Source organism: Paramormyrops kingsleyae, chromosome 6, assembly GCF_048594095.1.
Source record: "Paramormyrops kingsleyae isolate MSU_618 chromosome 6, PKINGS_0.4, whole genome shotgun sequence".
Taxonomy (NCBI): domain Eukaryota; kingdom Metazoa; phylum Chordata; class Actinopteri; order Osteoglossiformes; family Mormyridae; genus Paramormyrops; species Paramormyrops kingsleyae.
The window spans coordinates 9,706,527-9,828,422 of record NC_132802.1 but is presented as its reverse complement, the minus strand read 5'-3'; the positions used below and the strand labels follow the sequence as shown (position 1 = coordinate 9,828,422).

General features: G+C 40.4%; 6 protein-coding genes across 9 annotated transcripts; 4 read left to right on the top strand and 2 right to left on the bottom strand.

Annotated features, from left to right (window-relative positions):
* Positions 1-2,473: 2,473 nt before the first annotated feature.
* LOC111855793 (lysophosphatidic acid receptor 6) lies at positions 2,474-4,782 on the top strand. Its single transcript, XM_023835182.2, has 2 exons — positions 2,474-2,626; positions 3,266-4,782. The coding sequence occupies exon 2, from the start codon at positions 3,387-3,389 to the stop codon at positions 4,335-4,337; it is 951 nt and encodes a 316-aa protein (XP_023690950.1). The 5' UTR covers positions 2,474-2,626; positions 3,266-3,386; the 3' UTR covers positions 4,338-4,782.
* Positions 4,783-14,872, bottom strand: ints11 (integrator complex subunit 11). Its single transcript, XM_023835181.2, has 17 exons — positions 14,583-14,872; positions 14,382-14,479; positions 14,190-14,263; positions 13,868-14,096; positions 12,792-12,890; positions 11,718-11,752; positions 11,458-11,596; positions 11,135-11,199; positions 10,829-11,018; positions 10,511-10,594; positions 9,552-9,641; positions 8,775-8,937; positions 8,292-8,402; positions 7,792-7,853; positions 7,240-7,382; positions 5,943-6,072; positions 4,783-4,939 (listed from the first exon to the last, which is right to left on the bottom strand). Exons 1-17 carry the CDS (start codon positions 14,608-14,610, stop codon positions 4,874-4,876), a joined length of 1,806 nt encoding a protein of 601 aa, XP_023690949.1. The 5' UTR covers positions 14,611-14,872; the 3' UTR covers positions 4,783-4,873.
* A 306-nt stretch (positions 14,873-15,178) lies between these two features.
* Positions 15,179-17,155, top strand: cptp (ceramide-1-phosphate transfer protein). The gene is made up of 2 exons (XM_023835183.2): positions 15,179-15,363; positions 15,825-17,155. The coding sequence occupies exons 1-2, from the start codon at positions 15,236-15,238 to the stop codon at positions 16,345-16,347; spliced, it is 651 nt and encodes a 216-aa protein (XP_023690951.1). The 5' UTR covers positions 15,179-15,235; the 3' UTR covers positions 16,348-17,155.
* Positions 17,156-20,536: 3,381 nt separating this feature from the next.
* ubxn10 (UBX domain protein 10) lies at positions 20,537-23,878 on the top strand. 2 transcript variants are annotated; one of them, XM_023834922.2, is made up of 2 exons: positions 20,537-20,650; positions 21,791-23,878. In XM_023834922.2, the coding sequence occupies exon 2, from the start codon at positions 21,881-21,883 to the stop codon at positions 22,652-22,654; it is 774 nt and encodes a 257-aa protein (XP_023690690.1). In that variant the 5' UTR covers positions 20,537-20,650; positions 21,791-21,880; the 3' UTR covers positions 22,655-23,878. The 2 variants fall into 2 exon arrangements, with proteins under 2 accessions (XP_023690690.1, XP_023690691.1); XM_023834923.2 differs by lacking the exon at positions 20,537-20,650 and adding an exon at positions 20,662-20,813.
* Positions 23,879-24,384: 506 nt separating this feature from the next.
* Positions 24,385-36,175, bottom strand: ddx19a (DEAD-box helicase 19a). Its single transcript, XM_023835138.2, has 12 exons — positions 35,978-36,175; positions 35,168-35,222; positions 34,951-35,001; positions 33,951-34,086; positions 31,460-31,552; positions 31,129-31,231; positions 28,484-28,598; positions 27,678-27,855; positions 27,296-27,533; positions 26,898-27,060; positions 26,305-26,496; positions 24,385-26,161 (listed from the first exon to the last, which is right to left on the bottom strand). The coding sequence occupies exons 1-12, from the start codon at positions 36,032-36,034 to the stop codon at positions 26,100-26,102; spliced, it is 1,443 nt and encodes a 480-aa protein (XP_023690906.1). The 5' UTR covers positions 36,035-36,175; the 3' UTR covers positions 24,385-26,099.
* A 1,300-nt stretch (positions 36,176-37,475) lies between these two features.
* On the top strand, positions 37,476-78,986 carry vwa5b1 (von Willebrand factor A domain containing 5B1). 3 transcript variants are annotated; one of them, XM_072713611.1, is made up of 22 exons: positions 37,476-37,799; positions 39,931-40,101; positions 42,679-42,840; positions 44,377-44,596; positions 45,797-45,951; positions 46,303-46,434; positions 47,726-47,850; positions 49,105-49,281; positions 51,830-51,940; positions 53,257-53,459; positions 59,263-59,377; positions 60,337-60,522; positions 60,850-61,051; positions 61,268-61,467; positions 67,867-68,080; positions 68,361-68,654; positions 68,825-68,962; positions 69,417-69,551; positions 71,521-71,598; positions 72,150-72,219; positions 74,013-74,133; positions 74,552-78,986. In XM_072713611.1, exons 2-22 carry the CDS (start codon positions 39,963-39,965, stop codon positions 75,242-75,244), a joined length of 3,870 nt encoding a protein of 1,289 aa, XP_072569712.1. In that variant the 5' UTR covers positions 37,476-37,799; positions 39,931-39,962; the 3' UTR covers positions 75,245-78,986. The 3 variants fall into 3 exon arrangements, with proteins under 3 accessions (XP_072569712.1, XP_023690593.1, XP_023690591.1); XM_023834825.2 differs by having other exon boundaries at positions 37,476-37,804; XM_023834823.2 differs by lacking the exon at positions 37,476-37,799 and having other exon boundaries at positions 39,509-40,101.
* The last annotated feature ends 42,910 nt before the right edge of the window (positions 78,987-121,896 follow it).

Below are 121,896 nucleotides of genomic sequence, written 5' to 3'. Positions count from 1 at the left end.
GACTGGGGGTTACAGCAGTGGGTGGGTCCCCCAGAATGCAGCAATGTGGGGTTAAAGGCTCTGCTGAGCCACAAATTTTCTACATCTTCCTTTTTGGTGTCAATACACTTTATTTCGGAATAATGACAGCAACCTTCAAACACATCAAGACAAAGGGTAATGGCAGCGTGTGGCTCAGTGGGCTAAGCCTGTGTGCTTGTAATCACAAGGTTGCCAGTTCAAACCCTCCCTCAGCATGTCTGAGGAAGAGCAAGGCCCTTAACCCCCAGCTTCCTGTGCACCCCAACAGGTGGCTGCCCTTTGCAGATAGCTTGTTCTGCAAAGAGCAAGTTGATGGAGGTGTAAAAAGAATTTCCCCATGAGGGAATATTATTAAACTTATGCTGATAGCCATTGAGTAAGTTGACGTGATGGCACTAATACATCCATCAATCTTCTACTCCCCTAAGATGGAGCCTGGAGTCTATTCCAGAATAGGGAATGAAGATGGGGTACACCCTGGATGGGATCCAAACCCATGTCAGGACACATGCATGTCCTCACTAACACACACACACACACACACACACACAAACACACGTGTTGGTGTACCTATCTAAATGGGGACCTTCCATTTATTTCTGTGGGAAAACCCAAATCCCAATCATGACAGCCTTAACTCCTATCCAGCCACTCTAACCTTAGTTAAAAATATAAAGTACAGATATTTTATGGTTTCCACTGAAATGAATGTAGCTGATTATGAGAAAGACCTTGGTGTGTATGTTGATGCTTCCATGTCCCACTCTCGCCAGTGTGGGGAAGCAATAAAAAGGCCAATAGGATGTTGGGTTACATCTCTAGGTGTGTGGAGTTTAAGTCAAGGGAGGTGATGCTACAATTATATAATTCCTTTGTAAGACCCCACCTAGAATATTGTGTGCAGGTTTGGTCACCTTACCTTGGAAAGGACATTGCTGCCTTGGAAATGGTTCAACGTAGGGTTACAAGAATGATTCCTAGTCTTAGAGGAATATCTGTGAAGAGATTTTAGTTGAGCTGTATCTGTTCAGCCTCAAGCAAAGGAGACTAAGGGGGGACATGATCCAGGCATATAAGATTCTAACAGTTACTTCTGTATTAGTTCAAATACAAGAATTTGTGGTCATAGGCGGAAATTAGCGGGAGAACATTTTAAACTGGTTTTGAGAAAGTACTTCTTTACACAGCATGCAGTTAAGATATGGAATAGTCTTCCTGTTAGTGTAGTGCAGGGGTCACCAACCTTTTTGAAACTGAGAGCTACTTCACGGGTACTGAGCCATACGAAGTTTAGGTCCTTCATGTGTAATAAACACCTTTTAAATGCTTTTTTTGGATATTGTCATTTTCAAATCTATATAAATGCAAATGTGATTAAAGAAGAATAGCAAGAGGACAAAATTAAATTTTAGATGCTGCTCACTGGTGAGTTGTGCTATTTTTAGAACAGGTCTGCGGGCAACTTGGGGGCATCCTGGTGCCCGCGGGCACCATGTTGGTGACCCCTGGTGTAGTGCAAGCTAAAACCTTGGGTTTCTTTAAATCAGAACTAGATAAGATTTGAACAACTCTCCCCTAATGAGCTTGATGGGCCTCCTCTCATTTGTAAATATCTTATGTTGTTAACCATAAGTAACCAAACAAAATAAAAGATTTTTGGCGTTTTTAATTTCTTGATTGCATTCAGGGATTTTTATAAAACTTTCGATTAACCAACTGGGAACCTGAAAAATGTCCCCAAGAGTAAGGAAGTTCAGGTTTTAGTTTCAGGTCTCCAAATGTGATCTATGTAACCAACCCCCCCCCCCCCCCCCCCCCACCACACACACACACACACACACACACACACACACACACACACACACATGTAAATGGGGATAGTCCATTCATTTCTATGGGAAAAACCCTAATCCCAATCACGACACCCTTAACCCCTACCCATCCCTAACCATAACCATAAGTAACCAAACAAAATATGAGATTTTTGGCATCTTTAGTTTTTTGATTACATGTACAGATCTTTGTCAGAACCTGAAAAATAGTCCCCACAACGTCAAAACAACAGGTTTTTGTCAAATTGTGGGAGCATAAATGCAATCCACATACGAACGCACACACAAATAATGCATCTCTTTTGACTGCAGGAGAAAACCCATGCAACAGAACACACAACCTTCTCATGGAGAGAGGAGATGAGATTTAGGGTATTCCTTACTCAATACCCTGTACTTTCTCACTAGTGGATAAGCAGTGCAGAAGACGGAAGGAAAGCCTTTGGGTTAGGCTGTGAGACTTGGGTATGTGGGACCCAGTTTTTAAAATGTGGTGGTGGGTGTTGTTGAGGCACCCGTGTGCTGTATGACGTGTTCTGTAAAATTAACACTCAGACTCTGCTGCAGGTTTCCTGTGGGTTTTGAAAAGATGCACTTTCATTCCGCAGATCTCAGAGAGGCACTTTCCACAGAGGCGGCAAACAGCAAAGTCCCTGTGTAAAAAGTTGATAGGTACCACATTTCTATTCATTTTCTGGGTAAACGGCATTTGTTTTCTTTGGTTCCTGGTATACCGGATTTGATCAAATGACTTGGGTCCCTCTACACACACTGTAAGTATGCTTCATTGTAATTAGCATTCTTTATATGTATTTACCATATTCGGAGTTCAGGTGAAGCAAGTTGAAAAAAACCTTTATTGTCATCTCAGCCATGTGTAGTGCAGAGAAACGAAATACCATTCCTCCTGAAATCACAAAGCGACATTAATGACGGACCAGACATCACAGTGACAGAGTTTTGGAACAATTTACTTAGTGCAATAAAATTCAATTGCAATTATCAATAATATAAGAGAAGGGGAGACAGAGGGAAGACTACTACTTACATTATCTACTAAACATCACATAACAAACATTCCACATTAGATATACAACGAACAGGCGCACAACATGGAGCAGTGTGGTGTTCAGAAGCCTGAGAGTCTGTGGGATTTCATTCGGATTGTTCCTCAAACAGTCTAGGGCTCCAAAAGCTTTGCCTCTAAAAGTATCAACCTTCATTTCATCACCTTACCTGTCTGCACTTACTCAAGACACAACCACTGCTCACTAGCAGCTAAAAGTCAGTTTGAAAACATTCATGTGAAATTAAAAACTGATTTTAAATGATATTTTGACCATATTTTAAAGGTAAACAACTGTACATCAGGCTCTGTATATAACTGTGTGATGTTTTGCCCTTTATTTTAGGGTTGCCAGCATGTGCTGATCTTGCAGGAAGGTTAAATCAAATATCTAATACAAGAAGTCTGGTTTTGAAGAGTGACGTCTTCCTTCATCGGACAGCAAGGATGCACCACTGAAACCGAAGATGAACAGCTCCGAAAGCAGCTGCGCCCAAACGGCGGACTTTCAGTTCGTCCTCTTCCCGGTGGTGTACAGCTTCGTGGTGGTGTTTGGACTCCTGGGTAATGTGTTCGCCCTCTACATGTTCATGTGCAAGATCACGCCACGCACCTCGACCAGCGTGTATATCATCAACCTGGCGCTGGCAGACACGGCTTTTCTGTGCACGCTCCCTTTCCGCATCCATTACCACTTAAACCACAATGACTGGATTTTCGGGGACCAGGCGTGCCAGATCACGGGCACTCTGTTCTTCGTCAACATCTACGTCAGCATCGCCTTCCTCAGCTGCATCGCCATCGACCGCTATGTGGCCACAGTGCACCCCCATGCCTACCTGCGACTTCAGCGCAGCCCCTGTACGCAGCTCGTCAGCATGTCGGTGTGGACCGTCGCCGTGGTCGCCGTCGCCATCTTCATCATAGTCGGCCCTCTGGAGAGCAACCCCACCAGTGACCGGCGGAGCTGCTTCGAGAACTTCTCAGAGAACGAGTGGGAAAAGCGCCTGGCGGCCTACAGCGCCTGCAGCCTGCTGTTTGGCTCACTGATACCTTTCGTCATCATCATGGTGTGTTACCCCCTGGTGGCTCGTCGCATCGCACGCATCAAGACTGGCACCAGCCGCCGGGCGCTGCGTGTCATCTACGCCATCCTGGGCATCACGGTGCTCTGCTTTCTGCCGTACCACATTGTGTGCCTGCTGCACCTGCTCATGCGCTGTGGCGTGATCAAGCACTGCTCGTACGCCTCCGCTATTTACCGCGCGCGCCGTGTCACCATAGCGCTCGTCAGCATCAACAGCTGCCTGGACCCCGTTATCTATTACTTCTCCACCAGCTTCTGCAAGCTGAACAGGCCCACATGGCTGTCACTGGGTAGGCACCATAGGGTCTACAACATCAGCAGCAAAATGTGAATCTAATCTACATCTCGGGAGCTCAAGCCTGTGAGGCCTCCATGTTCAGCATGGACAGACCCTCCATGTGGTCACCAGCAGTGACAAGAGGCCGAAATAACCTGTGTGCCGGTAATCAGGTCATCGGTTCAAACCCAGCCTCAGCACGTCTGTGGGTCCTTGAGCGAGGCCCTTAACCCCCAGCTCCCTGGGGGCCGCTATGGGTGGCTGCCCTTCACGGACAGCTTGCTCTACAAAGAGCAAGTTGAGGGAGGCGTAAAGAATTTCCCCAAGGAGGTCAATAAAGTATCTTTTATTATTAAATAATAGTTTGTTGGGCTCTCTATTTTTCACAGGACAGAACCCTATCTATGTAATTAGCATTCTATGGATAAACACCTTTTAATAGACAAAGTGCTTGATAATACAAAATATAGAAAGCAAAAAATATAATAAATCACCAATGTTACTGTGATTTAACATTTTATTGCAAAAGTTTTATTCAAACCAGTCCTGCACAAACAGAGAGGTACAATGTCATCCTCGTCACAGAGAATTCAGCACAATCCAGATGGAAGTCCTTTCCGGAGCAACGATGATAGGAAGCTGCCCAATTCCTCATCCTAAAAGAGAAAACCATCTCTAAATATTATAACAGACCACCCTGTTACATTCTGAAAACCAAGCAACACACACACACACACACAGCCAAAAAGAATTTCCTATATATCCAGAATGCAAATGACCCCACACTGAATAGCAAGGCTGCATTATCTATTTGTAGATTACTTATTAATCTTAATATTGCTTTTCTTGTGCGCCTTGCAACTGTTAGACGTTTTTCATACTTTTACACATTTCAACCCTTAAATTCACAGAATGGACAGAGTAGTCATTTTAATACTGACTCCAAACCACTGTCGCAGGTACAGCCATGCAAGAAATCAACATAACTGAGGCAAATTTATCTTATCAGATGACTGTGGTTCTTTACAGTTTAGAGCTACTAGTGAGCTTTGTGGTTTCTATTTCCTGTAAGTCAACAGTCTACCTGCTCATTCGTTATATAAACTGGTAGACGTAAGGTGGTTCATATTGTTTTGTCGCCTCCGTTTTCATGGCTAATGCCACACTTAACATGTCTGCCACACTGTCATAGTGATTTTACATTTTCCAGAAAAACAAGACAACGCTGAGGTTTGACCTTGAGATGACAAAGCGGCGGAGGAGTGCATGCAACTAGGACATGATCATGGGGGTGGGAACAATGTGACCTGTACTGGGGGGTACTGTTCCAGACCACCTACGATGTATTTATTTAAAAGAATTTCCAACCACACTTTAAGCCTAAACTGGCTGTTGAAGTGTTCGGAAAAAAAAAACTGCAGAAGTCACAGAACTACAGCATCCAAAGCATTCTTTATATGATTATATACACCAACTTCAAACATTTTTTTCTACATTTTGTGAAGAAAATGGCTCTCAATGTGACAGTTGCCTGAGATGGATATGCGTTTGTTTTCCAAGATAGATCAGAAATTATCCACCGTTTCATCCATGCAAAAGTGAGGTTGGCACTTCCCTGTGACTGAGAGGTCACTGTTGGATGTGCTGTTAGGGTCTTACCTGGTAGCTCCAGGAAAGCAGAACAACCTTGGTATTGGGGTCTTCAGCAGAGGATGACACCTTGAGAACAATGGATTCCACCATAACTGTGCCGTCAGGAAGGTGCTGGATTGTGTAGCCTTTCAGCACGCTGCCACAAGAGAGAGCAAGTAGGGGAGATTTTATTCATCCTTGTGGAGAAGCTGGTTAGTTTTCAGATATCCCATACTGGTATCCATGACAGATACAGAGATACATGTGAGAAATATTGCGATTAGCCGGAGTGCAGTGCCCTTTGTGAATTTAGAATTAAGGGCCTTGCTCAAATTGCCAGTGGTGGTACTTCTGGCTGGCTATGGGTTTCAAACTCACAACCTTGTGACCACAAGTACAGATTCCTAACCCACTGAGCTACACAACAGCCCTAAAACAGTGCTACCCACTGAACCACTATGCTAGGCAAGATCTGAGCAAAACTGTGATCCACTATAATGCTGCAAAGAAACTTCTGTGATTTCACCAATATATAGTATATTTGTACATAACTAAAAAATGGTATAAATACAGTGGTACCTCGTTAAACGTCCGCTTTGGAATAAGTCCAACTTGGTATACATCCTGTTTGGACGCGAAGAATTTTGCTTGGTATACGACCTTTGTTTGGAATATGACTCACGTGCTAGAACTTGTATGGGTCAAAATGAGTCTCGACACAGCACGCTACCCTTGTTTACCTCTCGAGACAAAGCCACGACTGCCCACGAGCGTCAGTACGCCAGTTGCTACCATTTAGTGAACAACCCACGCTATAACTCTCTTTTAATTTATTTCATCTAATTGCTTTTGTACTTATGTATTTTAGTATTAAGCAGTGTTTAAATAACTTTATACAAACCCATCAATGTATAATATGCCAATAACAATAGGATTCTTTTTCATGGGAACGGATTAATCATTTCCCCTTTATTTCTTATGGGAAAAATTGAGTTTGGTATATGTTCTGTTTGGTATAAGTCCAAGGATCTGGAACGGATTAAGGACGTATACCGAGATACCACAGTACCTCACTAGTGTCACCCACCAGCCAGGGCAGCATGACTGTGTTAGGTTTTATTCTAGCTGAATAACATAGGATAATAAGACACAGTCAACTCAAATTTAATCTCATATGACACCTAAAAAACTGGATTAACAAAGGAGTCAGACTGTTTGGGGCTATGAATTCTTCTGAGATAAACATTACGAATTTCATGTTACGTGACCATGGAAAGACCAAAATGGTAACGGCAGGAAACACTGCCACCTCCGTAATCATCACCTCTTGAGGTGGCTGTAGACCCTGTTGAGAGTGTCGGCGTCGCTGTAGGGGTCCTGCAGCTGCACGCGGCAGGTAAACCGCAGCTGGTGCTCGTTGAGGCCCAGCTCTTTGAGGGCCTGCTCTGGCGAGACCAGGCGGAGACTCTGTATCCCGACAGATAGATCAGGAATCAGGGTTTATGACAGGGGAACAAGAAATATTTTTATTTAAATCTAAGGGAACAACAGACAACTCATAGCTCAAGATTTTTAAAGTCTAAGTAATATTAGATGTAAAATTAAAACAATTCAGTCTATATAAAATAAATGTGGTAAGAGTTAGAGACAAAGAATTGGGGGGTGGGGGGGGGGGGAATCGTATGAGTCACTTAAATCACTAGCTGTTAAATTGGAAGGCAGGGTAGCTAAAGGCACAGAGCTTGATGCCACACCATACTAGGCCCCAAAAATACTCTGTGGCAGAGAATTGGGTACTGAGTGTGCGTACCAGCTGGTACCACACCGAGACAAGCAGGGGACAGAGAATGAAAGCTTGTGTAACTTGCGTGCTCACATTGTCCTTCATGATGAGTGTGCCGTGCATCGTCCGCGGCTTCTTGGAGTCAGGCAGAGGACCTTCGATGAACCGCGCAGGGAAGAGCCCACGAACGCACCGCAGAGTCATTAGACAAAGACCATAAACAGCAGCCGTTAGCTACAAAGTCTTATAATCAAACGTCAATGACATACATTTAACTTGAGAGTAGAGAATCAGCCAAAGACCCGAGATAAAACGGGTCATGGAACATATATAGCCATGTGGTTACAAAACTGCAGACGAAATGATACAGGGCACGGACTTTCTGGTTAGAAAAGTTCCAAAAACAGAAAAGCATGTTGTGGTACTAAATTATTCATATAAAAAACCCCATGGCAGGAGTTAATCATGAACAGCAATGGAAAAAACTCGTGTGTGACAAACATCTACCATGTGGTTCAAATGTCATCTTACATACTAATACACTTGAAATCTCTTCAAGCGTTATACTGCCCTCTGCTGGAAGCAGAACATACCTCCAAGGGCAGCCTCCCTCTTGAGAAGGTTGAGAGAAATGTCCACCGGCACACTGGGGTTTGTTGCTATAGTAGCAGTCTCCCCATTGGCTGGCATAAAACAACTTACGCCTGTGGTGAAGGACAATTTTAGTATTCATGCAAAAACAAAGAACCATAATAGAACACAATGATTAACAGATGCTGTTGTGTCGTAAAGAAAACAGAGACAGAAATTAACCATAGAAATTACTGTTTTAAGCAAACACACGTAACTCGTCTCACAGAAGTATCAGGGTATTTGTCCAAAATACACAGAGGTGATTTTCACCCTGAACCAGGTAACTGCCTGTTTTTTCTGATAACTGATAAGTAACATTATAAACCATATTACAGAGAAATGTGTTATTTTTGGATCTACTCTCTACATGTCATTAGCACGTGTCAGCGGGCTATATGTTATGATCAGCTTGACTGTTAAAACAGGTCTGAGCTCCTACTCACTGAATTCCTGCTCAATCTTGTCCTTGAGGAACTCCATCTTCTTGGCCTCGCCGTGCACCAGCAGCACGCTGCGAGGCTCGGCCATGCGAATCAGCTGCATGATGCCCTTGGCGTCGGCGTGGGCGCTGAAGGACATGTACTCCACCTGCAGCTTCACCTCCAGCTGACATGGGACACATGGAGATGATCAGTGAAACCTAGCTTAAAGGCCCAAGGTCACCTGAACTTGTGGTTTGAGGTGAGAGCTCATTGAACATATCACATTTGTTTGTAATATTGTGTTTATGCAATCATGAACACTTCCAGACATTTCAAACTTAATATCAATGGTTCTAAATTTTGAAAAAAATGCAAATGTACATAAATAAAATTAAAACTGCTGATTATTGACAATGGTCAAACTGCATTTGAAATTATCACTATTGCTGATTCTCATTTCAATACCCATAGTTCAGTAGGATCATTAGTGAAATTAGCAGGAATGATTTTTATTTTTTCTAATGGGGGCCATAATTAATGCAGGAGGAGGCAAGCTTATCATTAGCCAATGATATGTTTTGAATGGGGGAGTGACATAGGAGAGGTACTCCAGGAGCCAATCAGCTTTCAGCTGGGGCCAGTGCTATTGTGGCACCACCCCTGTATATGCTGCTGGAAATTATGATAAAGGTGGAGGGAACCATTATGACAGACACATGCACAGCCAAGTGCAAAAGCACGGGAGAACAGCAGCAGACCAGGGGAGCCAAACCCAAATATGCCCCCTCCCCATTTTACCGTCGTTCTTCCCTCCATCTCCAGCTTCTTTTGGCCACTCAGGACCTTATGTCCCACTGTTCCCTGCACACAGTAGCCCGGCATGATCACCTAACGAGAAAGAACGAGTTACTGCAGGGTACATATCATGAGGATTCCTTCCCAGCTAAAGTGTGCTTTAAAAATAAATGAACAAACCAGGCTAACAACTTTATTTAAGCTTGCAAGGTTTGCGGATATCAGCTGCAGAGGGTCACTTCACACTGGGTCAAACATTAAGAACTCTGGTGATTCTGGAAGGACTGCAGGAGCACAATTCCCTATTATAACTCACTCAAAACAGAGCAAAAGGAATCAGAAAACTTTAATCCTGCTGGAAATTGCTTGTTAGAACTGCTCAAAGACAGGAAAAGGTACAAAAGGCAGGATACAAAAATAAAATAAACAGCATAAAATATACACCCAAGTAAAATGGATTTAAATAAAAATGAAGATGAGTCAAGCCAAGAGTATCCATATATTGCACATAACATTATATTGGCCATAATGTGTAGATAAGTAATATTGCACATTGGTTATTACACATAACAATATTGTACTGCACATAATGTGTACTTTTATCCATTATAGTATTATAATATATCGCACATACTTTAAGTCACTGCAAATTGAAAGACATGAGGGAAAGGGAGGACAGCTTATGTCTGGGTGACGATTTACGAGAGGAGGACTTATAGAGTCTGATAGCCGTGGGGAGAAAAGACTTTCTGTGGCGTTCAGCCGAACACAGGTAAAAGGTACGTCTCTGTTCAGGAAAGCAGCATTTTTAGAACTAAACTGCTATAAAGAACTGGCAACTTAAAACCTGTGATGAAACATTCAAGAGACCTAATAGAAGAGAATAGAATAGGTGTGATATGTACAAGCTGGTAGGAGGGGGACCGTTCCACTCCAAGCCAATAAGAGACTCGGACACTTACCATGTTCTTCTCATTGCCAGCCCACTTCTTGAATATCTGGAGGGACTGTCCAGCATGCAGCATCCCAGGGGTGGCAAAAACCACCTGAAGAAGGGGGGAGGGGGTCGGGCCACCATTACTTAAAACCCCAGCAGTACTTGTTCTATGTTCTAACATCCCTTATGACTTTAAAGCACATACAATATACATTTAATATTATGCAGTATTACTTAGTACGTACCAAGCAGAATTTCTAATAAATAACTTTGCTGAATTAACCGCATAATATTACAACAATTTTAACTATGTTTAAAAAGAAAATGAGAGGTGCAAACTCACCATTGGCCCAGGATTGTCAGCATACGACCGGTCAAAGGCTTTGATGTGCTTGAACTCAAACATGTTCCTCTGCACAAAAGTTTTGCGGATTTTCTGGTTGGTCCATGTGATAAAAAGCTTGTAATAGTGGTTGGCTTTTTCTGTGAGACCAGTAGAGAAGTAGATGGGGGCTTTAAGATTCATCCTCTCCCTGCGAGGCGGCAAGGAGAGCAATCAATAGAAAATCTGCGCATGACACTAGAAGTAACATGATGGCAAACAAAAAAAAAAGTAAATAACATAAAAGCCCATTCTTTCTTTACGCACCAGAATGTCTCAAGCAAAATACAAAGTTCCTGAGCTCTTCCCAGGGCAAAGACAGGAATAAGGACCTGAAAATGGGAACAGATCCTCAAATCACTGAGTGGCCACAAATAACACTGTTTCACTGCCATACTGGATACAGTATCACACTCACCCAAACTGATTCACATTAGGAAAAATAACAAGCATTTACATACGAAAAGACCCAATGTGCTAATATGCACCAGATGATTCACAAATGAAAAAGGCAGAATAGATTACCTTAAAACCTCAAATACTGTGTCCACAACTTTGACCTGCTCTAGAATTACATGAATGACTCTTACCTTTCCCCCCCGCTCCACAGTCTCATGCACCTTCTTCAGGAAGTCTCGCTCTCGACAGCGCTTTGAGTCCCGGATGGTGGTTGCGTAGGTGGACTCCGATATTAGGACATCGGGACGACACTTGTCAATCCAAGCTGCCCTGTAAATAAGGGGGGATGCTTAGCATAAATGTGGGATGTGGCTTAACAAAGGAGACTTATTTGCATTTCAAATAATCATGTGACTATATTTGTATCCGACAATTAAAAACAGTGACTTACCCTAAATGTCTGTCTGGTGTCATATTATAATCACCCTAAATGAACAATCAAAAATAAGTACATAAGCTTACAGCTTAACAGCTCAATAATTTAAATTAAGCAATGAGAAAATATATCCCTAAATGAGTTGGGTTTAAAAATACCATGATAATTATTTATTTGTTAATCTAGAATGAAAATGGTCATCTTCTTCACACACTGCCTCAGAAAAGCAAGCAGCATCGAGAGTCTACTGCCGCTTTTCTCCCTCCTCCCCACTGGAAAACAACTTTCCATTCGCAGACGCATTTCTAGATTTAGAGAAAGTTTCTAACCCAATACAGTAAGAGCATTAAACACCCAATAATAATAATCCTTCCTCACACTGTCACTGTTACATCATGCTGTATGATTGCTGTATCTGTCCATACCGTTGTCATTACTTTTACGTTATTCATATTGCATTATCATAACATCCCAAATGATGCTGCATTGTTATTTATATCTATCTGTCTATCCAACGGTCTGTTCATTTTTGTATTTATTTATGTACATCTTCATTGCTGCTATATCTTGTATACTTGTATTTATTAGCACTTAAGTGTCAGGCTGTGAGGAGACACACAAGAAAGACTTTCACTGTAGTCTTTTTAGAACATCCTGTACTTAATAACAAACAACAACAAATTCATTTTTGTATAGCGCGTTAACACAACATTACATTGTCACAAAGCGTTTTACAACATCCCCACCCAAAGCCCCCAGTGAGTAAGCCATAGGCGACAGTGGCAAGGAAATACTCCCTAGAAGGAAGAAACCTTGGAGGGGACCAGACTCAAATGGGGAGCCCATCCTGCAGGGGCCGGCAGGGAGAGTACATATGACAATAAACCTTGACTCTTAATAGCTAGCTGCTTATTGCCACCATATCATCCCCTTTGATCTCAAGGAGCACAGCATTCAAGTGATTGTCTACATACATACATTTGTTACTGATGCACAAATACAGTGACTTTCAAACTGTGCAGTTCCGATCAAAAGGAACAGACGCATAAATCAAGATCTAATGATGGAACGTTACTCCCACATACTTACAGTGTAGACCACAGATTCTTCTCCAACTTTGATCTGTACCATGGCAGCTCCTAGCACATGGCCTGCATAGTATGCCTTGATTTCCAACTCATCATCCACCTGAACAATGATTAAAAGCATTAACATGGACATATATGTGAATTACCTAATTGCTAAAATCATTTTTTCCTTACCAGGTGAAACATTTCAATAATTAGACATAAACTACAACTTTCGTCTCTGTAATATTGAAGACTGACAACAGCGATTAGAAGAGTTATTTCACAAAATCAGGAGTGGGTGGGTTTAACCCTGGACTGCAAGTCATTTCCTGGTTTAAGCCAATGTGATCCTCACCAGAAAGAACCCAAGAACCCTACACTGCCTCATCTTATGCTGACTGAGGTGACAGCCCACTGAAGAAAATCAGTCAGAGGGATTGGCTCATTTATTCTTCACAGGTCATGCTCAGCTAGCATCTCTGCAAGCATGTACAGTGCCAGTCAAAAGTTTGGACATGCCAAACCACCTACAAAGGAGAGTAATTGTGCCATGTAATCGTCACATGACCTGGCCACTTCAGCTAAACACAGCAGAAATGGTTTTGGAGGAGTTTGAAAAGAGTGAAGGAAAAGTAGCCAATGAGTGCTCAGCATAAATGTGGGACCACCTTCAGGACAGCTGGAAAAGCATCTCAGGAGGCCACCTCATGGAACTGGTGTAGAGGGGACAGTAGGGTCAGACAGTCGCTGGAACTATTAGGGATAAGGGCCTTGCTCAAGGGCACAATGGTGGCATCATTCTGTTGACCCTAGGATTTGGATAGGCAACCTTCCGAGTCCCAACCCACAGAGCTGCCCCCTCCCCCTGCAGCAAATTATTTTTAAGATACTTTTTCAGTCAATGCACAATTCCACATATGTTATTTTAGAGTTTTGATGCCTTTATAATTATTCTACAAAGCAGAGAATGGTACAAATAAACCTTTCTATAGGTAGGTGTGTCCAAACTTTTGACTGATACTGTACATGTGTAGATTCTATTTCTTAACGTTTTCTCCTGTAAGACACTAGCACACCACTGGGAGACAACTGTACCTGCACTGTCTGATGGAGGTTCAGAGGCACCACCTTTTTCATGCAATCTTTGATCATCTGTGATGTGAAAAAGTTAGTTTCTCCTTTTTTGTCAACAGTGATTTTCCTGAAATCCTCCAGTAAGATGGGGCATATGGCTTTGGTTGGGTGAGTCATATATATTGGTCCATCATAGCCCACCATCTCACTCATATAGGGCAGTGCTCCACAATGATCCAGATGAAAATGGCTAAGGGCAAGGAAAACGTGTTAACTTTTTTTTTTTTTTTAAATAGAACCATAGAAACTTCCATTCCATTTTGATTACGGGAAAACTGCAAACCTTATGATGACACAGTCCAAGAATTCGGTTAGACGTCCGTTTTGGGTGATGTACGAAAAGTCAGGGAAACGCCGCTATATTGAATGGATACACACAATAATTTAATCGAAATCTATTTCAGAATTATGGTAAGAATTAACATGTCATGGGCTTTAAATGTTCCACAAATCTCCCTTGACGTTTTACACTCACGTCATCGTTGTATCCCATGTGCATTCCACAATCCAGCATAATATTTTTACCACCGATCGAAACCAGGATGCAACTCCGGCCAACATCTTGACCAGCACCTGCATGAACACGGCCAAAACGTCATCGTGGCTTTTAGTCTTCCCACGGGAAACAACGAAACAATAAAAAGATACTAAAAACTGAAAATGGCTTGACTCTTACCTAATGGTGTTACTTTAATCTCAGGCATAGTGAAAACTACTGAGATGCGAGAGTCCCGATTAAATTAAGATGCAAAATTCAGCTTTAGCTTTCAATTTTCAAACAATACAGTGCTATCTGGGAGAAGGTTTAAGTAAATAATTTCCATTAATTATCAATTTGAAATATTTTACAACAATCACATTTTTAAAAGGTTTCTAACAGACTTTCGAAATTAAAAACTACGGTTTTTATTAACGCTGAAAGCAGCCATCTTTGATATTTTTTTTATCACTGACCCTAGAAGTTCAAATCACATGATCACGTGAATTATTTCTATTGGCCAGCTACTGGGGTCAAGTAAAAAAACGCATTGAATAACCGTAATAAATGTAAAATTGAAACAATAATGTTTGCGTGAGAACTGTGACTGTAACCGCAGCCTTCTTAAATAAAGACACGCCATTCCCTAATGAAATATAATATAACTAAATATAGTTAATAGATTATCATACTTGGATTATACTGTTAGTTGATTAGCCACCATAAAGTAATTTGCAAATATAGTAAAATAGAACAGCTTTTTAGTAGTTAGCTTTACAAGAAGCAATACGGTAAGTACTTGATAAGCCGGTCTTGATCAACTGTGCCTGCTTTCCTTTTTCCGGGTAAGCATGGCTGATTCGGTGGAAGAAAAGAAATTTTGTCTAACAGAAGTACTTGACGTTTTTAAGTCATGTCTCACAGAAAACAAGGAGGTTCTTGTCGATCAGTATGTAGCAGGATGGAGAGGACTTGTGAAGTAAGTCATTCTGCCACACCCAAAATGTCTCTTTGACTGAGTCAATGCAATATCTTATATTTCATATACTTTTACCTTACTATAACAGATCTAATAGTTGTTGCTGTTTTATTAATCGCTAATATCAGTTTATACTATTTTGTTTGTTCTTACTGTTGTGAAAACAGTGCTTTTGCCGAATCATCCTGTATGTCCTAGACTCAGGATATCGGATACAGAACTTAAGCAAATGAATATTTTATGATACGTCTAGTATTTTTACGACTGTCTAATTCTGTCCCTCGTTTGGTGCTATCTGTTAAGGGCATTATCAGGCAATAGCAATGCTGGCTCAACTATTTTATTGAGGGTTAAAAAAACAGGGAGGCGTTTGTATCGAGTGCTTGGTGGAGAAAGGTTTTTGTGTTGAATGGTGTCAGTACCATGTCATCTTGTAAAAATTTAATTCTCATTATTTTAAGGTTCATGAACAGTCTAGGAAGCATCTTCTCCTTCATCTCTAAAGATGCAGTCAGTAAAATCCAGATCATGATCAACCACCGTAACGGCAACAATGGGGCGGAGTATGTCACCATCCAGTCCATGGTAAAGTATGAGCTTGACAATAAACTGGTGGACCTCACCAAGTCGGGCAATTTTCCAGAATCTGGCTGCCGCACAATTCTAAGGCTGCACCGAGCCCTGAGGTGGCTGGAGCTTTTCCTCGAGCGGCTGCGGACGAGCACCGAAGATGGCAAGACTTCTGTGATGTGTGCAGATGCTTACAATGAGTCTCTGGCTCACCACCATTCCTGGCTCATCCGTGCAGCTGCTGGTATGGCTTTCTGTACCCTCCCTGGGCGTTCTACTTTTTTTGAGGTGATGAACGTGGGGCCCCCGGAGCAGGTTGTTGCCATGCTGGGGGATGCCCTGCCCCTCATCTCAGAAGTATATCAGATCACTGAGGACTTGTATACCGAATACAATCTACTGAACCTGCCCTAGCAGGGAGATGACATCGCCCTGACTTTTAATTGGTGCAGATTCATATTTGATCTCAGGCCAAGAACGTAATACTACAGGTTTTTATTTTTTTGGGTGGGGTATGGGAGCGGCAAGTACTGTAGCACAGACTTTCTGCAAAGTCTAAAGTCTGTACAAGATCAGATTGTTGCTCTGTTGGAGGGTTAATTAACCCTTTGGTGTTTACTTGGCCAGAATCCTTTGAAAACTTCTATAACACAGATGTTGTAACCTTACGAACAACAAACTAGGATGTACTGCTTTTCAAATCCCCTCCCTCCTTTTCCTGTTTGCATTTTGCTCTGTGGGTGTAGCAGAATATTAATGCATTTTTATATGCGAACAAATAATTTGACTATATAGGGGTTGCAAGGGAGTAGATGTCATTGTTGTATGTTTTCTGTTCCTCATCTTCTTGCTTTGTCCAGTTTCTTCCGTTGACCCAAAGACATGATATTCAGCCGAATTGTGAGTGTAAATTGTCTTTACTACGTAGTTATGATAATGATGTCATTTTATGTGCCCTGTGATGGACTGGTGTTATGTCCAAGATGTAGAAACACTGCTTAACACTATATGCTTACTGTATATTAAAAATATTAAAAATACATATGTGCGTCTGTCCAAGTGGGATAATGGTAATTTATGAAAAAAGCTTAATTTATTAATTTTATTTTGGTATATTTCATTTTTTTTTAGTTGGTGCCATGTACTAAAATTAGAGTATATATTCATTGTATGGCTCACATGTATAACCTGTTAAAATAATAAAAAAATAATACTAGAACTATCCAGGTGTCAGATTACTTTTATTCATCGTTTGGAATAATTATTCAAATGTAAGACAATGTTCCTTCTGCTTCTGAAGTATTGTATTTTCATTTAAACGTTTAGTGCCTCGGGGACTTGGTGCTCCATTCAACAAATTAGTTTGACATGCAGGTGTAGGCTTGTTGGTACCTGGTGTTTACAGATCCTATGCTAGCCTTTCTCATCCCCCAAATAGCCACCTGCTGGAAAGCTGAATTTTATATTTTTTCATAGCTGACATTTATAAAGAGATGCAAGTGCCTTGTCAAGATCAAAGCGAGACAGTTAACCTGGTCCGGAGTAGATTTTTTTGATTTCCCTAAGTTACCTTGGTAGCTCAGTGGGGATTCATTCAGTTGATGGAACGGAACTCCCACTAAAATGAGCCAGACTTGTCGAACTAAGTCAGACTTTTCCTTAATCCTGCTTTGTAGAACACCCCCCTGCTTTATGTAATACCCCCGGTATTATTGTTGAAAGAATGTCATCAAATGTAATGAAAATGATCAAATATGCCATAACAAAAATAAACTAAATGCCGAACTTTGCAAAACATCTGCGTTTCACATACGCTCCTCTAAACAGTCCCAGATTTTTTTTTTTTATCAATCTGAACATATCTTTTATTTACAGCGGTTGGCTCAGGTATAAAGCACACAATTTGTTCGTCTCCATACCAGCTTATGTCTTCCGTTGGGCTGGGCCAGAAGAATTTATTAATTCCATTCATGTGCATACACTTGACTTTGATGTCGTGCTCCTCCACTTAGACAATGATGCCAGGATAAAGATCTGCATTGTAAATTACCACACACCACTGGCCAGTGTGGTCTTCACTGATTACTTCTGGCCGGAGTAAAGAAGGAGCAGACATTTCAGTGGGGTGGGCTTCTTGATGGCTTTCACTTATTGGTGGTCACAGTGACCTAGCCTGCCCTGAGCTGTACTCCACGCCTTGCTTGCCTTTCTCGCCATCTTTTTCTTTCAAGCAGTTTCTGTGCCTCTGATCTCCTTTTAGTTTTCTCTTATTTCCTTTCTTAATGTCTCTCTTGTATGTCTTGCTTTTTTTGCCAGGTAAGACGTTCTGCGTTCCATATCTTCATCTCTACGTCACCTGTACAGTCTCTGACTCTCAGCTGCACTCTTTCTGGCCATAGCTAATAACAACAGTAACATTGTTACATTGTTAGGCAAGGAGTAGCCGTGGCACAGGCAAAGACCATCCTGAGACATCGGGACATAGTGGGCCAAGTCCAAATTGGCACAGGGGGCCTAGGACTGGGAACAACAACACCCACATGGCAGAAGTCTATACCAGTAGAACGCCGGCGCCTGGTGATAGAGGAGGTGCGACACCAGGAGGAAGTGGGCAGGTGTGCTAGGGTCGTGTCCCAAGCCAAGCAAGGCCGCTGGATGAAGTGGGATGGCGTGGAGAGGAGAAAGATAACCTGGAGCGAGCTGTGGAACATGGAGTCTAATATGTTGAGCTTTACCATCAGAGCCACATATGATGTCCTGCCTTCTCCAACAAACTTAAATCTTTGGTTTGGAGAGGATCTGGCCTGTCTCCAGTGTGCTGCCCCTAAAACACATCATGGTGGGTTGTAAGATGAGCCTTACCCAAGGCAGATACACCTGGCGCCACAACCAAGTGCTGAGGTGCTTGGCAGCTGCACTAGAGGTCAAGAGGGCGGCCACCAATGCTATGCCTGTGTAAATCGGAACTGCCTTTTGGCTACAGACATCTTTCGTCCGGGAGGGGGAGAAACAGCAGGCCAAAAGAGCATCTCCAGACTCAGTTCCGCTGAATGCAGCCCGAGATTGGGAAATGCAGGTGGACCTAAATCAGAGGCTCACTTTCCTGCCTGAAATCGCAGCAACTAACCTGCGGCCAGACCTGGTCCTTTGGTCCAAATCCTGTCGACGTGTCTTCATTGTGGAGCTGACAGTCCCATGGGAGGAAGCAATCGATGAGGCATTCAAAAGGAAAAATATGCGATATGCAAACCTGGCAGCTGAAGCAGAGGACCGGGGTTGGAAAGTATTTGTGCGGCCAGTGAGGGTGGGTTGCAGGGGCTTTGTAGCTAGTTCCACTACAAGGCTACTGAAGGAGGTGGGATAGAGGGCAGGCTCAGCGGAAGACCATCAAGGAGCTTGCAGATACTGCCATAAGAAGCAGCCATTGGCTGTGGCTAAAGCGGAAGGAGACAGGCTGGGCTACTCGTGGGGCCTCCAGTGCGGCACACACCCAGGTCTGATCGGCCTGTGGTGGGCCGGCCTCGACCGATGGTGTATGGTGATAAATGGCCGAAACACCCAATGACCCCGGGGTACACAACTGACATCAAATGAAAACCCATGAGGTCACCTACCTAAGAGGAAATCGCCATACAGTACTGATCATCAAGGGATTTTAACACCTAGTCCTAGTAGACATATTATCAAAATGGCAAAATTAACAAACAAAATCAAAATATTAAGAAACAAAATTATTAACAAAATTAGCATTTTAAGTGTACTGATGATTCGTTTTATTAACATTGGTCACTTGTATTATACGGACATAGTGTGACACCAGTGACATTCTGATTAAAAATTATTATTTTTTTATTTTTAAATGGCTGCCCTATGGGGGGTGGTAACCATGTGTAACTATTTAATGTAATTAATATAAAAGATCATGGGGTTACTCTAATAAAATTTCAGTTACCCAGCCCTTACAGCACATAACACCAGTAACATGCAGAAGTTATATGCTGCATGAGAAACAACATCATCAATAAATTAATTAAATAAAATGAGCAAGTATGGACTCACCCTCTCAGTCCTTGACATGACTTCCATATGTTGACCCTTGACCCAAGGAGCGAGAACTTTTATGTTAAAATGTAATATAAGAATCCCAACAACACCAGTGACAAAAATCTGAGACAAATATATATATATTTTAATAAATTACATAATTTATTAATTTATTAAAATAGAAATGTGTTAGTTGGCAATATAATTTACGATTAAAGTCACAAAAAAAATTGTGATTTTTTTTTTGTTGTTTGTTTAAGTAGAGGTCCCTGACAAAGTCAAAAAGCCTTGATGCAGTAAACAAATTTATGTGGTGCTTTTATGCATTTAAAACTTACAAACGGGTCGGTGCCGACCCTAACACCAGAGGAAGTTTAAGTTCCGTTTAGAAATGTCGTACAAAACTTGTTAAAATAAGGAAATTACGGTATTTATTTCTTATTTATAACAGTATACAGACGCTTTTCTCTAAGGCGAATAGCGATTTGGGCAAGATACTCAAAGACCCGCCAATTAACATCTAGCTTTGTGCTGACGTACCACCTGTGTTGCCGAGGCAACATAACTGTGTTGGTAACCTGGTTGACGCCAAAAGCTCCTAACAGGACCCTTCATAGTCTACGACAAATCATCGTCACTGGCATAAATTTGGACTCTAGTGCGCACCAGACATGTAAGCTATCATACAATAATCACTATATATGTATACAGATATGTGGAGATAATTCAGCTTGTTATTTATTTACTTTTAAAATGCAATAGTTTTTCAGCTTCGTACGCTACTACTTAGGTGGCACCGAGGAAACAGTTTTCAACTTTATATATCAGCGATGTCAGTACGTTCGTCATTTTCTGTCCTATCACACCAAATATGGCATAAATCGCTTTGTTTATTTGGAATTGTGTCGGGATTGAATTCGCAAACGAAGTTGCTTTTCAAAATATCCACTTTAAATTTCAACATTCAGCGAAACTGTCAGCTAGGCCGAGTAAATTTGTCTCTTGAATTTGAGGGATAAAACATAATTTATCTAGCAGATAGCTACAGCACGATCGACGTGCTGATTACATTTTGGGGAATTGCGTAGCACTGATTTCTCAAGATAAGGCGGTCAAATAGCATGTTTGCATATTTAATGTTAATGTTTTTACTATTAAAATCATGCCAAATATTTCCATATAAACAGTAGTTTAATAATAAAAAAACTTTTCTTGAAATAATATAATATAAATAACTTTTATTATACTAATATGTTGACTGCCTACTACGTTGGCTTCAAGATAGGTCTATAGTCTGATAAACCTACAAATGTAAGAGCAAGTGGGAGGTTTACATGGAAATAGTATGTACAGGCTCCAGGCCTCCGTGCGATCCTAACCAGGATAAATGATTAGAAGGTGGATGGATTTATGGAGTATTTTGGATCTGTAGGTGATTGTCAACTGCAGAATTGTATCAGGAAATATAGCTCTTACATGGTATGATTTGTATAATTCCTTTTCTTGTATTATACAGTATATAGGCCATATATACTTCCAACAGTCAGGTAACATTTGATTACTACATGTACAATATAATAATCTATACCACAAGTGTGACTGCTGGAGTGTGGCATGAGTAAATGGTGTCCTGTAGTTGTGTTCTGGGCATACAGCAACTTTGGATATAACAGACTTTGAATATAACGGACTGTTTTGTCAGATCCCTTAAAGTCCATTATAACGGGATTGTACTGTAGTAGGTTTATTGCATGTTCTGTGCTTTAACTCAGTGGTGTTTGTGAGAAATTCCACCTGATGCTTTTTCATCTAGGAAAATGAGATGGCAGCTGTACTGAAAACCATTTCTGAGTAAAATCCTGCCGAAACTCTATCACATTGGCTGAGAACACTGTCATACATCATGCATGTTACAAGGCCTAAATCTTCCAAAGGGCGCTGCAGGCCAGCTGTGAGTCATGCCTATAGTGTGGGAGGGGTCTCATACCACAATGTGCCTGGTCTTCCACGAACCTCCTCCTTGGCACATGAAAAAGCAAGCAGCTCCGTACACCTTCTGTCCCACTCTCACTCTCTCCTGAAGCAGACCAGTGTGGTGAGTGTTGATGAAGTCACTGAGCTGCTGCAGAACACCCCCACCCCGCCTGCACTGACCCTCAACAGATACAGAGTGCTGCCATCCATTGAGAAGAGACATACCTCTGGAGACATGCCTTTCCAGGGAATGGAGGAGAAGGCCTCCAGGCTAAGCCGATCCGACCACCTCTTCAAGAAGGGCCGTCACCACCACTGGCAGCAGGCCATTCCCCCTTCCCGTAGTCACCCAGAGATTTCTAACTCTTCTGAAGCACAGTGTGGTGTAGTCACAGAGCCCTCAGACTTGGCTGCATTGCCTCTGGAGACTCCTGATGGGATCTACGGGGGCTTACTGCTGGCTATCCGATCTCCAAGTGGGAGGAGGTTCCAACAACATTTTCATTCCTCAGAAACATTGCAAACAGTTCTAGCTGCTGCAGAAGCTAGATATGGCACAAAATATGAGGACAGCATCATTGAGACCATGGATGTGCCCCGGATGAGCTTCACTGATCTCACACAGACTTTAGCCGAAAGTGGCATCCGGAACAGGTCCGTTGTCTGCATCACTCAAGAGTACAGCTCCACAGATAGCTTATAAAGTCAAGAAAATATCACATTAAACGTTATATGTAGAAAGCCTATTAAATGTCTTATGAAGAACAACTTACAAGCAGCTCGTCTGCGGTTGATATACTTTAATTTCTCGTTTAGGCTAATAGTATATGTATACATTGTGAATGGTATAACCTCGCTGTCTGATGAAAATCATGCATGTCCACTTTTTGCTATAGATATAATACGGCCAATCTCCTGTCTACTGATAGCGTTTGACACCTAATTGACCTATAAAAACATGTTTTATGAAGTCATCTGTTTAATATTTGTTTGTACTAGTTAACGTTTCTATTCATGGTGGTTTGTATGGATTACTTTATATTGCTAATTGTACCAACTTAACATTGATAGCTAGATAGCTAACATCATTGTTTATTAATGTATATATAAAGTGAGAGTTTGTATATTGTTGACATTGACATATTTGTGTCACTGACAATCCACAGAAGAAAATTTAAGAGAAACTACTCACTGATGGCTGTGTAAAGACAGGTTTGTTTCAGGTACTGAGGACGTCTCACTATGTTGATTTAGGTTTATTTTGTAAAGGAGTTTTTGAGAAAATGTATTTTTTTCATGCTTCTGAAATAATGGATTTTTTGAGATATGTGTTTTTCATCAGACAGTGCCAATATTTTAAGTTTCAAAGCCTTATAGGAATGCAGGTATCTTGGTCATTGACTCAACTGCTCTGCAGCTGCTGACCAAGTGGTTGTAATTTAAAATTAAAGTCTTGATCATCATCCACAGTAAAAAGACACCATAAGTCTTTTGTTTTCAGCAAATGTCTAAAAATGTAGTCATTACCAAAAACCCACCATTAAATAACAAATGACAGAATATTTGCTTGTTTTTTCATGATCATGGACAAACAGAAATGGAAAATAACTCATGATCAATCCAGGTTAAAATGGCATTTTCGTTAAATATGTTTACGTTTAGGCCATTTTAGACTCCCATAAGCTTAGTGAACGTGGTTCAGTATGCATGTCCTCCTTGTGATGTGTAGGCCAACTGAAATGTGTAAATTGTACATAGTGTGTGTTCCCAGCAATGAACTGTCACCCCATCCAGGGTACTCCCTGACTTGTACTCTCTGCTGCCTGAGGCAGGCTTTAATGTCCCCCCCCCAACAGATGAAAAATCTTCCAAAATACCTAGGTTAATTATATTTTCACCACATAAACCTTAAATAATATAAACCAAAGACTTAATTACAGCTATTAAAAGCCAGTTGTAAGCTTCTATAACCAGGGACTGACATAACTGGGACGCAAGTACACATTCACCTTTAAAATCAAAACGTGCGGCAATTGATTAATGTAACAGGGCAAATATGTACATATTTTATGTGCATTTGCACCAATATGACAAGAATTTTTTAACCTCTATACCGCAAATGAAGCACGAATGAGCATATAAAGGTTAAAATGCACGATAATTGTCATATCGGTGGAAATGCACATAAAATATGTTCGCATTTAAGCTGTTACAACAATCAATTGCCGCACGTATGGCATTTAAAGATGAATGCGTATTTGCATGCAAGTTATGTCAATCCCTGTCTATAACATTGCTCTGCAGACAAAGGATATAATTTACCAATCAAGCCACAAACTAGGAGTGAGGCAAAATGTATGTCTAGAAAGAAATTACAATGCTTCAAATCTTAACCCATTCCAAAGTTCCCCAATTCAGTAAGACAAATGTATATTTCGATAAGATGGTACTTTATTACAACAAATACTATTTAGAAATAACCATAAAACCAAAGAGCAGAAAGTGCAAGACAAGTGCACTATAGAGCTGCTATTTATTGGTTTCACAGCTATAGTAAATTCAGGCATTTAAAACTAATTTCACTCAAGCACTCTCTCATAGCATCTGCAAATAAAGTCAACATCCAATTTTAGTCCGAATAAAAATGCATACACTGCAGTACAAAAAATTGTAACATGAATTGATGCTATTTGCCCCATTTTTTTTTTTTAACAAATCACTGCAGTTAAATATTACTGCCTAATTTTTAGGTTTCATACGGTACATTATAAACTCCTATTTTTACTTGGTAAAAGTGTAGGAATTCCTGTCTTTTGAACAGAACTCTTTAGTCAATGTTGCAAGGAAAAGTGGTTACAAAAAATGACAAATGTATTCAGTTATAGGCCATTTATAGTGAGAGTGGAGGGAAACTAATTTCAGAAAGTAGCGTCAAAATAAACATGTTCTCCTTGTGAAGGTATCAGTTTGTACATCAATGGCCCACCTTGTATAATAGTAATACTGGACTACTTATTAAAACCTACACATAGATTACATCAGAAATCTGGTTTTATGAAGCTTATATACCCCCTTTCATTCGCAGGTGAGAAGAATCGTGTTTAACCTGTGTAATACGGTATTAATAGGAATGTTTTACTAATATGCCACAAACTTGGCCACATTCAATACATTTCTATATAATCTGTCGTTTTTTAGAAGTGCATATGTATTACATGATAATGCCACTGCTCGATGTGCAAAATTTGGTTTACTGTGTAGTCACAGCTGATCCAAATACAGTAACCTGACTAACCAGTACACAGACAGAGAATTGGTTCAGATTGATGGTTTAAGCAGAGTTCAGCTGGTATTCAAGATTCTCTCTCTCACCATAGCAGAAATTAGGCCCGGTCATTCAGATTTGGAAGACCCAAAGGTAATTAACACAGCTAAATTTCTGGTCTGTCAATCTTTATATGAAAAGCTGTGGTGCAGTAAAGAGAGAAGGCCCACACGTTTCCCCGTGTAATGCAGATTGGTGCCGAGGACCCACGCTCTTCAAAGAGACCCAATGCAGTCCATCTAGAGTGTGCAACAAAGACGACCGAGTTGCTTGTTTTTAGCCTCCAGTTCTCTAGCTTCTGTTTGTATTTTTTGTTGTACTGAAAGCTATTTAAGAAGAAAATATATATACACATTTGCTCCTATAATTTACAGCACAATTACAGCGAGATTAAATGAAATACAAAAGTCTCAGCAGAATTCTGTTTGAGATATTTGACCAAATGAACAGCTACACTTCATATAGCAGGGCATGTGACCTAAGATAGAGGGAAAAAAGACTGGTTACATGTAGTTTTACAACCAAAGGAGGGGAAAAAGGGGGAAAAGGAAAATGAGACAAAAAACCAAACCCAACTCCACAATGTCGCACCCATTCAGAATTGAATCTATTTGGCATGTAGTTACGAACCTGAAGTTTAAAACACTTTTCTTTTAAGGCTAGGCTAAGACCTAATTAAATAATCCAAATGTAAACATTACTTCTGTCTTGTAGTTTTCAAAATAAAATAGTCTCTACAAGGTACTTAAAGTCAAACTGCAAAAATTTAATATGAGGTAACGTGCTAACAGCGTGGGGGGGGGGGGGGGGTGCCACCAGCTCCTTAGCTGGCAATTTTCTCAATTTCATCAAGGTCATCTGTGTCCAATCTTGCAATCTTCTTGTCTGTGTGAAAATACATTGTGGTCAGACACAATAATTAATCACCCTGGATTCATCAACCTGCCCAACACAATTGCCAATATACCAATATGCTCTATTAACGTGCCATTTCCTTTCAAAGCAATACCAGAAATTCAAGTACTTACTGAAGTGTTCTTGGATGCGACTAAGGATGTTCATACTCATCTTGCTGTCTACCATGTTAATAGCCAATCCCCTCTTGCCAAAACGCCCAGTGCGGCCAATCCGGTGTAGGTAGGTCTCATTGTCTGGGTTCCCGTCTTTGTCCACTGGGAGGTCGAAATTAATCACTACAGACACCTGCTCCACATCGATTCCTATAAATCGATTAAAAAAATATATATATTTAACTCTTTACTCCCATCTGTTTTGAACAAAAAGCACAGTTGACTGTATTATGAACTTCAAAAACACTTGATCTTGTAACTCACATAGAATTCATCACAAATAGTCAAGAACGTATAAAGAACGAAAAGCACTACACAGGACAGAAATGCGGAATAATTAAGACATCACACAGCACACAGTTTCCTTGTACTTGTTTCGTAATTGTTCAAAAACTGTCAGCCGAAAAAATAAGACTAAAAATAAGTATTTCAGTGGGATACAATGGTATCTGAAACAAGAGACCCTTCTGGGTATAACTAAGTTCTGAAAATGTATCGCTAACAACTAAAAAAGCAGGTTAAAAGGATTCGAAGTGAATTACAGTCCTCACCCCTGGCACACACATTGGTGGTGACCAACACTTTCTCTTTGCCTTCTCGGAAGCGATCGATGACTGCGGCTCTCTGCTCCACCACCATTTCCCCACTGAGCAGCGCCACCTGGTGACCTTCCTTGGACAGCTCTCCTGCCAGCCAGCCAGCAGTTTTCCGAGTCTAAAGACAGAGCGTACATCTAGCGTTAATATGTAATACTACTACTGGACTGGTCACCTGGCATAACGGGGGGGGGGGGGGGGGGGGGGGGGGCTGATGCGTATGTGGACTATCAAAGTTCATTGTGGGGCTCTCGACTTGAACTCTGGTGACAGCGGTGTGAAGCCACAGTGCTAACCACTGCCCTGCCCCTGTACATAAGATAATAAACAAAAGAAGTAGAAGATTGACTAACATGACAAAAGATCATGGCCTGTGCAATGGTGATTGCTCCGTAGATATTGCAAAGTGCCATAAACTTCTCCTCCTTGTTATTGCAGAGCACATAGTACTGTTTGATGGTGTCCAGCGTCTCTTCCTCACGCTTTAGCTTGATGATGTTGGGATCGGGCACAATCCTTTGAGCAAACTTCCAGACAGAGTCTTCAAATGTGGCAGAGAAGAGCAACATCTGACAGTCCTTAGGCAATGTCCTGGAGAAGGTAGAGCACATTTTTGTATGGGAACATGGCAACAAGAAGCATTACAGATATGGAGACATGTTTCTCCAGACTGGAAGATATCAACATGGGTGTCTGCTGTACATACCCCACACTTATTGTTGTGGCCACACCTACCTCTGGATGCGAATACTTTGGTCCTGGTGGCCTTGTGTGGCAATCATGACATCAGCTTCATCGAGCACAAACACCTTAATCTTCTTGGGGTCAATGAACTTGAGCTTAATACACCAGTCCAGCACTGTGCCAGGGGTGCCAATAACAATATGCTCCTGTATCTTCATCCCACGGTCCACTGGAAGAGAAACAGAAAAGTGTCACGCACCACTGCCATTTTCATCCTATCCAGCAACCTATACCTCATCCTGTAGCCTCATTTAAGTTAGCATTTCCCAAACCTTGGAAACCTCCGGCAGTTCATGTTTTTGCTCCCTACCAGTTCCCAGTAGGGAGCAAAAATGTGAACTGTCAGGTAGCTGGGAGGGACCAAAAACATGGACTGTCTGGGAGGTCCCCAAGGACCATGTTGGGAAACGCTGATTCATGTTATGTTCCTGCTAAACATGCAATGAGAATCTAAAATGAATACCAAGCATTTTTCAGGTGCTCAAAAATACTAATTAAATAAAAGGCGCTCCTCCAAAGGATCCCTAATAAAAACAATAAATATATGCAAAGAGCATTTCACAATTATCTGTGGAGCTAAGGGGACACCACAAGACTTATTTCTGTGTGAAACAGAACACTAGTGAACAATCACGCAAATAAAATTTTATATGTTCCCAAAAACAAAGCCAACGCCTGGACAGTTAGAGAGAGTCCATGAGACAAATGTCAAATTAAAAGCAGTAAATATAAGAGGAAACATTTAAGACCAGAAATCTGGGATTCCAAGGCAGACCAAAAAAAAAAACAAAACTTACATTTATTGCCTCGGATGGCATACTGCAGTTTAACATCAGGGTAAAACTTCCCCATCTGTTCGATGACTTTTCCCGTCTGTAAGGCTAGCTCGTAAGTTGGGGACACACACAGACACTAATGATAAAACACAAAGAACAATTTGTTAAGTGTTCTACCTTTTAGCTTGATAAGTAGTGAACCATAAACATTTTACAATGTTTTTCTCAATGCCCCAAGACATTTAGTATAACAAATACAGTACATGCAATATAAAGTAACAATTTGTTTGTCAGTCGTGTCACAAAAGTACATTTTTTTAAATTAAATGTTAAAAATTATCAAAGCAGTACTCAGAGAATCACTTTTGCTGCACACTTAGGGGTTGATTATCCCATTAAGCCAAAAAATTGCTTAAAAAAGTTATGCATGTTTAAGTAAAGCATATTCTCCCCTCGTCAGCGTGGATATGCCCACCACACTAAACCCGAAAAAGAAGACACGGCCGTGCAAGAAGTATTATTAATTCATCTAGCAAAAATAGGGGTTTATGATGATTGATGATTTTGGTGACAAATAAAAAGTGGCACAGGGACTATTTTGTTTACATTGTGAACCTAATTGAAATCCACAGAAAACCTTTTACTTTGAAAATGAAAGCATGGCAGTAGCCTGCTACACTCATATTTGATCATTCTCAGGAACATGAGAATCCTTTGACAAAAAACTAAATGTTACAAATACACTGTTTAAATTCTATGCAGAGCCACTGACATTACCTTATTGGGGTATATTAAAATGATGTAATTTATAGCTCTGATTTAATGATGGCTCCAACATTTCCACAAATAGTACCACTGCAGCTTTAAAATCAAGTAACACAAAACAAGATAAATGTTTTTTTTTTTTTTAAAGTAACCCTCTCTTGCAAGAATGCAAGTACATGCAGTACGGATTTGGATTGCGAGGACACACAACTTCCTTTGAACCTATTCATTACTCATTTTAATTGAAATGATTTATTTTTTATTTTTTTAAATCAACCAATCATTTAGTTTTATTGATTCACCTGCTAGGCGTGTTGAAAAAGCAGATGCTACTTAAATCCTGCACAATTATGATATACTTTGTAAATACCTATATTTTTCTATGTATTATTGAGATAAACAATTAAGATGCACAGATTGTATCACCCAACTATCAGTATTGGCTAATGGTTAAAAATGAGGCGATATTTAGTCAATAATTCCTTTTAAAATGGTGACCCACATTGCTTTGTATACCTGCATACTGAACAATTAGAAAAATGTCTACCATGTAGAATTATTTTAACGTCATTAGAAATGCATTTTGCAAACACTGCTCTGCTAAAATTTCACTAGAAACCGGGCTCCATAAGACGACCAATTTGGTCGCACGTGACCAAAAATGTTGACTGCGACTAAATTTTCTCCTTGGTCCCATAGGTCTATCTTTCCAGGGTCATAGCCAATCAAAGGCACAGAAGGGGTGGGTCTTCGCTACTTTAGACCAGTATTTCTGAAACTATATGTTTAAGAATGTTTTGAAAAGGTATGTTTTTACTAATTATAAAATCGTTTACATTTAGCTCAAGTTATATATATATATATATATATATGAATTATTCACATATTGGGGTGGCATGGTGGTTAGCACTGCTGCCTAACACCTCTGGGACCCGGGTTCGAGTCTCCGCCTGGGTTACGTGTGTGGAGTTTGCATGTTCTCCCCGTATCGTTGTGGGGTTTCCTCCGGGTACTCTGGTTTCCCCCCACAGACCAAAGATATGCTGAGGCTTATTGGAGTCACTAAATTGCCCATAGGTGTGCATGTGTGAGTGAATGGTGTGTGAGTGTGTGCCCTGGGATGGGCTGGCCCCCCGTCCAGGGTTGTTTCCCACCTCGTGCCCACAGTTTCTGGAATAGGCTCCGGACCCCCCACGACCCGGAAGGACAAGTGGTTTGGGAAATGGATGGACAGAATTATTTGCATAAATTTTGAATTGCAACATTTGTTTCTACATTTATGATAGTTTTGTTTTGTTACATGTTTGGCTCTTTGAAAACTGCAATTCTGCATTGTGCCGTGTATGACTTAATACAGCTATCCAGAACACGCAGTGAAAATGCTCTTAAGTGCACCTCAGTCAGTGGCAGAATGCACTTAAGGGTCATTTACTTTGTATTAAATCATCTAAGTTCATGGGAAAATACGCTTAAGTCAAAAAGCGTGTTTTTTTTTTTTTTTTTTAAACTTCAGTACATCGGAGAATCAACCCCTCCAATTTAACTTACATACATTATATTCAGTTCCCTCCCCCCATTATTTGGCAAAAAGTCCTTGGAAATTTCCTAAATCTCTGTATTCGTAATGTTTAAATAGTCTTCTTGTGCTCGGTAAGGAGCCACCCACTCCACAAATATAGGGATCAATTTACCAGTTTTGTGCATGACCCTGTATTACAAATTAACAGCACCTGTGGCACATGGCCAAAGACTGTCCACAGCAAATACAGCTGAAGGACAGTCGCCATTCACTATTCGATCCACGGTTCGCTCTGTCTGGTCACCTCGTGCAGCAGGATTTGAACCATTATTCTGCACATCGTACACCACGACCGCTACGAGTGAGGACAGGGCGGACTCACCTGAGGCCACTTGTTACTGGGATCCACACGACTCAGCATGGCCAGTACAAAGGCAGCTGTTTTGCCTGTGCCAGACTGCGACTGAGCAATCAGGTTCTGAGGCCTGGCATGAGAGGAACAGAGATATACTAAAAGTACAAGTAAACCAAGGGGCAGCGTCGCTCCGGTTATAAAACTTCACATGGTTAAGGTGAATGTTCAAAGTACTTCATGCCTGACACAGGTCATGGATAACAAGAATAATATTAACTGCTCCTCTGTAGTAATTCTGAAATATTTAGACTAAGATTGCCCAAAATGAATATGCAAGCTTGATTACAAGTACACTTACGGTTCTGCAAGCATCATGGGCAAGGCGTTCTCCTGGATTTTAGAAGGTCTGTTGAAACCCATAGCATACACACCCTGAAGCAGTTGGGACTTCCTGGGGAAAAATGGGGGGAGGGGGGAGACCCAGATCCACAATCCGGTTATACTACTCAAAAGAAAGGTAGCATCACAAGTCACTGTCCTTAATACAGCAGGAAAGGTGCTAAAGAATCAACTACATAGGCAAGGATGTTAAGCGCAGCGTTTGTCAACCCGATCCACGGGGACCCCTAGACTGTCCACATTTTTGCTTCCAATAGGGAGCTGAGAGGGAGCAAAAATATGGACTGTTTAGCAAGGAGCTGGGAGGGAGCAATAAAATGGACCGTATGGGGATCCTCGAGGAGCAGGCTAAGAAACACTAGATTAATGAAAAAGCTCAATGACAATGTAACAAATTAAAATGCAATTTCACGACTGAGAAAAAACAGTCACAGCAGCTCAACTCCAAATTCACTTCCAACAAAAAGGTTATGGCACTTCAATTCTTGATATGTCTGTTGTATGATAGGAAACACTAAGCCAATCACATTAATATCCATTGATGCTTTAAACTAGTGATGTCCCAAACGATTATTCTTTAAACGATTAATCTAGCGATTTTTTTTTTCTTTCGATTATTCGACTAATCTAACAACTAATTTTTCAATTGATCTGATAAATTTATTGATAAGCAATTATTTTCAAGTTAGTCATTTAATACAATTCACCCTCTCCCCCACACACAAATCTGATATTATCATTAACATTTCAATTTATTAAAACATTTCTTAAACATTAGAGCATTATTAACAAAGGCAAATCTTAAGAGATTCAATAGGATTTCTATGTTAGACTGAAGTTAATAATCACTGCAATAGTTTTTACTTAACTATTTCACTACACCAATTTGACTTTAATGTTAAAATACATGCTAAAACATGGAATGATTTCATAACTAGAGAAACATGTTTTTAACAAACACTAGCAACGGTAGCTTATAGTTCAGCTTACTTCAGTGAGCAAGGAATGATTTAGGCTACATTGTGCAAGAGTAGTCATAAACGATAATGTGTCTCACTCCTACATGACAGAATAAGTAATTAGAAAATATAAAACGGCTGGAACAGCGTCATTAACGTCAGCTACAGTTGAGGTGCAGAAAAGGTGCCATGACTGAAGTTTTCCCAAACTTTGGAAGACCGCGTGCGAGTCTTTCTTGCTACATGATTGGCCAGTGCATGCTTTACAAAATAGTGTGGCACTGCTGGCACCGGCGATATTAGACAAAACTATATCTGAATTCAGTCTATAATCGATATCGTTTTAACGGTGCCAGCAGTGAAACAGTTAGCCAGCTAATTAATAGAATAGCTTTGTATTGCAAATGAAAACCATGCCGCAGGACCAATAAATAAAATATTGTAGCTCTCGAGTGGCGAAGAGATCATCAGGTAGACAGTTTTATTGCGCGATTCTTAAAAGGATAGCGTTAACATGCACCTGAGGGGATAAAGTACTTTCCCTTACAATATGTTTAGTTTACCACTTAGTGCACTGCAGTTACAAAACATTTACGTAGGTTAACACAACGCGTTGACACTAAAATTCCATGTCGGCGCATTTTTATAATCAACATCGTCGATTACGTCGAATAATCGTCCCAGCCCTAATTTAAACTGGGCAAGTCTTCATGACCACCCGGACAAAGCCTAATTCTACTACATGTGCAACACCTATTTTTACAGACATAAGTGTCCTTCTACTCTGCTGTAAGGAGCTCTCTCAGGCCCCTTTCTCACACTTAGAGACTCTGTAGTCCAAACCATGTGTCCTCAAGTTTTGTATAACAAGGTCAGATAAGGCAACAGCAGATAGGGTTCCAATAAAACATTTTCGATGCGAGTCCAAGAAGCACTTTCCGACTTAGATTCTAATGTAATGAATATTTTTTAGCCACAAAGTGAGACTTATATATCTTCAAATAATAACTATTAGTCTTTAGATTAATCTATTAGATGCTACAATAAAGTTACAGCTTAACGCTAACCAATTTTTATGCAAGGTTTCTCATCTAGCATTAAAATTTCCAGTTTTTTCTCCCAGTACTGCTTAAATGAATAGATTGAATGTTTTGATTAAAAACTACACATATACAGTGAATATACAGTTTAAGCATCCAGTATTGTGGGCAGTGGTGGCTTAATGGTTAGAGAAGCGCACTTGTAATTGAAAGATTGCTGTTTCAAATCCTCGGCCAGCAAGGCACCACTGAGGTACCCCCAGCAAGGTACCACCCCCAAGCACTGCGTCCCCTGCTATGTCACGATGACACATATGGGTTAAATGCAGAGGACACATTTAGTTGTTGTGCACTGTGTGCTGTGGTGTGTCAACAATGACCACTGATCACCAAATTCTAAATTCTAATTCGAAATTCTATAGTGTACTTTCCAAAGAAGATCTCTACTTACAGTCGAAGCTCTTCAAAAGACTTGACAGAGTAGAGTGGAGAGTTTGGATCCCTTTGAAGAACTTCCACCTGATTGGTTGTGTTTACCAGGTTACTGCGAATCAGCTTGTTCAAAAGTGACTGTGCGGCTCTGTCCTCTGAGAGAATATTAAAAACAAATTCAAGCTTGCTAATGAAATATACAGAAGAAATCAAATTTAATATAGTGACTTCCACAAAAAAGTTCCAAAAAACACCATGACAGTAAATGTTAGTAAACATTTGAATGCGGTAATCCACCCTACCATTTTAAACAACAATATAACACAAAATGTGTATTAGGGCTGGGCGATATCATATCGATATAATATTGCGCATGCGCAATAATCACTAGGGCTTCAGATGACAGGTGCAACATTTGGCCATGCGGCAGCTTTTCGGTGCTATATGGACATTTATTTACGCCCACTATTTAAGCAGTTTAGTAGTATGGCTAAAATATAAATGAGGCTTTGTATGACGCCCAAAAGTCATTATTAGTATAAATATGCATATCCTTGTTTAATAAATGTGTCAGACTTTGAACTGTAAAAAATACCACCACACCTTGTTTATCCACAAGATCTCCTCTTTTAAAAGATGTCGTGGCTGCTCTTCTTCACCGCGACTTCAGTGCATATTGCACTGAGGTATACCAAACCGTAGTATACCAAACCGTAGTATAGCAAAACAGTATTAAGTGGGGTGCTCCGCTAATCGATTTTAAGAAACAAAGTTTATACAGATTACTAACTTTTGGGTATCACAAAACGCATCTCATTAAATTTAAGCCATACTACTAATCCTTTTAACAAATTATGGGCATATATTAATGTCCGTATAGCACCGAAAAGCTGGCGTCCGGCCAAATGCTTCATCTGTCATCTGACCAGGGCAGTGATTATTGCGCATACGCGATATAATATCGATATGATATCGTAATACTGTATCAGTAAGTGACTTTTTAATATCTGAACTTTTACCTTTGTCATCTTCATCTGGTTTATCCCCATCATCATCTGTCTTTGTGGTTCCTAGTTAAAAAAAGCACAGGCCAATCATTTTTTTTGTATGCCGATAAGATAAACGATAATACATTCATTTGAAAAATGTACGCACAACTGAGCATGACAAGTAAACAATCAGCAGTAGTTGCAATGTGCAAACACGTTCTAAATCCAAAAATGACGACTGTCTTACCATTTGCTTCTGCTCTTGATCTGTCTTCATTCTCTCTTATCTGCAAGCTACTAAGCTGTAAACAAAATGAAAATGTAAATATAATACGCACGTGGGATTAGGTAAAGTTCGGGTAAAACCAAACGTTTCCATACCGGCAAATCAGACCATGACGACTGGGCTATAACGTAAAAAATCATTAAACACAAGTAGTGAAAACTGGCCCATACAAACAGCAATATTTATTTTATTTTATAAAAGGGTGAATTTATATTAAGACAAAATTGCTCCACTGGATCTACAATAACTTCGGAAGTCCAAAGACAAATTCAAAAACTGCTCGCTGAAAATTTAATACACAAATTCAACGTCTAGTTCAAATAATTCCGACTGCACCAATACAGTAATCACCAGCCGCCTAAAATCGATTAAAATGATCACAACTATATTTTTGATCGCTTGTCTGGAAGAAAGTGTTAATTCATTACGTTATAAAGGCCGGACCACCTAGCCGGTAAAATTAAGATTGCCCAACTCGTGTTAAGTGATTTGGGTTCGAGGGGAATCAGAAAGCAGGACCCTGTCGCTGGCTACACGGACACCTGGTTAGGATATACTTTTACACTAAAACTGAATAATAACACCACGTTCTCTGTGTTGTGGCTGAACACCAACACAATGGCCAAACAAAGCTTCAAATCGACTACATTTTGATCTGACGCATTTTGTCAGCGCACTGTTTTGGGCCCAGCCGCTAAGTAATAAGGTAGCTAGCTAGCTAGCTAACCGTGATAATGCTTAGTAAGTAGCTTGGTAATCGTTCATTCTTACTGATTCTGCTGCAGCTTCCTGCTCGTCCACAGCCAGGGCCCAGGAATCTGTCGCCATTTTCCGATTAACGATTGCTCAAAGTATATGTCAGGTTACGCTGCTAAGTGATTTAATGGGATGCCAAAGAGAACACACTTCTTTCCGGATGCCCGACGATGCGAAAGAGAAAGGCTGACGCTAGGTGGACGTCCGCTATTACCACCCTCCGCCTGAAACACAGAAAGAGCAAAATTAGTTCCTAGTCTTCGCTGCCTTGTCTATAAAACGAAATATTACTGCGCACGCATTTTCTTTATTTATTATCATTGGTTATTTTGGTATTTATGCCGCTTTTTCAGCGTAATGACATATGACTGTCGGTCGAAGCTAAGCATTTTTAAAACTCTGTTTTAATTTATAGCCTAAGTGCAGAGTATTCTTCTACAGCAGGAATTTATCATAAACGTAAAATAAGTCTTATAATGATTCTACAGAAATTGTCATAACTATATATTTCTTTTGTATTGTGCTGTACAAGCATGACGAGTGTTTATCGATATATGACAAATGAATGGTTTTCATCATGTTTCATAACATCTGACAAATGTTATTAATATATATATTAAATGCAACCATATGCATTGTGACTGAAGAAGAATTCGTCTTTTCAGTGTAACAGTTTTTCTTTCTTGGGAATATCTTAGAAATTTTGCGTAGAACAAACCTTTCTTTCTGACCGCAGCAAATACTATTTTGTGGTAATTCGTGCCAAAAACCTGTGGAATGAAAATTACTTTGTATTCACAAAAGAAGTATTCCTACGAAGAATTTCCATCCATCCATATAACATACAACTTTTGTAGAGGTAGTCAGACCTTGCGGCACTGAAATCCTAGCGATAGTAAAGATTTCTATTCATAAAAATATCAGCATAGTAGAATGGTTTATGGATGCATATGTGTGAGTGACAGAGAGAGGGACTGAGAGAGAGAGAATCTTCTGGAGAGAATAAGCTTTATGGTCAGCACATATTAATTTAATTGTAGAGCGGATGTTGAAATTCCAGCCATGATTTCCCCCCTAAACCAATCTGATTTCCTTAAAGAAACCAGCAGGGCTTGATATTGTCATGGTTACCATCCTAGTAAAATAGGGCTCACCCAGGCAGTGGCCACAAATAGAGCAGCTGGCCAAACTCCTACATCAGATTCAGCAGAGTGACATTAAGGGCTTTGCGATGAGCAGGAGAGTATGGCAGCTGCATAAGTAGGGAAGAGAGGTTAAGGTCTATCCCACTTTAGTCCTCATCCCCAAAGCACCATCACCAGTAGCTTCCCTTCTCCCTTCCTTCAGCTCCACGCATGGCGCTGCATTTCATTGAAACTGGTCCCCAGCCGTAAAAAAGGTTGCATGAATGGGGGGGCTCTCATCATCGATTGCAGACAGGAGGAGTGGGTGGTGTTCATGCTGGGGGTAGGGAGGGGAGGGGAAGGGGCTGGTAGTCCGTTGCATATGACCGTCTCCCTGCCAGAAAAGCTTTCCAACTCCAGCCACAAGGAGAGCCTGAGAGACTTTTTTATAACCACATGTTGCTGTTCTGACTTTATTGCTATAGCCCTCGTTATTTATTTATTTATCAGTCATTTATTTCCTTCCTTCCTTCTGGGAGACCTGATATTTCCCCTCACAGCACTCACGGACAATCTGGACCCAAACAAAAGAAAGGGACGAAGAATGAGGAGAGAGAAAACAGCATCCTTTCATTTCTGACCTCGTGGTGAGTTAAAGGACAAACCAAAAGAGAAAAACAATAATAACAATTACCTTTCAAAACAGCACAAATGTAAGGTAAGACCTGTTTGTTTGAGAGTGCCTGTAGTTGCTGGGTTTTTTGACATTGTGTCTCTCCTATTGTTTTTCTAAATAACTTAAACAGATACGGGCTCTTTTTTTGAGAATATGCATGTATTTATTAGTACCAGTAATTTGATGCTTCATTCATTGCTGAATTTCTGGGAGACCATGATTAGCAGAAAAAAACTGTCAAAAGCACTTTGCAGACTTGTAGTGCACTTTTATTTGTTCAAAACATTCTCATACCTATATGTTTTGAAGACCCATTTGTTTTTCAGTGCATCTGCCAATGAATGTAGCAGTAGGGAACCATTTATTGTATAGCAAACACTAAATCCAGTGCATGCTGCACCAACAGGTGGTTGTCTCTCCCGGCAGTTTCTTTGTAGAACAAAATGGGGGGTTGCTGTTGTGCTGCTGATGCTGTAGAGTGTCATTACATGTTTTGCTTGAGCCCATTAGCTTTCCTTCAAACCACATAATGTATAAAATCACAGTCTTCAAAGGGAAATAATCCTTCCATATTTTTTTTTTCTTCCAGCGTTTGCAGCCACTTTATAGATGTCTGGTAAAATCCAAGAATTAGGGGAGGGGGGGGGAACTGGCTCTCCGATGTTACATATCTGATCATAAATTAAATAAATACTGAGAAAAGTCTTTACTTGATATTTTTCTATTTTGTTATTACTTTGTCCATTTTGACATTATAGTAATTTGATTTTACATGTGTACCCTACTACTTGGAAAAAAAAGTAAACATTGTTGCATTTCCTTAATTGCGCTGTCAGATTTCTTTTTATTTGTATTGAAATAAAATGTTGACAGCATTCTCTGTGCAAAGATTTTAAATGCATGCAGGTAATGTGAATATAGATGCATGCTCTACTCATCGCATTGATGTGCCCAGGGTACAGCGACCTAGCAAAGTACGTCCAGAGTGCCATAGAGGCCAAATATTTGAACAATTGCCTGACAAGACGAGTTGGCTTTGTGCTGCAGCACGGCTTCACAAAACGAGCAAGCTGATGCCGCCGTTCTGTCTTGCCCTGCCGGTACGCCACATAACACAGGATGGCAGTATTGACACAGAAACGAAGGCCATCACTAGTGTTTGTGCACTGATTTGTGTGACCTTTTCCTCTTCCACGGGGTGAATGACAGGAGCCCAACTGACCCTTAACTTAATTAACGGACCGTCCCATGCCTCAGGCTGAATTATGAGTCCCTGTCGAAGCTTGATAAGAATTGCAGAGTCGCACTCTTCCACAACAGCTATTTCCTCTGCTGTCTTGGGGATTTTCAGTAAGCCTTGAACCAACATTACCCATAGAATCTATCAGCCAGTGTTTCATTAGACAAAGGAGTATGAACATGTAGACATTGTGTTTCATGATGGATGGGTGACTTATCAGCTGGGGGTTCCTGGGGTTTTATTGGTAGAGTTAAACTCAAGTTGTGTATCTGAACGGTTTTCTGGAGCCAGTTGTGACTGAGGAGAAATATTTTAAATGTCTCATTTTACCCACGATGTTAGGTAGTAATAGACCATTATACACATAACTGACAGTGTCCAATAACGCAACAGATTGGAATATGCTTTTCCTACTCAGACAGTTTTGTGGGGAAAAAAGTGACCTAGTGCTGACCACTTTTTTGTGAGTTTTTACAGAAATTGATTGAATGATCATCCTACTTTTATTGGAAATTAGCGTGTGTCCTCATGCCTCTCCAACTCAGGAGCGGAATGATAGATGGCGCTGAAACTGAATCAGAAGAATTGGATCGAATTATAAAATGAATGACAGCTCGTATTCTCTTGTGCTAATGACATAAAAACAAAGTTTTATGGAGGTTGTACGTGCCATTTCTGTAGGAGATCGAGTTACGATTATTATGTGTTATGTTATGATAAATTACTTATAGTAAAATGCAATGAAGCAGACCAGTGAATGTAGTGAAACTGATGTCTGAGAAGTAAAAGTCAATCATGGTTTCTGTTTTGTCATTTTTCTTGTTTCTGGATGAGAATAGGGACAGCTACAGTAGGTGTTGTGAAAAATGTGGAAATGTAATGGTCTTGTTTCTGGCAAAGTTTCTTGTTCTCTTCTTCTTTGCCAAAGTGACAAAGAGCGCAGATAAAAAGAGAAGAACCATGCCGGGCTTGATAAATGTCGAGAAGCGGAGTGCCCTACCACTCAGTGTCTCCGAAATTACATCCTGTGTCAGAGGATACACCCTAGCAATGACAGCCTCCATGACGTACAACAACTTCGAGGACCACCCTATTGAAGGTAAAAATCCGGCACCTTTGTAGATTCAATGCTGTGCACATCAAGAAATAGTACAATAACCGATTCATCAAAGAGACAAAACATCGTTAGTGAGGAACACATTATGCAAATGACTTTGCATTTTATGCAAAAGTCAAACACCATGTCCTTCATTGGCAAGTAACTTTAAAGTTAACAACATTCACTTGCGACCAAGATGTTCTTGATGGCCCCCTTAACCTGAATATTACTGGGAATTCTGCAAGTCTTGTGTATACGCAAATCACTCAATATCATGTAAAAGCCGTATATGCTATGTGCTAGAACACCAACAGTGCATAGTGAGTGCTAGAGTGATCGAAGGGGTAAATGTCAGATAGCAGGCAATCGTTTCACAGGTAGATCCGGGGTGAGCTTAATTTCCTCTCCATGTCCACCTGACAGCTCAGTGTGAAAGTGATTACCCTTTGTGTTCTGTACATGATTTGTACCTGCCAAGCAATGGCAGCGATAACATGCTGTCATCGTATTAAACTTGAGCGAAATTTATTAAATTATAATATTGTCTTTTTTTCATAGAAGCTTAAGAGGTACTCCTACCTGGAATTAATACTTAATTTTTTTTACAAAATAAAAAATTAAGACACAAACAAATAAATAAAAATTAAAAAGCATATTCCCATCAAAAAATGTGAATGAAGTGTACTGCAGCAATGTGTGTAAATATCCCCCAGAATGTGATAAAAACCTGTTATTTTGATGTTTTCTGAAGAGATCTTTTTTTGGAAAGTTAAAATCATTTCAATAGCAAAGTGCCCCCATGAATCTCATCCACCTGCGAGTTCAAAGAATGGTGTATGATGTAGGATCTTTGTACATCATCAACTATCATTAAGCGTATGGCCCAGTCTTTCCACAAATAAAATATAAACATAAATATGATGTATTTTGTTGAAAGGAAATAAAAATCAATGCTTGAACAGTGAAAGCAAGGGGTTTTCAGACCTTTACTAAAATAAATGGGGCATAGGAGTGATTTATCTCTTATTCCCAATCAGTAGACTGAACAGAAGGAAATATGGGCGAAACTGTGAGTCAAGCCAGTGAAATCACCCCGGAGTTATAGGAGCATAGTAAACATGGCCCAACTAACCCTTTCAAATGCCAATGCTGTCTAAAAGTGAAATTTTAGCTTTTTCTTGTACTAGATTTGTAAACTGCCTCATCTAGCCTGTCCCAGGATTCAAGATCTTTATTGGCCGTTTGAAACAGCTGCACTGGAATGTTTGCTTGTTCATATACACTACCAATTAAACGTTTTTGTACACCACGGGTTTTTACCACTTTTCAATTTATTTCATAAACTTGTAGATTTTTTATTCTTGTTAAGCACTGGAAAGTAGAGTGAACAGCTATGACTGAAAATATAAGTGAAATAAAACAAGTTTCCTTTGTAACATGGAAAGTATATGTAACAGTGAATGTCTGACATCCTATTAACTGGTTGTGTGGTGACGGCATAGTCAGATTCTAGGCCGTCCTTTAAGTTTAGTTAACTGTTTCATCCCATGAAACAGAGCATTTTTTAATGTCCCGTTTACAAAGAATGCCTTGAACATTCTCTGCTGTTATAACTGCTGGAGAAGGTTACTTTGATGAATCAAGATATGACATTTCCTTGCTAATAAAGGTACTCAAATGGTGAAGGGAAAATACTGTACATTTATTTGTTACAAAGAATATTGAGTGTATTTTTAGTAAATGTTTAGTGAGCAACATGCAAATGTAGAAAATCTCAGTGTGTGCAAAAACTTTTGGCTGGTAGTGTACACTCAATTACAAAAGACTAAAGGCAATGCAAAACAAATACAATGAGAAACAATAGAAGACGGTGCCAAATATTACAGTACAGAACAGTACAAAAACTAGACAATATGCTGATGAAGTACGGTATAAAGTGTAGATGCAATGGAGGTGAAAGTCAAGGGGGATTTTGGATCTTTGAAACTCAAATGGCCTAAAGAAAAGAGCTGTTCTTGAATCTGGTTGCTGCTCTTGAGTTCTGATGCTGCAAAACCTCCTACAAAACTGCAGGAAGGTAACGAGTTTATAGCACCTTTCTAACCAAATCAGACTAACTGCTTTGGAAGGTTGGGTAACACTTTACTTGCGGCCATGTTTTAGGTAATTTAAACACATTCATAATGCATTATCATGCATTCATAAAGCAGGATAAACATATTCATCGAGAGGCATAACACATTATAGCCATGTTTATTATGCATTATGACTGCCTAATGAATATATCATCTACAGTACAATGCACTATAGATACCTTTATAATGCGTTGCAAAGCATCCGTAATGCTAATACTGACCATTATAATGCATTATAAAGGGATCTATAGTGCATTATAGATAATAATAATGCATTCATAAAGCATTATGGCTATAATGTGTTATGCCTTTTGATAAGTACATTTTGATAAATATAATGCTTTATGAATGCATTATTATTTGCTATGAATGTGTTTATAAATGACTAAAAACATAGCGTTAAGTAAAGTATTACTGAATGTTGAATTATCTTTCATTCCAGGCATCTTCATCTACCCTTTGGATGAATGTTCAACAGTAGTAGGATTCGAAGCCATGATCTCTGACCAAATCATAACATTGCAGATCAAGGACAAGACCAAAATTGATGACTGTTACTTTGATTGCTGTTCGACTGCTAATGAAGCTGTTCAGAGTGGCACTGGTAAGGACATAATGGGATGTTTAAAATGAAGGGGTCAAATCAAGCAAAAAAACAAGAGTCAATGAAGAAATGTGATTCCTCATTGATTTTTGAATGACTGGTCATTTGAGTGCCCTTGAAGTTCACATGGCAAACAATTATGTGAAATGCATCATTGTACTATACAGGAATGCTGTAATAAGACAGAATATTATAGGAATGTTATAAGAATTCCGAGCCAGGAGCCAAAAGAGTCCTCTAAAAATTCAATTAGCTCCTATTTTTATTTGTTTCTTACAAAGTCAGGACTTATTGCTCATGCGATCAAATTAATTCAGCACGACATAGGCCTGGACTTAGCGCTACTAGCGTAGTGACAAATCTACCTAGCTAGCTGGGCTCCTGACTGACTTTTACAGTGCGAACAAGAACAAAGGTCACTGCAGTAACTATCAGACATAAATCATGTTTCCACTGCAGTTTCTTTCCAAAGCACCATCTAATTGCTTCAGAGTTTGGCAATGCAATTATGCTTGATCCTTTGCCGCAATAAATAAAATGATTGGCAAAAATGATAAGTTTGATCAATGGCTTCATTAGGATGGCATTTATTTGAATGTGATCCGGTCATAAGATGGTGCGCAAAGTGATTTTTCATGCTGATTCATGTTCCATCAATACTGTATTGTGTCTAGCCAGCATATAACTATCTGAAACAGGAGCTGGCAATGACTGCCAATACTGTGTGTCCATGTAGACTGCAAACGTGATGTATTTTTTTCACCTATTCAAGAATTCATGGTTTAACGATATATAAATATATAAATTCTACAAAAAAATGAGACAATGTGTAGCTAAATGGCTTTAAATCCTGTGGTCAGAAATGTAATTATTTCACCATTGGACCTTGAGCACGGCCCTGAACCCCAGCTGTTCAAGGGGTGCTGGGCACTGGCTGACCCAGTAAACTGACCTGAAAAACTTGCTGTCACCAGTATATAAATGCATGTCTGTATTCCTTATGGATAACAAGATGGGGTATGTCAAAACTACTCAGCTACCCCCAGGGAAGAGAAAAATGCCTTTGTTTGATTCTATATTTCTGTAGAATATAACCACAATAGGGCAATGTCACTAGGTAATAATACTGCAGTATAGGGTTTATTTAAGAAGCTGTTTAATAGAATAAAATGTTTCTTAATAGTAAGTTGTATTTTAAGCTGTTCAAATATTCCCAGCTTGCATTTTTGTACTGTCTAGTTTCAGAGGATTAAAATGAGGAATTTTGCACTTCCAGAAATGCCAATAATCAGTCTCAGAAATAAAATAGATGTTAGCTCATTGTTTCCTTACCCAGTTCTTGGGGGGGGGGGCCCTAGACAGTCCATGTTTTTGCTCCCTCCCAGCTCCCTTACAGACATTCCACATTAATGCTACTGGCAGCTGAGAGGGAGCAAAACTGTATGGGGTCCCAGAGGACCGGGTTGGGAAACACTGTTGGGTCAAAGTGTATGCATTTGGGTGTACTCATCTTCAATGTAATGGGTCGCCTTGCAGGCAGAATTATGCTGGATGAGGACCTGGAGCGGACGGTGCTGGTGGTTAACCTGGGCATCATACCTCCCTTAGAGACTGTCAACGTACTGGTCAGCACGTCCTCTGAGCTGCCCACTCTTCCCAATGGAGCCATCAGGGTCACCTCCCCACCTGCGTGTACTCCCAATGTCCAGAAGTCTGTCAGTGAGGAACACTGCTTCAGCCCAAGCCTAGCTAGAGTGTAAGGCGGTTTTTGTGGTGTATTAAACTGAGGTCTGAAAATCATGTCATCAATCATTACTACAGTTATTGATCTCTGCAATGCCTGCTTGTTGGTAAAACAAGACAGGGGTGTTGTTAGAGATTTTGGGTCCCATGAAGGTACTGTATATCATATTGGGTCCCATGAAGGTATATCATATTGGGTCCCATGAAGGTATATCATATTGGGCCCCATGAAGGTATATCATATTGGGCCCCATGAAGGTATATCATATTGGGCCCCATGAAGGTATATCATATTGGGCCCCATGAAGGTATATCATATTGGGTCCCATGAAGGTATATCATATTGGGCCCCATGAAGGTATATCATATTGGGTCCCATGAAGGTATATCATATTGGGCCCCATGAAGGTATATCATATTGGGTCCCATGAAGGTATATCATATTGGGCCCAATGAAGGTATATCATATTGGGCCCCATGAAGGTATATCATATTGGGTCCCATGAAGGTATATCATATTGGGTCCCATGAAGGTATATCATATTGGGCCCCATGAAGGTATATCATATTGGGTCCCATGAAGATATATCATATTGGGCCCCATGAAGGTATATCATATTGGGCCCCATGAAGGTACAGTATATCATATTGGGTCCCATGAAGGTATATCATATTGGGCCCAATGAGGGTATATCATATTGGGTCCCATGAAGGTATATCATATTGGGCCCCATGAAGGTATATCATATTGGGCCCCATGAAGGTATATCATATTGGGTCCCATGAAGGTATATCATATTGGGCCCCATGAAGGTATATCATATTGGGCCCCATGAAGGTATATCATATTGGGCCCCAACCTAGACCAAGTATATTATGTTCCAGATATTTTTAGGGCCCCTGTTGCTCAGAGGCCCTTGGAATCGTCTTATCTGCCCCCCTCCACCCACTTGCTGCCATTGCGTGCTGAGTAGTATATAAATATGTAAGATGCTCTGGAGAATAATAACTATGAATTTTCACTGAAAATCATTAGCTGAGGGAGATTTCTGTCTGCCTGGTGCGGCACTATAGCTAAAGCATGGAGATGAAAAGCAATGAGGGCTGGATGAAGGGACAACAGTGAAACAGATGAGCTGATTCATTAGAATAAAAAAGGAAATCAAATGCAAGGATCAATGGCTTCTGACAACAGATCTGGCTTTGTGCCCAGAAGGGACAGGCACCACTGCACCCTCAGCCCACATGACCAGACCCTGGCAAGCAGCCACCTCTGCCTGGCCTGGCTACTGGAGGAAGAGCAGCTCAATTCCATCGACTATGAGTTCAACTTTCGGCTGGAGATCCGGGGCCCTTGCCTGCTTGCCGGTCAGTGCCATCAGCCACTCCTCCCCTGGTGGATTTTAAGATCTTTCATTTGGAATTGCATTTCCTCTTGAGACTTGCAAAAAAGGTCATAGCAAAAAGAATGTTACAGCCTTCCTGTGCTTTAATTGATTGCATGCTGCGTATTCTGAAGAAGGCAGAGATTTGTTCTAAGTGCTAATTACTTAATGCAAGTCTGGCACCTTTAAGTACTTTATCACACATCAGGAGGGCAGGGGATAACTTGAGATCTAAAATGGGTCATGGATCTGCCTTTTCCTACACTCTCACCATTATTATTGTTTCAGCTACAAAGGCCTCTGAAGGTGACTGACATGCAAAACTCTTTGGCAGGTGTTGAAAGCCCAACTCACGCCATTCGGGCCGATGCAGAGGCTTCAGCCCGCTCTGCCACTAATGTTGTTGTGACTTTGGCAGACAAGTACACTTACGACTACCCTGTGGAGATCATCATCTACTTAAGTGGTGTGTATTCCCCAAGGTGCCTCAAAGCTATAGTCTATGGCTAATATAGAACCAACCAGATGCACAAACAGGCACTCAAAGTTGCACTTTGAATGCAGGGGTGGTGTTGTGGTTAGCACTGTTGCCTTATACCTCTGGGACCTGGGTTTGAGTCTCTGTTATGGCTCCATGTGTGGAGTTTGCGTGTTTTCTCTGTGGAGTTGCGTCTGGGTATTCCAGTTTCTCCTCACAGTCCAAAAACAAGCTAAATTGAATTGGATTTATGAAATTGCCTGTAGGTGTGCATATATGACTGAATGGTATGTAGGTGTGCCCTGCAGTGTGTGGTGCCTTATCCCGGGTTGTTCTTTGCCTTGTGCCCATAGGCTCTGGACCTACATTGATCCTAAATAGGACATATAGTTACAGAAGATTAACTAGAAAGTTTCACATTATCTTTGGTCGGAAATGTGCTGATTAAATCCACAAACAAATAAAATAATTGATCCTACTGCCTTTATTTTTGTGGTCTCCCAAATGTAGATTTAAGAAATGTTCTGGAGCTGTTCCCTGTTATCACTGCTCACTTACTGCCACTTACTGCCCCCCCCCCCCCCCTTCTGTCTCTGCTGTTGCATCAAGTGTTGAGTCCTTAGAGGGCCGTGTGAGCCCAAAATGGTCCTTCACCTCCCATGCTGTCTGTGCCTGAAGGTGGGCATGTGGTCAGAAAAAAAAAACCAATCCCACATTGGCAGCAATCCAGTCAGTGGCCCATGTAGCGCCATCCGAAAATGGCACAGGCCCCCACCAGCACGCGGCATGACCAGAGGGATTGTGGTTAATTGGGCTTGAAGCCCATCAGGAGTACATACATTGCAGTTGAGACTGTGGCTGACATAAAACCGTGTTGATTCTACGAAAATTATCGCGGCTGGATTAAAAACTTTGTGAATAACACATTTTCTGTTAAACAAGACAAAACAAGCAGACTGTCTGGTGGAACGCTTAGCTACCTTTTGTTGTGCTATAAATACAAAAGTAAAAATGACTGCTGAATATGACTAGGAAATAACAAAAATTATTAATACATTTTTAATACAACCAAAATAAATGCACAAATGGCAAAATGGAATATGAGCGTTAATGGTTGAATCAATGAATGGACAGTGAATAGTTACAAAAGAGTCATAAAACTGAAGTAGTTTGATGGTCCTACTCCAGCTTATTATATTACCTTGTCATTATACAGCTTAGATTACTAATCGCAATTAGACGTCAGAACAGTCTAATCGCGCCTATTTTATGTTTCCAGAGCCACACGTACCGCATGTTCTGATTGAGGACGGCGACATGACGCTTGAGGAATATGACGAGCACCTAAAAGGCAGGAGTGACTTCATCAAAGGCACCAAGAAGGACTCCAGCAATGAGAAGAAAGTGGGTCCCAGCTCTATTTAGTTTAATCAGAGGCGGAAAGTTCAGGTTCAGAAAGTACAAATCCAGGGCAGGATTTTGTTTCCACCCACCAGTCGAGCATAAAGAGTCACTTTCACAGAGAACTCAACTTGGTTGAAACAAACCCTTGGTGTAGATTTGTACTTTCTTGACGTGGGCCCATATTCACAAAGCATCTTAAGACTAAAAGAAGCTCCTAACTTGCTGATTTAGTAGAAACGGCATGTCAGTCCTAAATGTAGGACTCCTCATTTTTATGACAAAGAGTAATTCACAAAACCCCTTAGTGCCACAAGTAGCCCCTAGGTGTGGGAGTACTAAAAAGTAGTCGAGAGGACTCCTAAGTCACTAAGACCAATTCACAAACAGTCAGCAAATATGACTGCTGTCAGTTCATGGGGGGGAAACTGGGAAATACAGTGGAAACTGCTTATAGTGATCATTATAACCATTTTTTTCTTTTTTCATGTCTCAGGCAGATTACCATCTGATTGACATTTGTATATTGATTGATTTGTGATTTTATTTTTTTGCCCAGGTCCCTTCGGGGGCTCCTCATTCAGAAGCTCTGTGTATAGTACTCTTAGTGACTAGATAACGTGCTTTGTGAATACGGGCCATGAACTTTCCACTTCTCTGTTTAATTATATATTTCCAATTTCAGCGTTACTTTCAAAAAGCCTTGTTTTGAAATTGAACAAAAACTGTTCTTAAATTAATAATAATAAAAAAAAACTAATTATGAAATTAATTTAAAAAATTACAAACTGATACTGTAACCAATAGGAAATTCGTTGTTTATCAATTGCATGGGCAATACCTATAAATATATAAACATATCATCTGTCATTTTTTTATCGTGATATATGCATTTTAGTTCATAATCTCACACTATTTTACGAACATAATTTCTTTGAAGTGTGTTGTGATATGCATAACTTTTCTACGGCCAAATACGTCCTATCAGGAAGTGAGAGAACTTCTAGCTGACAGTAAGTAATGTTTCTATGGAAACCATAAAAAATAGATTTTCAAAACAGCTTGTTACCTTAACACAGACAAATGAAAATGCTTTCTTTTCTCTTCAATCCTGAGGCATAAATAAAAAATATATGGTAATTTTATTTAATATCGTTTTTATTATGTATCATTTTCTTGTGATGGAGTATATCTAAAGGCAACAAATCAGAATTTACAACAGTCTCTCCTCCTCCCTTGTGGCTGAATTTATGGTAGGTGGAGATTCTCCGCAAACGACTCCATAAAGATATCCTCCACAACCCTGTGGTCATGCTCAACTTTTGCCCCGACCTCACGACTGTGACCTCTGATTTGAGGAGGGTACAGGGGGAGTTCATCTTCCTGATTGACCGCAGCGGCAGCATGAGTGGGATGAATATCAGCCGTGTGAGGGTAAGGATATGGGGATTACGACTCTCTTTTTTATGCTTGTTGGAGATTTTTCAAGCCTATTGAAGAGGCAGCGTAAGTTCAAGTCAAGGTTGTTACAATTGTATGCCATGAACATGAACAATGACCAAATTTGGAGAGATGAAAATAAAGAAAATCCCATATATGGTCACAGTGGTGTTGTTTCCTGCTGACACAAACTGAAAGCACAGAATATGAACTTATCTTAATCAACCAATACACTTGCTTTTTTTCACTAGAGTTGTCAGTGTTGCTAGTTTGGTCTTGGTGCATAAGCTGATGCTGATTATGGAATGACACCCCTTCTCTGGCACTGATGAAAGCATTTTCACACCATGAGACCTAGAAGCGGAGTCCAAATTTACGATGCACATATGCTTAATGGCTTAGGGTGGCTAAGAGTGGATTTCTCTGGTACATGGATATCATTTAGAAATTTTGGGTTATATATGTTACATATATATATTAATTCTTCTACCTTAAGGAATTAACAGATAAATGGTTACATGCTAATAATTTGTAAAACTCAGAGAAAGAAATGCAGATATTCTGGACACCTGTATTGTTGTGCGTTATTGTTAATGCTTTTCCATCCTGGCACAATACTGATGACTAGCCAGTAATTATGACTGAATTGCACAACAAGGTGCCAAGTACTTTGGAGAAAGTACAATTCAATTTCCTTAAGAACAGTGTGCATTTTGCAATGTGCTTAGTGCTTTTCTCAGAACTCTTGGACTACTGCCAGTGGGTGGTCTGCTTCATTCCAGAGACTCGTTTTTCATCAACAGTCAAATTAGATGCCTTTTGTCTTCTTGTTAAGAGGGGAATTATAAAACTGCAGCACAGGGCTTCTCAAACTTTTTGATCGAATTAAAGTGCCACATGAGATTTTTGTTCAAAGACCATTTTCAATTACAAAATAGCATTTTGTGAACATTCATTTTTGATTTATTTTTTTACTTAAATTATTGCTAATTATTATGGCTTTCGATATTAGACATCAATAAATAATAATAATTGGAACTTAATGTAAAGACTGGTATAACATTAGCTGCTTGTTTCCACTCTGTTATGGGAGGAATTAGGATGAGTGATGTGTGTGAAATGTTTGGTGGATATACATTGTGTTTTTGTACTTCAAACCATGTTAAGCGTTTTTTTACGTTAACCATATTGATCTATGAGGTGCATTATCGATTGGGTCTGGATTAACTCGCGGATACGTTCACATCCGAACCACGGTCTGCATTTCGAGAACCCCTGCCCTAGGGCTTAGAACATGGTATATTATGAACATTTGTGAAGGAAAATTAAAGGGAATAATGAAAAGCGATAAATTAAGCCTATATAGTACTGTATACATTTCTATTCAGTCATCAGTGTGTTGCTGCATGGGACAAGTTTTATTCTCATAAATTATTTTAATATTAAATAATCATTGTTGTATATAATTACATATTGCTAAGAAAGGGTCAGAAGTTGTGTACCCTTCAGTTATAAATGTGACATGAACATTGTGTAAACATTAACAAGGTAAGACTTGAAGATGATGGTTCACAACTTGGTAGATCTTCAGACAGATCTCCAATCAAGGGGCTAACAGCAAAGAGCAAAATACAGACTTTCTACCATGTAAATCCAACTTAAGAGAGTGATAGTCTGGTTCCTGCTGCTGTCACCTTTCCCCAAAGTGCCCACTGATGTGCAAAATGATGACGTCAGAGTCACTCACTCTTGCATGGCGACCAACTTGAGGGTCACTCATAATTGTAATTAACCTGTCTGGTGTGCAGTGGGGCCAATATTCTCACTATACTCATCCGTCGCTAATGGGCACTAAAGTACCATAGCCCACAGGAGTCTGCCCAAAGGAGTCTGCCCACAGGAGTCTGCCCACAGGAGCCTGCCCACAGGAGTCTGCCCACAGGAGCCTGCCCACAGGAGTCTGCCCACAGGAGTCTGCCCACAGGAGCCTGCCCACAGGAGTCTGCCCGCAGGAGTCTGCCCACAGGAGCCTGCCCACAGGAGCCTGCCCACAGGAGTCTGCCCACAGGAGCCTGCCCACAGGAGTCTGCCCACAGGAGCCTGCCCACAGGAGCCTGCCCACAGGAGTCTGCCCACAGGAGTCTGCCCACAGGAGCCTGCCCACAGGAGTCTGCCCACAGGAGTCTGCCCACAGGAGCCTGCCCACAGGAGCCTGCCCACAGGAGTCTGCCCACAGGAGTCTGCCCACAGGAGCCTGCCCACAGGAGTCTGCCCACAGGAGTCTGCCCACAGGAGTCTGCCCACACTTCGTTCTGCGGTTTATCCGCCACTGGAGAGACAGACTCCACTGATGGCTCCTTAGCATGAGTCATATCTATTTTGGAGATTTCGTAGACATAAAAAGGTCTGGCACGATTGTGAGCAAGCACACGCTTGTTGCCTCGCCTTTTGAGTGAGGCATGTGTCTTTTGTCTTCCTTTAACCTTTTACTTGGAAGCCGGACTTTGCTTAACCGTGTTTGCTTAACCCTGTGCTCCTTTAGGACGCCATGGTGGTGATACTGAAGAGCCTCATTCCAGCCTGCTTATTCAACATCATAGGCTTTGGCTCCACATTCAAATCTCTGTTTCCATCTAGCCAAGTGTATGGTGAGGTAAGTAACTGCACCCTGGTGTCCATCACTGACATCTGCGTGTCTCCGAGCTATAAATAAGCGAAGGACTCAGGGCATTTCATTGCTAATACGACTGATTTCACATGAACATTTTTAATAGTCCTAGACTTGTTTTTCTTTGAAAGGTATTACATATTTAATGCCAATCTCAGGCTTGGTCAAGTTTTCCTTTGTAGTAATAATAAAAGTAATAACACAATAATAAAATAATAAAAATGTAAATCAAAATGTTCATTAAGATTAAAACAAGTTAAAATGAATGAATAGGCATAATATGTATCATTATGTATGTAATTTCTTTATTTCTGTGAAATATTTTTATATTTTTATATTTTCATGAGAAATAATTCAATAAGATGATTTTCAAGAAAGCTGTAGGCTTCTGCATACAGTCCAATCTCCCAAATTCAGTAGCTTGCAAAAGTATTCAGACCATTGAACAGTTCTGTCATTTTGCTGAATTCTGACATAATTCTGTGTTGTACGTTTATTTCCAAACACCAAAGCATAGTATTATAATGTTCATATGGTGTTGTTTATGTTACAAGCTATTCTTAGGAAAAATAAGCAAACTGCTGTGGTTTGCACGCTGGCACAGCGAGAAGTAGTGTGTCTTCACACCTCCACGGTTGGTGGAGGACGTTTGTGTAAGAGTTTAGTACTCATTTTGAGGAAGCTCTACGTTTACACAGGTGAAAATAAGCCGTCGTGCAACTGGTCTCGACCCGTGAATAATTACAACACCTGTTACACATTCTGGATGACCAACCAGTTACGGAATAATTATTCAGGTTGCGAATATGAAGGCTAGCTGTGAAAGTGAAGACTAAAGAACATACCAAAAAAGTTACAGATAAAGTAAAACAGATGCATAAAAAACTGAAGGGTGCAAAACCAAGTGAATCCAAGTGTTTGAATGGCGCAGTGGGCACTGGTGGTTCGGTTATCGGGAAGTGGAAGCCACATAAAATCATCCAGACGCTACTTAGAAAAGACTGTCCCTCAAAACTCAGAAGGTGAGAAGGCGATGTGGATCAGTGGGTTTGGTGCCTGTGATTGGGAAGCTGCTGGTTCAAATATTAAATGGAGGAATGATTGAATATGTATGCAGACAGCATATTTCAGTTTGTAGTGTAACCTTTTTTCGCATAAAGCAATATCATATTAAATTTAGTGTTTCGATGCTTCAAAATAAAATATGATGTAGTAGGTCAACAGTCTCGATATTTCCGCAAGGCGCTGTGCATTAATATGCGTATTCTGCATTCTAAATTTTTTTCTGCATAATGGTGCAGGAGACACTTGCCGTTGCCTGTGAACACATCAGGCAGATGCGAGCTGACATGGGCGGGACCAACATTCTGGCTCCTCTCAGCTGGATCCTCAGGCAGCCTCTGCACCGGGGTCACCCCCGTCTGCTTTTCCTGCTGACCGACGGCGCGGTCAGCAACACGGGGAGTGTCATGGAGCTGGTCCGCAGCCGTGCCCGATTCACCAGGTGTGCCGCGGCTTTCTCGCCATCCGCCATGCGCTAATCTCCACCTGAATCGTGACACGCTGCTATACTAACCCCGCTTCATGCTTTCATTTAATCCATATTTTTAAGTGTTATGCACATTCCGTTAAAAAATGTCTGTTCATCTGCATCAGTATGTCATTTAACCCGATTCGGCAGGCTTATTGTAAGGCACATTGTGCTTGTCGCTCTGCAGCAGACATAAGCACCTCGAGGGGCACCAGGAATAATAGGTAAAAGCTATTATGTGAGGCCAACATTTTTGAATAACAAAAGAAGCACTCAGGTTAAGATGGGGAAGAGGACCAGGATGATGCGGGGATTCAGCAGCGTAGTTTATGTGAATAGGGATGAATTCAACATGTCTGGAAAAATATTCCTCCACATGCTTTATGAGCCTGGGGACTGTGGACTATGTTTAAAACCTCAGTTGCTGCTGCCGCTGCAATGCACTCCGGCCAGAGTACAGTCAGTGCCCTAACAGGTTCATGCAGTAGAGTAGTTGATGGTTCCTTAAACTGAAGGTTTGGAGCTCAGGTCCACTGATGGCCCTCTGCTTTAGGGTATGGCTCAGTGGTTTAAGCCTTGGGAAGATCGAATGCCCTTCCATGGCAGTGTAGTTGCATGGGGTCCTTAAGAAAGGTCCTTAACACCTCAAAGTGCTCCAGGGGCACCGAGTAAATGGCTGTCCCTGCATTCGGATCCCAAGCTTTCCGGTCAAATGTACATATATATATGTGTGGTTATGTCTCAAATGGCAATGACATATAAAGCATCATTTCAGTGGTGAGGAAAGAAGGTGGTCTTCAGGGCAATGCTCGCATGGGTCTTCTGAGACAGCTGAAAGGTACCGACAGGCTTGCAGGGCTACAGCAAGGTCAACCAAGAAGGCTGAAGCTGATGCATGGGAGAAGTTTGGCGATACCGTAGAGACTGAAGCTGATGCATGGGAGAAGTTTGGCGATACCGTAGAGACTGAAGCTGATGCACGGGAGAAGTTTGGCGATACCGTAGAGACTGAAGCTGATGCACGGGAGAAGTTTGGCGATACCGTAGAGACTGAAGCTGATGCACGGGAGAAGTTTGGCGATACCGTAGAGACTGAAGCTGATGCACGGGAGAAGTTTGGCGATACCGTAGAGACTGAAGCTGATGCACGGGAGAAGGTTGGCGATACCGTAGAGACTGAAGCTGATGCATGGGAGAAGTTTGGCGATACCTTAGAGAAAGAATATCATGTGGCACCAAGAAAGCTGTTTCATGTTTCTGGAAGGGGAGACAAGTTATGTACCTCAGAAATTATGTACAGCTGAAGCTTTCTGGAGACATTATGATGTTGTTATGGTGGTCAAAGGTCTCCGTAGTACAATGGCTAGATAATGAGAGTGCTGGTTGAGGGTGACATGGTTGATGTGCCTTATAAATGGAAGGTAAAAGTACCTTTGGACTGATGAAGAAGATTGGCAATCCCTATTTTTAAAAAGCTCTTGTGCTACAAGAGCAAACTGCTCAAGATCCTTTGGAAAGCTAGCTCTTCTCCCTCCCACTGTTTTGTGAGGGTTACATAAGAACATAAGAAATTTACAAACGAGAGGAGGCCATTCGGCGCATCCGACTCTTTTGGGGAGAACTTAACTAATAGTTCAGAGTTGTTAAAATCTTATTTAGCTCTGATTTAAAGGAACCCAGGGTTTTAGCTTGCGCTACGCTAACAAGAAGACTATTCCATACTCTAACTACACGCTGTGTAAAGAAGTGCTTTCTCAAATTAATTTTAAAATGTTCTCCTGCTAATTTCCACGAGATCTAATATTTAAACTAATATTGAAATAGCCATTTGGCTGAACAGCATCCAGACCTGTTAGAATCTTATATCCTCTTGAGACCCAAGGAAAAAAGTATCCTTCAGTTTTAGGTTAATTGTGATTTTCTATGTCTTTGGAGGAAATAAGACATCTTTTTTCAAATTTATTTTTATTTTTAATTTCACAGCATGTCCTCTTTAGTGTACAACAGGAATAAATATGTTTCCTTACATCAGTGAAAAGATAGATGCAAAAACAAAATGTCCACTACAATGGACATAAATGAATGGGTGGGGTCTCAGGAGGATATACCTGGATCATGACCCCCTTAGTCTCCTTTGCTTGAGGCTAAACAGATTCAGCTCAGCTAACCTCTCCTCATAAGACAGGGTTAGTGTGCTAACACAGACTACATGTGGTTTGTGGATGAGGCATATAACTATGTAGGGAGCCGCCCACTCACCCAACGACGGAATCTAATTGGACAGCCGAAGACTCTGCATGTGTGTAGGTCTTTCCAAGAGCACCTGAAAAATTACTTACCCTTTCAAGCAAAATCTAACCAAATCTGCCTCAAATTTAATTAAAGATTTATTTTAAAAATCTTCTAGTCATTACATTTCTGTTATTCAGATTACTTCTGGGCTTTCCTTACTAATGCTTAACTTTCAGTTGTTCCGGGTGGTTTATATAACGCCTCGGAGCTTCAGTCAGTACAACTGTAACTCAGTGGTCAACTCAGAGGCTGCACAATAGTTTTACACGATACTTTTACACGATACTTTTACACGATACTTTTACACGATACTTTTACACGATAGTTGCCATAGCTCAGGCTTATAGGACCTGTGCGGCCTGTGACCTTACAACCACCCCAGTGGGCACAGCACATGTAATACACATGGATTTTGTTGTCGATATTTGGTGAAGTGGTGGATTTTCACCGGATAACCACGTAGTTTTTATGTGATTAATAGGCATGTGGAAAAGATGTGGAAAAAATTTACGTGGGGTCCATGTGGAGTTTTAGATCCCACTATCAGTGTTTGCCTACTGAACGTGGAACTGATAATAATCTAACTTTAGATACACTCTCAGTTAAAACAGGAATAAATATTTCACCTGTTATTTCATAAATGTGATAGTCATAGTATGAGTTTATCAATTAACATTAAAACATCTAACTACCAAAAATGTCTTTACTGAAAAAAGTTATTTTGCTCAACAAGCATTATTCATGAGAATGGATATATTTTACACAATAAAACAGGCTTTTTAGATTTACTTAAAATGTAGTAGTAGTAGTAGTAGTATGTTGAACACAAAACCGGGACTAAAAACTTAACTCAGTCACACATAAAGTGAAAGAATAATTTTGAATAATGTCAATAAATCTTTACATTTGTTTATGGTAACAAATATTTTCTAGTTAAGTTTATGGAAAAAAAAACCTCTTTAGTTAAAGCCCTGATGCACACTGATGGAATAAAGCAACGTAGGAGTTTGGAAGTAGCAACTCAGAATCTCATCTTATATGCATCTATTCCCTTTCTTGGGTGTTATTTAGACTGAAAAATGCACCAAAGCATAAAAGGAAGGCAGGAGTTGCTTTAAAGAATGTTATTCTAGCCCTTGTAATAGTGTAAATTAGCATGGTGGTATGCTATTCAGTCCCTAAATGGATGTAGTAAGAGTCACGTCCTCAACCTTGGCACAACTTTGAAGTTATTTTGAGTGTGTTTTGGCCACTGGCAAGCATGCATCTTGCTTCCACTCCTGTTTGTCATTTTCATGGATAGGGTATCATTGCTGTCAAGTGTCAGGGGCTAGAGGTGACATCCTTGCTGTTTGCGGATGATTTTATTTCTTTGGAATCATCTGGCCAAGACCTCCAGCAGGCACATGAGTGATCTGATTCTGAGCGTGAACTGGTGGGGATGAAAATCAGCTCTTTGGAAAAGAGTGGATTGTACCTTCCAGGTTTGGGGGTGGGGGGGGGGGGAGTCTGCCTTTAGTGAAGGAGTTTAATGACCTCAGGAGCTTCTTCACACGCTAAGAGTGAATGTAAGATTGACAGATTGATCAATTTGATGGCCTCAGTTATTCAGGTAGTGAGCAGGTCCATGGCTGTGATATTGGTGCTGGTGACCCTGAGCAGGAGAAGCAGTTTGATGATAATGTTGCAATTTGGTACCAAGGGAAGCCACCATGGATTTTTAGTCACTGCTTGTTTGTTTATTTGTTATTTTTGTCATTTAACATTATATACTGTATTGCTCATCTTTTGCCAGTGTTCATACTGCTACAAGAGAACAGCTCCTTTCAGTTAGACTCACAGTAGAATTGATTTTTTTCTAAGCATCAATTTTCCAAACGTATTACTGAAAAAGCTGCCAACGCACACTAAAACTTGTAAGCAGGACAAGAATACTGTGCAGCAGAGAAGGTGAGGGAAGCTTGCCAGCTCTCTTTGGAGGTTAGCAAGACGTGGCTTGTGTGCATTACTTTCCGGCTTGTTCCTCTCCGGTGTGTGATCACTCGGCCACAAATGGACATCTGCTTCCTGCTTCACGCGAACATGGTTACACACCTCTGTTGCAGATTTGCCAGTATGAGCTCCATCTGCCAAGCTGCAGGACAAAAAGAGCCACAACAAACATCAGGTCACCAGGTCACCCCTTGTTCCAGAAATTCAGTTCTGGGAAACTCCCCCGGCTACGAGAAACATAAAATCCCGGCACTTGATCAGCTGTATCCCCACGTCTCATGTCTTTGCATGGCCTCCTAGCCTCTATACACTTCTATCAGCCTCTGATGTGCAAAGTAACAATTATAAAGTCTGAAGTGTACAATTTATGTATCTATTTCATTCCCAAAAAACCACCGTAAAGCTAAAATCCATTTACATTGTTTTAAATGGGAGAAGCAAAAAGAACCAACCAAAAAAAATGACCCAAACAATTTTCCAAATATCAATAGAACAATCTACGAAAATAACCTTATAGAGGGTGGCCCACATGCATTAGGGGGCTGAGGTGTCCACCTCAGGGGTCCAGGGAGTTATATTGGCTGGTTTTGATTTTTGGGGGGGTTACAACCCACCTATAATTTATACCCAATTACCACACATCAGTTCTATTTGTTAATAGAACCTGAAGTAGATATCAAGATGAAGGCTGACTAAAAGTACAATAAAATGTGTTGGGGAAATGCAAGCATAGAACAAAGACTGCAAACTTGTATCGGTGTTCATCGTTTACCTCACTCATACATACACCTAATGTATTCCAAAACGCAAGACCCATTATGATGAAAAAACTGTAAATATAGAGATTGCTGCACTATAAATTTGGACTACTCACAATTTGCTGCAACAAGCCCATTCTTAATTATTTTACTCCTTCTATGAGTTAGTCTTATTTATAGAGAGGAACATCTCATTGCAAACCACCCCATTCCTCTTCTTGTACCTACTGTACGTCACCCCTTATCAATTTTGTGTACCTGCATTTGATCTTAGTGTGCATTGCATGTTTCATGTTCTTACTAGATTCACTGTTACTGTATGCGCACCACATGTTCTTCCTGTACAGCACCAAACAAAATAATGTAATAATGTAATGTCTCTGTTGGAAAAAGCTGATCCTTATGATGATTAATAATGACAGTAGGGCTTAAGTGTATATATTGTTTACCCTCACTGGACATGAACATGACAGACTGGTGTGTCGAACAAGTTCTAGATTGTGAAATATAATTGACAAACTGAGTTCTATGACAGAAAAACTAATCATGAGTGAAGGTGCATAAAGCTTGAAATAATGAAGATAATTCAAAAATTCAAAACAAAGATCAAAGAGTATTTCTGGTATCTTTTAAAAATTAAGCAATGAAGTATAATAAGTTTGATTGTTGAAGTATTTCTTATGAGGTTCTTGTGGAACATAAACATTTGTATCTACTGTATGTCACCCGAGTAGGTGCTACACCTTTGGGATTGGTCAGAATGCATGCAGGAGGCTTGTGATTGGTCTATCCACTGTATCCAGAGGAACTGCTGAGTTTCTGGCAGAGGGAGAGAGACTGCAGCCAAAGGTACTTCTTTTTACGGGCACATATTTACTCTGTTCTTGACAACCAGCAATTGTAACTGTCACAGGGAAGCAATTATATATGGATACCAAATTATTACTTTGACCCCATTTTTAATAAATACATTTTATGTAGTTAATGGTAGATTACCAGAAATTAGCTTTTTAACTATTTTAGTTGTAAAAAAACATTATAGGAAACCATAGTATATTCTCAAAGCTTAATTTAAAAACAGGAACTGAAATATTCCATAGAAATTTAATTTTGAGAAATCGCAGCACGGTGGGTTAGCATGCAGCACTGTCGCCTGACCCCTCTGAAGCTGAGGATGTGAAACCTGCTTCTATTCTCTTTATGTGTATGAGTTTAGATGTTTCATCCATGATGCACAGGTTTCCTCCAAGAGAAATTGCCCATAATATGTGTGATTTGTGTGCCCTCTGATGAATGGGGATCCTGCTCTGGGAATGTTCCTGCTGTGTGCTCCAGGCTCCAGGGCCACCATGCAGGATGAGGCTTAGATTGTGGATGGATAGATACTGAGTTATACACTCTGTGGTCACTTTATTAGGTCGACTAGGCTGGAACCCATTGTTTGCCTTCAAAACTGCTTCTAGAGCTGTTGCAAGAAGCATTTCTGCTACTGTTGTAACAGACTGTTGTTTTTCTGGCCTGCCTGTTACCTTTACTGGGTTTCACTGCATTTTTTTGATCAGAACACCGTTCAGTGTATACTCTACCACATATGGCACCAAAAATCACAGTGATCAAAAACTCATAAATGAGGTTTTGACCTTGTCTGTACATATTATATATTCAGTTGCAGTCACATGATCTGCTGTTTGGAGGAGCAGGTTGTTTGCATTAGTAAGTAGGTACACCTACTAGTCATTGTGCACATGCAATGTCTGGCAGTTAGTATATAACTATGACTATATAACAATATTCCTTTCTTTGGGTAGATGGTGAGGTCTTTGAAAAAATCCATGTCTCCAGTGCTCAGTGACATTTCTATCGACTGGCTGTTCCCCGAAACCAAAGAGGTTCTGCTGTCCCCTGTGGGCTCTACGTTCTTGTTTCCTGGGGACCACTTGATTGGCTACAGTGTCATTTGTGACACAACACGTTACCATCCCAACCCAAAGTCTGTGAGTTGCAATTGTAGTGCTGTGTTGTGGCTTGTCAGTGACAGATTTCGTATAATCTATTTGTAGGATTTTTAAACGAAAAGAGCATCTGCAGCATTAAACTAAATATTGCAAAAATTCAAGAGGATACAATAGCGCGTCTTTAAGTATTTTAGAAGTCTTTGATTTTAAGGTCTCAGCATAATCAGCTAAAGCACAAAAACCTCCACAGATGCATACAAGCCAGGTTTCCATCTGTAAGCCAATAAAAGGAGGAAAGAGAGAAGATTGTTACTAGATTGCCCCAGCCAGGCAAGAGACAGCTAATCATCAGGAGCTTTCTGACAGGACAAGAGGCGACGTTACAGCATGATGCGTTTGAACGAGTCAAGCAGCTCGGTGTTCTACCACTCCCAAGAGGAGGAATCAGAGAAAACTGGCACGGAAAGCCGGACATTGCTGCGAGAGGAGGCTGCCAGATCCCCTAGCGACAGTTACCAGGAGATCGTGTCAGAGGGCAGCCCAGTTACCAAAGAGCAGGATTTGATTGGTATGCCTCACACTTTCTGGGAAATAGCATGGACAATGCTTAGACTGGGAATTAATGTGCCCAGGGGGTCACGTCTCTAGGAGATTAGAAGCGGTACATACCCAGTCTCTTCTGCCCAATCCTGCATACATATTCCTGAACCATCTTCAATTCTAAATAAATGGAACAAGCACAGTGAAAAAGATGTCACCCAATGACCTGCTTTTGTTTTCCAAGGAACTGACATGAAAACCTCACCTAGAAGGAGGGCATATAGCACCAATCAGATTGTGGACTATAACCCTCTGAGGAAGGTGCACACTCCGAGTGACCCAAGCTCAGTCATGGGTAAGAACCCACTGAGGAGGACCAAGATCCAGGAACTGATCAGCTATCCTAGCCAAGCCCATGGGGCCCAATGGATGAGTGACTATCAGGTAAGTCTACTATATATATAATATTATTCCACATATTATTCCAGTTATCCCATAGTGACAATATGTGTTTACATAGTGCTCTAAAGGACTTCAGAGGGGCTTACAATGAGAAACCTTATAATAACCATTGGAATTATTTTCTTTGAGTGCTGCAAAGCATTTTTAGTATTGATTGTTTTTATGTACAAGGTTTGCTTCTGAAGTTATGTGCTTAACTCATGCCGGTTAGAAGATAAATGATTATAAAAGAGAAATTCTGTATATGCTCATTCTACCATGGCTGCACCGTGGAGAACAGGACTGGAGTTGAAATTCATCTCACTTCTATCTAAAATCTGTGGTCTTTAATTGAAAGTAAAAGCAAGGATTGGTTCAGTATATCGAATTACATAGCAAGATAATCCATTGATGTGACTCTTAAGGTGGAAAAATGGAGATTTGCTTTTTTCCTTGCCTGAACACTAGCGGGATAAGAGATGAAATGATTGAGCTGACTGGATTCTGTGGGGAGCGAGTAAATTAGATTTTGGCCCATGCGCCATGACTAATTGCATTGAGTAAGATGGACCGTGGCAGCCTCAGAGGAGACGTGAGAAGCTCAGCGGCGTCCCTTCAAGCGGAGCGACGGATCCATGGTGTACTGGCCGCAGCTGTGAGCTTGGACTGTGCATTTCAGGTCTGGCTTCATGCTGCCTGATTAAATGGAATCAATTGCTGTTTCACTCCCTTCTAAATCTGATGGTAACAGGCCTGGCTGTAATGCATGATGGGATATCAGCGGCTGCAACTTGTCAGAGGACTAAGAGAGTGCTGGTGATGCAAAAATATATCACGGCTGTATAAATATTAGAAAAGAACTTTGAGTAATGAAATCCTGGATAAAAAAATTATGAAATCAAAAAAATCTGTGCCTAGTATTATATTACTGAACTTAATTGTGAGATTCCTTTTTGGCACTTGTTATAATTGTAATAAATTTTTTGATCAAAATGAGGTACACATTATGTCCTTATTACAGTATTTTACAGTGTATTTTGGTTAAACTGTAAATCTTTCATCACCCCTGTGGAAATGCATCCATTTGAAAATAAGTCAGGAAATACATCCATTTAAAAAAAAGTCAATATTCAACATAATGTTACACCATACTGCAGTAATATTTTTAAAATACAGTTTAGTCAAGTGGTGTATTCATATGTTTCCTTTCTGTCTATAGTATCAGCAGGAAATTTCAGTCCTGGAAGGCTGTATTGTTTGTGGGTCTTTTCGAGCAATTGATTGACCTTTGGAACACCAAGTGAGATTAGCTCCTAGTACCAGAAAATTGTTCCGTTAAATGACTATGAATGATTAAAATAGAAACTGCATTGAATGCAAGAATGATGCAAGGCACATGGAGTCACAGTGACACAGCGGGTAGCCCTGGAACCTCTGTATGTGGAATTTGCACATTCTTCTCATATTGCACAGATTTCTACCATATACTTTGATTTCCTCCTGTGGCCCAGAGACATGAAGCTAAATGAACTGGCGCTTCTCACCTACACATCATTATTGTGTTTGCTATTAGCTGGACTGGCATCTAATTCAGCATGTACTGCTGCTCTGTGCCCTCTTGGTTAGGCTACAGTCTCATCTGTAGCCCTGTAGTAGGTATGTAGTTGAAAGATGGATAGATAATCAATGGAAAATTTTTCATCGCTGCACTACAGTGAACAACAGAAAAAAACACTATTAAGTACATTCTTTATATATTAAGTAATTGTTTCTTAAAAAAACATAATTGGTTTCCTGTGCCGTAAGCATGATCGGACAGAACCCAAATGGAGCAGACCTTGCCAAAGGACCATGGCATCTAAGGGACTTGAGCTAGCAGAGGAAAAGGAAAGATTTTGTCTAGATGGAGTCGGCCTTACCTTCATGCATAGAGTGGACTCTGAAACTAAACTCGATTTAGGGAGGGTCTCTTCTCCTGGTGAAAGAGCTCAGGCAGGTGTGGGACTCACAAGTCCCAGGCTGAGCACAAGAATGTTGCCACTATACAACCATGTGAGTTGAGAGGGAAACTCACTATGTGCTAGACAGCAGTTTGGGAGACCCAACCTTGTTGAGATGCTCGAGTACCCCCCCTACAGGTTCTTCAACGCACATGTGGGGAATGTTTCTGCTCTCTCAGAAAATAGTGGGTTGGACCTTTCAAGTGAGTGGAGACAGTCTGCTCTTAGTGAACAGGTGGATCCATTCAGTGACTCTTCCACGGCTCTGGGTCTCAGTGCTTCCCTTGGCTTTATGTGTGAAGTTTGTATGTTGTATGTTCTCCCCATATTTGCGTGGGTTTCCTCCCACTGTCCAAAGTATGGTGAATTGAAGATTCCAAACCAACCTTAGTGTGTGAGTGTGCCCTGAGATGACTGACATCACATGTAGGGGTGAGGTTATGGATAGGCAGGAGCCCCCCCCCCCCATTCAACAGAGGACCCCCAAAGACCTCTGACACTCTAGTGCCCACCCAGTTTACCCTCCTGGAAATGCCACTGATTCCTTGTCCCTTTCCTGGTAGGCTGTGCTTCCTTGGATAGGTTCTAGTCCTACTGTGACCAGATGTTTGTGTTGTATTTAAGAAATATTATTAATCTTTAACAAAGTATATTGTGCATTGTCACTTGAATAATAAAAAATATGAATTATTTTCACAGCGTATTGAATCCGGTATTCAAACGTGATCAGTCTGATGGCATCCAACTGTGAAAAAAAAAAAGTTTAAGGTTTGCTAAAAGCAGAGAGCGGAGTGAAAAATGCACTGACAAGAGAATGATTGATGGAGGAGGCAAAAATTAGCCGAAATCAAATTAATGACTAGGAGAAGCCTCAACTTCCTCCATGTCATGCACATGGCCACTGGTTTAATGGCCTTCATTAACACTTGAAAGACAGTTTTTTATTAATATTTAATACGACACGTGAAGAATGTATGAAGGAGGTATATGATCAGGAAAGAAATCATCACAGAGGTAAATGATTCTGAATTCTGAAACTGGTGGACTGACCACCTATTTTATATATAATTAAAAAATGTAAAATAAAAGCCTATATTGTCTTCATATAGGCATAAAAAACGTGCTGTTGCTTATGATCTGCTTGATACGGTGGCCCCTAGAGACAAAACACACACAAAAGAAAAAGCAGAAACAAAATGAAAATGCGCAGCAAATTAAAAAAACACACAAAAGAAAAAGCAGAAACAAAATGAAAATGCGCAGCAAATTAAAAAAACACACGCAAAAGAAAAAGCAGAAACAAAATGAAAATGCGCAGCAAATTAAAAAAACACACGCAAAAGAAAAAGCAGAAACAAAATGAAAATGCGCAGCAAGTTAAAAAAACACACGCAAAAGAAAAAGCAGAAACAAAATGAAAATGCGCTGCAAATGAAAAAACACACACAAAAGAAAAAGCAGAAACAAAATGAAAATGCGCAGCAAATTAAAAAAACACACGCAAAAGAAAAAGCAGAAACAAAATGAAAATGCGCAGCAAGTTAAAAAAACACACGCAAAAGAAAAAGCAGAAACAAAATGAAAATGCGCAGCAAGTTAAAAAAACACATGCAAAAGAAAAAGCAGAAACAAAATGAAAATGCGCAGCAAGTAGACAATCCCAAACCGGAAGTGCTCCACCACGCTAGGGGGCGCGGTGAGCTCATGTGGCACAGTCGCTACACAGTAGTGATGGGAAGTTCGACTGAATTAACTGATTTGATTCTTTCGAGCTGTCCGTTGTAATGAATCGATTCTAAAATCGATTCTGTGATTCACTTTTTTTTCCGTCTTTTTTGCGCCTGACCGTATGAGTCAACGAATCATGGGATCGGATAATAAATCAAACGGTGTCTCAAGGTTACGTTATTTGACTGAAAGATGGGGCTGGTGTTAAACAAAAATGTTCAGCTTGACTATTCACAATAAAAAAAACAATATATAAAAAGCAGAAAGGGTGTCGATGCTGAATAAACACGCGTGTATATATAGTTCTTATTTTCTTGACTTTAGCCAAATTCATGTGCATGAGTATCAAGGACTACATCACAGTTAACAACTGCAATATTACCAATACAATCACACACACATACAATGAGCATGAGTAAACTTGCATACGTTGTTGTGTAAACGTCAAAGTTAATAAATATCTTTGGTTTTTGATGAAAGACATATGGTTTTATTATGCAGAAATGCAATAATTTACTGTTGTGAACGCCGCAATGGCTCTTGGGATCGGTTCGCAAACCATCCGTTTGACTTGCCGACGGAGTGTCCGAGAGTCCGTTCGATGAACAAATCGAACTTACGGTTTTCGGACACTCGGTCGGTGACTAAAACGAATGGTTTGCGAACCGATCCCAAGAGCCCTCGCCGCCTCGCGGCATTTGCTGCGGAAATGCAGTTACGCTGTTGAAAGGAATAAAATTAACGCAGCTGTTCACAGGGCTGTCAACTTTGGTCAGCCGGTTGGCCAGAGATTTTCCATTTCAGACAAGTCCGCACACGCATTTACACCTTTGTGACAGTTTTATTCCCTTGTAAATGGTCTGTAGGGTTTGCAAACTACCCTAACGCTTTTGCTGCAGCTAATTTTAGGTTTATAATGTAATAATATAAATTTGCAGTAAGATTTCTTGCACGAGCGTGAGAATCCGAAAGCGTGAGTGTCACGCCAGATGCGTGAGAGTTGGCAGCCCTGTGTTCATTTATCACAACAGTAAATGATTGCATTTCTGCATAATAAAACCATATGTCTTTCATCAAAAACCAAAGATATTTATTAACTTTGACGTTTACACAACAACGTATGCAAGTTTACTCATGCTCATTGTATGTGTGTGTGATTGTATTGGTAATATTGCAGTTGTTAACTGTGATGTAGTCCTTGATACTCATGCACATGAATTTGGCTAAAGTCAAGAAAATAAGAACTATATATACACGCGTGTTTATTCAGCATCGACACCCTTTCTGCTTTTTATATATTGTTTTTTTTATTGTGAATAGTCAAGCTGAACATTTTTGTTTAACACCAGCCCCATCTTTCAGTCAAATAACGTAACCTTGAGACACCGTTTGATTTATTATCCGATCCCATGATTCGTTGACTCATACGGTCAGGCGCAAAAAAGACGGAAAAAAAAGTGAATCACAGAATCGATTTTAGAATCGATTCATTACAACGGACAGCTCGAAAGAATCAAATCAGTTAATTCAGTCGAACTTCCCATCACTACTGTGTAGCGACTGTGCCACATGAGCTCACCGCGCCCCCTAGCGTGGTGGAGCACTTCCGGTTTGGGATTGTCTACTTGCTGCGCATTTTCATTTTGTTTCTGCTTTTTCTTTTGCGTGTGTTTTTTTAACTTGCTGCGCATTTTCATTTTGTTTCTGCTTTTTCTTTTGCGTGTGTTTTTTTAACTTGCTGCGCATTTTCATTTTGTTTCTGCTTTTTCTTTTGCGTGTGTTTTTTTAATTTGCTGCGCATTTTCATTTTGTTTCTGCTTTTTCTTTTGTGTGTGTTTTTTCATTTGCAGCGCATTTTCATTTTGTTTCTGCTTTTTCTTTTGCGTGTGTTTTTTTAACTTGCTGCGCATTTTCATTTTGTTTCTGCTTTTTCTTTTGCGTGTGTTTTTTTAATTTGCTGCGCATTTTCATTTTGTTTCTGCTTTTTCTTTTGTGTGTGTTTTTTCATTTGCAGCGCATTTTCATTTTGTTTCTGCTTTTTCTTTTGCGTGTGTTTTTTTAACTTGCTGCGCATTTTCATTTTGTTTCTGCTTTTTCTTTTGCGTGTGTTTTTTTAATTTGCTGCGCATTTTCATTTTGTTTCTGCTTTTTCTTTTGCGTGTGTTTTTTTAATTTGCTGCGCATTTTCATTTTGTTTCTGCTTTTTCTTTTGTGTGTTTTTTTAATTTGCTGCGCATTTTCATTTTGTTTCTGCTTTTTCTTTTGTGTGTTTTTTTAATTTGCTGCGCATTTTCATTTTGTTTCTGCTTTTTCTTTTGTGTGTGTTTTGTCTCTAGGGGCCACCGTAGCTTGAGGCCTGTAAACTGATGAAACCTTCCTTACCCTCTCCTTTAATTATCTAGTATCTGTTCAATAGATCCCCTAATCCAAGAGGATTTCCACTGTTCACAATTCTGCAGTTTTAGAGCTGAATAGTCCGGCTGTTAATTGTAATCCACAGCTATGGGTCAGATCTTTCAGCCCCAAAAGAACAGAAGCATAGCCTGTGAACAATGGTACAACTGCCAATAGCAGTGGCAAAACCTGCATGGCTTGCCATCATACGTTTGGCCACAAGTCTTTGATTGATATATTTTAGTTGTATTTTCGGTTATATGTTTTTCTAATCTTACAGCCACAGCTGGCGAGTCTGTGCTCCGCCTCGAGCAGATGTCGGTCTAATGCCGGACAAAGGCCACTTCAGCTGCAACATGAAGAGCTTACCCAGGACCCAGAGGTGGATCAGCTGCATCAGTGCGCCAGCGTCCATGCGGTCCGAGGAACCGCAGTCGAGGAAGGCTCCAGGTCCTCCACGGACAGCCCTTCCGTGAGCAGTGGTGGAGATCCAGGTCAGTTCATTAGTGTGAATTCCATGCCTTTTCATTAGAGCCTGTTGGAGAGCTTCCATTTGGTCTGGAGAAATCCCTATCTCGTCTGTATTCTACATCAGATTACAATGACCTTTCTGTCCTTGTTTGGATAAAGACTGAAATTAATTCTGTGTTTACTGATGGTCTGCGTTGACTGATTTGTTAGCCTGAAGCTACAATGATGACTGGGGCCCTTAATGAGTTATCCTCTGATGTCCCAGATGTGTGGCCTGAAAATGTTTTGTTATTGTGGTAACAGAAGGCTACACTCATCAGTTCTGTGAATTCGAAATGCCCCCGGAGCTGCCAACTCCAGACAGAGACCCCAGCAAATCGGGGAGGAAAGACTGCAAAGCAGTAGTCACAGGACTTCTCTGTGGGAAGCCAGTTAAGTGGGAGGTCGTGTTTGATATTGATCCGCACCTGAACGGAAGAGAACGGGAAGAGAAGGTTCATGAAGACTTGTGGAACGAAACTTTTCATCATTTGGCGGGGAGGTCCATCATTCAGGACTTTGAGCAAATGGCAGACAAAGAGTGTGAGATTGAGCATGGTAAGGGATCCTTCTTTCTTATCCCTAAATACAGACCTTTGTTGATATCCTAATTTAGTTTTTTTTTTTTAAAGACAAGATAAATATGATGGGATAAAATTAGCCATTGTGAGACACCCAGAACTGGTACCCACACCAAGGTCCTTGCAGGTGTTATATTCTTTTCACAGGTTCAAGCAGGAGACACCAACTTTATGCCATTCAAACCAGCAAGGCCTGTAACATTCTGAGCAAATACACAGCGTTTGTGCCCATAGATCTGGACACGAATGAATATCTACGGACCAACATTGAATACACAAGCCCAGGTGTGTGGCTTATATATTACGGCTCTGTGGGGATTATTTGTTGACAGTCTGATGCTGAATGAAATGCCAGAGGTTAAGTAAATGGCCTTTGCAAGAAAAGGCTGCCAAAGAGAAACCAAATATAGTAACTCGATTAGATTTAAAAAGGAGGATGATGAATAATGAGCAACTACAGTTAGACAATAATTTACAGCAAACATTTTAAGACATTGAAATCTATTCTTAAAGGGCATTCAGTCGTGGGAGCTGTGCTGTAATATCAGCTCTTGTTGGAATGTCAGTGTCAGAGAAGCATTTTCCTCCACATCTATGTTCACGACATCCTGCTGTGTTTGTAGGACTTTTCGACCGCCATCATTTTGTGGCTTGACAGCTGCATGGTCAGTTCAGAGATGTCTGTTTTACAGTGAAGTGTCATGTTCCCTTGATCGGAACAAACTGGTATGTTTTCCAGGAGACACATCAAGGCAGAGCAGTCATTCTGGCTCGCGTTCTGGGAGCCGAAAGAACCGCATGTACTCCCGGGGACTGGGTCGCTCCCAGTCGGACTGTGTGTCTGAAGGGGCTGAGGAAGTCTTGACGGCCATAAGTAAGATCATACATGTTTCTGCCACAGAACTGCTGCACAACTAATGTTAAAAGTATTCTACAGTTCCAGTTAGGTCTTCATCATTCAGCACTTTTCATAAAGAAATACCAAACTTCTCCCATTATGCGTTTTTTTTTAAGTATTGAGTCCTATTGCTTGCCCTGAAAGGTCTATATTACTTCTGAACAAATAGCAGTGCTCATATTGAAAAATTGGACTACCTCCCAAAGAAATATCTAAGTTTTTTCAATAGTAGGCAGAACAAGCCTACTATAGAGAGCGGGACGGGCAGGCGATGGAGGATATTAGGTTTAGTATATCACCAATTATGAAAATGGACTTATGAATTGTCAGCTGGGATATCTTCATCTGGAACACCTGCTGAGTGAGAAATTGCTGACAGCCGCCAGAATTATTCAGACAACTACCGAGTCATCAGACCAATTACTTCACACATTTTTATACTGATAAGATAAACCAAATGAGGTTGCCGAAAGGTTAGCAATAAATTAAGTAAAAGCATTGAGGTACAGAACATTGTAAATATATTTTCATTCTGAATATATTCTATTCTTTATCCTTCAGTTATTTACATTCTAGGGAATCCTACATGAGGCAGACACAGAAAATGCATGAATGGATGGAATCCTACATATATATATGAAATATATATATGCATATATATACACACAACTATCGCACTAATTTCTTATGTACAATGGCACTTCTGCATGCAACATAAAATAGTTTTGTACAGTAAAACTAACAAAAATTTGTATTTTTTTTAGCATCAGGTTGCTCCATGGGGTCACCCCAGTCCTTCTGTGAATTTCTTAAATACACTTTTTTTATTATTCACTTAAATAAACTAATGAGATTATGATTACCTAAAATGGTGTTCTAATTATTGAGTAAACAAATGAATGGTTATATTGGATGGTTACTGCAAACACTGGGGTGACTTTAGGGGAGGTCTTGACACACTTTAACAGATATAATATTATAGTTTTACACCAGCATATTCATCATGTAACCATAATTTTCTTAGACTGGCCAAAACTCTTGCACAATATGGTGTGTAGAAATTTAGGGGCTTCCCCAAAAGGGGGGTTGTTGGCCAGGTAACTCAGCTATCTGCTATCGTGAAGAGTCATTGATCTATTATTTGGCAGCAATGAGAATCAAGCTGATCCTACAGTTGAGGCTACGTTCACTTGCATGTCATGTGACTTTACTGGGTGAGAAGTGGATGGTGTTGACAAGCATGTGAGCTTGAGACATCTGGTCTCTCCGGTCTCATGCTCCCGCTGGCAGATGTGGGACCTTGGACAACGATAGTCCAAAAAACAAATATCTTAGATACTTTCGATACTTAGAATCCCAGAAGGAAATTTGGGCCCATCTCAGGATGAGTGATCGGAAGCTGGATGGATGGATGTTGTGTCTCGAGAAGGATGTGAACCTTGTTATAAAATAAATGTTTGCTGATTTCCCCAGTTTATTGTAGAAGGCTTCGTGATGGTTTCACGAAAACTCAGTAGTAGTGAAAAATGTGCTTTATGTATTCTGACAATGTCCTAACCGTGTGTGGTCACAGCAAGCCGGGAGTGATAATTGTTTAGTGAGACGAATGGCTGTTCCACGTCCTCTGGGGGGGTGGGGGGATTAATGGACACTTTTGTGCATTCACAACAGTCAGATTTTATTTTACTGGGAGAAACTATTTTATTAAGAACATTGACATTGCTCAAAACCACACGACAAACACTGAAAAACATATATACCTTTATGAATCAATATATTTCATAAATATATGATTCTCACACTGGTTGATTGACAAAATGAATACTAAATATGTTTATTTCTTGAAAAAAATATTCCTTCCTGTCACTGATTTCCTTGCCAAATATCTCTTATGACAAACTAACCAATACGTGTTTATATAATTATTGTCTAATATTTTGAAAAGAAACAGACTATAATGAAGCCACATCCCCCTGCAGCACATCCTCACCTTCTGGATGGGAGAGGTTTAGCTTTAATGAAGGTACGTCTGCCTTATTCCCCTGTAATGACATGCCAGGAAAGACAGTGTGAGTGTTTAACTGAGAGGGAGAAGAGAAGGGTGTATTAATCGTGTGCTAAGAGCCGACTTGAGGCTGAAAGTGCCAGCTGCTCGCGTGGCATTCGGCTCTGCCATTCTGAGTCACCCTGCCGCTTATCGTCCCCGTGTGAGGGAACTGCAGTGCTCACCTTGCTTCTGCAGGAGCACGGCAGTGCAGTGCGTGGCTCAGCATGTTTGGACGCTGGGCCTGTGACCAGAAGGTCACCAGTTCAGATCCCTAGGTTGCCGGTGATTGTCTGGTCCTGCTTTCTTGATTCTATGCTGCTTTGGTTAAAAGCATCTGGTAAATAAATTAAGTGCGTTATATCCATTCCTGTGAGGTTATGTCTTAAGCCTGTAGAGAGAGCAGAGGCTATTTTCCTCCAGTCTCATTAACAGTGTATGGCATGAGCATCTGTTATGTATGCAGAGTGTACACTGGGGGTCTGGAAGGGAAAACCATGTGACTAATCAGAAGTTGTTGCCCCTTCCAGTGCTGTCAAGGAGCCCTTCAACGGCCTCTGAACACTCCCAAAGATCAGTGGAGAGTCTCTTCTCTGCCAGGTGGGTAAGGGGGCCAACATCATTAGCCAATCATATGTTTTTGAATTGATGAGTGACAGGGCAGAGGTCATTCTGAGGGCCAATCAGCTTTGAACTGTGGACCCATCTCTGTTTACACCCCAGCTGGGCAGTTTGGGATAGGGCAAGTGCAGGGCTCTTCAGATCTGCCCCTCGATTCCAAATCCAGTCCTTGTTTTCAGCTTTCACAGGTAATTAGTTTAATAATCACTGATTATGATTGGCCACAGAGGCTTCACACCTGGCTCACGGATATAGGAAGGCTGGAAGATGAGCAGTACTCGGGCCTTAAGGACCGTGATTTGAATTGCCCTGGGTTAGCGTAAGACTGCTGTGAGGGAATTAGCAAGCTATGGGGACTTTAATCTGAGGATTCTTCTATTTATTTTTGTCTACAAGGATACAGCTACAAAGCTGTTTTTGGATATAAAATCCAAGAGTAAATTAATTGAGACCAGGTGTCCGAGTTTCTTTTTAGATACTGAGAAAGCACGTTTGTGTTGTGCTTTTTTAACAGGTACTGACTTCAGGCATAAAACCAATTTCTGCTATTCCTTCCTATGTATGTAACATCCCAAGTGTAACATTTTATGCCTCCAAAGCTTTTATCCTAATTTGGAGTCATGTGTTGTACATCATCAGTCCAATAAATGTCTTGTCATCTTGTACCAGAGTCCTTCTAATTAGCTATTAGGGCTATCTTTCCAGACTAAATGGTTTTGCAATTTTTTCTTTCAAAGTATCATAATGAGACCTGCTTCGGAGTCTGTCTGCATGTGTTTTACGTGTAGAGGTGGTCACATTTCGGCCTTTGTAATAGCGCAGCCATTTGCCATCATTACCAGGAAAGTGCAGATAATAATGATAATTATGACTGCAGATTACTTATGGACAAAAATGATAGAAGTTCTGTCTCATTTTGGACTTTCCAGCAGCAACAACAAGTAACAAAAAGTGAGACAGAACGGTGGTATTTATTATGTAGCACGCATTGGAAAAGCATCTCAAATTTAGATTTCTCCGATAGTCTAAGATACCACAACTTGGATGTGCTTATTATCTTCGCGGATCTCCGACCATCCAGCTGGTGTCCGGGTGGATCTCAGTGGTCACTGTAGTTAAGTCACGTGACTGGTCATTACTGCTCAGAGACACCAGAACACAGAAAACAACAATGTCACTTTCCACTCACTTTCCACTATCGTCACACAGCGGTTGTTTAAGCAATGGATTCAGGACAATAGAGTCATGTTACCTTGACTTTTCCATGTTTTGCTGTCACAGAATGTGCTAAAAGAAAAACCTCCTGGAGAATAGCTTTGTGAAACAATTTGTGGCCGAGCTGCCCTCACCCCCAGTGATCGCTTTCTGTACATCATTAGTGGTTTATTGCTCAGCTTCTATCCGCAGACACTACCACAGGTAGCGATGAACAACGTGGCCCATCTGTGCCTGGCCATCAGTCATGCATCTGTCCGCTGTGTGCCGCCAGTTTTATTCTTCTGGGCCTTGAATTGGACTCCTTGCTCCGAGGTGAAATGAAGAATCGTCTACGCAGATACCCAAGGTGTACTTGTGATGATGCAGTTTGTCTTCGCCTGTGTTTCGGAAGTTACAGAGGCCGATGCCATTTCCAATGGGATCGAAGGGGCAACTATCTCCACAACAATAGATTTGCAGCCTCATTATTATACTGTATAGGCTGGGAAATAGGTGGGCAGGACAGTATGGCGGATGTGACTGACACTTGTCATGGTGTCTTTGTTTATCAACAGACTGAGTCTCAGCAGGGTGCGAATGTTAACACGGGCCGCACAGGGGTTCATGTCCCGGTCACCCAAGACCAGCGAATCGATGGGCGACAGTGAGAATGAGAACAAGGACTACATCCCTCTGGTGAGTGTTGCTAAATATACTGTTGTTTGTAGCTGGGCTTGTTCTCAGGTTTTAGGTTTTGCACTTTGAAACTGGAATATGAAACTACACCCAAATTAAACACTGCAGGACCCATGTCAGTAATTCATCTTTGTCCTCTGTAGAGGGCATTATGTTTTTGCCCATATCTCTCATACTTTATGAAGTATCTCACACTTTGTTAAATCTGCTGTTCCTTAAAGACAATTAGGGCTTCAAGATGACATCACATGTGTGGGGCTGTGATCTTGCCAACTTCCCGTCAAAACGAAATATTTTTTTCCCCAGGATCTCAGGGAATTGAACTAGTCTTTGATTTGTGATCCTATGAAGAAAATGGTCCAGGTTTTTAATTTTTAATTTTTTTTTCCATATTCCATGTCCTTGTTTTGTGAGGTAGGTGTCCTTGCAGTTAGCCTGCGGGGCGTTCTTACTGAACAGCGCCCTGTGCGAGGCCATCAACGTGCCCATGGACAAGCTGAGGTGGACCTCCCCCTTCGCCAGCCACCGAGGAAGTGTGGCGCACGTCTCCCAGTTCAGCAGCCGTGGGACAGAGAGCAGAGGCAAGGGGGATTCCAGGCGGGCCGTGTCCCCACCAGAGCTCCGCTCGAAAGAGGAGGCTGCAGGGCAGCTACTGGAGGAAAAAAGCTCGAGCCAACCCCACCACATGAGACGTCCCCAGACTGAAATCGAACCCTCCCTGCTGACAGCCTCCGTTCACGGCTGCGTTCCACCCGAGCCCCCTCACTCACCCGTGAACTCGCAGACGGACAGTGGGCGCGGCTCCGAGTCCGAGGGTGTGGAGACTCCTCCGGGCCGGCCTGGGAGCCTGTGGGGCTTCTCGGAGCCGGAGGGTGCTGTCTGGGCTACGGCGGTGGCGCTGGCCTGGCTGGAGCACGGCTCGGCCAGCTACTTCATCGAATGGGAGCTGGTGGCCGCCAAAGCCAGCATGTGGCTCAGCAGCCAACCCATTCCTGAGGGCCGGGATCTGGCATCTGTCAAGACCGCAGCCAATCAGCTGTTTGTCATCCTCAGACACTGGGATGAAAACCTGCAGCTCAACATGCTCTGCTACAACCCCAACAGTGTCTGAGTATACCTGCATACATAGCGGTGTTTTCTTTGGCGTATGTGTTTGCTGGAAAAGGCCTGTGTGATTCTGATCAGTTTGAAGTGGCTCTGTTTTTATTCCAGTATGGTGACTTGTTCTGGTGTTGGCTATCTTGATGTTATACGAGGTAAAGAAAAAAAAAAGATACTGCAATTTAAAAAAAACGCTTTATCACAAAGGGCATGATAAAAGCAGAAGTATTTTCTAAGTGCAAAAGAGCAGAAAGTATTGATCTTACTATGTGCCTGGATTTGCCAGTGGTTATGGCAAATAGTCATGGCAATTTGTTTGAGCATTCATTTATCCTGTTACAGTACACTTAGGAAAGCATTTTTGTCCCTCTTTACTGTAGCTTGATAATAACCTGTGATGCAAACAGCAATTATGCCATGGTTATTTTGCATTTTGTACGTGTATCTTTAGTGATCGTTTGACCTTTGAACTGTGGTGTAATTTTGCAAATTGTAACACATCACATGGATCAAATTGTAGGGGCTTACTCACCGATGTCCTTTACAGCCGATTCGTGTGAATACAAAAAGCCAAAAATCATGGTCCAAAAATCATGCTAAATGACTTGTTGCCTGTCCATACAGTGGTAGTCAAATGTGTTTACTTATGTTTAAAATTGTGTTTTTCTGCTTAGCACTGACTGGCGCAGTTGGTTAAGATACTTATCTTGAGTGCATGCTCAGCTCTACAGATCATTGTTAGTGGGCATTTACATGTTAAATATGACTGGGAGGCCTAAGACAGTAGCACCAGCTGACAATATTTAGCCAATGGAATGAAAGGACTAGATTGCTGCAGAGTACAATGCAGTGTTAGCTCATGAGAGTTTTACTTACACAAAATTGGTCTGAGATCAGTAGGAAAAATGATTTGTTCAGAGAGATAGCCAATCAGATTGTAGAGGAGATGGCCTAGAGCAGTGGTTCTCAATCCTGTTCCTGGCGACCCGCCTGTTTTTGTTCCAACCCTAGCTTAATCAGGCTTATATGGTCCTTAATAGGCTAAGGCGGTTTCAGACCGAACACGGCGAGCACTACGCTGCGCTCCGTGCCTTTGTTGAACTTTGACCGCTGCACGATGTGACTCATTGCCTCGCGATCAATAGAAACAAGGCACCGAATCGGGCACAGAAAGCTAATTGGAGGAAAAACTTATATTGTCCGTGTCTGAGTTCCCAGAGTTATATCACACAAGCGTAGAATCTTTTTTAATGCGAAATATACATCGTCGCTACTGACCGCGAGCCAAAATGACAGGAGATAGTTTTGAAAACCACGCCTACTGTTTGCATAGAAGCATCGCGGCTTCAGTCCTCCTGCAAACTTCCCAGTGGTATACTGGAGGAAATAAGAATGAAATGGTTAAGGGCTGGTGAATTGGAGAAGCTTGTGTCGGTTCTATCATCTACTTCTTGGCAGGTGAAGGGAGTCACTGCGGATAGAAAAGTAAGATAATGAAAATGAAGAAGGCAATTAGAAATTAAAAAAGTCATTAAAAAACAAGGTGGTAAACAAACAACTCTTGACAAGAAGCTGGAGAGCAAAAAGAATCCAACAGCTCTGTAAGAATCAGTAGTGTGGAGCAGCACATTTTTGGGACAAATCTATTACAGAGCGAAAATGGGATGTCAGTTTAAGGTAAATAAAAAGAGCTGGAGGTGACAGCTCAGATGTAAACCTACAACTGAGCCATGGCTAACAGGGTGACATCAGGGGCAGATTAATGCATAGGCTATAGCCTAGGGCCTCAGTAAACAACAGGGCCCCACTTCACCTCGGGATAAATGGAAAGCTTATTTAAACCAGCAACTTCTGAGTCTCCCATACTGATGACAAACTAGGGCCCCCAAGATAATCCGCCCTTGGGTACTATGCTTTTAAGATAACATCAAAAAGACTCACAAAGTCTGAACTCCACTAATCTTGATGACAAATAAAATCCATGAAGTATATAAAAGTTTAAAACAATTCAAAATAAGTATGCAGCAAATTTATTGTGTGGGTGCAGATTATCATACAATCAACAGAAAATCAGTAAACATAATCAAACCTACATTTTACACTTCACAAATTCTCTGCAATTAGGTGCCAATTATTGTGTGTGTTAGTTAGCTGTTAATTTAAAAAAATCGTTCAAATGAATTAAAATCAATTAAAATGATTTCATTGAAATATTAAACGGTACCGTGATGATTTAAACAAGTTGGAAACAAAAGGGATACAGTATCTCTTCTCTATAAAATTGTGGGGAAAGATGGACAGAAGCTGGGTCTTCTTTATACTAACATTGAATATTTATTGCCACACTTGTCTGAAAGTATGCATAAAAGTGCAAGGTAATTCAACTATTATCACTATATCCTTGTCTGCACTGATAATAAAAATATGTATCATTAATTTTCATTAATGTTTGCTTATGCTAATGAAGTTCGTATCTGCCAAGGAATGCAAACACCTCACTGACATTTGCCTTCACATCTGTAACTGTAGGGAATAGGCACATGAAAATGTCGCTTTCCAGTGTTGGTTAAAGTACACCTTTATCTAGGATGCTTTGTATTGTCTAAAACAGTATCAAGTAAGTCAAGAGATCAGACATCTGTGATTAATATATTAATATTCTGTCTGTGTGCTCTTTTGCCTCAAGTGCCTACAGTATCTACAATGCTTTGGTGTTAATTACTGCATGTCCCTGGTTATTTTATATATCTAGAAATCAATCTTGGATTCTATTCCAAGATATGGAGCTACCTGCTTTGTTTGTTTGTTTGTTTTTTGTCTTGTCAGTTCTCAACCAGACATATTTCATTGCATTCATTAAAATGGTAAACATGTTTTGATACTCTTCTGAAAAATTATCTACTCATGAAATCCCACTGAAATCAATTTATTATTTTTAAGGTTTACCTCTCACCATAATCTTGTGTTTAATAAACAATAACAAACCACATCTGAATCATATTTTTAAAAGTACAGAAATTGAATTAAGGTCAAATGAAAATTATAAGGAGTTTTTCTGTTTCATTTAATTATTTTTAAAATTAATGAATCAATTCATATTTAAGTTAACCAGTCACTATCATGTTTCTTTACAGGCTATATTCATCATATTGATAAACTCAAATAATACATAATCAATATGAAATGTTGGTTTTTAAATATTCTTTTGGGTAATAACGACACAGTTTGCCTTGGAAATATGCACAGCCAGTCATACATTATAAGTGTGACCACTTACATGCATGCAAAACATACCTGTACAAAAAAAAAAACAATGACTGAAGTGTGTTATTGGTTGACTTGACCAAATCAGCAGTGTGTAATTCTGATATGCTGTTAATTTGTAAGTAATGATTTCTGGGGCATTGTGTGATTAGAAAGTGTGCATCATGGTGTTTAATAGGAAAACACCAAACTTCATTCATGCTGCTTAGTCCAGCTGCAGAGAGTTTGCTGGTGTGCATGAAGTCGCTTGTCAGCGTAAGTCCAGGGAGTGTCACGCTGTAAGGCCATTCTGTTGTGGCCATGGTTACCGGAACCCATCAAGGTTGAATTGTGTTTCTCAAGTGCTTGTGCGTTTTGGAAAAAAAAATGGTGTAGACTGTTTCAATGCTGTTAAGTGCTGGTGGTGCTGGTTTATAAAATTCCTGTGGTGTGATGGACTGTGCCACTGCATGTAATAACATTAAAGTTTCAAAGGAGGTAAAAGGAAATTGTTGGTTTTTTTTTTTTTTTGGTTGGTATTGAGTTTTCAGACAGTTTCATACTCGGTAATGACATGTCAGTATATCATGCAGTTTGGGGTTCTTGGAAACCTGGTGGTGAAAACAGGTTAGTTTCATAAAGAAGAGGTTAAAAAAGGTTTAAAAATGGTAATGATTTAATTATTTGTAAAATATTATATGTGTGCATCTATGAATATAGATTTTTTAAGAGTTAAATATCTTAAAATATAGGATAAAATTCTGTTTATCTGTCTTTTTATTGATATACAGAAATCTGTCCTATTTATCATTTTAAATACGTTTAATGACAGCCTAATATCTTCTAGAAAGCTCATATTTGTTCTTTCACAAGACAAAAAGGTGAAACCAATGACAAATGGGAAAAATAAAAGAGCAGTTGCTTTTCTGTTATTTAACAATTGAGTCCTCAAGCTAAGGAATGCTACTTTATGAAATAAAACCCATTCACCCATTCATCTTCCAACCACTTATCAACCCAGGGTTGCAGGGAGGTGAAACCCTGCTAACATACACTGTTTTATGGTTCTGTGAAGGAAAGAAAATAGCATTTAGCACAGCAGTTTAAAGATCATACCATTAGCATTTAAAACAAATCTCGCAGCTATATTGCAATAATTGTTAGAAAATTGATCACCCATTCAATGTAGATGATCAGTACACCCAATTTGCCTTTTTTCCTGAAAATAATAGCTATTATGCCCTTCTAGGAGCTGTATGTTGCTCAATACAGCAACCAAAAAAAGCAATACTAGACACAGCCAGTAGATGCTGCACCACTCTCTCAAAACTGAGAAAGTCGGTTGGCTCGGTCCCATCCTGCTCAGAAGTGGCCAAGACATCCCATGTCGATGCAGAGCACGGCTCCAATGCTGCATCTCTGCAGGGGTCCTGGTGGCATCCGGGGAATTTCTGGTAGGGCCATTCCGTTGTACGTGACACCAGCCCCCCAAGCGTGTTGCGGCATCAGGTATCCGAGACCCAACTCCACCTCATTTGTGCCTGGATGGAAGCGCAACGGCGCATGGTGCTGAAACCAGGATTAAGTAGCTCATTAATGGTGACAAGGTGGTGTGAGGCTGCTGACGGACAGCCAAGGCGTAGCGCACATCCGTCTCATTAGGTGAGCGGGGGCAGCGTGAGCCTTGGGCAGCTAAGGGGCAGGAAAATAGCTCTCATTAAAAACTGCAAGATCACTGTATACCAGTGCCCCTGCATTACATCCGACCATGTACACTGTCCAGTTGGGGTTCCAGTGGAACCAGGATTACCTCCATGTAGTTTAGACATTACCCACTACGCCAGCATTCCATGGCTTGAAACCAAATCTGACGTACATTTCACTTGGGGAAAAAAGGAAAGGTTTGAGACCAAAACTCTACAGGTCAGTTGTGCTGAGCTGCACTGCGCATCTGAAATTAGCACTGGACACGAGCTGCATGGGAATCACACTGACATCGTGGTCCATGCTGAACTTACTACACCTTGTCTCATAAACAATGCATAAGGAGAGGCATTAAATCGGATTACAAAGAGAACTGAGAAATGCTTTGCTCAGTCTCAATTCCAAGATGGACATCTTAGTCAGTGAATTCAGCAGATGTTCTAAATGTCTTTTAATTTGTTGCGTTTATCCATGTTGCAAACACAATACCTGTGAGACTAGTGTCTTATTATTGGTATCACACATAAATAAATTTAGATGTCCAAAGCTTGCAAAAAAAAAAAATAATAACATTAATATTTCTTTATCTACACGATTTTCAGTTTTATAAGCATACATTTCTTCTATATAATATTCTTAATAGAGACGCTTTACATTAAGTGCACCTTCATAATGCACTTAATGTATCATTTATAAATGATCGTTTGCGGCTTGGTTTGGGAATCTTTCAGTGAAAAATAAAAATGAATAATTGAGTGGTTTGGAAGGCAGATTGGTGAACCACAGGCAAACTTGGATACTCTATACGTAAGACAAATACAGCGCATAACCAGTTCAATATTACTTGACATTTCTCATTCATTGCATACTGAGTTTCAGCTTCTTCCATCTGGTCGCAGGCTCATAATTCCCAGGTGCAGGACAAAACAAACAGTTTTATTCCGGCAGCAAATAAGTTATAAGTTATAGCTTTTTATATTGTAAGGATTTTGTTATTTTATTTACATATTTATTATTATTTTTTACTGATAGTACTGTTTATTATTAGGGATGGACCCCATATTGGGGTATAATGAGTGATGTGTGATATGTGTGTTGTTTGTGTTTCTCCTGTTTGGGTTTGTGTGGACTCTGTACTGCAAACAAAATTTACCTTTGGGCACAAATAAAGTAACTTGAACTTGATTCATTATGCATTCATAGAACATTCAGTGCACCTTTGTAATGCATTCATAGAACATTCATAAGCAGCATGCAAGTACACCTTAACATCCTAACATCCCTTAACAGCTTTAATGTACATTTATAACAAACATTACATGATTATGCAATTATAATGTTTGTTATTATTATATGTTTGTTATTAATGTACATTACAGCTGTTAAGGGATGTTAGGAAGTAAAGGTATACATGCATGATGTTTATGAATGATTTCTGAATACTTAATGAATACATTATAAAGGTGTACTGAACGTTTTATGAATGCAATATAAAAGCATTATGAAGGTGCAGTTAATGTAAAGCGTTACCGAACATATTAATGTGGTACAAATATTTAATGGCTGTTTTCCAATAAAATACCTTGAATACAAAAATAAATTATGACAACTGTAATAAATGTATGTGAAAAACTAACAACCATTAAATATTTTTTCATCAGACATAAGAATCTGTAAACTGCAGTTAAACTAAGTAGGTCTAAGTAGTGTATGAGGATGTTAAACATATTAACAAATTCACCAGTATAGCTTTTCCTTGAAATAATCTGCTACCAAGACAGTTTAAATTAATCATTTGTTGCCAGGCAACTGTGACTTTCAGATTGAAACAGACAATTAATGTCATGGAGAAAATGATGCAAAACGCTCCATTATTGTAAACACTCTAAAGCTTTTTTAAAAAAATTATATTGCCACAAAGTCCACTAATTAATTGATTATCACTCTCAAAAATCTTTCCCGTTTGGCCTTTCAAGATGATGTTATCTTTAGACCAAAACAACCTGCCATACAACCAGAACACCACGAGGACAATTTTACTCCATGTATAACAGAGACAACGGAGTCAAACACTACATGTGTACGATCTGCTTTTTCTGTTAAGCTAGACCCAGCCCCCATTTAATGAACCTGTTTAATCTGCTCCTCGTCAAATATTTCTCTCATCATAAACTACATTAACAGTCCAGTCACTAGCTGCCCAAGAGCAATTTTTACAATGGTGCAGCACAAAATACTACAGTTCTTGTTAATATGTATGAAAGTTATTTTTTATTTTTTATTTAACATCACTTTATTGCGATGATAGTGTGGTATTTTTTATATGTCTAAAGTGAAAACATAATTTTATTATTTTAATTAGATTTAAGGATGTTAGTGCCATGAATGAGCTAACTGAGGATGTTACTATGGTAACTGCCTGAGAATTGGGGATGCTCATGGTCCTAAACGTGAACCATTCAATAAGAAGGAATTTGATTTTAAAGAGGACATGACATTAGTAATCATGTTTCAGGCTGTATTACAACCAACTGTAAGTCGTGTTTGTGGGTGTGAGATAAAGGAAGATTATAAGAAACTGTAGGCCTTTTTGTAGGTATAGCAGAAGAGAACAAATTGAACTTAAAGCCAAATGCTTCAAATCCCAAGATGGAAACACATGTTATATAAACACAAATTATTTAAGCACGCACACAGGACTGGTCAGTCCTATAAGTGGTTGGGGGGGGGGTGCTGTCTTGCCAATTTCACTTTACATCAGACAGGGGGTGCTGGTGGTGATGCTCGCCTGGGGCAACACATACTGTGTGTGGAGTTTGCAGGTCCTCCCCATGCTACCTTGAAGTGTTTGGTCCTCCGGGTTTTTTTCCCTCAGTCCAAAAACATGTGTTTAGATCAGTATCTATAACGTGCTCATATTATGTGTTGGAATTATGTGTGGATTTGAGTGCCTGTCCGGCATCCCAAAGAGGGCGTGTCCGACATCCCAATGAGGGTGTGTCCGGTATCCCAAAGAGGGTGTGTCCGGCATTCCAAAGAGGGCATGTCTGGCATCCCAAAGAGGGCGTGTCCGGCATCCCAATGAGGGCGTGTCCGGCATCCCAAAGAGGGCGTGTCCGGCACCCCAAAGAGGGCGTGTCCGGCATCCCAATGAGGGTGTGTCTGGTATCCCAAAGAGGGCGTGTCCGGCATCCCAATGAGGGTGTGTCCGGCATCCCAAAGAGGGCGTGTCCGGCATCCCAATGAGGGTGTGTCTGTTCTTCCTGGGATAGGCTCTAGGTCAACCATAATCCTCTCCTGGATAAGCAATTATGGACAACTGATGGATGTCCATTTAAATGTATGAGGTACAAATACAGTTGCATAGATACACTTCACTGGCATTTTACCTTGAAAGGTTACAAAACCTAGTCACCACAAAGAGAAAAAAAGGGTTATAAAACACATCCTTTCACATGTTGGCAATGGCTGCCTGGTTACAGCAATTAGGTCATATGAGTTAAAATTGAGTTGTCTATGCAATAACTAACTCAGTTTTCCTTCCCACCTAATAAAAAAAAAAATATCATATTATAGTGTTATCCCCACTTTAAGGAATGGAAAGATGTTTACATTTTTTGGTCAAAAAACTCAAAAGAAAAAATATTAGTGATTAAGCTTTGTTTATTGATATATTATATAACTCCCTGCAACTACCATAAATATAGGTAAACGAAAACCAAAGTATGAAGCCTTATAATCCTGACAATCCACTGATTGCACCGTCTGATACTGCCTACTGGGTTGTACTTCTTCAGCTATGAATTTGAGCATGAGCGACTAGATCCTGAGGCAATGTAAACCTCACTAAGCATATTGTTCCGACATTAAAAGGTTTTGCTGGTTCCATGAGCAAGCAGGACCAATTTATTCAGCATCTCCCTGCTCCACTGACTCCATCAGAAGACAGCAGTAATGCAGCAGGGTGCACACACCATGCAATTGTGCCTGGCAGCCAGATCTGAGGATATTTATATACAATATATGGAACATTAACCAAGTCAAATCTTTGCCATACAAATTGAGATAAAGAGAAAAATGTTCATCCATCCATCTATCTCATTTCCAAAATGCTTAGCTGGGTGAACTACAATATATTTCTGAACGGACATAAAATAAAAACATTTTAGTGACGCCTTTGCATGGGAAGCACCAGAATTCCACGAGTCATAATTTTTTGGACACTTTTAGACCCATATCATATTTTAGGATTGTTTGCCGATTCTTTGCCTCTGTTTTCACCTTGATGAAACTTTAAAGAATCTGGAATTAGATGACTTGTGTGGGATAACGGTGCCCGGCTCCCGCAGATCACTTCCAGACGCTTATTTATTTCAAGCCACGCTGTAGCCATGTTGCTCTCGTGTCACACTGAGACTCCACTGCAGACCGGCTGACATTTCGCTGTCTCCTCTCATCCGTTCACTACGACGACGGGGACTGCAGCTTCGGCGAAACGACAAAAGTAGCCGGTGGACCACTGAAAAAGAGATGAGTGCTGGAAAAAAGAGGGCACCAAAGTGACAATATGGAATAAAACTACCCCAGAAAGACTGGCTGAAGTGTCATAGCAGAAAGATGCAGACTGTCAACCAACTTCCTAGAAACATAAGGCAAATTGCAAAAAACAAAAAAAGCAAGTGCAGTCAATGACAGGTAAACGAAGCCAAAGGACAGTAGCCATAACAACGGAGTGATAAAAAAAGACACATTATTAAGGACGGTTGCAACAGCAGCCAGATTATTCTGGCTAATATGGCTTAGAAACATGATGTTTTTGAGCAGCAGAAGTCTTTGTAACAAGGCGGGAGTCGCAAACATCAACTTCTAATCTTCGGGTTGATTTATGCATCTGTTTTTCCCTCCTACACAAACTGGTAAAGGACTGTCTGTGATGTAGCCCCCAGTGTGTGCAAATATGCAAAGTAACTCACTCCATCTTTTCATTGACTTTGGGAATATTTACATATAAAGGGTTTCAGCCTAAATGAGATGCTAATCTATGCTGGCTTGCTATAAAGAAAATTTAATGTGTTGAAATTTTGAAACCAAAAGTTCATTTATGTAAACAAGGTCAATAAAACAGTTTTTGAAATAATACTAATTATGTATATAACTATGCACTTAATTTATACTTCACTGCCATGTGATGTTACCTTTGATATATTTTTAGGTATATCACAACAAAAAATATTAAATGAAGCATTAAGGTGCCACAAATTTTGCTATATGCTGCACAGGATATTTTTTTCCAATATAGTCAATATTCATTTGTGTTGTTTACTCAAGTAAGAGCTTCTCAGATTGGATTGTGGACTTTCTAAGGGTAAGAGCGTGGATTGTGCCAGTTCAAGAAAATTATATTAAAAAACATAGATGACAAGACTTTCCGTGAGTCAACCACTTTTTCTCATGCAATGCTTATTTTGCTAAATTTGTGTGAATGGAGTTTATGCAATGGCAGAACTGGATGTGCTGGCTATATTTATATAATTTGGTAATTAAGTAATAGTAGTCTATGAAGTTTTTGCAATATGAACTCTATGCAACTTCCTAACGGATTTTTTTTATTCATTTATGTTTATTTATTTGGCTTTTATCATTTTTAACATTTGATTGGTAAATTATAGGCTGCACAGTTTTTGTGTCTTTCACAGTTACATAAACATATGGAACTTTTAAAAAAAAAAAAGTACAGCATAGTTCATTTTTGTGAGCTAGCTTCGATACCACATCATTCTCCAGCTAGCTGCATGCGTGCACACCGTTTGCATGTCTCTTTGTGGTGAGGGCAAACCAATTCCACACTGAAATGTACGCGTTCGTTCGGCTTGATCTAGGTCACCGCTAATGAGCATATGAGCACAGATGAGATGCCCTGGCAAGGTTCACGCTTATCGCTTTGGTAGCACAGCTCCATGCTCCAGTCATGAAATTCCTGGCTTGAAAAAAGGCAGAGACCCGGCTGCGGTCTTCACTGGTCACTCTCAGAATGAAGCAGCATGTAAAGTTTCTATCTTCCACCGGTTCAACCTTCCGACTGGTAGCTATGGCAACCCAGCAATGTTGCAGAAAAGACAATGCATCTCTTGAGAGATATCTTGACGATGGGGGGGGGGGGGGGGGTAGAATGAGGCAGCAGAAAAATGAAAATCATTTAATGCTGAGAGGAGAGAGTTCATATAACCCTGAAATGGATGGGTTATGACAATCAAGCCACAATAACCACTGCAATTTTTGTCACTGAGAAGGCAGTGAGGAGCACGTGGTGCCAAAGCGAGCTGTAAGCACTGGCACAAAGCTGGAACCCAGTGAACATTTTAAGGGATAAATAGCGTCCATTACCAAACATTTTATGTAAGCAGGAGTTTCTCGTCGGTATTACTGGAAGTGGTACTATTTGTGTGTTGCTGGAAGATCCGGTTAGGGTGTTCAAGGTCACTTAAAAGCTGATACATTTAAAATGATCAGTAAAAACAATTAAGACTCATGCAAATCATAAAGTGTGTATAGTGATGTTAACTCTGGGCAGAAAGAAGGAAACACATTTCATCAGTAACTATACTGTTTATATAATGTCGCTGAAACTTAATCTGTAAATGTGATTTATAGATGTCATTTCATTTCTGCTTGCCTAATATAGCATTTTTTATTTGTATATTAATAAGTGACATTACAAGGGTATCAGTGGAGCATGGATACCTGGGTAGTATAAAGGACTCCAGTACTTGACAGGGGCCAAAAAAATATATAACATTATGTGAAATTGCGCTGGGTGGGGGGCGGGGGGGGGCACGGTGACATTTTGTCAGGGAGCTCAGAATTCCCAGGTACGTCCCTGCATGGGAGTCAACCAAATTACACCAACCGAATTGCATCAAACAATATCGTAAATGTCTCGATTTACTTATACTTTCTCAGGCAGTTAAAAGAATAATTAAATCTAGTTTAAATGCCAGACTCATGACCCATCATCCCCAATATCTTTCACATATAATCGTTTCCAGGTTATTGAAGCATTAGCTGTGAGTGTTACCACTGTGGCAAACGCAATACTATAATATGAAGCAAAGACTTACAAGAGCTGCAGCACAAAGTATGTGAGAATTGGCACCTCGACTTTACACTTAGCACCGTGGCCTCACACCTCTGGGGCTGGGGGTGTGATTGCCGCCTGCGGTTCTGTGTCTGTGTGTGTCTGTTTGGGGGGGGGGGGTTGCTGAAGTTCCTGCCTGCCAGTGTTTGCATCTTCTCTGCTTATTTGCATGACTTTCCTGCAGCAGTCTGAAAAAATATGGAGTAGGTGAACTGGTGACTCTCACCTGCCCTTAATGCTCGATTGCATTTGTGAAAGTGTCCCCTGAGATGACTGGGTGTGGCGTCGAGGGTCTTTCCTGTTTTACGCCTAAGGCTTCGTGGGATTGGCTCAGCATGTCCCTCTTCTGGATAAGCGATTAGGGAAGTTGTATGAAGGAATGATTATGTAAAATGGTTTGAAGCCAGAATTTATTATTTATTGCTGGGATCTTGTATGTGGATTACACATTGTAAAGAAAAATGTTTGTTTGATATGTTAATATATCTGTCTTACAGACTAGTAAATTAAAATAAGTTCATTGTTTAATCAGTCAGTGATTAAACTGCTGAAGAGTGCTTCACTACATTATTAATGGCATTTGCATTGAAACGTTGTTGACTGAGTAGAAAAAGCTGAAATACATACATAAAGGGGCTGTAAAATGAAGTGCCTGGTTTTACACCACAGTAATTAATTAGTATTGTGTAGGGCCCCCTTTTGCAGCCAATACAGCATTGATTTGTCAAGGGAATGACAGAAACAAGTCCTATAGCAGCCCGACCATGAATATTGACCCTGTGGAGCTCCTGAAGAACAGTTTTGGTGGAAACAGAAGAATCAAGGTGCGCATTTAATTCTGCAGTGAGTTGGGCAGCTGTGGTTTTATGTTTTTTGGATACGATCTGGGTCCCTTTCATCCCTTTCAGACAGCTGTCTCTTGCATCTACAGTTACTCCTGTGGACATAGTCTGTTCTTTGTGGTGGTATTCTGACATTACACTAGACACTGTGGCTCTCAATACATCCACAAGTGTGAAACCTCTAACACTATATTAGCCAGTGTTTCAGTGTCATTGTCCAATCCTTGTACATACATACATACATACATACATACATGCTTACGTGCATACATACATAAATGAGTATTTCCATTGTTTTCAGGTATCCTTTACAAATGTTGTAAGCTAGTTCCTTTTTGGAAGTGTCTCATAACTGCTATTTCTGTCTTGAAGGGCATCCCAAACAGTATTAAAATGAGACGGACGATTTTTACTGCAGCCATTGACAAAAAAAGATTTTCATTCAAGTGGCTTCCTCACTGCCATGGGCTGAATCAACACCAGAGAGTAATAACAGGGAACAAAGCACCCAAGCAAGAAACAAAGCAGCTAATCAATGACCAAACATCCTCGATTACTAAAGTGTTGATGTTGGTGTAGGACAAGATGAGGAGCCATGCTTGTCTTATTGATCCAGTCTGGGCTAAGGAGGACCACTGTATGGGATCTCATCATTAAACAAATCTGCCTGCTAAGGGCTTGCATTTTAAACCATTCCAGTGTGGCTTCTAATGAATCTCTGTTTGATAAGTTAAATGGGCTAATTGCTGGTTTGGATTGAAGCCTTAAGTCTTGCACCTGAATGCCACCAGCAACAACAACAACAAGTCAGGCAAAGCTCAACTTAAGCACAGATGAAAAAGAAAAGCAACAAGCAGAAATATATATGATTATATAAATTACATCAATATATACAACACAATACAAACTTTGAATGACCAACAATTGAATCCCTGCAAATATAACCTCAGGAATATGGAGGAAATATGCATACTTTGCACAGCGCTGGACTCAAGTTTCGACCTGCATCTATCAAACAAATTGCCTCTATGTAAATCAGGTTAGCTAGCAACAGTACAATACAATAGCATTGACAATGACTGGTTTGGATATGTAAACTGCACAATTTCTTTTTGCCATTTTGTTTAATTAATTTAAATGGCAGTCGCACTGGGTCACATACTATTGGTAAAATAAGAACATTATTTTGATGGGCTATGTGCCATTACTCTTTATAAAATCTGAAATATCATACTTTCCAATAAACTGTCATTTATCATTTAATATAAAAGCATAATGCGTAAAGCAAAAAATGAATGAAACGAATCATCTTACAAGCTTGACAAGCTCTTGTACTCCATGTAACGATACTTCTTTTAACATGGAGATACAAAAAAAATGAAAATGAAATTCAAGAATGCTGCAATTAGTGAGCTTAATAAAACACCGATCCCTTCTTCAATTAACCACTTTCCAGTGTTAGGTTTTCTAGAGATTAATTCTCCCTGATGTCCCCTGGGCTTTGTTACAACTGTTTATCACACCCTGCCAGTTTAAGGCCTGACTAAATCTGTTGCAGCCCTGTCCTCAGGGATGGATGGGAGGGGTCCTTCAGGACTTAATTATAGCCGGATGTTCCACGCTGAATATATACTGAGCAGGCCAGCTTTTATCAGGGTTCTGTCGCATTTCTCCCATCTCATGTGCTTTGTGTCAGTGTTGGTAGTGTTGCTTATAATCTGTTTATGTCTTAGTAAATCAAACCAGTAAAACGTCAAGAAAGAAAAAAGAAAGAAAGAAAGAAAGAAAGAAAAAGGAAGAGGCTAGGCATCAAAGAAAGGAGGGATGATCCATGGAGCAGCTCCAAGAAAAAGGGGTTTATTAACAAAACTGAACAGAACAATAAGTAGAACCCGAAAATAAAGTGACCTCAATGGTCAAGAACAAACAGGACAAGATCTAAACTAAAAGAACCACAAAGTAACACACTAAGGAACAGAGCAAAAACTGGGAGCAAGACTGGGAAACCAACATCGCTACTAGCATACAGAAGATCTACAATGACAGACTAAACAAAAGAATGAGGGTACACACTTAAATCTACACAGATGATAAGGGCTAACAAGGGGCAAGTGTGGAGCATAACTATAATAACCAAATCAGAAAAGACACAGGATGACCAGCATCAGGTGAAATACATAACAATTAACAAGAACAGGAAACTATGGAACATTAACCATCACTGGGGCTAACTACACAAGGAAAGACTAGAAACAAGTACAAATAAAACATAAACCATCCGGGTACTTTCAGTGCACTGAATTTTAGCTTAGTTGTCAGTGTGAATGCACTACGACCTAAGATCGTGCACTAAAAGTGCGCAAGTGCGCGATTTCGGACACACCCCTAGAAAAACAATACCAAAAGCTAAGGATAAAAAAAAAAAACACCAAAATACGCTAAACAAAAGGTGAGGTCGGTTGCTGGACAGCCTCGATCTCCCAACTGGAGGGGTTCAGCCTCACAGCCACAGGCTCAACCAATTGGACTACAGTATGTGGCAGCCCGAGCATCAGGGATACACACTAGACACTGAGGGTCTACAAAACAGAGAAGGGGAAGCAGGATGGCCAGCGACACCTACTGGCCAAAAGGGGACAAGACACATGGGACAGGGTTAGATGGGCACTGACCCTGACAAGTACTATGTCCTGGTTTTGATTTCCCCCAGCTTCCTCAATCACTCCTAAATCAGTGCTTTTCCAACATACCTTGCTCCACAGCTTCCAGTCAGTGGCCCAAAGTTTTTCCACTTACCTGTTTCGTGCCATGTCCTGTCCAATAGATTCAGGGACTGCCATTCAGAAAACCTGGCTATACTAGTGGGATAGCTAGGTTTGGAGTGCTATGTCTGTGTCTAGTCTGATGTTAGGACAATTAAAGCCTGCACCCCCTATTTCAAAATAGCACAAGTGATCTGACCTTGCCGAAATAAAATGCTTAAAATACCTGAACAACTTGCACAAACATGCCCAAACATGGCTTAGTTTAAATACTGATAGTCATGAGATGCTAACCAAACACAAACCAATTTCCGGTTTCCAAACTGTAACTAAACTCTGACTCACAGACATGATAACGCAGCCTTCCTTTGGCATCATAAGCCTTTTGGAGACTTCCACCCTTGGTAAAACACATTATTTTAAAGCTCTGACTCTTGCAGCATAGCTTTAAAATAAGGTGGCGCTTGTGAAATGTTGTTTAACTCAACTATTTCCAGGCTAATTGTTTCCTTCAGCTTCAAGGAGCTGTATGTCATTGGGTGGCGGAGAGTCCGTCAAAATGGAGGGTCAGTAGTCCCCGGCTCATTTTGTTAAGTAGGCCAACATCAGCTTATTGAATGCTGTGAATTGTGTTTATTTACACGTGCGGGAATCCACACGTGAAAACTAATGATGCCATTGACACCATATTTACAGGGGTGGTTTTCTGTTTTTGATCATTTTAGCTTGTTTTTAGACTAAAGGCCTACCACAGATATTGATTTTTGGACCCTTGCAGAGATACGAATGCTGAGATCAGCATACTTTGTATGGTGAGTGTTATGTTATTCATGAATACAAACATGAAGTGCACAGTCTGAATAGTAGCCATATTGAAATGCTAACAAACTTTATGAATATTTTTATGTCAGTGGCTTTCTGTTTGGATAATGTTTTTTAATGATTTGAAACTTGTATACATAAGTCATTTTCGGCTGGATTTTTTTTTAACGTTACAGTGTTTTGTATTGAATTTTTAATATATGGATAATATATATCGAGGGGGCAGAGCAGAGTAAGAGGCTACACTCATTTCAGCAAACACCTTGAGTCCAGTTATGACTAAATTAAGCATAACTTAACTTTGTTTCCTCAGAGTTTGGAATACCTGAGGGTCCATGGAAACAGTATCGACTGGAAATAAAGGTTGGTTGGACTGGACAGTATATTTTGTACCATAACATAATGGAAAATTGTGCTTGAATTACATGGTCATCACAAACTCACATGAACTAGAAACTTCCTAAATATGTCTGTGTTTACTGTTATGAAGAAAAAGGGAAGTTGTCACATTATAAAGATTAATTATAAGATTAAATTTTACTCCATCTCTGTCAATAGTTAGCTAACTAAATATTAATTTGAATTTAATTAAAATATTTGTGTACTGACCAAATATTATAGGCTTTTACTATAACTTAATGACATTTCAATGACACTCTACATTTTTATGTTTTTTTTTTTTTTTATCTTTTAATGTCAGCATGTTAACCCCCTGATGATAATGCAATGTTTTATTTAAGAAAGCGATGTCCTATTACACATTGTGTTTTCTATTCTGGTTCATATTCTGTGCTGCACTAAAACATTTTTTCTTTTGCAAAAAAAGGATTGCATAAGCTTTTAATGTTTTATAAAGGCGATGCTTTCATCCTCCTTGGTGACAGGAGTCTCTTTATGCCTGGTGCTCAGTGCAGAACTACAGATACTTCACAGGCATCTCAGATGCAGTGTATTTTTGCAGGCATTTTTGCATACAGTTTACATTTTTTTATATAAAATGTGCTTATTTTAATTATGGAAAGGGGCTCCACTAGTTAGTTACAGATACACCTATTATTAATTCAATAACTTTTATTTGTTTATATTAACTTAAGCATTGTAAGTTGACAATGTGATATTTTTTGACATCCGCAGTGTAATACAAGAACAGTAATTTAAAAATGTATTTGTTCAGACAAATAAGACAATACGGAATTGCTTATCTCTGACTGCTACTCATATGTCCTTTTATGAATTTCATTATGGCATTTATTGAAATAATGTCTTAGTGCTGCTCAATAAAAGAAGTAAATCTAATAGGATATATGACTACAAAAGGCTATGATTTCTATCTGGTTTCAATGACTGTGGCTGGTAGCTCAGCTTGAAAATTGATGCCGTAAGTTTACACAGCACAATGGGAACAGAGACCATGCTCAATAAAATACTTTTCACCACTCGGTTAGCTATTGCACAATGGGATGTAACATGAAGCATCACACACAATAATGTCTCATTAGATGAGAGGCTTAGCTCAGTTTGGCTTGTAGCCCCCTAACCAACTAAATCAAACGTTATAAGTAACTCAAAATATCCCACCCACCCGAAAAATCAAGATGCAAGATGTTTTATTGGCCAGGTGACACAAGTGCACTGGAATACTTATTCATCTAGTATTCCAACCATATATAAACAAACAAACAAATAAATAAATAACAAATATTCATTTAGACGTGCAATAGCACAGTGAAAATTAGCAACTTTTAAATAAATTTGTAGTCAAGTGTAGACTACAGTAGTGTTGCAGAAGTCCAGCGCAGCTATTTATGATTAACACATATTGAGAGAAGAAACTGCTCTTGTGTCTGGAAATCAGCTTTCTGATGCTGCAAAACCTCCTACCAGACTATGGCAGTGAGGATAGCTTATGAGTCCAGTAATATACTTCAGGCTTTGAAATGATCCAAACTGGGAGGTTACTCGAGTTTAGTGCACAGTTTGCATACTGTATGACTACAGGTTTGATCTTTCCCTGATAAAAGGCTCTGGAGTTGCACTTCATCTCTTTTCTTTAAGGACTGTTTGATCATTATCATAAGCACTGTCATTGTTGTACCATTACTAATAAGTTATCATTATACAACATATATTTGGATGTACAGAAAACAACAGACCAAAATGTAGAACCACACAGGCATCACCAGACAGTGGAAGAGTCAGAGCAATGGTCAATAGGCTCACAGAGAAAGGGAGCTGAGTGCAATTGAATACCTTCATTTATCATTTATCTGATTCTTTGAAGAGTCGCTAGCATCTCACATGGAGAAGTGATTCATTGAATGCTATGTTTTTTTTTTTTTTAATCAACAACCTTGTGATAAGAGGTTTCAGGCTCAACTGTACATGAAATATTGTACAAAAAATAGTAATAATGACCAAAGCATCTTGCAGTGTGTCTCAAGTTTTAAGCTTTATTGTCACATCTTCAGATTAACACAGTGAAATTCCAGTTCCACAGTTTACAGGAGATGGGACAGGAATATGTGGGGACAACAGGACAAACAGCAGTGCAATAGAACTGTTGTCGGTTGTCCAGTATGAATTCACTGAAAGAAAAGTCTTTCTTCCATTCTTACATCATGCAGTTCTCTCCCGTGTCTAACAGTTTTTTTGTCCCCATGCAATATCGTTCACTGAAAAGAGCAGCTTATTTTTAAACAACATCCACTCAAAGACTATTTTGTGATTTCACATGGACATTTACGATAATATGGCATTGTTTGACATGTCTAAGTCTGAAACCACGGGACATTAATATTGCAACTATTTGATTGACTGAGAATTTGTGGTAATTGATTGACTACAATGACTAAGAACTATTATTAAAAATGTGGTTGGAAATAGATGCTGTTCTAATTCTTTGGTGATGAGGGTTTGAAAAGCATGAAAAATGTCAGGAAGAAATCCGTGTTCTAATAATAACATGCACCAACCAGGACAGGACCCAGCTACAGACCACTAACGGTTCTGTTACCATGCGCAATCGATTTTTCTCAGGAAAGCTGGACAAAATTAGCTACAGTCATTTTTATCCCTCTTCTTTTCTAGGGGTAACTAAATACCTTTCTGAAATATCTAGGTTGTCAATGAGAAAACATGAATGTAATAATTCTCATCCTCATCCAGAAGTTATATACACACCAGGTATTTAAACTGAGACATTCATTTTTTTGAATAAGTGGTTTTGTGGAATGTTTCTGCATACTTCAGTTCCTTTGATGATTTTTACCTAGACGGATAGCAATGTCGTCTGAATACACGAGTTTTGTGAGTTTTGTGGCTTTATTTGCGCATAGTTATAATTACTGTTACTTACAGATACGTAAGCTGGGATTCAGATAAGCAGTCTGGAAAGCTGATAGGTGGGGGCATAAAAGCAGGCCATGGGAAAGTCAGCTCAGCTGGGGGTCGTGGAAGTCTGTCCCATGACGGATGACAGGAAAGTGGTTCCAGTTATTAATACAGAAGCAATGAGAGGATGCAAATAATCAATGATACGATGTGGCACAGATCTTCCTGAGCAGCAGGAGTAGGATCTTTCAGCAGTTTCTGAGAAAGACAAGAACCAGTGAGGAAGAAACACCCACAATAACACACACATACAGTAAGAGCAGTGCTGGTAGGCAAAGGACTGAAGGAGTTAGCCTCAAGAGGATAATGAAATGTTATTTGGCAAAAAGGGAGTATAGTCTGTAGAAGTGTGGAGAGAGTGCTGCAGATTTGCATGCTTTAGGTTCAAGTTTTGATTGTATTTAAACATGAGATTAATTGCATACTTTTGTCTAAAGTGACATACAAGTGAGGACCAGAGAAACATGGTCAGCCAGGCCTCAGAGCATTTGTGGTTAAGGGCCTTGGTCAGGGGCCCAACGGTGACATCAGTCTGCCAGCCACAGGATATGAACCAGCGACCTTCCAAACAGAGCTGTAACCCACAGAGCAACACATGTACCACTGGAACCAGAGCCGCACAGACAGAAATTGCCTCAGTGTGATTTTGAAATATTTTTCATTTTGCATACTGAAGACGGCAGGAACATATATCACACACAATCTTTAAAACCAGGCTTATTAATCCATTAACCTGATGTTTAAATATTAAAGAGAATTTCAGGTCATAAGTGATACTGATAATTATGTTCAGCACAAAGTAGACCAGGGATTCACACTAAAAACACAACACAAAGCCAAGGTCCAGTGCCTCTAGAAAAAAAAAAAAAGCAGAAAGTAGAAGTGGGGGGTGGGGATCGCGCAGTCCCAATCCGCGCAGTCCCAATCCGCGCAGTCCCAATCCAATTCCAGAGTCCACAAATAGGTGACCACTAATGGAGATAGTGACTCCCGCCTCCTTAGTGGGCAGTGGTGGCTTAATGGTTAGGGAAGCGTAATTTAAAGATTGCAGGTTCGAATTCCCGACCAGCAAGGCACCACTGAGGTACCCTGAGCAAGGTACCGCCCCCAAGCACTGCTCCCCGGGCGCTGAATTAGCTGCCCCCTGCTATGTCACATATGGGTTAAATGCAGAGAACATGTTTTGTTGTGGTGTGTCAACAATGACAATTAATCACTAAAAAAAATTTAAAATAGCTGTTGTTTGATGGTAGCCAACCGTCTACAAATCTTCTAAAGCATTTAAGAATGGAATTGTGTTTATTAATAAAAATATCCAATCATCGATATGATATCTGGCTGCAGATTATCTATGGATCAATTTTTACACAAGAGGAGCATTACATTATTATTTGCCGTTAGATAACACTGTAAAACATTGGCAAATCAATCAGACAGTTCTATATTTCTTATGGAAAGCAAAGAGTATGTGAAATAGCTTTCAGTATTTGTCCAGTGAATTTCAGGGGCCTTGAGGTGTTGTATGATTTACAACATAAACCAAAATAAACCACACTAGAAGTCTCATGGTATGATTTAGTACTGCCCATCTCAGGTCTCGTTATCATGTATGCCAAATCTCTATCACGCTGCCGTATATTAAGCAAGCATATTTCATATTGCATTTATCTATTTCCATAGCTATGTGTACTTGGTTTCTCCTATTTAACCAAATCATTCATTTACAAAATATTTAGCTATTCTTTCTGCTTTCCCCTTCTGTCACTGACACTAGGCCATCTGGCCCTGAGCTCACAGAGCACCAACAAGACCCAGACATCTGGCTTGCAACAAAATCCACTGAAAAGCATGCACTGGCATGATCCAGTCCACTAAACACTCTCATCTGAATTGGCTGCCCCCCAATTCACATGATCATGACCACAATATTTCTGACCCTCAGTTGCTATGAGACTCAATCAGGAAACTAACTGAATCTGTTCCAGGGGCTGGTGCATTTATAGACATTGTCATCCATGACCATCTTTGAAGGGGTCAGAGTATATTTTTTAGTTTTTCCTTTACTCATTTAAGATAATGTTGCAGAATATGGTTAGGGATGCAACTTGCTTTTGCTGGAATATTCAATAAGGAGTTAGCAAATAATAATGCACACAAAAGGCTTTTATGAGTATAATTCACCCATCTTTTAGCAGCTTATTCAGCACAGGGTGGGGGGGGGCAGACCTGGGACGCTAGTCAATCAAAGGGCACACAAGCACACTTGCAAAGGGAAATTTGGAGATGCCAGTTAGGCTTCAGTCTGAAACCCACTCAAAATGCAAACTCCAAGCACACGCATGAAGGCACAGAACAAGGTCAGAAACCACCAATACTGGAGGCTAAGGCAATGCTGAAAACCACTGAGCTACATACTCCCACTTGCAGAGCATGTGTGGAAGATAGATGAAGAAGAAAGGTATGTGATGGATATACTGTATCGAACTCAGAACTGCTTTGCTTTTATAATGCTCATTTATTTACTGAACAGCCATATACACTGGTCGTACTCAAAGGTTAATTCAGTAAGCAGCTGAAATCCTACTTGTCTGAGGTGATTAACCACAAACTAAGACAGGAAGAAGTTGTGAAGCTAGAATCATAGTAACAATACTGTCTAGCCGCTCATTTGCATATGGGAACTCATGCACATAAGAAGTGCAGACAGATGCATTTGCCGAATCTCACAAGAATGTGTTAGGAATGCTCAGTATTGGTGATTTGCTCTCAGCATGGTGAACATTCTCATTAGAGTTCTGAAAATTCTATAGAACTGCTGGGTTTTTTAAAATACTTAACTGCCAGCAAAGGTCAATAACATCACCCACTTTCTGAAGCTGTTTCTCTAAGAAAGGCGTGTTTGACCATGTCTAGAATAACAATAATTTGTCCATACTCACTTAAATCCTACTCGGGGTGAAATGACCAAAGCAAACCATGAACCATCATACATAGCTGCTCGACTTATTTTGGCATCATTTATTGTTAATATTTGCTTCATATGACTTTCATGTTTGTTTTTAGACACAAAAAATGTGACATAAAATACAAAAATGGAGATAGCACTTTTACAAAATAAAGGTATCCTTCCTGATCCCATTATTATGGACATGGAAACAATATGACAGCATTAGATAAAGACCACTGCAAATATTAAACAGAATTACTGTGTTCTTTTCATATGACAGTATGTTCAGATGAGCAAATAAAAAACATTTTAAAAGATGTTCTTATAAAGCTTGTTTTAGCTTCACTAATGCCAATTGTGTTATGAAACATCTCTTCCTTTTCATTCCTTCACAGAGGAATGCTAGCTGATCGTGCCAATGCAACAATCACATTGGCAATTTCTGCTGTTCAGTTAGGTTTCTGTTTTTGTGAAGGAGACTGTGACCTTTCTCTCAACCGGCCATGTGCCATCTGGGCTTTGTTTGAGTAAAGTGCCATCAAGTGACTGAGGAGAATCAATCAATCAGTAATCAATGATAAAGGATCCTAAGGCCAGTCAAATGGGGTCAGATGACTGAGGTGCATATTTCATGACACGGACAGAGGCCTCTAACTGAGCTTTGAAAAGGTGGGCTGTCATATGCCCTTCATTCAGGAGCAGCTTCCATCTAACCATTACCAAAGACACCTGATTGGTGGATTTCTGCAGAAATAGTCATTATTCCATCTTTATATAGGAACATGGAATCTCAGAGTGGCTATTGGGTTCCCAATGACCTCCCAGACCAAGGATTGCCAATGTGAATCTCCTTCCATTTGATGAAGGAAACCCCTGTTCTCCTGGCAACTATTAATGCATTACCAACCGTTTAGTACCCTTTTCCAAGTCTATACATTGCCACAATCCCATCTCAAAGGTCTGCAGGCAGTTACTTGGAGTGCATAGCTTGGTTTTTACTCTGTAATGACCAGGTGGGTTACAATTAAGCTGTAGCACAGGGGTTCCAAACTATTTTCCCCTGGGGCCAAATTCCATCAGCAATAAAAAGCCTTGGTTCACTGCTACGTATAAAATGTGTCGAGTCGCTTCGAATGCAGACCAAAGACCACCACTTGGGAATCCCTGCTCTAGCGAACCCTTAAATATACAGTGTCTTTATAAAGAGAGAACCCTTAAATATACAGTGTCTTTATAAAGGGTCTGAATACATATGTAAGTGGGAGATTTCAGTTTATTACATTTGCTCAAATATCTCAAAATCATTTTCACTTACGGCAAACTTTGTGTTAACTGATAGCAAAAAAAAATCAACTGCATCGATTGTAAAATTAGTCTACAACACAGAACAGTATGGGGAAAAAAATCAATTGACAGTATTTGGAATTAAGTTGTTTTATAGTTGCATTTAAGATATAATATTTTGTCATGTATGTCAGCTGATATGTCACAGCACTTTACAATAAGGCTCCGTTCTGCCAATTTTAAATGGTAGTTACTCATGAATAAAAAGAAAATGGTATTATAACTTGTTTAAAATTGTCTATTAATAATTTACGAAGTGTTACAGCCTAATTAATAACCAGATTATAAACCATTCATAAACCATTTATATGGGTAGCCTTATTGTAAAGTGGCACATGTCAGGTTCGCCCCTGTTGTCCTACTCTGTGTCCCTTCCCCGTTTGGCCAGCAGGTGTCGCTGGTCATCCCGTTCTTCGTGTTAGTCTTTGTTCTCCTCTGTTACCTGTCTAGCCACATGGCTCAATGCGTTGAGCATGTAGTTGTCTGTGAACTCTGTTCTGTATTCGAATCCTGCCTCCTGTTTTTGTATGTTGCTCCTTAGTGTTTCTAGTTATTGTATCTGGTGATTTTGTATTTGGTTTTGTTCCTTGTGCCCCTGCTTGCCTTTACCTGTTTGTAATTCCCTAGTGTTGGTTTATGTTTCCTTGGTTAGTTCTTAGTTTCCTTGTTTTCCTCCAGAGTTTATTAGTTTCTCCTGTGCCCTGTTTTCCTGGTCTCTGTTAATTAGTCTCACCTGTCCTGTGTTGGTCTTATTACCCAGTTTTGGTTTCTGTATTTAAGTCCCTGTATCTGTTCTGTTCCCTAGTAGTTCGTTGATTGTGTTTGATTGTTGTTGTCTTACGGTTTTGAAGTTAGAGCTGTCTTATGTTTACCTGCCCAGTTTATGTTTATTTGTGATTGGTAGTTTTAGTTTATTCCCTTTAGAGGTTTAGACCCCTCGTGGTCCTTTTTGGTTTGGTTGTGTTTGTAGTGTTTTCTGTTTATTTAATAAACCCCATTTTTTGTTCCTGGAAGCCGCCAGTGGGTCGTCCACCCTTTTTTGTGCACTATGCCTTGTTCTCATGTCCGAGCCGCCCGTAATCATGACAGGCACCCACAGTTTGTAGGTTCCTCATTTTTTTGTGTAGGTGGCACTATATTCCTTGGGCCAGGACTTGTTACAGTATATATTTAAAGGTTCAGAATCACAGCATACAAAACTTCACTCAGAGTCGTGGAGTTCATCTTGTCACAGTGGTTATGAGCACTTTGACAGTGGGTGAAGTGTTGCTTAACGTCTGCCTGGTCTTATATTTTGTGTTTTGTACTGCTGTCTTGTTAACTCTTTTTCACACTCTCTGACTGGTAGGAATACCAAGTATATGCATTTTGCTTTACTTGACAACCACAGTCTGAGTTCCAGGACAGAGCATGGGATTACGTGGCCTTGTTACGCTCACAATTCACTGCAGGTGTAACTTGTCACAATGAATCTATTAAGATTCTAAAAGAACGTTTTGCTGTTTTATATTAGCTTTGAACAGATCAAATTCAAAGATGTCTTTATGCCATTGCTATTGTATTGTCATTTTTTTCAGCAAAACAATAGACAATTCAAATTCAAGTAAAACTTAAGACTCAATGAAATTGAATCACAATATATTGTACTTTTATTACAATTTATTAGTGAAATTAAGTGAATTAGATAACACATAAATAACATGCATATAAAATGATGTGCAGTGATGTAACTAAATTAATAGTAAAATGCAAAATTACATAATTGTAAAATGAATAGTAAAATGTCTCCAATAGTAAAAGTTACGTTTGATACATTAATATATATTTACTTGAAAGTTTAGAGAACCAAAGGTATTTGCTTCAGTTTATTAATTTAGAAATAGCTAGCAGCTATGTTGTTGGTAGGATGGCTCTGCCTATGATGTAATGCTAGCCAGACAGAGGTGGCCATGGTTACTAAGATGTCTGTATCAATTGTGACATCACAAAGAAATTGCCAGAGTTGTCAGAGAGAGGGAGACAAAGGGTGAAGATACAAAAAGATAGGCTGTTAAAATGGTATTGGTGGGTACTTAAGTATGTGAGTTTGAAGATCGAGATAAATTTCCCATAGTGCGATTGACTGTTAATAATAGGCTGCAGTGCTGTGTCCTTGAGCATGACAAGATGGGAGATGGATGGGTTTCCCTTCCAGCAGACTCCCTATCTGTACGCTGTGCTCCTCCGCCTCATTCAGTTCAGCATCTTTGCCACATTTTATGTTTGTTTCACATGTTTTTCAGTTATCGGAAAGCTGCCTTTCCCATATCAGTGTGGTAGACTTCTGCCCTTTGGCTAACAGTACTGATGGTACAAGAAGATGTCAATAATTTCAAGGCCTACTTGAAGGGTGGCTTTGCTGTAGCATGCAGACCTCTTGTTACTACCGTGACATTTATGCAGTTATTAAGTTCTGTTGTCCTGTGTTTAACATATAACTTACTTTGACAATCCTGTAAGGACACTGCCTGTATTAGAGTAAAAGAAGAAAAAACTAATTTGCTAACAATGTATAGCAATGCTGTAACAAATAAGAGGCGGCTTTGAGCAGCTGTCATGGCTACATAAGTAGCTGAGCAATGTCACCTCTTTGTGTAGGAAAACACACCAGAAGGTTTAACTGCAGAAAATATACAGCATACTCCTTGCTCAAAAATGCTAAGAGCATGTGGAGAATGTAAAACAAGCTAATGGTGCATCCATTTGTATCCAAAGTATTTATAAGTATATCAACATTAGACGGAAGTAAAACAACTTCATATCCATTAATTGTAGAAGATGTTCCAAGTGTGTCATTTTGCATTTGTTTATTTGGTGCTTAGTTCAAAACATTTTTTAAAAACGCAGTACGCATTCAGAGCAGGATAAGAATCAATATCAAATCTCAAGGTGTGATTTCTTGAAATATTCCGAGATGCTCTCAGTTCAGCAATGAAGGAATTTGGTATCAGTTCTTCTAAGGATGGGAGTCAAAGTACAGTCCTGAGCCTGTGGGATGAGAGGAAGCTCGGATGGCTAAGAAGTGGTCAACGTCAACACAAGCGGCAAATTTGATTTCTAAACTTTCACACAAGGAACATGCCTATCCTAATGTACAGCTCTGAAGTCGTTTAACAGAGTTTGATGAAGTGCAGAGTCTGAAGATGTCTTGTTTCGTATATGATATTATCATAAAGGTGGTAAGAGCTCTGAATGGTTACCAATGGAGGGAAATTGGGGGGGGGGACACTAGGTTGGTGTGTGCAGAGTGCATGCAGAGAGATTTCACCATTGAGCCACTGAGTAGGTCTTTAACTGTAATTGCTCCAAGGCTTCGCTAACCCTACTCAATTGTACATTACTCTGGATAAAAACATTTGCTATAAAAATAACTAAATGTTAGCATTTGAACATTTGTTAATATGAGTTGGATGAGCTGGAGAGGTTGGATAGTGCACACTGGAAGCCTACCCAGAGAAGTTCATTAGTCTAGGTGAGTTTATGCTGATAGCTGTTTTGGTCAAGGTTTTGAACAATTGCGGAGAATGCAACATGGTGCTGTTTAGTGTGAGTTTGCAGCAATGTGGACTTTAGTGAATGTAAAGAAGACTAGTTTAAGCTGTAGGTGATTATCTATCATGATGGTTTTACATGTTGGCAAGACATGTTGAAATTCCGGAAGCAATTTTGCAGCTTCAGTTACGTGTTGTCATCATGACAGTGACACAAATGTCAGTGAGTGGGGGGACAAGGGGATGGAGTTTGAGATTCAGAACGAGATCTGGGCAGACCTTGTACCTCAACCTACTGGAGAGGTGTAACTCAAACCAATTCGGTGCAATACTTTAATAATTTAATAGCTAATTTAATAATTAAATAATTCCCCCGGGAACAAATTAAAGTATATCTGCCTACCTACCTTACCTGACAATTTCTTTGATTCAAAGCTTAGTTAGGATTTTGAAGAGGTATTTTACTTCGCTTCAACACTGCAGCCTTTCAAATTCAGATTAATTGATCTAAATAATCATGTGCGTTTCTGTGCTTTCAAATATTAGCATCCCCTTTAAAGTCTGCTGGTCTGCCTGTGGAAGTCATGTTCTGATTTACATTTCATTCTGAATTTAAAGGCCACACTTGCAAGAAAGTGCAAAAAGGATGTCTGTCACCTAAACGGGAAGCTGAACTGCATTTCTAGAGCATCGTAGAAGCACAGGGCAATACTCACTTTTCTAAATACGCTTGTAGGGATTAAACACACAAACATTTGGACATAAATGCATTTGCTAGAATAAAGATTCAGCTCTTATACTGTTCCAGCCTTTGGCTCGAGGAGAGTGCATCATACCTGAGCACAGTAAAAGAGTCTATTAATATTTGATTGAATTTACTCACCATTATTAATAAATGATGTGGACAACTAAAATACCAAAACAAAGGATTGGGGTTACACATTGGAGGACCTTAACACACATACATTGTCACTGCAGACTGCTGCATATGTTTAACACCACTATATCTTTTCAGAGTGCATACGTTCTTCAGAGAAGTCCTCTCATTACAAATGGATATCCTTTCAGCTTATTCAGATACAAGTTCTTCTGTTTTTCAACACAACTGAACAAAATTCAACAAATAATTCTGCTGTTTTCTCACACTTATTACATAACAAATATGGTGTGTCCGGTTAATGATTGTATGGCACAAAATTCATGCGAATTAAAAATACTTCTCTGTTTTGTTTGTGAAGTTGTTGGGAAATTTATCCACCCGCCAGCTGCTTATACAGTAGAGGGTCCATGATAAGATGGGACTGGAGACCCATACAGCACAGTACAGAAGGCAAGGGATGCCAGTCTATTGTAGGGTACATATATTATGGGCAATTGCTGGCATTTAACTGTATTTCTTTGAACTGCACAAAGACTTAGAGTACCCAGAGGAAACCCACGCAATACAGAGAGAACATGATGACTGCACACATGCAGGGAGAACATGCCGATTAAACACACGCACGGAGAACATACCAGCTGCATGCTTGCAGGGAAAACATGCTAACTACTTTCGAGCAGGGAGAGCATGCCAACTGCGCACACACAGCAGAGAGAGCATGCCAACTGCACATACACAGCAGGGAGAGAATGCCAACTGCACACACACAGCAGGGAGAGCATGCCAACTGCACACACACAGCAGGGAGAGCATGCCAACTGCACACACACAGCAGGGAGAGCATGCCAACTGCATGCATGCAAGGAAAACATGCCAACTGCACACACACAGCAGGGAGAGCATGCCAACTGCATGCATGCAGGGAAAACATGGCAACTGCACACACATAACAGGGAGAGAATGCCAACTGCACACACACAGCAGGGAGAGCATGCCAACTGCATGCATGCAAGGAAAACATGCCAACTGCACACACACAGCAGGGAGAGCATGCCAACTGCATGCATGCAAGGAAAACATGCCAACTGCACACACAGCAGGGAGAGCATGCCAAATGTATGCATGGAAGGAAAACATGCAAACTGCACACACACAGCAGGGAGAGCATGCCAACTGCACACACACAGCAGGGAGAGCATGCCAACTGCATGCATGCAGGGAAAACATGCCAACTGCATGCATGCAGGGAAAACATGCCAACTGCATGCAAGCAGGGAGAGCATGCCAACTGCACACACACAGCAGGGAGAGCATGCCAACTGCATGCATGCAGGGAAAATATGCCAACTGCATGCATGCAGGGAAAACATGCCAACTGCATGCAAGCAGGGAGAGCATGCCAACTGCACACACACAGCAGGGAGAGCATGCCAACTGCATGCATGGAAGGAAAACATGCCAACTACACACACACAGCAGGGGGAGCATGCCAACTGCATGCATGCCTCGAGAACATGTCAACTGCACATGGTCAGAGAGAACATGCCAGCTGCATACACACAGTGAGAATATGCCAACTGCACACATGCAGGCCAACAGCAAGATTCACACCCCCGACCCGGGATGTGTGAGAGATACTGCTACCCACTGTGCCACCATGCCATACAGGGAAATTGTTGTTTACTTCATTTATTTAAATGAGCTTTCTTTATAGAATAAATAATGCATATATTGATTGATACAAAATTTATAGCAACTGTAATTACCACTATGGGAAATATACAATCATCCATTCCTACCAATGGCTTTTCCAGACTGGGCCCATCACAAGTTTGACTAAAATTTTAATGTTAACAATCCCACAGTTCTCAATGTTTTTTGCACTGTCACATTTATATTAATCTCTGCTCCTGATAGGTTTATGTCCGGTTCTGCTTGTAATCAGTGTCCCGAAAAGGAAGGCAAAAGCTCCATACCTAATTGTTAATAATTCTAGAGACACATATCAGTAATAGGATGGAACCAGGCCCCTAGAACAGCTGAATAGTCAGCATCAAGTATAAAATCAATCACCCATTCACCATGTCCAATTGCTGTAAGATGACATGTGGATGGCTGTCAATGAGAAACCATTCATTCTTTTAATAGCTAATTTCTGATTATTGCATTGTTATTCTGCACTTGATGGATTCTATGTTATTCCAAAGGAAATGCTGTGTGTTGGTATAGTATGGAACCGAAATGGACAGAGGTTCCTGTGTACCAGAGGCTTTGGGATGTTCTCCCCTCCCTTAGCTATGGATAGGGGAACGGATATTCAATTATGAACTGTCACTCGTAATGTTGCATTAAACGACAACTGTACAGCAGTTAAATGCCTTATGAGCTTTTGATCTATACACAATATATGAACATGTGCCTTTCCAAAAACACAAATAATGTTGATGTTTATATTCAAACATATTCATTTTGCAGACATTTTTATTCAAAGTGTTCAACAAACTTTTTCTGTCAGTTGTACTAAATTGTACAACTTGTTTATATCTTTATTCATATGTTATTGTTTTAAGTGCTAATCAATATAGATTATAATTATTAATTTGCACACCATAACATTCCTGTTAAACAGTAGCAGCATCTTGTTGCTTGTTCCGCTGTTGTGCCTCAGCATGAAAAATAAAGAAAGAAATATTGCATTATTGAAATCATGGGAGCTCTGTTTCTGCTCTCATCTTTTCTGCAAACGCAGCCCAACCAAACCCTTTAATACCTTCATAGGATATCGATTGGACAGATTTTTTTGTTTCTGAAGTGTAAAGAGTTTAGTTTCTATCTTTTATTTACATGAACAGTAGCACAAGTGAAGGGGGCATGGAGAACAGTGGATTGTGCCATTAATGTCACTCGATATGCACTACGAGGTCAGGTCTCCAATTAAGATCATGTTCCCCAGCTCCGCAGGCAACCTATGGTTGACTCCGCAGTTTACAGTGCCAGCCCACCTACTCAACAAGTTCAGCAGCAGCGTCAGTTCCACTGAGGTTATATTCGAACCCCATCCACGGGCTCTCATTAGTGGCATAAGAGTTACTGTTTAATAAGAAACTTAATTTCACCTTTGAGGTCGAGGTTCCCCTAAAGAACATGGGCTAGTACTGTATTTCATGCTGCCTTTGGAGTTACGGATTAAAGCAGAGGAAAATATCTCCATCATGGTCTGTACTATAGCAGGGGGAATAGGTATACCACTTCGCCTTGCTGAGTTTAATTAAAAAAGAAGTTATTGCAGACTTCCACTGATCATAACGGGTTTGTGTGGCAGGAAGGCTCAAATCTGGGCCCTCTCACTTTAAAGCCAGACAGACAAAGGCTAATAGGATGGTTTATTGCAGCCTCTGGTGCATTCAAATTTTAGCTATATGCAATGAGCATGCTGGACTGGACAAAAGGTTTCGGTCACCATGGCAACACCAGAGGGGAGGCAGAGGAGAGGCAAGGTAATATATTTTGGTTATAATTAAAGCTCAGCCACTTCAATAACCAGCTCGATGATAACTGGCAAAACTGTTCAACACAACTCCTCTGACGACTACCAGTCAATACTTATATATTTGTCAGGTTGTCTCAAAGTGTCCCCATATCCATATGTCATTTTATAGAGCATGTCAAGGTTTAATATAAATGTAATATAAAGGTCCTTCATGTTTCAAGAGTTCCAAGTAGCCATTGATGCCGAGAGATGATCTAGAATGACGAATTCTGAAGCAAAGCAGGATGGAGAAAAGATTAAATAAACACAAAGTTTAAACAACTATTCATGTCATATGGGTCACATGGGCCAAGGGACTCCATGGTTGTTTGGAGACACAGTGGCCTCTGACAGACATTGCTGTTGTTTTGAAGGCAAACTGCTGCCAGAAATCCTTGCATCTTCTTTGTTTCTGAACCATGGTGCTGAAGACCATACAGGCAGCTCCCAGGTTAAGAACGAGATCCATTCCCTAAGTCTGTCTTACGTCTATAAATTCTTAGGTAAGTCGGAAAAATAATAATTTCATAGTAATAATAAAAGTTATACAGTATTAATTACACAGTAATAATAAAAGGAAATACCTACAGCAGTTACTGTATCTTGAGACAAACCATTGAAACGACAATGTTTTCATGAGCATCACAAAGTTGTGCATGTGTTTGTTATTACAAACCATTGTATTTAACCAGATTTTTTTTATATAATAGGGTTTATGGCAGTTGGTTCATAAGTATGAGTTGTCCTTAAGTCAGCTGTTCTTAATCTGGGGGCTGCCTGTATATCTATTACTGGATCTTAGGTGTGACGTAAGTCTTAGCGTAAAGGTGTTTGGAGGACTATTCATACTAACAAAATGAAAGCATGCAAATACTTTTTATACTACAACACAAAAGTGTGAATATGTCAGTAAATTGTTGTGATTATTTTATATAGCCGTCCCTAATAGTACTTAAACAATTCTAAGTTGACTCTTAGTTAATGGGAAATGGAGCCAGTTAGCAATGTCCTTGTTCTCATGGCAGGAAACCTTCCCTTCACATCTACAGGTAATGAAAAGTGGTGCTAATAGCTTTATGTGACTGTAATGCTGTGGAGACTTCCTGTTGTTTCTGAAAGATAAAAACAGTACTTAAAGCTACAGCTCTTACACAACACTCTGCCATCTGAGACAATTTTAATGTCAGCTAGTTTTTATAATTATATATTTTTTTTAAAGTATAATTGAAATCACACTAACTGTGCCAATATGAGTTCATCTATGTTCTGTGGACGGAATGATCTTGGAAATCTAAGTATATGGAGATTACTATCCATCATAACATTGTCAGGTAGGTACATGAAATGGCCTTCATGCACTGTTTTCCCAGTGTCCCATCTGGCCCGATCATCTTAGCTCTCTGAGTACTAACCCCCAAGTGTGTCCACCGCAGCTCTCTATTTGGACGATGACTGCAGGCTGCAACTTTGCATTAATCATGACGGACACCCGAGTGACTCCGTTCTGGCCTTGTGCCGAAGCTGCAGGAGTATAGGATGTCCCTCGTCTTGGGTGACCAGCGGTGATGTAACCATGGCAGGCCTGTGGGGATGGGGACTCTCAACAATCAGCTAGGAGCCGCATTTCATCAGAGAGGGCATTACTTATTCAAGGGAGCCAGTTATAAGCCATCACACTCCAACAAAGCCAAGCAGGGTCCTCTTCTTTCCCCAGAAGGTCAGTCTGGTTTGAACAGATCATGGTTCCCATACTAGATGCACAGTGGGTCTTCATTGCAAATCACAGAAAATGCAGCATGCAGAGAACCATGAATATTCTTACTTTCGCTCCTTGGAATACACCTTTCTTCATGAACCTACATAGCATTTTCCTTTAGCCAGCATTATTAACTTGTCAGTAATGGATAAAATGGTAGCACCTGAAATGATCTCTTACTGTCTGTTCTGGATCCAGGGTTTTGTCCTTGGTTTAGTATAAAAATATTAGACTTCACATAACAACTACATTGTGCATTTGTTTGCTTAATTTGCCTTATATCAGCGATTCTCAACTCATGGGTCGCAATCCAAATTTGGGTCGCGGCGAGTTCTGAAAGGGTCACGAGGCAGAATTAGAAATGTAAGCATTTTTAAAGCAGCAAGCTCCCATGCTGATCCAAGATCAGATTTCCTTGCCCCAGTCCTAGAATTAGCCTAAATGAATGGATCCTGGATCTGCAACAAGTAAACACTCAACCAATCCAAGAAACCAAACCACAGATGCTTAATTTAAAATTCACTGGCACATCCAATCAGATTTATGAGACAGGCATTGATTAGTGTATATTGCAGTTGCAACTGAGCTGACATTTTAAAAATTGGGTTGCAGTGCAAAAAGGTTGAGAACCACTGTCTTATATAAATAATACAATGTGTTTTCTTATATAAAAGACTATTAAATGCTAACTTCACAGTAGAAATACCCATCCATCCACTAAGTACAAGTTCATAGGGTCGCCTGGAGCCTATCCCTGATGACAAAGGACACAAGATTAGGGTTCTACCTTGGACAGGATTCCAGTTCTTCAGAGGGTGCAGACATGCATGTGCAGTCTGAGGAAAACACACAATCCCCACAAACAGAGGAGCAGCACTTGAACCCACAACCCCAGAGAGGTGAGACAGCAGTGCTACCTACTGAGCTACATGCCACCCACGAGAGCTAGTATTTTTGTTATTTCTACGCAATAATCGCATTTTATGTCTATATGCTCTTGCCTGAGATTTTTGACTCCTGCATCTCCATTGGGATTATTCTGAGCAAATAAGTTAATGACTTGTTAAAGAAACAAGAAATGGCTGCTAATGAGCGTCTTCTGGTTCCCCACAATTAATTCTACCTTAACAACAAAAACAGCATGCACATCGGGCTAATAGAAACCATAACTCATACCGCTGTCACGTTAAGCAGAGATTTATTGGCATAGACAGGAATCCAAGTAGAAATTATATTAATAGAGGGGAAACTAAATTTTTGGTGTCAACATTAATTTCTAGATATTGAGCCACACTGTAAATAACAAGAACGCCTCCCCTGTTAAACAAAAGCCAAGGAACATATGGACAGAAAACATAAATAATGGATTTTCACTCCTCCTGTTCATTTCCAGAGCCTGGCTAGTTTGTCAGTTTCTACGCTTTCCCAGGGAGAATGGTGTAGGGGCAGACGAAATAAATTGTGAATCAGCGTAAATATTAACATAATCTTTGATTAAAACTCAAGCATGTAGTTAAAATTATTTGTAAAGCATGTTTTGCAGTAAGCATATACAGCAATGCTGCCAAAAGCATTTCTCACCAAACAAATAACAATTGTGCATCATTGAATATTCTATTATGTGTCTGTGGTATAATAATCTAGTGCAATTTCACATAGCATTATGCATATTCATAGTTTACAGATTGCGTCCAAGGCTGAATCTAGCTTGTGACCTTTTGCAACGAATAAAATATGTCATCTGTTTTGAATTTGTATTGAATTTACCTTCATCTCATTTTTTGTAAGATGGCTATTTCTGGCATGCAGCATGCAGTCAACTGCTTTTGTCATCATGCATGAACAAACAAAGGAGGGTGATAATTAATTCAAAACTTTTTTTATGATTGATCTCTCTGCAATAGACAAAACAAGAAACTAAACTGCAAATCTCAAAGAGACGCTTGTATGTGAGCATCTTATGCTCAATTAGGAGTAAAATGGGTTCCCAGGTGCCATAGAGTCAATATATATTTATTGTGTAAGATGCCTCTTTAGATTGAACAAACATAAGCAAAAGAATTTAAACACTATTACACAAAACTGACTGGAATGATGTTCGTATGCAATAAGAAGTTTCATCTTCCTTCAGACTTCCTTCTCCTTTCTGTCCACAATCAGCCAGTCTGTAAATACTTGAGGCAACTTGTAGCTTTTGTAGATCCAGGTATTAGTTCCACCTCCTGAAATGTTCCAGTATTCAAGGATGTTGGTGATATGACCACTGCAATATTCCTGATTGATCAGCACACACTCTACAGAAGTAGTGGAATTGCATTGACAGATAGACATTGGCCATGGATATAGAACTAAAATCAATTAATAAACAAGCTGGTAATTCTGTGACAGCTTGCTTGGCACCAGTTTGTCAGTGGGGGAGATTTTTTGAGAGGATAGATGCTGAGAAGGAAGAGGCCTTGCCAAGATATTGAAGTAGAACCGGTGGCTACTGTTCTTCTCTCAGAAGAAGTGACTAGTCAAGACTAGTCAAACCTTTGATATGGAGCATGTGCATGCAAAATGTGAAAACTGTATTAAATCTTAATCAGATTACGGTCATCGGTATTTACAATTTGAGTTCTGCAGGCATTTCAAAAGTTCTGAACATCAGATTATACATATAAAATTGTTTTATCCATTTTTAAAAAAATGCACCTCTGATTGCAGGATGCAGTGACACTAATTTCACAGCTAAATCAGTGAGAATCATAACAAAATAATATACATTTGCAAACATCGCAAAGTAATTAGATTCAAAGCCATATTATACCTAGTTATTAGCCATGTTTTACAAAGTACACCTATCTGACTAAAATGAAAGTCACCTTTACGTGAAACCTTAAACTCAGTATCAGCAAGTAGTTGAAGGGCATGGCCTGCTTGGCTATATATCATCTAGGGACGCCCATATGGGAGAACATGTGCTGGTTGTGTGTCCCAGCAGGTTAGGAGGCAGGGCCTGTGATCAGGAGGTTGCTGGTATGAATCCCATGGTTAGCAGAATGGTTTTCAGAATTGGGCCCCTGAGCAACGGCCTTAACCCCCAACTGCTCTGAGGACTGTCTGACCCTGATTCCTCAATTCTACATCCCGTTAGATAAAAGCATCTGCTAAATTAACAAAAAAAGTACTTTATCATTTCTAACTGGAAACGTACAGCAGTAGGAAGGTTGAAGTTGTGCTACCTGATGTAATAAAGGTGAAAAAGATCAGCAAGTTTGCAACAATTTCTTTTATTTAATACTGCATTTTACAGTGTCCCGGCCTTATGCCAAACAGTATAACATGATGTATGGCAGTTACAGCTCTGCAGTTGGCCAGTGACGGCTATCTGAGGAGTGTCAGCAGAGGATCACAGCTCCTGTTCTAATTGCAGAATAGGAACCTGCTGGCCACAAAATTATTGCAAGTGTGCACCTTCCCCCGCAGAGCTTGGGGTTTGCAGTTCGGTTCCAGTCACACAAATCCTGTGCGGCTTTTACTGTACCCTTTACATCTCCACAAACATGGGATGAGTAATTAACAGTTTGAAGAACCTGTAATGATCCCCTGTGATGTCAGCGTGTTTTTGTAAGCTGCCCTACACTGTACCTGTGGCTTGAAGAAAATGCTCCCTGCTGTCATGTGATCCACAGTGAGATGGTTGTGAAGTTCTCACATTGCACCACTGATCCCTGACATGTAGCTGCATGTGCCTCAGAGACCTTTGACTGAACAAAGACAAAAAGCAAAACCAGTGAACACTAAACAACTTCTACCAACATTTTCTGCTTAGCACTTCAATTGTTAAAGTCATTTTCATTGTAACTGAAACAAAATTTAAGTTCTGTGGCACCTCACAGTCATTAAATTTGTTTACATCTTTGAATATGTAAGAAATGTCACAGATTTGGAGAAACAAGGTGAAATTGATATGTGGGGTAGGATTACCAAATACGCTCATGAACCATTGTTTTGGAGAGATGTACAGTCTTATTTTGCGGGATTGCTGAAATAATTATCAAACAACGGTGCATATCTTTGTGTAAAAACATAATAAAAATATGGACAAATGTATTGTAACACCTGGCCTTTAAACTTACAGGGACACCCCATTCTAAATCTATAGGCATCAATATGGAGTTGCCCCCCTCCCCTTTGTAGCTATAACAACTGCCACTCTTCTGGGAAGCCTTTCTGCAAGATTTTGCAATGTGTCTGTGGGAATTTTTGCCCATTCATCCAGAAGAGCATTTGCGAGGTCAAACACTGATGTTAGACATGAAGGCCTGGCTCGCAGTCTCCATTATAGTTCATCCTAAAGGTGTTTGATGAGGTCAATGCTCTCTCAGTGAAGTTCTATCACACCAAACTCACCCAACCATGTCTTTATGGACCTTGCTTTGTGTACACACACAGCACAGTCAAGCTGGAACAGAAAAAGGCCTTCCCCAAATGGTTCCCACAGAGTTGGAAGCATAGAATTGTCCAAAATGTCTTGGTATTCTGAGGCATTAAGAATTCCCTTCACTGGAACTAATGGGCCCAGCCCGACCACTGAAAAACAACCCAATAATCCCCCCTCCACCAAACTTTACAGTTGGCACAATGCAGTCAGGCAGGTAACGTTCTCCTGGCATCTACTAAACCCAGACTCTCCATCAGACTACCAGACAGAGGAGTGTGATTTGTCACTCCACAGAACACGTCTCCACTGCTCCAGGGTCCAGTGACGGTGTGCTTTACACCACACTATCCGATGCTTGGCATTGCGCTTGGTGATGTGAGGCTTGAATTCACTGAGCTCTTCACAGCGACCCATTCTTTCACTAATTTTTGTTCAGCCTGGCTGTATGGTTCAGTGCTTGATTTTATATCACCTGAATTCAGTGATTAAGAGGTGTGTCCCAATACTTTTGTCCATACAATGTATCAAAATAGCACTGGATTTTTACCAGCAATGAAAGAATCACACATGCACCAAATAAACAGGACACATTTCTACCTAATAACTGAAGAAATTATAATGCTCCTGCAACAGCAAAAGTAATCCGGTCTGACTGAGCGTCCTTTACTTTGGCAACAAGGAAGTTGCCATGGCAACAGGCCAGGTTGGCTGCACTGGTTTTCTTCAGTTCATCTCAATATTAAGAATGTCTGTTTGTGTTGTCATAGTTTCTGGGTAAAGTATGTCCCACCGTGTAATACAAGTTGTCTCCACGTTTGCCTAATCACCGCTAACAAGAGAAACAAACAATACCTTCTTCAAATGATAATCACGCTGGGAGAATCATCAGATGTGAAGAAATGCTTTGTCATGGCCGTCGGATGAGCGAAACTGCATAAATAGCAGTTTTAAGATTGAGCTGAATTTTATCTTTGTGGGTTTTTTCAGTGTTCAGAGAGAAAAATATCTTTATTTTGTTTGCAATATATTCAAAAATGCAATTATACGGTTTGTAAATGTTATTACTGCATTAATTAAATGAAACAAATGGGTAATTAAAATTGAACAATATAATACTTCCAACTCCTGATTTGGGTCACCTTGATCCTTACTATCACAGCAAAATTGTCAGCGCAGAATTCTAGGTATACTTGTCTCCAAACGCAAAAGTCAGTATCTATCAAGCAGTACATAAAATTAACAAATAAGTTACAAAGAGTACTACTAGTACACAAGATATTTGGGCAGAAACCACTGCTCAGCTAAAAGGACAAAACAACATTTCCAAAAACCAATTAAAGAGCTGAAATACTGTTTTTTGGAAGACTAGATTCAAAGTGAAACCTTTAAGCCAACATGAATCCCACTGCGCCGGGTAAACATTACATTCCAGAGTGAGAAAATGTCCAACATGGCAGTGGTTCTGCCACAGCGTGGGTGTGCCTTGCTGCATCTGGCCCAGCTCTGTACCAAAGAATTCTACAGAAGGACATCAAGCTTCCGCTGTTTAAAGGACTTTACAAAACAAAAAATAAAATTCAACTCTACAAATTAAGAAAAGAAACTTGGAAAAAAACATGCCAAAAGTCAAAAGAAGAAAGTTAATTTTCCATATCATTGTGTATCTACTCATATACTGTATGAATATGTGCATCACAGACAGCTATAGATTCATACTAACTAGCGGATATATTAAGTGGGTCATATTTTGGCTCATTTGCCAAGTCACAGGAATCCAAATTACTCTGTGCCAGTTCAGCCCCACCTGTTTCCCCGTGTCTCTGAGGACGATTCAGACTGTGAGCTTGTGGAGTCAATAATTACAGGTAGTTTCAGCACAATGACAGGTCTACTCAGAGCCCTGTGCCAGAGTGAGCAGCTCTAGGCTCACGCCATCTCACCCAGCTGTTGTCACAGATGTCCCTGTTCACTGTTTATGTCCTCCAGTGAAGCAGACTCAGCTAGATTACACTTCACACTTCCAGTGGCCAGACAGAAAGCATTCAGTCAAAGAGGCTTGTTTCAAACGGAGAAGTGTCCTGAAGAGAAAAGCTAATGGAAGGAAGGACTTCAGGGTGTGCACCTGAATCCTCTCATCTCATCCATCAAATGCCGCTTGGCATTTCATGGCAGCTTTGATTAGGAACACCATGGTCTGGATTTATGGGAACAAGTTGCCCCCGCTGCCACGGGCAAAGGCTAACAGCACAGTTCTAAGTTTCATTGTTATTTCGATTCATGCCCATTCTTGCTGTAAATGCAAGTGATAGAATGATAGGCCTGGAAATCACTGCTACCAAGTTATTCTGCAACAGGAAAAAAAGTTCTAGGATTTATTTATTGAATACAGCTTGTGTTCATATTGCATTTACATTAACATATTTACATATTACATTTACATGTTAGCCAGCACCAAGGCCAACAGAGAGCCAGTTAAGATAAGGAAGGCTGTGACATGTGAGCATTTGAGCTGAAAGAATACCAGCCATCCTGCCACATTTTTAATCATCTGTGGTTTGAGAGCACACACACATACACACACACATACACACACACACATACAAATGGAAGTGCCAATTTAAGTAGCAGTAATGCTAAATTCAAGGTCTATGACTGACAAATATTAACATTTTTTTTTATATTTCCTTTCAAGAAAGTCAGATTTAGATGTCTATATAATGCCAACTGTGAAAAATACACCTAAAACACTCTTTTTAAAGTTTTAACACATTTTTAAACCATTGTTTTATACTAGGAAATGTCTGAAGAGCTAATGTGATAAAAACATCTTACACGATTCATATGTCAGTTACCAAGCATAGTTCTACAAACAGCTGCGATCGCACTTTCCCCAAGCGCACGCTGACATAGCCCACCCAGCTGCGAGGGCGCTTTCCCAAGCGCACGCTGACATAGCCCACCCAGCTGCGAGGGCGCTTTCCCAAGCGCACGCTGACATAGCCCACCCAGCTGCGAGGGCGCTTTCCCCAAGCGCACGCTGACATAGCCCACCCAGCTGCGAGGGCGCTTTCCCCAAGCGCACGCTGACATAGCCCACCCAGCTGCGAGGGCGCTTTCCCCAAGCGCACGCTGACATAGCCCACCCAGCTGCGAGGGCGCTTTCCCAAGCGCACGCTGACATAGCCCACCCAGCTGCGAGGGCGCTTTCCCAAGCGCACGCTGACATAGCCCACCCAGCTGCGAGGGCGCTTTCCCCAAGCGCACGCTGACATAGCCCACCCAGCTGCGAGGGCGCTTTCCCCAAGCGCACGCTGACATAGCCCACCCAGCTGCGAGGGCGCTTTCCCCAAGCGCACGCTGACATAGCCCACCCAGCTGCGAGGGCGCTTTCCCCAAGCGCACGCTGACATAGCCCACCCAGCTGCGAGGGCGCTTTCCCCAAGCGCACGCTGACATAGCCCACCCAGCTGCGAGGGCGCTTTCCCAAGCGCACGCTGACATAGCCCACCCAGCTGCGAGGGCGCTTTCCCCAAGCGCACGCTGACATAGCCCACCCAGCTGCGAGGGCGCTTTCCCCAAGCGCACGCTGACATAGCCCACCCAGCTGCGAGGGCGCTTTCCCCAAGCGCACGCTGACATAGCCCACCCAGCTGCGAGGGCGCTTTCCCCAAGCGCACGCTGACATAGCCCACCCAGCTGCGAGGGCGCTTTCCCCAAGCGCACGCTGACATAGCCCACCCAGCTGCGAGGGCGCTTTCCCCAAGCGCACGCTGACATAGCCCACCCAGCTGCGAGGGCGCTTTCCCCAAGCGCACGCTGACATAGCCCACCCAGCTGCGAGGGCGATTTCCCCAAGCGCACGCTGACATAGCCCACCCAACTGCGAGGGCGCTTTCCCCAAGTGCACACTGACATAGCCCACCATCTTTCCTGATTTGCTTCTTAAAGCAGTCCCTCAGAGAATGGGAAAGCAATATTCTGCATGGGCCGTGAAACACGGCAGTTATTTTTTGATTTGATCATTCAGCTGAAACGAGGAAGTCAGAGCACGCATATTGATGCCATAAATTGGGGCACAGCAAACACACTTGATGAATAATGGACCTTCATGTAGGCTTCAGGTAGTAATCAGAGAACAGCAAATCAACCACCAGGGGCACACAAGCAGCTTACTCTAACAATTATGGTTTTTATATTTGTTTCTATTGCTTACTCTCTGCTTATCCAAAACAACATACAATATTGCTTACCCTTATTTTTTACTGAAGCAATACTGTATGAATGCCTTGCTCACATTCCTCTTTTAGGACTTGAATCAGCATCCTCTTGGTTGGTCCGGGTCCTTGCAATGATCTATTTCATAACAACGCTGGCATCCATCTAAGCTTCTTAGCTTTCATCAAACAATGTTCTGAATATACCATGAAATGTAAACATCATGAAATGATTTAATTTCTTAAGTTGAAAGCTTAGCTTAAATTGCAGAAGGATAAATGAATACAAGGACAGATATCAAAACTGTGTTTTGTTACATAACATGCTTTGGGGAAAAAAAAAATCAGTGGTAAAGTAAAATATGTCTCATACAATAACCACTCCCTTCAATAATAGATGTGAAATCTACCAGCTGCAGTGCAGAGTCTCTCACATTTAAATGCTAAAAACAAAGGGTTTGCTGTTCTAATGTCCAGCATGAACCTAGCCTGGATAGGTGGTTAGAAGACAGATGGATGGGTGGATGGATGGATGGATGGATGGAAGAATGGGTGGATGGATGGAAGAATGGGTGGATGGATGGATGGATGGAAGAATGGGTGGATGGATGGAAGAATGGGTGGATGGATGGAAGAATGGGTGGATGGATGTTCTAAGGACCCATCTTTTTTTTAGAATGGCAGACCCAGTCTGGAAATTCGGATCATTTTAGACAATCTGGTTATTTAAGTGTTACAGCGTATTTTATATCCATTTATCTTCAATACTGCTCTGAAAAATATGAACTATAAACAGCATGATTTAAGCCCAAGCTGTAAAATCAGTAGTGTGAGACTCTTTTTAAACAACCGTACAGTTCAGGTAAATTGGAGGCTCTATGATGCCCTTTGTATGCATCAGTGTAAGTGAACGTGCATATGATGGGATGGATATGATGGATGGGAAATAAACATAAATAAACTGCCCGTGCATTAGTAGTCTTTCATCAACATGCTGCTGTTTCCGGCTTGTTGTCGTTGTAGTGCTTGTTATGTCTGTATTTACGCATCTTAACATGGAAATGTGCTGCACAGTTTAGAGATGTGACTGGAACAGGTCTGGACACAAGTTATATAAATTTGATATTATTTTATCTGTCCATTTGTCCTTCTATCTATCTAATTTAGGGTCATTATGAGACACACACACACGTTTGTATTCATATCTTTGCATTCATGTGTTTATTCATTTCTATAGGCATAACGCAAATCCCATCAAATTCAACTTTAATCCCTATCCAGCCCTAACTTTAATCAAAAGTAACCAAACAAAATACAAGACTTCTGACATTTTTAGTTTTTTGATTGAAGTCACAGATTTTTATAAATTTCCCCTTGTGGTGACTGAAAAAATGGTCCTCACAACAGCAAAATAACAGGTTTTTATCATATTTTGTCCACACACACACACACACGCATGCGCACGCACACACAAATAAACACACACAAATGCACACAAAACGGTCAATTTGCATATCTTTGGACATGAAAACTCCACATAAAGCCAGAATAAAATCGAAGGCCCTCATTCAATGGCCTCAAAATATTATCTTGAAAAATAAAAAAAACTGATTTCATTTTATCTCAGGGTGAAAGCCAAAGCAAAAAACTTTTCCATAGTTAATGCATAATAAATTTTTTAAAAGGGCTATTGGCAAACACAGTCTTGAGAACAAAAAACTGTCCTCTATGGAATTTTTTGTAAGATACATGTACTTTTCTGATGAGCTTGACGAGGATAAACATTACTTTTACTATTACTTGGGCTGAGTATATGTATACTTTTGTTCAACCTGTAAATAATAATACATATTTGCATTTTTTCTCTCCTTGAGAGGAAAAATTATGCATCAACCTGAAAAGCCTGAATGCCAATTGATAATTCAGGGTTTTTCCCTCTGTCACCACGGACAGTGATATACCCTCTCTGGAGGCAAACCCTGAGGCCATGAAAAAAGCCCACGATCTATTCTGAATAACAATGAAGCACCACTGCAATCAGGCTGATGTTATTGTTTTTCTGTCTTAGGAAAATAGTGAATTGGATCCCTAGTGAAGAAGTCGTGGATTTATGGAAAGTTGGGCTGTCAAACAAAAGCAGTTAGTCAAGGGGCTCTGCCAAGCCGATTATTTGGGGGACATAAGTAATAAAACACTGGCCATGAACCAGTGCTTCTTGATGGAATTACAGCTTAATATCTCACAATGGGCCTTGCTTGGTAAATGCCATTAGGATAAAACATATTTTTCACTCCTTTTATTGTTCATGTCATATTTCAGGAGGTCAGGAAGGGCGGCCCTCCCCTGTTACTCCTGTTGACTTTGAAATCAGGAAAATTTATCTGATATTAAAAGCATTTGACAAAACTATTATTGTAATGAATACTGGCTAATTTACTATCACTGTATACTTTCAAAGACAAATACACAAACAAAAATGGATCTACAGTCAACAAAAAAAGCAATTTGCATGTTGCTTGCAAATCAGCCGCAATAGATGACAGCTTAAACCATTAGGGCGACTTAAAACTGATTTTATACTCATTATATAATTATAAAGTGATTGCAATATTAACCGCTCTAATGGCTATATGTCAATAAATAGGACAAAAGATTGCAGCCATTAAGGCACTTTTTTGTAATTCTGCATTGCTGTGATGGCTTATATAATTCATCTATATGAAAACTGTAATGAAAGACGTGCTTCAACAGAGATAGCAGATTAGGGGATGCAGTGAGATGGTTACAAAGCCACTCATTTCACTTCCAGGAAGTCTTCTGTAAAACGGAAGATGATTCATGTTATACTTCTGTGTAAATGACATGCTGTCTATGTCAATGTCTATAGGTTTAGAACAGTGTTTTTCAACCTGGTCCTCGAGGGCCTCAGATAGCCCATTTTTGCTCCCTCCCAGCACACCTGTATCATCATGTTCTTGATTGTTTGGTTCACACTCACACACTGTGGGCAAAACCTACACGAACATGAGAAGATCATTCAGATTCCACATGGCTGGGATCAAACCCACAGCGTTACCATCTGAGCCACCAATCTTATTACTGTTACTGCTATCACCCATCCTTCTTCCACTGCTTTCCCTAAGCAGGGATACTGGGGGCCTATCCCAGGAACAAAGCAGGAGACATCAGTCAGCCTAAGCCTAAGAGCAGAGGTGGGATTCAAACCTACAACCCTGGAGGTGAGCACCATCGGTGCAACTCATTCTGCTGTCTGCATCCTCTTCTGACTCATTATTGCTATGATCATTTATAATTATGGCTTCTCTTTGTTATATTTTCTGTAACCTTATCCTGTACATCACTTTCTCTTTGATTTATGAGCCTTGATTGATATTTATTTGAATTCACTGAGGTCTGATTAATTTCAGTCAGATTCAGTCCTCTCTAGCTTCTATAATACCAATATTTACCCAGCAGTGAGAGTAATTTAAGCCCCTCTTTCAGCTTCTATTCGATACCTATCTTTTGACGTGTTCCCCATAATTGTGCTAAATGTCTGTCCTTCACTCCTATATTACACCAGTGGTGCAACCTGGACACATCATCAGTGATGTTTCCCAGGGTCATTGGGTGTTTCGGGTCTAACATCAGACACCCTCACCCGGGCCACCCAGCCGGGGGTGATCAAGTCCCGACTTGTGTCCAGGTAGCACATCTCTGCCACATTCCTCCCCTTTTGTCGCCTCCTCATGATTCTTCTCCTTTGCAGTCCATGGATGCCCCAAATGCCCAGTACCCGGTACAGAGACTGTCCTGCAAAGCCTCTGCATCCCACCTTGACTGGCTCCCAGCGAGCCTTCCACCCCTGCCTCCAGCAGTCAGCTGTAAGGTCCGCATACACTTGGCCATTTTCATTTCCTGCGCCTCCTCTAACTGGTCTTCCCAGGGCACGGTCAACTCCATCAGGATGACTTGTCTAGAGCCCCCAGACATCAAGACCACATCTGGCCTGAGTGTGATGGATGCAACGATGTCTAGGAACTTCTGCTGCCTCCCGATATCCACCAGGAGATGCCAATCTCCTGCAGATGCCAGTATCCCACTTTGGGGCTTTGGTGGAGGCTGTGGTTTCTCTCCC

Bases quoted from the DNA above. Each gene is read 5' to 3' on its own strand.
- LOC111855793 (XM_023835182.2), top strand. From the start codon at position 3,387: ATGAACAGCTCCGAAAGCAGCTGCGCCCAAACGGCGGACTTTCAGTTC.
- ints11 (XM_023835181.2), bottom strand. From the start codon at position 14,610: ATGCCTGAGATTAAAGTAACACCATTAG. The intron at 11,019-11,134 runs GTGCGTAAAGAA...GCCGCCTCGCAG, and splicing joins ATTTTGCTTGAGACATTCTG to GGAGAGGATGAATCTTAAAG. The intron at 9,642-10,510 runs GTAAGTGTCCGA...CTTTCTCGTTAG, and splicing joins CTGGCAATGAGAAGAACATG to GTGATCATGCCGGGCTACTG.
- cptp (XM_023835183.2), top strand. From the start codon at position 15,236: ATGGCTGATTCGGTGGAAGAAAAGAAATTTTGTCTAACAGAAGTACTT. The intron at 15,364-15,824 runs GTAAGTCATTCT...CATTATTTTAAG, and splicing joins GGATGGAGAGGACTTGTGAA to GTTCATGAACAGTCTAGGAA.
- ubxn10 (XM_023834922.2), top strand. From the start codon at position 21,881: ATGCATGTTACAAGGCCTAAATCTTCCAAAGGGCGCTGCAGGCCAGCT.
- ddx19a (XM_023835138.2), bottom strand. From the start codon at position 36,034: ATGGCGACAGATTCCTGGGCCCTGGCTGTGGACGAGCAGGAAGCTGCA. The intron at 35,223-35,977 runs GTAAGAATGAAC...TTTTGTTTACAG, and splicing joins AGGAAGCTGCAGCAGAATCA to CTTAGTAGCTTGCAGATAAG. The intron at 31,553-33,950 runs GTAAGTAGAGAT...ATTTTTCCCCAG, and splicing joins TCTTTTGAAGAGCTTCGACT to GAAGTCCCAACTGCTTCAGG.
- vwa5b1 (XM_023834823.2), top strand. From the start codon at position 39,798: ATGGTTTCTGTTTTGTCATTTTTCTTGTTTCTGGATGAGAATAGGGAC. The intron at 40,102-42,678 runs GTAAAAATCCGG...CTTTCATTCCAG, and splicing joins CGAGGACCACCCTATTGAAG to GCATCTTCATCTACCCTTTG. The intron at 51,941-53,256 runs GTAAGTAACTGC...ATAATGGTGCAG, and splicing joins CTAGCCAAGTGTATGGTGAG to GAGACACTTGCCGTTGCCTG.